The sequence below is a fragment of the Quercus lobata genome, chromosome 3 (genome assembly GCF_001633185.2).
Source record: "Quercus lobata isolate SW786 chromosome 3, ValleyOak3.0 Primary Assembly, whole genome shotgun sequence".
Taxonomy (NCBI): domain Eukaryota; kingdom Viridiplantae; phylum Streptophyta; class Magnoliopsida; order Fagales; family Fagaceae; genus Quercus; species Quercus lobata.
In genome coordinates this window covers 51,822,518-51,966,696 of record NC_044906.1, presented here as the reverse complement: position 1 = coordinate 51,966,696, position 144,179 = coordinate 51,822,518, and the positions used below count along the sequence as shown (strand labels likewise).

Below are 144,179 nucleotides of genomic sequence, written 5' to 3'. Positions count from 1 at the left end.
TTTTTGTTCTTATATATTCTTGCATAGACAAGGTTTTAGTCATTGGCTGCCTTATTATACGTCGCTAGCCTTAAAAGATAAAACAGCGTCGACCTTAAAGGCCAAAATTCAACTTCTAGTACTACCTTTAGCTATGCTATGAAAAGCTAGCTAGTCATCCTTTCTTTTCTCTCAGTACTGGAGCACCAGTGCACCACTTTGAATCTGTCACTGCATGTAACTTGGATTTTCTCCTTTTGTTCCAATGGTAAAGAAATGATAAAAAAGTACCACATTTTCATACATTAATTTAATTGAGCAATGAAAGCCATTCCTTTTCGTCTTTCAGAGAATTTAGGTACTGTATCGAGTCGTGCGGTATAATATAATTCACATAGAATTCAAAGAATGATGCCCAAATACAAATTAAAAAGAGTTAGATGGTAACTATCATTAAGAAAATTGACCATTGGGCCATATATTTATTGATATATGAGTTGCCAGTTTGATTGCGACTAATGTCCACCTTCACACCTTTCGTCAATCACAGGGGGCCACTACACAGATTTCTTTTGTCACTCTTTAAAAACTGGAAAGCAAAAGCACAAGTTTTTACAGAAAAAAGTGCCAATGGTTATTCATCACCCACAAAGGTCACTGTTAAGTCAATAATTTCGAATAATTGAGATTTTTATTTTTATTTTATGGGAGAATAAAATAATTGAGACTTTATTTAACTCATTTCACTTCTCTAACCAAACTCGGTACTCGATCTCCAGCATTAATGGACTCTAGTTGTCATAAACGTTTGAGAAATTATGGTATGGTTGCAATTTGAATGTTTCTACAAAGCTTGCTTCTTTAGTGAAAACAAAGAATGTAATATACAGCCAATTACGTTGAAGTCGATGATTTAATTTTTCATCTTCTTAGAGTCTACTACTTTTGTGTCACGCTTGTGCCACCGACACCCTCAAATTCTATCTAACTAACCCATTAGTTACGTCCAAAGAAGAAGAAAAAAGTCTTCTAAGTGAGGCTAATGCCATAATCCTTAGACACGGTTCTTGACCAAGAGGTCCAACACTGGCGACAGTCATGGGTGATAACGTTGGCATCATCAGCAGCAGTCAGCACGCTGGGATGGTTAGGTCACGAATATTAGCAAATCAATAAATATTGCCCATCTATCACTTTTGTCAAAAAAAAAATAAATATTGCCCAAGACATTCTACTGGGAAAAGAAAAGTGCATAACACTGTTGGATTGTAATTGAATGTAAAACAAGGATTTTAGTTAGTTTAATTTATTAATTAATTAATTATTTATATATATATATAAAGATTTGGCTTAGAATTAGCGCTCTTGTGTACTAAATTTGTCATTGTAAAGATCAAGACACATGTTAAAAAGTAGACACATATCATAATGTTAAAAAGTAGACACATATCATAATCTTCATAGGTCTAGACTCTAGACCCAATTTCTATTTATTCTCTTTATACCAACAATAAATTTATTGGTGTGTTGCAATTATTATGAAACTGAATAAAAAAATCTTTATCATATTTCAAGTGTTTCACTTTATATTCAATCAATCATAATTTGTTATATACCATCTTTTTTACCTTATAAAATAATCAAAATTTAAAATGAAACAAAAATCAAACACAAAACATGTTTACCCTTGGACTATAAATAAAGTGGACAAAGAGCTTGCTGCCTGATTTGACAGTTCCGACAGTCGACGGTGGGTCTCCTCCTCCAAAACCTGACCTAATCTATATATAAAATAATAGGTGAAGCAGAGAGAGTGTGAAATTGAATTCCAAATTAGAACTCTAATTTTGTGCCATGTGTCTAGAATCTAAAATTAAAGTTGAATTTTGCATCATGTGGCTAAATGTATGTGGTCTCATTCTCATTAAAATCACTTCTATGTATCGAGTCAAGTGAGTTACTATGCTAATTAAGTTTTTTCTTGATTTTGTAGTCAAACGCGAAAACCAAAGAGATTAATATCGGTGATATTCTTGGTTTGAGTACATTGCATAATTTCCAAAAAGATAGCAAAGCCAGAGTTTGCATCTTTTGTTATAAATTGCTTACAAAGTTTGCATCTTTACATTTGCACTGAGTTTCGGATTAAAGTGTTTTCTTCTTGGTTCTAACATTGAGTTTTGTTTATTATTCACTTACAAAGTTTGCATCTTTACATTTGTTATAAATTGCTAATATGTGATTAGATGCACATTATGCCTAAAATTCACTATCTTTATATTTGACTTTTTGTTTAGGTTTGTCATCTATAAAATGAAGAAAGCACTGCTGTGGACCGATGGATGATACTTTTTGCAGGCTGCAAAGGAACTTAGTGATCAATGGAATCTCACGCGAATTGGAGAGGACCCGGTTGTAGATGTCTGGATGGCAGATGTAAGTCACTATGTTTTTAAAATGTTCAATGAAGGTAAATGTTATGAATAATGTAAATTTTCCGGAGAGAGATTTATTATTCTATATTTATGCAAGTTTGGTTGCCTTCTTGGAGTGGATCACTCCACCCTGTCTTTCTACTGGAATTTTTTATTCAGATTGTTACAATTTAATTTGAAATTTTATTTGAATTTTCCTATTGTTGTTACTATTATATATTATCATTCCAATTGTTCAATTAGAATCTGAAATTGGAGTCCAATTTTACTATACACGTGTACAATCTAATCTATATATAAAATAATAGGTGAAGCAGAGAGAGTGTGAAATTGAATTCCAAATTAGAACTCTAATTTTGTGCCATGTGTCTAGAATCTGAAATTGAAGTTGAATTTTGCTGTCATGTGCTGAAGCCAATGAGATGAAATTAATAACACATTAAACACTCATGCTTTGGGAATCGGTAGTATCAATCTAAATCTATTGGACCTGCTTCGTGATAATACAACTATGAAGGATGTATAAAAACACACACAAACCCCTCTCTCTATAAAAAGAGATTGGAGAGAATTTCTTTTATCAGCCGTGGAACTTCAGAGGTTTTTTTTTTCACACAAATGCCCATCATGTTACAAAATGACTCATCGTAAAACTACAAAATGAGTACAACTCTGAGGGTTTTTTTTTTTTTTTTAATTTAAAATTTTTTAAGCTGAGAAAATTTCAATCACCAATAGAGATTGAAAATTCAAAAACGTGAATGGATCTTTTGGATAAACATTGTCACCAAGGTTCATCTTTCTGTGTAAAATATATATACTGCTAAGTTTTGTTAATGAAATTTTCTGGTTAATAATATGAATTTAGACTTAACTGAGCCTTTTAAACATGAATAAACTCATGATTAATAATATATCCATTTCCGTGCGGTAGCACGGGGCTACATACTAGTTGAATTAATTGACAAACTAAGAAAATTTCGGTAAGATATTTTGCCAGTTCCGACAAGATCCCACCAGACCTAGTGAAATTTTCATCGAATCTAGCAAGTTGACATTTTCTCTAACCAATTAGATCGGGTTGGGTGTGGATTGAGCCTAAGTCCGATTTGATCTTGACCTATGACCACTCTAATTGGATGTAATGAATGACAAATATTAATATTAGTACCATATTTTATCTAGAAAAAAAAGCTAAAGTCAAGAAGATGTGGTTAGGGGGAGCAATCAATGTCTCACAGCAAACACAAATTAAGTTTCAATTTCCATGTCAGTTTATATATTAAAAAGTAGCTAGGAATGATCAATGGAAATGAGAGGGGACCAGGAAATTTGGATGGTATATCCAATGGCTAGAGTCTAGAGTTAAAAAAGATTTGAAATTTGGGCGGGGCCCAGAGTGATTATCGATGACAAGATTTTTTGCTATTATGAGGCGGGCACAATCAACGTCAACCACAACGACACGTATACATCATTCCAAATATAGTAAGTCTCTTTAAGGAAGTCAGGTCTAGTGGGTTGTCCTCGTAAAACCCACTTCCAATCACTTTAGAAAAACACTGACCCCGTCTCTTTGCTTAGTTGTCTTTTTGGGGTCACGTTTCTTTTGTTTTGGCGCACCGGTTGAACCTTTGAAAGCTCTCTTTCTTTTCTTTTCTTTTCTTTTTGGTTGTGAATTGTGACTTGTGACTTGTGGTGGTAATTAAAGACACTTTGGTTTGATAAAAGAAAGAGTCACATGTGGTTTGCAACCATGTCTCAGTTATGATTTATCGTTTATGATCATCATCATCCAAGACTCTAACATGCGGTTTAAGGAAAAATTAAGAATGGTGATTATTGTTATGGTTCATCTCTAGCCCGTTGCCTGGCTAACAACAAAGTAACCAGCCGGCGGTTGATATAAATACAATTTTACTGATCTTCTCTTCGTGGATAGGCAATGATCTGAAAATTATAGTTCACTTTTTTCTGTGTTGTTAGAATATAAAAAGACTATATATACCATAAATACGTGAATCATGATTTTAAAGAACATCATGGATTACAATATTTTTGCAATATTGTGGATTATCATAGTATTAAAATTACCATATATTGAAGTTAATATTATCTTTTATGTAAGTGTTAAGTTCTATATATATATATATATATATATATATATGAATAGGTTTATTGGCAAACACATGAATACAAACTTGTTTAGATATAGTTCATAGAGTCTATAGGTATGATTAGACAATACTCAAGATACTACAAATCAAAGTATAAAAATAAGGAAGCTGCAATTTTATGGAATCTGTTTTAGCAGTTCGACCGATTGAAAGACGATTATGTAGAAGTTATTTTGTAGCCCATCAACCCATCAAATGTTTAGGGTTTTAGTCCTACTTCACCAAGTATATAAATAAAACCCTAATACAAGTTTTTCAAGACTTGGGTGCTACTCTTTTGAGGTCTGAGAGGTTCTATGCCTTGCACTCTTTTAAGTTTCTATCGGAGATCACACACATATTCTTAGTACCAGTGGAATCAAGTTGCAAACCAAGTTTTATCTATATAGTGTACTGGAGATTTATATCACATCTTGTGTCATTTACTTTTCTATTGTTCATGATATGTTTGATTAATAATTGATATAGTTAACAACTTGGCCTTAAAATCTAGTTAAACACTAGTTGTTCAAGGGTCTAAATCTAACAGTAAGTTATTGTAAGAATATAGTAATTAAATATGTAATTACTTATGACTTTTTGTAATGAATGTATATCATTAGACCGAACCATGTTAATATTCGTAATCTCTCTCTCTCTCTCTCTCTCTCTCTCAACTTTAATTTTAACACGATATCTGTCACACCCCTACTCGGTTCTTTAAAGGACGTCAACTTGCTCATGTGCATCCCCACAAAGCTATCCTTTGTCGAAGTAATTTGGCTCTCAAGCTTTCCTCTAGCTACCAACATCTTTTGGCCAACAGTGCCATTCTCCTATGGACATTGATCAGTGTCACAATCCACCATTGGCCATTCTCCAGTCACTGTTTCTCTATTGGTGTCCTCTAGCCATCGGTGTAGCCTTAATTTCTATGGCCATACCTCGTCCTCTAGTTACAAGTGCAACTGTTTTTTCGTCCCCATTTGTCATCAATTGTCGTTGCTTGTACATCCAGTAGTTGTCTCTTGCGCGTCATGCCATGTCTAGTTCGATCACAATTTGCAGTTGTCACAGGCTAACTTCACTATCAATGTTTTTTTGCCTTGTGATGGCACTAGGTGTCTAAGTGCCAGACTTAGTCTCATGCTTAGAACAATTTAATGGAATGTGAAGCACACAACACACACAAAGTTATAGGGAAAACTCCCAACCTTTATCACTTCACCGAAGGTACAAAGGAATAGCCTATACCAATAGACTACGATACATTCACAGAACTTAGAGAATTTATACGACACATTCTCTATTTTTCTTTCTCACTTGCTGCTAGCCTAAGAGTTAAATTACATTGCTGGAAATAACTTAAGACAACCCCCAACTGATGTTGTCTTGGCCTATTAATTTGCTGTGTCACTAGCACACTCACAAAGCCCAAACATCATGGAATTGCTTGTCGTTGCCAATTGCTGCATATGTGCAATAAAGGTCTCACATTCCAAACCCAAACTTGAGTTTAAGGAGATTTATTTATTATTAATTTTTTAAGAATCAAGTTTAAGGGGATTTTTTTTTTGCATGGCACTCAAGTTTAAGGGGATGTAATGCAATAGATGATACCAAAAAAATTAGAATATGGTTTTATGAAATACAATTGGCTATCATGGTTATGTAATGCTACAGGCTACCATGATTAGGATTACTATATTAGCCTAATATTTTCTATATATATATATATATATATTATATATATTTTAGCTCCATTGTAATACACAATTCAATATAACAAAAATGTATGCTTAAAACTTTTCCATAATGAACGCAAAGGATCGTGTCAAACTAGGTCTCTCTCTCTCTTGATATCTTAACATGGGCCATAGAATGGGAAAAAAATTCACACACACACATATATATATATACTTTTCATCTATTACCCATAAAATATATATATATATATATAAATACAAAAATACTAGTCTTAATCGCTGCAACCTTTCTACAAACATTACTATAAATTGTGATTTATGAAGGGGAAAATATGTCTAATAGGTTTTGAGCACAAGTGCTGGCAATAATAGTTCAACATGGAGAACTTATAATGATAAGGAAAGTAACTTTGGTTTGCTTTCCTCACCAAAAATGTCCATATTAGACAGCTTTCAAGCACTACACATGGGAAAAGCAGCAATGAACAGAAACTTAATTATATTCCCCATAGATGTAGCTCTATTATTGCACTAGTTATATCTGATCTTTGCTCACCTATATTTAGATTATGAAAAGCTAAAGTAAAACTTCACTGTCAATTAGTATCAAAATCTCAGGGGTCCAAAACGTTTCTTTTCAAAAAAGAAAAAGAAAAATAAAATAGTAATAAGAAATTATTTCAATCTTGCGGCATAATATGCCTAAAGAGAGAAGCAAGTATTCCTCAAAAAGAAGAACGCAAAAAAGAGAGAAGCAAGTAAAGTAGACAGATCCTTCTCAAAAAGAAGAAAAGTAAAGTAGACAGATCTTTCAATAAGCTTTAACAACCTCTAATCCATAATGTAGAGCTAATGAGCTATTGATCTGTCACTTAAATATTTGGACAAATTACAACTTACCTATTTGTGATTTGGCCGAAATTTAAGTTGCCTATCTATAATCTGAAATTCCCTGATACAAGTGTTCCACTGAATTCTTTTTTTTCTTATTTGATCTTGTATTTTTATGTTTTTTGTGTTTTTGGAGAAGAGAAACATAAAAGTGGAACAAAATCACATATTTAGTAATGTTTTTAATAAAGGTGAGTTACAAAACTCTAACTAAGCAAACCTAAGATGAGTAAAGTGTCAAATTTCAAATTATAGGTAAATAACTTAAATTTCGGCCGAACTACAAGTAGTTAAATTATATTTTGTCCTAAATATTTATACTCCAAATAATTTTTGTCAAGAATTGGAGGTACGTAAAATTTTAAATCAAATAATTAAATCTTGTAAAATTGGATTTGGATCTGGTGCAATTTCCTTTCTTCACTCACAAAATATTTTTATCATTTTTATTTTTTTAATTTTAACTGGTTTTATTCAATGGTTGAGATTTGAGATTGAAAGTTACTCCCAATTTCAGCCACTGAAAAGTGCAATACTCTATTCGTCCGTGTTTTGTATTGGGTATGATCTTCCAAACTTCTATTATTTTCGGTTAGAACTTTTCCACGACATTATTCTTGCAGAAACAATTTAAGAGAATTCTATATCTAGGGATCCATTTATTTAATATGAAGTTACAAACCATAAAAGAATGCCATTGATGCGTCTATATCCTACATAAGTGAGCTAGTTGGAAAGGAGCTTGTGGGTAGATGACACGTTACATCAGATAGGATTTGCCACCCCTTCCAATCCAAAGTAGTCCTGCTCAATATCTCATGATGGAAAAATTACAAACAAGAGATGGACAGAGATTTTTTAGTCAACAAGGAGGTTGAAAATTATGTCTAGATTGAGCATGATGCGATACCATCCAAAGATTCGTAACAAAAATTAACTTTTGTTATCAGCCATTCAATCAGATAACAACAAATGTAAAAAAATAAATATTTTAAAAACAAATTAGATCACGTTTGTTATGAGCCATTGGATGGTATTGCATGATTGCATCCCTCAATCCATTATGTCTTTCTATCTAATTTGTTGTCGGTATGAAAAATAATAGTGGGTCTATACAAAACAAAAAGAAAAGAAGTACTAAAAGAAATGATCATACAAGAAATGTAAAGATTTACGTGGGTTGGTCTTAAGTTTACATTTATAAACATCGTCTTGGAGGAAGTTTTATTAAGAAAATAGAGAGATTTTAAAAAGGTGGAACAAAAGTATGATTGTAAAGCCATACCTCAACTAAACCCAAAGAACTCTCTCTCACCACAAATTTCCTAATTCTCTAAATTTGATATGCAAAAGACAAGAGTTGTGTGTTGGCTTGGGAAAAATAAGGAGCTATGGCTGGATGTATAAACATAGTTTGTACACAGTCAACTAGGTAATCTCTCTATACAGTAAAGGAGACCAATTATGTGCCACTATGTTTTTATACAGTCGACTAGGTAATCTCTCTATACAGTAAAGGGGACCAATTATGTATATCACTATTAAAATAAGTAGTCTAACAGTGATCTAATCACTAAGGATGCAAATTACTACCAAAAAAAATTGTTCTAAAGCCACGTTTTAAAAACACAGTTGTAGCTCCTAAAAATGTGGCTATAGGTCCATTTGGTCCATAGTCGTGCTTTCTATAGCCACATTTTTAGGCATGACTTATACACCTTGACTATAGGTTTGACAAGTCTATAGTTTCTTTTTTTCAAACACGGCTATAGGAGTTATTTTAGTCACGTTTTAAAACACGGCTATAGAGTGTACAGCTATAAAGTGTACATTAGTCGTGTTTAACAAAAGTGGCTATAGGTGTTATTTTAGCTACATTTTTAAAACGCGGCTATAGGGTGTACATTAGCCGGGTTTAAAAAACACAGCTACAAGTCTTCAACCTACAGCTGCATTTTAAAAACTATAGCCATGTTTTATAAATGTGGCTATAGGTTTTTTTTTTTTTTTTTTTCTTAACTAATTCACAAAACACTACTAAGCAATACATAGACTATTTCTTGTAAACATAAGAGTGCATGCATTCTCACATCCCCAAGCAATAACTTTGCAGCTTCATCAAGGGAAATCAATTTTGCCTATAGAATCATTTGGAAATAAAGTTGTTGGGAAATTTAGACCCCGGTTAATAGAATTAACAAGTATTAAACCCAAGTTGTTAATTAGATTTATTATAAATAAAACTTGTTAAAACAAACAAACATCAATATTATGTCAAAATCATGCAGCTGAAAAGTAAATAAGACAAGATATGGTAACCCAAGAAAACCAATGAAACAAACTAGTTTCACAGTAAAAAACCTAGAGGGAAACCTTCCCGAAAAGCAATTCACTATGGTAAAAAGAAGTTTCAGATCTAGTATAAAACCCTTGTCCCTAAACTCTACAATCCCCGTAGATGAACTTACAGCAGAAACCTTTTACTGCTTTAGAACTTCTGAACTCTTCAATAAATGAACGCCACCATTTTTGCACGGATCTCAGTACGTGACTAACCAAAGATGCACGGCTCTCAGTATGTGACTAACACACCAACTTGAAGAAGATTGTTTACTGCAAAGTTCTTTACTTCATCAATAATAAAGATCAAGAAGCACTTGGTTACAAAACTCTAAGGTACAAAGATGCATTAGCTTCTTTCAAAGAAAATAAGGCACCGGTCACCTTTTGCATGTGTTCTCCTTGAATTCTTTTATGTGACGGCCTTTAAAATAAGTCTTATATATGTCTAGAATTGTGAGAAAAGAAACCCTACACAAATACATAAGCATAGGCAAAAAATCAGATCTGAAAAATTGATTTTTGTAATTCTTGATAGATACCTTGATAGATAGCTATCTGTCGAGATTTGTTACGAGCTATCGAGAGGTGTCGAGAAGCTATTGAGCCTATCTGTTGCGAGTTATCGAGAGCTATTGAGGGGATAGAAAGTTGCTCGATCGATCAACCTAGCTATCGAAAGTTATCGAGATTGCGATAAAAAGAAGTTGAAAAGCTCGATAAATAGCCTAGCTGTCAAGAGGTGTCGAGCTATCGAGCTTTAATGAATCAACACTTCTTCACTTGTTTCTTGGACAGATTTGTATGGTTTCAATACTAGACTTGAACTCTTATTCTTTGAAGTATTAAACACATCTTAGATCTACCCAAATACAATATTCCTAACATGTGAAACACATATGTCCTAACAATCTCCCTCTTTGGCAATCCGTGACAAACCCATAACAAACAAATGAACATATGATAGAAGTCATAAATCACTCGACTCATATTCACTTGTTGAATAAAATAAAATCTATCTAACACAAACTCTTAAAAAACTTTGCAAGAAGAGAGTTCATGGCATGAAAGACTTTGACAACCTGTATTTCTGAAATACTTTAAACAAAACTCATCCAGGCATCTTAATGTGAAATAGAAATAATAGATTGCATACAAATAAAAAAACATGTGTATAAAGAGAGAAAAGAAACAACACATGTAGAGGTAGATGAAGAAGACAGACATCAGCATATAAATATATGTCAAAGAGGAGCACAATGTATGTAAACATGGTCATAAGACCGGTGTACAAGAAGAAGGAGGTAAGTACTCCCCTTAATAAGATGAAACACATCTCTCCCTTACAAAGACATGTATTTCTCCTCCTAACATGTAGAATCTTAAAAAAAAAACCACATATTCTCCACAATTTCTCCCTTTTTTTGTCATGATTGACAAAGGAAACAAGAAACTAGAAAGTTTCACCCGAGAAACATAAAGATAATCAAAGATGATCAAGGGGGCACAAGGAATCCATATAAATGCATGACTGTAATGAAACAAGATGTTATGGATGACAAGATAAACGAAGGATGCAAAACATGTGAAAAACAATGCATGCAAGGGAATCTTGATGGATCGAGAAGCTTAAAAACGGTTTTTCAAAGAGGAGAAAAACATAGATGTGAATACAATCAAGCATGCTACTCAACCAAAGATCCAAACAACATTTTAAACTCTCTAAAACATCTCTTAACATGAAAAATGTTAAGCACAAAGATCCCAAAACACACACACACGCACACACTAAATAAGTCTAACTAATTTTATATTTCAAAAACAAGTTAAGACAGTTTAGTTAGCATACATTAATACATGTATTCCTTGTGATGGCTAAATCACATTGTATTTGCACATGTATCAAGAGTAGTAAAGAATATTGCGTGTTGTGTGTGAAAAACATCACAAGATTGCATAAGTGTATATATGTTATGATGATTTGAAATATGAGAAAATCACTTTAACTCTCATACAATCATAACTGTTTGATGGGGACTATCACACTCAAAGTACATCCTATAACTCCTACATCTCCTAGAATACACGCTTTTAATCATATATATGCTTTTTTTTTTTTTTTTTCTTTTTTTTTTCTTTGCATATTTTTTTTTTTTTGAGCATATCATGCATGGGCATATAAGAGAGAAAAAAGAAATACCCAATTATGTTAAGCATTTGACATTTTACTTTTACTATGCCGAAGCATACAAATGTCATTTCATGATTGGAGGGCAACAATGGTGAGATGGTTATTTATGCATTTTTCTTAGAATTTTCTAGTCCTTCCCGTTAAAAAGAGTGATATGAGTGTTAAGTATAAGAGATTACTTAACCTTACTCATCACAAACACGAGTCACCAAGCTTACTTGCTTAGTTGTGCATAAAGATACTCATCTAACTTACAAAAGATACAAAATTTAGAAAATTTTGTTTCAATGGCTATTCAAGGTACACAAGTACCAATGTACACAAAACACACACTGTTTTTGTATTTTTCTGATTTTTCAATTTTTTTTTTTATTTTTATATGAAAAACAAAACAAAATAAAAACTAAATAACCAAACAAAAACAGACAAACAGCATGAAAGCATGAAAGAAAGATGCATATACATGAAAGCATGATAGAAAGATGCAAATGCATGAAAGCATGATTCCAAAAACAGGTAGGAAATCAAGCAAAGAGAGTCCTACTTTGGATAGAAAGAATTAAAGCAGAGGACAAACAGAAAAGACAATTAAGTTTTAAGCTCCTTTCTCACCCACACAGCACGAGTCTTTGACCGTGAAGATGAAAAGACATGTGTCCTAGTATGTCTACTTAAGGACATAGAAGAATTAAAATTTTCCTGAATATGAGTTAAAAAGCTCATAACTTTTAATAACTCTCCAAACAAAGGTGTAGGTCCTTGAGAGAAAACCTGTGACCATTTGGATACTTGCTTTTAAGGATACAACTTAAAGCAATTAGGATGAATGTGTCCAGAAACACCACAATGGTGACAAACATGAGATTTAACAAAGGATTTAAAATTAGTCAAATCAGTTTTGGATTTCATACCTTTATCACCTTTCTCAGATTGGGGCACAAAGACAGTCCTTGATCCAGAAGCCGTGGAAGAGGAGGGGTCGAATGAAACAACATATCCTAAGTCAGTTTTATCAGAACTAGGCTTTTGAGCACTTAATACCTTATCAAGTTTTGCACTAGACATCCTCTCTATTTGAGTTCTAGCTTGACTAAGTTCAACCTCAAGATTCTTGACCTTCTCTTCTAATGAGATGTTCTCCACAAAAAGAGTCTCAATTAACCTTGTAGTCTCATATAGTTTAACTAACAGATCAGTTTTTTTTTTTTTTTTCCCAGTTTTTACCTCATTAAGCTCTTTTCTATAAAGATGAGAAATCATTTTAGATTTTATAAATTCAGTGCATAGCTTATCATAGGCTTCCTGAAGAGTCATCTTCTTGGGTACTTCATCATCATCAGAATCCTCACTGTCACTAAAACTCTCCACAATCACCTTATTGGTTGAGGCAGCAAAGGACATAACGTGACTACATTCATCCACATACTCATCAAAAGTCATTCTTAGTATCACTCCAAGTAGCAACCAACCCTTTATCTTTTGACTCCTTGGTTTTTTCCTTTATAAGGTAGTTTGGACACTCTATCCTTATATGACCAAAACCTTTGCACTCATGGCATTGGATGAGGGGTTTCTCATTCTTGCCCTTCCTTGAGGATTTAGATTTCCTAGGAGGTTTGCCCTTATCCTTTTTCCTAAATTGAAAAAGCTTGATAATCTCATCAGTTATGAAGGTCAGATCCTCATCCTCATCATCATCTTCATCTTCAGAGTCCTCAATATCTTCCTCTATACCCTTAAGAGCCAATTTCTACTCTTTCCACCTTTTCCCATTAAGCCTAATCCCATCTTATAGGTTTGAAGGTTTCCTACAAGCTCATTTAAAGGAATTTGATCAATGTCCTTTGTTTCTTCAATGGCAGTGATCTTGGCATAGAATCTTTCAGGTAAGGATCTAAGAATTTTTCTAACAATTTTGGATTCTACTATAGATTCTCCAAGGTTGAAGGCAGAATTCACAATATTCTTGAGTTTAGCACAGAACTCATCAAAGGTCTCATCCTCCTTTATCCTTATTTCTTCAAAACTACTAGTGAGTTTTTGAAGTTTCACAGTCTTTACTTCCTTGGTACCTTCATAGGTGGTCTCAAGAATGGTCCATGCTTCCTTGGCAACTTCTGTGGATAATATTTTCTTGAATTCCTTATTGGTTACCCCACAAAACAAAGCATTCAAGGCCCTACTGTTGAAATTTGCCACTATGATTGCTGCTTCATCCCAATCCACCGGCGTTTCCTTTGGCTTAATCCAGCCAACTTCAACAACTTGCCACACTTGTTCACCTAGAGCTTGCAAAAAAATTTCATACGAACTTTCCAATACACATAATTAGTGCCATCAAATAAAGGAGGAATAAAAAGAGATTGTCCACGATCAATAACAATGGGGGTTAAGGATCACACTCAGGAATTTAATCCAATCAGAGTATACCCGTTCTGATACCACTTGTTGGGAAATTTATAACCCGATTGATAGAATTAACAAGTATTAAACCCAAGTTGTTAATTAGATTTATTATGAATAAAACTTGTTAAAACAAATAAACATCAATATCATGTCAAAATCATGCAACGGAATAGTAAATAAGACAAGATATGATAACTTAGAAAAACCAATGAAACAAACTAATTTCATAGTAAAAAACCTAGGAGGAAACCTTCCCGAAAAGCAATTTACTATAGTAAAAAGAAGCTTCAAATCTAGTACAAAACCTTTGTTTCTAGACTTTACAATCTCCGTAGATGAACTTACAGCAGAAACCTTCTACCGCTTCAGAACCTCTGAATTGTTCAATATATGAACGCCACCCTTTTTGCACAGATCCCAATACGTGACTAACCAAATTATAAACGCATAGTTGTAGTTAAAATTCTATTCCACTTCTATGTCAGGTTTTTCAATTCAAATTATACTGACATTTATTAACAATAAAAATTAATTTACACACAGAAAGAAACTATTCAATTTCCAAGCCCTTGAAATTAACTCTAAAAACAGACCTAAGCCAATAATTTCAAAAGGTTATATGGAGTCATCAAATTCACATGGTCATGCTCAACCTAAACTAGCTGCCTAAATCATATATGACCCATCAAAGCAATGAAAATTTTTTTACTCCAAAACTTACGTTTAGGATAAGTTCTAACTCAAAAACAGTTACAAACATTGCAATCTTAAGTAAACAAAACATTGAAATCTTAAACTAACAATTACTTGGTGCAAAACCAATTAATTCAAGCCACATTATTAAGAAATCTCCACTTTGGCTTGGATTAGATCAAGGGCTACCATAGAAGGCAAACACAAATTAAGTCCAATCAGTGCTTGTTTGAACTTGTGCAAAAGAACTGACTTAGTCATCATGTATGATGGATTATCCATTATAGCAACCTTTCTAACCATAACATCAATGTGATTGGTTCTCACATATAATACTTTGATTTTTAGTTAAATGTTTGGCACTTTGGCTATCACAAAACACAATAGTCTCACTCTAGTTGCAAACTAAGATCACTAACCAAACCTATTAACCAAATAGTTTCCTTTACTGATTGTATTAAAGGGTGGCAATTCATCCTTACACGTAGTGTTCATGTTGTGTCGACTCATGAGTATTGGACTATATTGGTTGACACGAACATTATATGTTTATTAATTATATTAGGAATATCCCCTTGACCCTAACATAACTTTATTAAACAAGTTGACACAACATAACTCGCATTACCTGTTTAATAAACGAGTCATGTCAGGGTCGCCACGACCTAACACAAGTTATTTGATAAATAAGTCATGTAGTCTAGTTAACGCTATTAGAGTAGGCTTAGGATGGATGAACTCTGTAACATAAAGCAATTAAGAAGTTATGGCTTAAACTCTGGTGGGGTGTTGGCCAAGGAGCATTCAATAAGTATTGGAGAGACTAAGATGTGAGCTGAGAAGTAACTTTGTATGTAATGGAGTGTGTACCTCTCAATGTAGAGTTGTGTTTCCTTTTATATTGTGCCTTTCTAGTCATTTAATGTTTATCCCATTAATGGTGTACATTTATGGGATTGACGTAACGTCTAGCTCGTTTAATGTGGCAACAGGTATTCGTTCGTTGTTTAGAGTAACTGTAGATTCTTGTAATAATTGCTAGATCGACCTATTTATTAAGTCAACCGAATTTTGAGACAAACCCATTAAGTCTAAACCTTAACTTGCTAACTTCATGTTGTATTTGTGGGTCATATCACATATTGCCACCTCTACCGGTATTGTTGTCATATAATCTACCTCTAGAGTAGAACAAGCAACTGCATACTATAACGTCACCCTTGAACTAATATCCAATGGGATAATGTGAAGACATTACATATTAGAGATCTCCACTTATTTAATTCATTAGAATAATTAGACTCTACAAATCCAACCAAATTGCTACTACCAATAGAAACCTATCATATACCAAACCAATGTCTATAGTACGTCTTGAATATAAAAAATAAAAAAAAAAATCCTTTCACAACTTGTTAATGTTTTTTACTCGATGTAGACGTATATCTACTAACCATACTAACTGCATGTGAAATATCTAAGTGAGTGAAAACAATAGCATACATCATGCTAGCAATTGCATTAGCATAAGAAATATGAGACATATGTTCCTTCTCTTCCTTGAACTGTGGTGACAAAACCTCTAAAAACTTGAAATATGCCACTAATGGAGTATTCATTGGCTTAGATCACTGTATACTTAAGCGTTTAAGTGCTTTCTCAATGTAAATTTTCCATGGCAAGATCAACTCGCCATCTTTTTTATCTATGAATTTTCATTACCAAAATCTTCTTGGTTGCACCTAAATCTTTTATCTCAAACTCATCGTTAATTAATCTGAGTGTTCAACCTATATATTTCAACGAGGTTCTTAGCTATGATGAGCATATCATCAACATATAGCAACAAGTAGACAAAAGAACCATCTAATAGCTTCCTATGATCCATACAATTATAATAGTAACTTTAAGAGTAATAGTGCATACCTAATCATGAAAGTGTTAAACCTCTTATACCATTGCCTTAGAAATTACTTCAAATTATGAAATGGTTTTGTAAAGTTGTGATTTACAACTATGTTTTTATGTTGATTTTAATTCCATATCAAATTTGATTGTATTTTTGTTCAATCATTTCCCTGTATTTTTGTGGGATTTATTGTAAGGACTATGTGTGAGAGTTTGATGAAGATTCAGTGAAGATGAAGAATTTGTGACTAGCTTGCAACTGGCTCATGAGTGCTAACCCGCAAAAGGCCACGTGAGAAACACATGCTAGAATTTGAAGAGTCTCTTTGCCAGGCTGGATTTCGTGAGTCACTTAGTGACTCAGGCCAAGTCGCAAATGACCTACGAAACTCTCTACCTGGAGCCTTTTTAGTGTGCTTTTTCTTATACCTTTACCAACACTATATAAGCCCTCATTACCCACGAAATTGTGAGAAGTTTTTCCAAGAAAATTTTGAGAGAGAAAACCCTAGTTAAACACTTGAGAGTTAGAGATTGTATACCCACAATCATCTACACCATTTTCTCTAAAGTTTTCCTTTACTCCTACCTCTCCATCTACACATCCTTGAGAGATTCTTATCCCAAACACTTACCTCACTCGATTTGAGTGTTGAGAGAAGTTTTGGTGCATATGGGAAACATTGGCAGAAGCCATTGAGTAGCGAAAGGTTCAAGTACATTGGGTAGATTAGGCTTAAAGGGTCTTTTTTTTATTTATGTACTCCAACTTTATTCACTAGTGGATCAATTTCGGCTTGAAGGACTACGGAGAGATTTTTCACCAAATACTTCGGTTTCCTCTTCAATAATAAGTCTTGGTATTATCTTGTGTTTGCATCTCTCTTCCATACTCTTTAAACTTTACATTTATTGTTTATTGTACTTGCTTATGTCTTAGAGTAGTTTTCTGGTTTTATTACGACTCATTTACTCTTGTTCCGTACTTAGTTAAATTAGAGTAAAAGTAACCAAGTTGTAATTTAAAATTGGAGGTCTAAATTGGCTAAAGTGTTTCACACTATTTGAGCTTTCAGGTTTCTTCAATAAGTAAGCATGTCCTATTTTCCTTGAATCACAAATCTCTCTAACTATTGCATATAAATTTGTTCCTCAAGGTCACCATTGAGAAAAGTTATTTTCATATAAAAAATGCAATTATCGAGAGTAACACCTTCTTTCATAGTAGAAGAGGTTACTTCATATACATTCTCTCTGAATGTAGCCCTTTGAAACCAATCATGCATGGAACCTTGGTGCTTTAAACCATGGAGTTCCTTCCTTTTTCTTGAAAACCCATTTACAACCAACAATTAATCTTCTAGCCTTTAAGCGGTTTCACTAGGTCCCAAGCATAATTCTTTCAACAAAAAGAAGAGAAGAGCCGCCCCGGGGGGGGGGTGTTGCAATGGGCATTAACATTGCTGCACACACTCCTATATTCATTACCTTCAGCGATTTCAAATCCCATTTTTTTCTAATTGAGCAGGTTCGAAAGAGTTTCCTTCATTCAGTAATACTATCCAACTGTCATTTCTCACTAATCTGTTTCCATCTTCCAGCTTAACACCCAACAAGAAACAATTTTTTATCTATTATCTTCCTTGTATTTTTTTCTCTTGTATATCACTAACATGTTATGGAACAAGGATCCCCTTATAGCTACTACTAATCGCATTTATTTTTGTAAGCTTTTTGGGCTTGATAGGCTTGGCCTCTTGCACATGCTTTGCAATTGTTTTAGAAAAGAGAGAGATGAGTGTGTGCGATTAAGATAATTTACACTCACTTTCTATTTCAGAGCCAAACTTCGTTCTTGGCATCAAACAAACATCTCTACACAACAAAGAAGATTCTCACGTGCACATCACCATCAGAAGTCACATATGCTTGTCTGTTGAATCTAGACTCCACGGCATCTCGCAGCCGCCACGGCTCACTGCTGTGTCCAAGATCCACAAACTCAAGCAAAGCCGTGACTTAACTTTTCAGATCTGTGCACATCAAGCCTTCGCCTGTCGAAACCAACACCACAGACGTGCTCCTCGGCCTCCCGTGAGGAAAACCCAGAAATTCGGTCTCCCGAAGCCCTGCCACGCGCCTCCACGCGCCACAGTTGTCTTCGGAAAATCATCCATGTGCCGCCTCAGATTCTGACTTCTGGATCGTGTTCTTGGTACACGCGCCGCCATGACGGCCTCCTCGTCCACCGATCTACAGAACCTGAAATTCTGGGCCTCAACCGAACTCACACGCGCCGGTGAACGCCCACGTGCCTGCCACGCGCCGAAGACTTCAGCTGTTGTCATCTGACGTCACCGGATGACGTCATCATTCCACATCAGCAGCCACGCAAGCACGTCCACGTCAGCCCTAGTCCACGTCAGCGACACGTCATCAGCCACGTCAGCAGTATCGTCTCGTCAGCACCACGACCCGGACCGACCCGACCCGGACCACCCGGATCTGACCCGTGAGCACTTTGACTGTTGACTTGACTCTGGACCAGTTGACTTTGACTTTGACTTTGACTTTTTGCGTTGACTTTTGACCAAAAGTCAAAATTTCCAAAAGGGCCTATCTTGCTCAGTTTTTCGCGTAGATTCCGATTTTGGGCTCCATTTCTGCATTTGAGACTCCGAAATTAGTCAATTGGCACATTCTTCATTGTGGTTTCTTCAAAGGCATTCTTCAAGGCATCTCCAAGTGATCTTCTCATGCTTATCCAACCTCAAGCCTTCATCGAGCTTCCGCCTAGAGTTTGAGGGAGGGTGTTAGAGATATATATTAGACATATTAGCCCAATGTAATAGGTCCAAGCCCATTCCTGCTTGTACTAGTAATCTAGGGTTTAGTCGCCTATATATACTCATGTTAGGGTTCATTGTAACATAGGAAGTTATTGTACTACACTCTCATACAATAAAGATATAACCCTTAAGGGATTCCTCCGTGGATGTAGGCCGTAAGGCTGAACCACGTAACCCTCGTGTTCTCAGTGTTCCTCCTCTATGCTTCCTCTTCCGCATCTACTCTAGCATATACATAACATGATATAACACATCTCTATGCTAATATTTAACAATAGCTACTACTAATCGCATTTATTTTTGTAAGCTTTTTGGGCTTGATAGGCTTGGCCTCTTGCACATGCTTTGCAATTGTTTTAGAAAAGAGAGAGATGAGTGTGTGCGATTAAGATAATTTACACTCACTTTCTATTTCAGGCTTTTCATTTATTACTAGATGTCTTTGTCTGATCCAGTTAAATTCATGTATTGGCTTGGGTTTACTGTTGAATATACTTATTTAGAAATTAACAAACATATTTATTTAATTTCATTAAATATATTTGTTTGGTCTTGCTAACAGTAGCCTAACATATTTGTTTACCTCTATTTTTTCTCATTATTTTTCTACTTCCCTCACTTGATTATTTTATGATAGAAAGAAAAAACACAATGATAGTGACCAATGGAAGACACGTTTGCATGAGTGTCAAACTCAACTATCCCAAAACACTTTTACATAAAAAGAACACAAAAACAGGCCTAGTCTTTGCAAACTATTTTCCAAAATGTTAGTCTATTTTTAAAGGGGAAAGTAGAGGAAGAAGCTAGGGTGGCACCTTTTCCATGGTTATGCATAGGTTTGGCAACTAGTCTCACTAGTATGCCCTACTTCAGGTGGTACGCTCGCGGCTTCACATCATATGATTCATATCCAGAAGTGATCCACCAAATAAGATATTGCACCATCGATACTCTACCACCACATATATGCATGTTATGTGTAGGAATTAAGAATCCTGATATGCCTGTCTCAAATGGATTGGAATCAAGTATTATTTTTTATCTTTTCTTTTTCTAGGAAAGGAATTTAAGCCAAACAAATCCACTTAACAATGAGGATTTCCCATTAGAGGATAGGAAAAAACTCATATTTTAATCTATCCTTCTATTTGATAGATGATTCTGGGCTTACAAATAATCCGCTGGCCATTTCACCTTTTGTGAATGGTTTGGTGAGAATACATTCAATATTTCATACCTAACTCGTAATATGCTCCAAGTATATGCAATCATTTTGAGCACGTTATTATTTATGACGTCCCACATTCTCATTTCTTACCTAGGCTGGCAATACGTCACTAAATTCTTATGCCATAAAAGATAAGTAACTGAATATTTTGTTTTCCACTCAACCATACTTGAACTATTAGAAGATGATGAATTTAGTTATTTAACAACATAATTCTAACAACATAATGCTAACATTCTTCCTCATGTGTGACCTCAAACTTCCTTTTAATATGTGAGGCTCTTCCAAAAGTTTAAACTACTATTATGAGATGGTAGATTTAATTATTTAATCACATAATTCTAACACTCTTCCTCACATATAATTTCAAACTCTTTTTTAATCGATGAGGCCTAACATGTAAAATTTTAAATGAGATATAGTATTAAGGAGACATAGATCAAACTCTAACCTCCTACTTTAATACTATGTTAAATTACTGATTCTCCCAAAAGTTTCAGCTATTAGGAGATTGTAGATTTAATAATTTAATCACATAATTCTAATACAATTATCACATACATTTCAGAACCATAGTCCATAAGCAAAGCATTGAAGAAGAAGAAGAAAGGAAAGTGACTATAAAACATATTTAAAGAGCTTTTAATCTAGACATTCTAAATCTTTATGACAAGATACATGTCGTGACTTCATACATTTTAGAACTAAGGAAAACGATAAAATTAATATACATGATAATACTAAGGATAAAAGATACATAAAGTGTTCCAACAAAAAAAGGGACACGTTAAGATTTGCAAAGCATGATATAAATCATTACCATGTCTCTGCTTCAGGTTTCTTTTTATCCTTCTTTATTTTTTTTTCGGAAAATTTGTTTAGATGATCTGTTGAGCATTTCCTGCTACATCATGTGATCCGAATCAAACTTTTCATGTTTGAAACGCTCTCGAACGTATGATATGTAGCTGGCAGCTTTCATGTCCACGTTTTCGTCACCGCGGTGATCACTAGGGCCATGAAAATCTCCATTGTAGCCATGCAAACCGGTTGGTTTTGCTGAGAATAATGCCTTTGGCATCGATGAAGAAGGGGTAGCAAGATGCTGCTCCGTGTGGAAACTGGTGCCCTTGCTACTGCAATAGTGGCTAGGTTGTGGGCTTGGCTTGACCTTGCTGCTGCCACGGTGTGAGGGCACTAATGGCTTGGCTGCTTGATATATGCTTTTGATGAAGCTTCTACGCTTGTGGCCTTTCTCCATTTTGGATATTGAAACTGAAGAAGATGTTGAGCTATGTCGATTGCAAGAGGTGTGCCTGCTACTTATAGAGATTGATACCAAATCCAGTCGTTGATAAGACTAGTTTAACCCTGAGGTTCTTTCCAAAAGATATTTTAAGTCCTTGCACTTAATGATGCGGTGCCCTGTACGTGGAAAGAGTTATTCTAATGCCAGAATATATCACTGTTTATCCAAAAAAATATAAAATAAAATAAAATAAAAACTTTTATCACTTATTATTGATTGTGAGTGACCGATCACCTGTCAGAGTTGTGACACAAAGATTGTGTCCCTAAACTCTGTTACGTGGAAATTGCATCCACCAAAGAATCGGGTTAAAATGGTTTTAGACATCCATGAAATCTTGGATGGCCCACTTTGATGAGACAAAAATTAATATAAACACAATCGGATTTAGTACTAGACTCAGTATGTGGGAGGGATATATTCCCTTATCCCATATATGTGTTTAGAGCTTTGAACTGTGCTCTAAGATGTGGATCACAAAGAACTTTGCGAGGATACGTATTTTCACAGCCAACCAGAAAGATACGAGCAATTGTTATTCTCTTTCTTTATCAATATCGTCCAATTGCCAAAAGAATTAAACATTTCTTGGTACAGTTGAGGCTCCATCATGTGAAATAAAGTGATTTATATGGCCCCACTTTAAGCTTTTGACTCGTTTTAACTTTTGATTTGAATTATTATTTCCGACCAAAAAATGCAGCTTCCCACATACTTTCGTAGTCCTTAATAAACAGAATAACTTAACAATAGCTTAAAGTGTTCGGAAACCATGTAATGCAACACGGTAAAGAATGTGCGATCATTCCTAGAAACTTTCACCGATTAAGGATCGATGATACAGTATGTCAAGCAAAGCACAAGTCTTGGGTTCAGATTGGTAGTCACAAATTAAAGAGTAAGAATCAATAAACACCTCCCAACCGAAAGAGAACATCATTTTTTTTTTTTTTTTTTTTTTTTTCTTTATTCCTCGCGTTTCACGACAGACTATATAGGAGTTTTTTCACTGCCTTTTAGCGCCACTATGTATGGTAGAATATGCTTTATGAGATTGAGATTGGCTATATACACAATATTTTTATAATATTTTCACAATAAATTATAAGTAGTTTGTTGTTATTGGTTTAAATTTGAACCTAACACTGAAATTACTTTTTTTCCCCAATAATAACAACCAATAACAACTTGCCACTTGGGATTTGTTGTAAAAGTATTGTGGACATATCATTTTTTTATGAAATCAGACTTTCACCCTATACTTCACACGGTTGAGAGTTTTCAAAATTACTTTTATAAAAACATTAAAGAATTTTTAAGCATTTAAATTTGAATGAAATAAAGGATCAAGAGAAGAAAGCACTAAAACATTGATCACTAACTTTTTAGTAGGGAACGAGTGTTTTAGAATATAGTTAAAAAGATGACATACTAATGTCTAAATCACAAAATAGGCCCAAAGGATTAAGTATATATATATATATATATATATACTTAATTCCTTCACAAACCCACTCCCCCATAAAAAATGTTGCGCAATATTCTTGATTGAATTTTTTAAATCTTGATCACAAGAGAAGCTCCTAAATTTTTTTTGGTTGGTGCACTTATTTATTTGCCATATATACGACAACCTTTACAAGAGATATCCAACTTTCTTTAAATAATAATAATGTCCACTTCTATATGCTTAACCCTTGCTCCTAAAAAGTTGATATGTAAACATACTTGTGGCATGGTAAAATTGATGTCTTATGGACCAGGTAATAAGGGTTCAAATCATGCATACAGTTTGACCAAAAAAAAGAATGAAAATGATTCCTAATAAGAAAAGAAAAGGTTGTGTTCTAGAAGTTTTAAGGTAATATATGCTATCTGATTGAAAATTAATAATATATGTATTAAGCTGAAAATTATTATCAATCCATATATAGTTATTTGGAGAAAGGTGAAAAAAAAAGTTTTATCATTAGGAAATATTAAACCTCATACTTTTAAATAAAACATTTTAAACAACAATCTTTCATAAATGTACCCAAAAAATAAACCCATTCTCTCTCTCTCTCTCTCTCTCTCTCTCTCATCCAATATGCTATTAGGGTATGGGGTTGTTTTTTGGTTCCACCGTCAAGATAACTAACAGTGTCTAGGTGCCTTAGGCCTATCTCTTTCATTGTTTTGGACTTAGACCCAGCCTTCCTATGTCTTAGGGGCTTTAGGCATACAGTTCTTTTTTTGGGCATTAAGCCTATTCTTGTTGTGCCTAGGGGCGTATTATGCCAATTTAGTTCTCCATCTAGGCCTTAGGCCCATCCTTGTTTCATTGAGGCTTTGAGTCTACTTTGTTATTCGCTTGGGCCTTAGGCTCATTTCCATGTTGTTTAAAAGTATCAACATTTCTTGTTGTTTGTTTCGACCCTTAGGACATTCTAGCTTTGTCTAGAGGCATTAGGCCCCTGTCATGTCAAGGTGCATGCATCTTTCTTTTTCGGAAGGTTTTAGACCCACTTCATCCTTATTTAGTAAGTTGTGAGTTTCTTTCTTCTTGGGCTTTAGGTCAATAGTCATCTCTCTTTAGGTTTTTTTAAGTCTGTTATCTCTAGTTGATGAGTCTCCATGTTTTACCAATTTAAACCTTGTCTTTCTTGGGCTTTGGCTAAGCTTTATATTCTCATTCTGAGAGCATGGTCAAATGAAATCTATTATAGATAATTTTCATGAAATTAAATGAATCTCATAAGGAATAAGGATCAATCTCCCTTGTAGTTAACCCACCATAGCAACTAGAAAGGATCTCTCATGACCTACTTGGTCTTGAACCTCATATAAACGCCTAAGAAGATGGAAGATATAATAACTAATATGAATGCTCCTAGTCTTGAGAAATTGCATCATCTTGAGAATACTTAGGCCAAACAAAAACAACTTCTTCAACAAGCTCAAGATGATGGCTTTATATTCAATGGTGAAGGAGATTATATTGTGGAAAACAAGGCTAAGATCAACAAGGAACTTAAGAGGAAATAACAATCAAGGGAAACCCAGGAAATAGTTTATGAAATTAAGAAGATTAAGGATATGATGAGGAGATCCCAATTCCCAAGGAATGGAAGACCATACGTTTAATATAGAAGGACTGTGTCCATTGCCTCACGTCCAAATTCCACCAAACTTCAAAATGTCAAAGATGAATCCTCTCAATAAAATTGGAAACCCCAAGAATCATCTCAAGCAATATGTTTGATGACGTGCTGAAATCGTCAATGAGTTGTAAGCTCCAAATCACTCCAATGGGTACCTGTGGAAGAAGAACAAATGGACCAAACAAAAGGCACCGGTATGGTACCGGCCAAGAACCCTCCGAAAGTCAAGTTCGTGAATAAGAAATCTCTAAGAACTCTATAGTGAGAGAGTTAGGGATTTCCTACATACTTGTGAAAGGTGGAGGTCTGGTACTTATATAGTAGCAAGTGGTGAATCGAAATCTCTTTAAAGTAGGGGTCTTTCCTTGTTGGAAGAGCTTAGCACTTAGGGTTTCCAAGATTTTAGGGTGCCTTTCCATATGAGAGAGATACGGGTCAATAATGGATTTTATTTTGCGTGTCATGCAAGATATTTCCATGTATAGGTATTCATGGGGACCAAGATAGGCCACACTGGATCAGTCAGTCTCTCCTCCCTGTTAAGCCCTTAACCTGTCCGATGGTTTCCTGTCGGCTTACAGAGGTGCCCGTCGAGTTTCATTGTGGGGTCGTCACGTTTGGGGTCATCGGCCTAAGTCTTCCGTTGGTTTCTGTGAAGCTGACGGGTACGCAGGTGCCATCAACCTTTTTGTGTGATGCTTCGGGGGTATTAAATTCATGGCTAAAATATCCCTATCAACTGCCCCCTACTTCGTGGTACCGTCAACTTTGGCTGACGAGCCAAAGTACTAGAGTATTTATGATCATTAATTAGATGTTTTATTGGAGAGTGTGTCATTAAATGGTGTAGGAAACCCTAAGCTTAAATGCCAGGTGACACGTGGCACTCGCTGGTTGGCCTCATTTCCAATTAAAAGCATCACTTCATTTGTTGCGCCTCTTCGCTCTATAAATAGTTCCCCTTCCCCTTAGTTGTCCCTTTTATTTTATTTTCATCCTTTGGAGAGCTTTAGAGATCAAAGTGCTTGAGTTCACCCGTTGTCTTCGAGCACCTGTCCTTTGCATCACTTCATCACTTTCGAGGGGTCCACTGCTTTGAGTTACGGTCTACTCTGTAAGTTACCTTCATCTCTTTCTTTCATGTTTAGTTAGTTATCATCTATATAGAGACCTGTCGAGTAGGTTCTTAGAATACCTTCGCTGCTTGTAGGTGAATAGGTGTTAGGTGGTAGAGAAGTAATGAGGTTGCGGGCTACGACGAGGTCTACCCGTCAGGTCGTGGGCCCGAGGAGGGCTTAACCTGGTCCCCGGAAAGCGAATCATCTGCTCATTCTCCTAACGTGGGGGAGGAGGAAAAGTATGAAGCAGATGAAGGAGAAAATGATAAGGGAGAGGAAGGAGAGGAGAGGGAAGATGAGGAGGAAGAAGAGAGTGAAGGAAGTCACGAAGGCAGTAACAAGTTAATAGACCAAACGGACGATAGAGGTAACAGACCCTTTATTCTACCCAAGATATGGATAGTGAATGATTACTATCCGACCATGTCTCAAAAGGTCTTTAATACCCTTCGCAACCGTCACCAAATCCCTGACAACATCCCCATCCATTTACCAGACAAGTTTGAGAGATGTTACTCGGGTAAAATGGTGAATGTGAGCATGTACAATGATATGTTCAAGACGGGGTTGAGGTTTCTGTTGACAAAACTGCACCATCAACTTGCCAACTACCTAGGTTTGTCCGTCAGCCAGATTACCCCAAACATGTGGAGGATTTTTATTGGTGCTGAGGTGATATAGGGTCAGTTGAGTAGAGGGAACCGTCAACTTATGCTTGATGAGTTCTTTTATTGCTTCAAGCCCCAGCGGATATCCTCATCAAAGGGCATCTACCATTTTTTAGCTAGAAAGTCGTCGCTCAAGCTTGTGTCTGACATGCCAGATTCTAACAGAAACTAGAAGAATAGGTATTTTTTTGTCAAGGGGACGAAGTGGGTGTGTAGGCTCGAAGAGTAGGCCAACATGCCCGACAGGTTTGATAACACATGGGGGATTGTCAAGGAGTCTGGTGAGCCTTCGGCTTTTCATGTCTTTGTTATGCCTAGTCTTGTATCTAACATAGTCTTTTCGTTTTTTAGCTTCCATCCGTCCCGAGATAATTGACGAGCAGGAGAACTTTCTTTGGAAGGTGTGGGCAATCCCTTTGGAAGAAAGGAAATGGAAGGACTTAGTCACCCTTGACACCCTCCACACCTTTTATAGTGGTCCCGAGCAAACGCTTATAGCCCGACGACTGCACGCTTCTTCACAATGTTGTATGTTTCCTTATCCGTCAGCGTTCTGCTAAACCCCCCCCCCCCAATTTTTTTTTTTATAACTTGTCCGTTCGTTTTTTTATTCATCCCGTCGACTTTTTTTTTTTTTTTTTTTTAGAGATGGATATAGTCAAACAGAGGGTGCTAATATGAAAATCAGCTACGACTCATAAGCAACAAGGGGAGACGTCGGCGTCGGTCCTCAAAGTGGTCCTCAAAGCATCTAACAAGAGGAAAAGCGAATCCAAGGATGACCATCCACCTAAGAAGGGGACGGGTCCATCCATTAGGATCTAGTAGCATAAATTCCCTCCTCCCACTCAACATGGTGCTAGCAAGGATTTGATGACAAGTAAGGACCCCGTCGTTAATGATCCCGTCCAGAGGCTTGTTACGCACAGAGAGTATGCAATTGAGATGGTCAATTTAATCATCAAGGAGACAGATTTGGACCCCTGTAGGGAGCACTTGACGAAAGACCTAGGGGCCTCAGGACTTTTCGATCTGTCACTGTTGTGAAATTTTAAAGTACTCTCAAGTGTACGAACCGTACCGAAGTATAGTTTGTCAAGAATGAGGTCGAACCCACAAGGACTTAAATGAACGTAGGAAAATTAAATCAAATCTTAACCAAATTAACCCTAATCTATTTTAATAAAAATTGGTTGTTTTGAAATTAAATAAACTAAGCAAGTAATAAAATTAAGCAAATAGTTAAACTAAGCAAAAGATATAAAGCAATAAAAAGAAGTAAACAATCAAGGGAAAGGAATTAAGGTTTTGGAATCCACCTTGTAAATCATATCAGCATATATTTATGATCATTAATTTTTCCCAACCACTGCATGATAATCTAGAAATCAATCTTGCGATCATGGAAAATATTTTCATTAAAATCCTTATTTTAAAAATCAAAAGCATGTTCCTCTTCGCTTCCTAGGTATAAAATCAAATCATCAATTGTATCCATAGCCAAACAAATCACAAGATATATCCAATTCTAAAAATCAAATCATAAATTGTATCCATTGACAGACAAATCACAAGCGATATCCAATTTTATAATCAAGAATTAATAAATCAAGCATTCAATTAATTAAGACAAATCCTAAATCATGAAAAAAAAAACATGATTGAACTCATATCTAGAATCTCATCTTAGTCAATTGATATGAAGCAAGAACAATTTAAATCATTAAAGAACAACTATTGTGGGAAAAATCAAATCACATAAATATTACTGATAATCTTGTTCCTTAACAAGGTTTCATCCTCAACCCTAATTATAAATTTAGCTACTCATGGTAATTGAAAGAAAACATAAAAATAAAGTACTAAACATTAAGTTAGACAAATAAAATAGAGAAAGAAATAGTCACAGTGCTAGAGAAAAGCCATAAAAGAAACTACGTGCTGCTACCTGCGCTCCAGTCCTAGCCGCCCCTTACTTTTATGTTTTACTCCCTTTATATACTTGCCCACATACAGCCGACCTAAAGCCTCCAAGAAAACCCACAATGACCTAGAGCCTCTCTTATTTGTGGTTCGGTGGAGTAAGACGAAAACCTAAGCCCACACCTATGGGTCCACGAAAACAAGCCTCCTATCAATTATTTCTTCTTCTATTTTTTCTTTTCTTTTCCTTGCTCCTTAACGTATGACATGACTTCAGGCCACTTCTCTTTATTCTTAATCCCTGCCTTTTATTTCTTTCTTTTTGCTTCACATGCTGACTTCACTACCTCATAATTAAATATTTCCTTGGCACTTTTACCTTGTCAAATTGAATAGTAAGTCTCACTTCTTATCCTTTACTTTTTGCTCTTCTCTTGAATTCACACCTAGCTGGATGTAAGTTGGCTCGATTCAATTGGCCTAGCCCCACTTTGCATGTAAAGCCTTTGTTACCTGCAACACAAAGATATTATACAGTCAGTCACAAAATAACATAAAAGTAAGGCTAAATATGTAGATATATGAGTACTTTATTGTATATATTTCATGCACATCAGTCACGAGTATGTATTCGTCGTTCTTAATTTTGTAATTCTTGTGTATCTGTCCTAACCACCGTCGTTTATTTTTATTTTTAGGCATTGATGAGGATAAAGGCCCTCCAAGATAGATGTGTGGCCAAGGAAGGGGTGATCTAGCGGTGTCGCAAGTGTCAAGAGATTGAGAACAAAAAGCAGGATCAATACAAGGAGGCCGTCTGTACTCTCAATCCGGAACTGATGGCCACGCTTGCAAAGCTGAAGGAAGAGTCCAATCTTAGGATGGAGGCAAAGAAAGCAAAGACCAAATTAGTGACGGAGCTAACTGCCCTTCGTAAGCAGGTGGACAAGACCAAGGTTGACGTCGTGGTGGAGTTCCAAGTCTTGTAGCCCTTCTTTGATGCATGCGGTACATACAATGGCTACAGGTTTGATGACTGCTTAAAATAGGTCCAATCCGTCTACCCTGACCTAGACTTATCCCAAATCATCATAGACGACACCGTACTGCCAACTCCTAGAGGGGACGATGCCGACAGCAACGAGACCAATGATTCTGCTCATACGGTTGAGTGGGAGGTGAAGGATGATGACATGATCATTGCTCAGCCTTCCCCTAAGGGCCCTATCGCTCCTATAGTCTCGTCAACTGTGGATCCATTGCCTGAGTGCGGCCTAACTACTGCGAACCTGATGGCCTCTGATGCTCCTCTGTCTAGATTCTCCCCCCCCCCCCCTTTTTTAAGTTGTATTTAAATTATACTTTTGTAAGTTCATTTGTCAAACAATAGTGAGCGCCCTTTTTTGGTTTTTGGGCTTTTTATGTTAAGCGCTTGCCCCGTTGGGTTTAATTATACTGTTTTTTAAACTCTTGCCCCATTGTGTTTAATTATACTATTTTTATCCATTGTTCGTACTTGTGTGATTTTTAGCTTCATTATGGTTATGCGTGTGTTGTATTGATTCCGTCGACTTTCCATGTCCTTTTAATCCATAAGACTAAGGTACCTGTTGGTATCCGTGGTCACTCGTCCACCCCGTTGGTAGGACTTTATTTAATTTTTTGGACCAGGTATCCGTTGGTATCCATGGTCGTCCGTTCATCCCGTAGGTAGGACTTAGTATAATTTATTGGGATCGGGTACTCATCGGTATCCTTGGTCACCCGTCCACCCCATAGGTAGGACTCAATAAAATTCGTAAGACCAGGTACCCGTCGGTATCCTTGGTCATTCGACCACACCGTAGGTAGGACTTAGTAAAATTTGTAAGACTAGGTACCTGTTGGTATCCTTGGTCGTCCGCCACCCCGTAGGTAAGACTTAATAAAATTCATAAGACCAGGTACCCGTTGGCATCCTTGGTCATCCGTCCACCCCATAAGTAGGATTTAGTAAAATTTGTAAGACCAGGTACCCGTTGGTATCCTTGGTCATCCGTCCACCTCGTAGGTAGGACTTAGTGTGATTTAGGTGGCCCACTGAAGGGTAGAGAGTAAAGTAACATTTCTAATAATGCATCCAAGTCTTATTAATGATAGAAAAAGCTAAAAAAGAAATTTGACGTCTTTGACATTCAACTTTTGATGGAAAAAAAATAAAAAAAGAAAGAAAAGAAAGCGATAAAATAAGCTACATCTGACTGTTACTGGTAGTACTTCCTCAAGTGCTGAATGTTCCACAGGTGATGGAGTCTCTGCCAGTCGAGGGTTTCCAAATAGTAAGCCCCCTTCCTATGGCAGTTAACGATCTTGTAGGGTCCCTCCCAATTTGGGCCCAACTACCCTGTGAGGGATCTCTGGTGGCAATTGTCACCTTCCTTAGGACCAAGTCCCCAACCTGAAAATGACGAGGCTTGACTTTGGTGTTGTAGTGCTTTGCCATAAGGTTTTGGTAACGAGTCATCCGCTGTTCTGCCGTTGTTCTAACTTCGTCAAGAAGATCTAACTGTAGGTGCATTCCTTCTTCATTCCTTCCTTCATCATGGTGGGATACTCGATGGCTGGTCAGTCATACTTCCGCTGGGATGACGGCTTTGTGTCCACATGCGAGGCGGAAAGGCGTCTCCCCTGTAGGTGTGCAAACCATTGTCCTATACACCCACAGGACACTGGGTAACTCATCTAGCCATAAGCCCTTTGCCCCCTCAAACCGAGTCTTGATTATCTTGAGCAAGGATCGGTTTGTGACTTCAACCTGTCTGTTGGCCTAAGGGTGAGCAGGAAAGGAGTAATGGTCCTTGACCCCCAACTGTTGGCAGAAATCTTTGAATGCGTCATTGTCGAATTGCTTTCCATTGTCAGAGACGAGGACCCTAGGGATTTCGAAGCGACAAATGATGCTTCTCCAGATGAAGCTACGGACATTCTTTTCTGTGATAGTGGCCAATGGTTTGGCCTCGACCCATTTGGTAAAGTAGTCGATCCCTATGATGAGGAACTTAATATATCGTACAGCGATCGGGAAAGGACCCAACTATATCCAATCCCCATTGGGCGAAAGGCCAGGGGCGTTCATCGATGTAAGTTCCTCGGTCGGTCGTTGTACGATGTTGCTGAAGTGTTGGCACTTGTCACACACCTTTATGTAGGACTAGGCATCCTTCTGTAGAGTGGGCCAGTAGTATCCAGTTCGTATCAGCTTATGAACCAGTGAGCGTGCCCCCAAATGGTTGCCACATATTCCTTCGTGTACTTCTCTCATGACATAGTTTGCTTCGTCGGGGATTAAGCACCTTAGATACGAGCGAGAGAAACCCCTTTTGTAAAGGACATCCCCCATCATAACGAAACATGACGAATGTACCTTCAGCCTACGGGAAGCATTGCGATCCTCTAGCAATGTCCCATTCCTGAGGTAGGATATGATCGACATCGTCCAGTCGACTCCCAAAGGGATGACCTGCACCTCCACTTTGTCAATTACAGGGGAATATTGGATGAAGGATAGTACCTAACTAGGGACATCCTTATACTCGGCTAATGCTGCTTTGGCCAAGCGGTCTGCCTATTCGTTCTCCTCCTTTGGGATTTGTACAAACTTGACCAAGAATTCCTCACTCATCTTGCTTTTGACCATGCTCAAGTATTCTTTCATCCGTTCCCCTTTTGCCTCGTAGTCGCCATTAATGTGTCCGACCACAACTTATGAATCACAGTGTATGACAACTGACTCAACTCCTGCTGCTTTAGCTAAGTCGAGCCCAAAAGGACCGCTTCATATTCGGCCTCATTGTTGGTCATTGAGAATTGAAGGTGGACCGCACATTCTCCCATTGGTGACCGTAGCAAGACCTCAGCTCCTCCGGCCTGTTGATTAAACAAACTGTCTGTCCATATCATCCATGTCATCGGTTTCTTTCTTTCGTCCTTTCCTGTTGTGAATTCAGCAATGAAATCAACTAAAGCTTGTGCTTTGATTGTGGTCCTAGGTCGGTATTGGACATCAAACTCACTGAGCTCAATCGCCCGCAGAACCAGTCACCCTATTCCCTCATTCGACAACAGTTTATTTGTTTGGACCACTATGGTGTGTGCTTGGATGTATGACCTGAGTTTTCGGACAACTGTGATTAATGCGAAGGCCAGTTTCTCCATTGGGGGATATCTTCCCTCAGCTCCCTGAAGTGTCCAGTTGGTGTAGTATACGGGTAACTGCACTTAGTCTTCCTCCCGTATAAAAGAGAAACTGATTATCGTTGGGGATACAGCTAAGTAAAGGGAGAGCTCTTCACCAAGTTTGGATAGATTGAGCAACGGTGGGGACGCAAGGTGTGCCTTCAGTTCTTCAAATGCCCCCTAGCATTCGTCGGTCCACTTGAAAGCCTTCCTTAGCACCTTGAAGAATGGTAGACACTTATCCGTTGCCCTAAAGACAAAACGGTTAAGGGCTGCCACCCTGCCGTTCAAGCTTTGTAGCTTCTTAATGTTCTTCGAAGGGGCCATTTCCATTATAGCCCAAACTTTATCAGAAGTGGCTTCTACTCCACGTTGTGATACCATGAAGCCTAAGAATTTTCCTGACGCCACACCGAAGACACACTTACTGGGGTTGAGCTTCATATTATAGAGGCGAAGGGTATCAAATGTCTCCCGGAGGTCGTCCAAGTGGCTAAGTCCCCGTGTGCTTTTCACAAGCATGTCGTCTACGTACACTTCCACATTTCGCTCAATCTGCTGGGCAAACATCTTGTTTACAAGCCTTTGGTATATGGCCCCTGCGTTCTTCAATCTAAATGGCATAACTTTGTAACAGAAGAGTCCTTGGCTTGTGACAAATGAAGTCTTCTCCTGGTCTACTTCATCCAACACAATCTGGTTATATCCCAAGAAGGCATCCATGAAACTTAACAGCTGATAATTAGCCGTAGAGTCCATGAGGAGGTCGATGCGCGGAAGTGGATAGCTGTCCTTTGGGCATGCCTTATTCAAGTTAGTGAAGTCTACGCATATTCTCCATTTGCCGTTTGTTTTTTTTAACCATGACCACGTTGGCAAACCATTCGAAGTAGTAGACTTCTTTGATAAAATCTACCTCTAGCAGCTTGCGTACCTCTTCGGCTATGACTTTGTCCCTTTCTTGGACGAAGAACCCCTCTTTTGTCGGATTGGGAGGAAGGACGGGCATACGTTGAGCTTGTGAACCATGGTATTGGGACTAATCCCCAGGATGTCCTTATGGCTCTAGGTGAAGACGTCTCGATTGCTCTTTAGATAGAGGGCAAGCTCTTTGCAAACCGAAGGGTTGGCTTGTGTGTTGATATGAGTAGTCCGACCAGGGGTATCATCATCCAAGGAGACTTCCTCCAGATCCTCCATTGGTTCTACAGTGACCTTGTTATTCAAGGCTTGCAAATGATCGTCCATCTCAAGCATGGCTATGTAGCATTCGCGGGCTCTATTGGAAACTTTACCAGTAGGTGGTATGTAGACGTGGCCGCCCACCATACGTTGAGCATGGGACAACCAATGATGGCGTTGTAGGCAGAGGAGCAATCAACGACAAGGAAACTGACTTCCTTAGTAAGCTGCTAAGGGTACGTCCCAATGGTTACTGGTAAAATAATGATTCCAATGGGAAAGACTTTGGCTCCACCGAATCCCACCAATGACATGTCTAAAGGTTGGAGACGCTCTCGGTCGATCCTCATCTGTTAGAACGTAGGGTAGTAAAAGATATTTGCTAAGCTCCCATTGTCCATTAGTACCCGTCAGGTATTAAAGTCCACGATGGACAAGATAATGACCAGAGCATCGTCATGAGGGTGGTGTAGTCATCTACATCTTCCTCTGTGAAGCTGATGGCAAGGTTGTCGACCTTCATAGCTTTTAGGGGCCGTCCGAAAATCTGGACACTCTGCACCATATGTAAATACATTTTCTTGGCCTTCTTGGATGACCTTGCCATAGTGTTTCCTCCTACGATTACTTTTATCTTGCCAAGCAAGGGTCTGGATCTCTCTTCAGCCGGTCAATTCGACTCGTGGTCCCTTGGTGGGTTGTCATTGCCTCTAGCGAACTGTTGTAACTTTCCCTGTTTGATGAGGGCCACGATCTGCTGTTTAAGATCGTAGCACTCAGAGGTTTCATGCCCATGGTCCCGGTGGAAGTGACAGTACTTGTTCTGGGGCCTTTTGCTTGGATTGCCTTTCAGCTTATCTAGTTATGTCAGCACCACGTCGTCCCTTATCTGCATGAGGACTTCATCTAGCGGGGTATTCAAAGGTGTGAAACTTGTCGTCCTCCCTGACGGGGGTTTTGATCTCCTTTCTTCCCTTCACTCATTTGTTTGAGACAACTTCCTTCCTCTGTCCGAACAATGGTCATCTTGTCTTTGTCTCTTCCTCGACCCGTCCCCCCGGGCTATCATCGCGTCTTCAGCGTTCATGTACTTCGTGGCTTTGTACAACGTTTCAGCCATCGTCTTTGGATCATTTTTGTAAAAGGAGAAGAGAAACTCCCCCGGTCGTAACCCACGAGTAAAGGTAGTAACAAGAACTTTGTCGTCAACTTCGTCAATTAGGAGGGCCTTTTTGTTAAAACGGGTTACGTATAACCTTAGGCTTTCATCTTCCTATTGCATAATGCTTAGTATGGCCGCTGAGGATCTTCTGTGTCTTTGTCCCCCGATGAAGTGCGTGACAAAGTGTCCAATCAACTCTTTAAAGGTTGAGACAATGTTTGAGGTAAGCTTGTTGAACCATACCCTTGCTGGCCCCTTTAGTGTGGTAGGGAAGGCTCTGCACATAATTTCATCTGGAATTCCTTACAAGTGCATAAGGTTTTTGAACAACTCCAAATGGTCCAATGGGTCCCGCAAACCGTCATATGCCTCCACCTGTAGCATTTCAAACTTAGCCGAAAGGGGGAAGGAAATCACCTGCGCGGAGAAAGGTGAGTCGGTCCGTTAGACTAGTTCGTCCAAGTTGGTGGATACCCGTACTCATCATCATGTCCATCTTTTCTTTCATCATTTGCATCTCCTGTGCCATGCGCAACACACCGACCACCAACTCAAAGGGATGACTGGTATCTTGCTGGTCTCGTCTACTGATGGCATTGCTTTCTTCTTGGTCACCCCTTTCTTGGTGAGCATTCGTCAGGGGACAATTGTTGTCACGTTCGTCCCTGTCTTGTCTGTCATTCTGATTGTTTGGCTCCTTGTCATTCCATTGCTCTAGCCGCCGTTCCAACTCGTGGTTCTGCTGAGTAAGCCGTTCAACTGCTACAGCAAAGATTTTCACCTGCCTCTCCAATGCACTAGGCGGGTTCTCGGTATCTTGGTTAGTAGTGGCCATCGATCTTGTTAGGACCATACAACTCTTTGTCTTTGAAACAGCGATATGGCTTATCACTCGTTGTTCCCACAGATGGCGCCAACTGATGATGTGCTGAAATCGTCAGTGAGTTGTAGGCTCCAAATCACTCCAATGGGTACTTGTGGAAGAAGAACAAATGGACCAAACAAAAGGCACCAATGTGGTACTGGCCAAGAACCCTCCGAAGGTCAAGTTAGTAAATGAGAAATTTCTAAGAACTCTATAGTGAGAAAACTAGAGATTTCCTGTGTACTTGTGAAAGGTGGAGGTCTGGTGCTTATATAGTAGCGAGCGGTGAATTGAAATCCCTTCAAAGTAGGGATCTTTCCTTGCTAGGAGAGCATAACACTTAGGATTTCCAAGATTTTAGGGTGCATTTCCATATGAGAGAGATACAAGCAAGTAATGGGTTTTATTTTGCGTGTCATGCAAGATATTTCCATGTATAGGTATTCGTGGGGACTAAGATAGGCCACGCTGGATTCATCGGCCTCTCATCCATGTCAAGCCCTTAACCCATCCGATGGTTTCCCGTCGGCTTATAGAGGTGCCTGTCGAGTTTCATTGTAGGGTCGTTGGCCTAAGTCTTCCGTTGGTTTCTGTGAAGTTGACGGGTACACGGGTGCCGTTGACCTTTTTATGTGATGCTTCGGGGGTATTAAATTCATGGCTAAAATATCCCTATCAATGTTCAAGTTGTGAAGCCCCTTGGCCTTACCAATGAGCAAAGAGACCTAAACCTCAACTTGAATAAGGCCCACGATGATGGGTGAGGTCATGCTAGTTTCCTCTCAAAATGATGACTAAAATAATTGCATTTTCTTCTAGATCAAGAGTTTTACATGGAGATGTCACTTATTATATTAAATAGAAGGAACAAAAAGCATTATTAAAAAAAATCGTTTTTATTAATTGAATGGAAACTTACATTTTATAGAAGATAAAAAGAAAAATAAAAAACTTTTATTTCTAAATACAATCCAAGAAAATTATATTATATGATTTCCTTGTTACATTCTAAAAAAAATGAAAATTACATGATAAAGCATAATCTATAACCATTGATCTAAACTGATTATAAAATTGACAGTTGAATTACAGAGTACTAGTGGAAAGATATAATATATTATCTTGAAGAACAATATTCTTCATTTTATTGGTTCTTAAGTAATCTTAGGAAATTAGTTTTTTAGTGAGAGCTTGCATGCTCGTACGTTGAATTGTATCTCTTGAATTGAATCTCTATAGGGCGATACCGTTATCACATACTTAACACATACATGTGAGGACGTGACATAAATAGTGGAAGTACATTATATCACGCCAATGGGCTTCCATCCCATGGCACTAGGGATGGCCATACCCATTAGGTAATGGATATCCAACCCTACCTGATCCAAATGTTCTGGATAATACCCGGTTTATCATGGGTAGAACTTAACCGGGTAGGGTTTGGATATTACCTGAATTATTCGGGTAGGGTATGGATATTATCCAAACCCAACCCGTATTTAAAAAAAAAAAAAAAAAACTCTCTCTCACTGTCACTCAGACCCTCCGATGAGAAACCACAACAACAACAACAACAACAGCAATCACAATAACTATTGGGAGGAGAGATTCAACGGAAGAGATTTCCTATTGAAGCGGTCGTACTTGTTTGGATTCGAACGGAATTTAGCGTCGGAGAGGATGGTGATGGAGCTGGCAACAACGTCACCATGGCAGTACAGAAGAGGAAATTTCTGGAGCAAACGACCATTGACGTTTGGATCCATAACAAAGCCTAGAGTTTTCTCATTTCGCTACTACAGAGGAATGAAATCGAGATCCTGAGGCGCTACTGTCACCGGACAGATTCAACAGTAGGTAAGATTAACAGAAATAGTAACAGACCAACGGTGTCGGAGGCGGATCATCAAGAAGAGTGAAATCAACGACGAGCCCGATGTTCATGAGATCTTCAGTGGCCGTCGCCGGAGCTGCAGCACTCTCGTTGAGCCGGTTACGATATGGAGATCCTGAGGTGCTATTGTCACCAGATAGATTCAACAGGTGCTGGAAAAAAATAGTAACAGACCAAAGAGTGGGAAGAAATATACGTGGAGGGGTAATAATTTAAGTTAAAATGTTTTGGATTTAAAAAAGAAAAAATTAAATGGGTTTCGGGTAGGGTATGGATATCCGTGGATAATATATCCGGGTAAAATTCGGGTATGGATATTAATGGGTATTAATATTCGGGTATCCATGGGTAAAATTTTCGGGTAGGGTATGGGTATACCCGATCCATACCCTACCCATGGCCATCCCTACATGGCACATACCTTTCTCTCTTCTCTCTAGTGTCATGGTTGCAGTTGTGGTCATGATCGTGATCGGCCTCTCTCCTTCCCTCTCCCAACAAAAAACAAAAACAAAAACAACACTTAAGACATTCACATCAAAAGTTTTTAGGTAAAGATACTTTTTTTGGTCCCCATATTTGGCCATATTTTTAATTTGGTCTTTTAAGTTTTTATAACTTCATTTTAGTCCTTATATTTTTAAACTTATTGTCATTTTAGTTCCTATGGTCATCTCACTTACTGAGAATATTTATGTGATTAATAGACTGCATTGCTAGCTTAAAATTGTGAGAACTGCATATCAAGTTTAAAAATTGAAGGATCAAAATGAAGTTATGAAAACTTAAGAACCAAATTAAAAATATAGTCAAAATATAAGAGCATGCATATGGGGATGCAAAAAAAAAAACTTATTTTGCATTCTCAAATACTACTTTATCTATTTTACCAACTTATTTTACAACTCACCCTACATCCCAGTTCTTATTTTTACATACAACCCAAAAATATATATAAATTACCTAATAAAATAACAAAAAGTATTATTCTCTCTCTTTTCTCCACTCATTTTTTCTCTTCACACACAGCCACATATTAAAATAATGGGTAAACTATATATTTGGTTCTTATCTTTTACACTATATTTCAATTTGATCCACAACCTTTCAATTGTGTTAATTTGGTCCCTAACCTTTTAGTGTCGTGTTAATTTAGTCTCTGTCATTATATCTTGGATGAAAATTGATAACATGACAAATGATCAAAATAAAATTTCAGTGTATTGTCACATTAACGAAAGATAATTTTTTATTTTGGCCATTAGAAGCGTCATCAATTTTCTTCTAAAAAATGATTGCTAAGACTAAATTGGCATGATATTGAAAGGTTAGGAACCAAATTGACATAATTAAAAAGTTAAGGATCAAATTAAAATATTATATATAGAATAAGGACTAAATACATAGTTTAACCTAAAATAATATATCTATATATATATATATATATATATTTACAATCTATGAATAAGAAAGTTGCATATATACATCCTTATTATTCATAATAAAATAGCAATCGGAGAGTGTTTAGAGCATCAACAGTGGGCTTCTCAAATGCCAAATTGTAAAAATATTTGGCATTTGGGCCCAAATTACTTCAGCAATGGGAGAGCTATACCTGAGACCGGCCAAATTATTTTGGCATAATGCTACAGTGCGATCTCATATGTGAGATCGCACTGTAGCGCTATGCCATCCAAAAAAAATTTATTTTAATAGTGCACAGTCGTTCAGCCTTTTTCTCTCTCTTCCTACACTACCCGAAAAGAAATGCAAGCAGCTGGAAAAGGGAATAGTTGATTTTGAAAACAAAAAAGGTGATGGTTGGAAAAGTAATAATAAAAAAAGATTAAAAAAATAATATTTTAATAAGATGTTAAAATAATAGAATTTTGGGATGGTGGGTGTATTGTAAAATGGTATGATATAATTGATAAAGTAACTTTTTGGGATGGTAAAATAAGATGAGATTTAAGATCCAGATGCGGATGCTCTTACCCTCCGATGCTAGTACTCTAAAAACCAAAAATGAATTTTTTTCTTATTTTTAATTTTGTGTCAGAATTCACGTGTTCGTGACTGTGGACGTACTACACGGATCTCTTTGTAATATTTCATCCCATTGGGTAGCACCTAGCAAGTATCAAATTGGACCACATTCATGACCAGTCATATTCTTGGGTTTCCCCTCCGACAAGTAGGCCCATCATTGGACATTGACGGAGCCTCATTGCTGTAATAACTTTCATCCGATCCACTTGGAGGCTTACAATGATTACCGTTTACCAAGCAAATTTACCATGATCCTATACATTTTCCTGGCATAAAAGAAAAGTTGGAAACCTCATGACTCATTTATAGTATCTACAATTATGTACAGAAAACATGTAATTAGTTACATTGAATTCCCATTCTCACCTAAAAGTTCAAGGAAAACCCACCCCAACATTTTCCTTTCCTCAAAAGTCAAATCAACATGTAGACACTCGATTTTGCACCTATAATTTAATTCTGGAAGATGGCAAGGATGACCATTTATATACCCAAAAATCATAGTTGCATTACATGTATTAATTCATTCATTGCATATCATGAAAATGATTTTGAGATTCTAACAGCTATGACAATATGTCCAATTCCTAAATCGGACCGTCAGATTAAAAGATATTATATGATCAAGTTTTCACAGTTCGCATGCATTTTGTTTGGGTGGAACCAACCACGCATGATTAATTTGAATTAATTTTGATTGGTTAAATAATTAAAATTAATTAAATAATTTTGTGATTGGTTGTTGATTAGTGTCAAAAATAAGCTTGCTTGCATGGGAATAAAGTGGATAATCAAATAACAAAGAAATTGTGAATAATTAAGGGCCCGCTTGGTAGCAGTTTTCAAGTATTATTGTTTAGTTTTCAGTGTTATGAAAATACGTATTTGAATGTTATATAAATACGTGTTAGAAGTATTTTTGGTATTTAAACACTAAAAACTATTGTTTAAACACCGACACCAAACACCCCCTAAGTCTTTTTTGGAACATTTATTTACCAGATAATTATTACTTTAAAGACCTAAATATCAAGAAAAAGTGATTAATTTTTAGAATATGAATTAAAAACACGTCTAAGTGCAATTCCTGGCTCAAAAATCCTCAAAAAAATGAGTCCAAATCGAACCAAAATTGAAAAGGGGGCTCAGCACCCAAGAGGGCCTGTTGGCACTCTTGAAGTGCCGGTCGGCACATGGCAAGTGCCGATCGGCACTTCCTAAGTGCTGATTGGCCCAAATGCTTGGCCCGGCCTAGGAACCTCCTGATTAAAATAAAATCTATCTTTTTCGAATTTTTAGAGATAAAGATGTGTTCCAATTCATATTTGATCTTATTCAGCTTATTTTTCAAGCACCCCAACCTCTATAAATAGGGGAGGCCTCCCAACATTCAGCACCTTTTTTCTGACCCCTATTTCTGGCCCTTCCTTTCTAATTTCTCTGCTCCCCTTAAGTTAAAGATGTTCTAAAAGCCTTGGCTTTAAGAATTTCTTTTTTGTAAGTAAAGAATTTTAAACCTCAAAGAAGTGAAAATTTCTTTGATCTCTAAAATATTCTTCCATTGATGGGTACGTCCATGCAAGTAGGTATTTTCATTCTTATGGTTCTTTTCTTTTAATTGACATGTTGAGTTGTTCATTGCATGAATTTTTGTTAATATGTGTTTGATTTTATAATGATCTTGTTCTCAATTTATATATGCCATATTCGCATGTTTAGTTAGAATGTTCTTTAATTGTTTAACATGTTTTAATCCTTCTTTGATTTCAAAATTTGCAATTAATCACCAAAACTCTTTTTTTTTAAACATTAACAGATTTGTATTTCACTAAATACAGATCTGAAAATTTTTTCAAGTAAAAAATAGATCTATATTTTTACTAAATATAGATCTAAATTTTTTTCTGATCAGAAAACAAATCCGTATTTTCATTAAATACAAATCTGAAAATTTTCTGAAAAAGTTTTCTTCTTAAATAAAAATTGCAGATTTTGAATTTTCAAAGAATGAATTAATAGTTAGGTTAAAGTTCTTTTTCTTATGTTATTCCATAAATATATGATGCATGCATAATAGATTTGAATTATGAATATGAATCCTCTCTTAACCAAAAATCTCATTTTTTATCCCTTACCAAGATAGATCTGATTTTTATTCGTCAAATTTCATTTTTCTCAACCTTACAAAACAAATCTGATTTTTCTTTGAGAAGAGGGTCTATTCATAAGACAAAGGCTCAAATATAATAATGTGTTTATGAGCAAGCTCATAAATATAAGGCTCAATTTAAGTACATATAATATTGTTTATATGTACACATGTATAAATACTTATATAAACTTTAGATTGGAGTGTGTATATTTGTAAATAGATTCATAAAGATATAAGTTATTAGTTGTAAATTATTGAAAATATAAATAGTCCATTTGATAGTAAAAATTATATATATTTTATTAATTTTCAAAAATAAAAAGTTGATAAATCTTTTTTTTTTAATAAAAAAAGTCTATCTAATTAACTCAAATAATATGATTTCAATGATAATTTAATTATTAATTATTAGCATTGATTTTTTTTTTACTATATTCAAGAGAAAAATAAGTTAATTAAGTAGCTTGTAAACAAGTTCAAACTTGTTTGAATAATGAAAAATCCAATCTTTAACAAATAATATAGTTTATGATAAGCTCAAACTCAACTAATATTCAAAATAAAATTAAATAAACAATTATAAAGTTTGACACTCAAGCTGAGTTATGCACTTATGCTGGGGTAAGTTATTATCTCTATGATATGTGCATTTTATTTTGGTAAGATAAAAAAAAATTCTAAATTTGACTAAAGGATGTGTTTGTTTTGGCATAAAATATTTTAAAAAATATATATTTTAAGTGTTTTCAGATGTTTCACACAGCATAAAATCCTAGTCAAATTGAAAATGTTTATTTATTTATTTTTTTTTGATAACCAAGAAAATATAGTTTTATAAAATAGCTTATGCCCAAGAAAACGTTCCAGGTTTTTTGCCTTTAGTCCCCTTCACAAGATCCACACCAAAAAACTCTAAAAGGATTAGAATATTCATAAAACGTCTGAAAATTACCAAAAAGCCAAAAATACAGCTAAAATCAACAAAATACCACTTAGAAACTCCCAATGACTAAAACACCCTAGAACCTCCAATTTACCAAAATACATTTGAAATCCCCAAAATGAATAAAATTCCTTAAGAAACTCCAAGATGACTAAAATACTCTTGAAGGTTACGTTTGGATTGGGCTGAAAACCCCAGCGTTTGCGTCTGGCATTTTTTTTTTTTTTTTTTTTTTGCACGCGTTTATGAGATTTACGGCTACTGTTCATGCACTGTTCATGAATAGTGGCCACAAAGTTTGACTTTTCTTACTCTTTTTCAGCCAATCAGTGCACACTGTGTACTGTTCATGGACCCACAAATTTCACTTTTCAACAACTTTTTCATTAAAAATGGGTCTCACGGTACTATTCACATTTTTAAAAATTATTTTGCTACATTGTTTTTCAGTTTTTCAGTTTTCAATTGTATCCAAACGGACCCAAAACCTCTAAATTGCTAAAATACTCATGGAACCCCTAAAATAATAAAAATACCCACCTAAATTTTCAAAATGACTAAATTACCTTTAAAATGATGAAATCTAACCAAATACCACTAGAAACTCTAAAATGATCAAAATAACCCCTAAAACTTCCAAAATTACCAAATTACCCATGGAAATCTCCTTATTGATAAAAAAACCCTCAAAACCTTCAAAATGGTTGAATTACTTCTTGGAACATCTAAAATGACAAAAATATCCATACACCTTCAAAATGTACAAAATATCTAGACTACCAAAATGACCAAAATATCCTTAAAACCACCAAATGACCAATATAGCATGATTGAATTTTAGTCATTTTGGAAGTTGTCCAGATATTTTGGTCATTTTATTTCATAGAAAAAGATTAAAATTTTCATTTTGCATCTGTTCAAATACTTGAAAATATTTTTTGTAAACATTTTTAAAAAATGCAACCAAACATTGAAAGGTAAAATGTTTTCCACTGAAAATATTTTTCACCGAAAAACAATCAACATGAAACAAACATACCGTAAGAAAAGGTTTTACTTTAAAAGGTTATATATAAGAAAATAAATTGACTTGAGAGAGAGAGAGAGGGAGAGAGCTACTTCAGGCAGCTATATATACTTCGCAGTGAGAGAATTGTTGCATATAGCATTATAGAACCTTTTTAGCGAATCAACTCTTCAAAGATAACCTTCTCAAAAAAAAAAAAAAAAAAAAAAACTCTTCAAAGATAAGAGTAGTTTAAATTCGGTAACATTTTTTTTATTTGTAAAGGCCCGCTTGAAGGTGACAATTCACAAAAGGGAGCTAGCTAGAATTGGCACTTTACTACTCCCACAAGAAGGAAAGTGTTTGATTAGGCCCGGTTGCAGATGACCCATCACTATCATGAGGCCCAATCGAAAACATTCCTTGGCAATGGATGTTGGTATTGCTGCTACCCAAAGCAGAAGAATTTTCTTTAACCTCCATTCCAAACCCATTGTAGTGCAGACTTGGGACTAAGGACTGACCCGTGTGGATGGGATTGGACTGCACCATGTTGCTCAAACCAACCTGCCGAGTCTCAGTTGGTGTTGATGACAGAAGAGAGAGAGCACAGTCAGAATCTATGACTTGGTTTAACCCATTAGAGAACACTTTCTGACTGCGGCTATCATTGCTGGATGCAAAATTAGCATCCAGAAGCGGTTGGCTAATAGAAGCTCCAAGGAGGGAGGAACTAGAGCCTTGTGAAAATGGGAACTGCTTTCCTCCTTTGTAATTATCGTATAAAGATCCCGGATTAATGGAGTTTTTTCTGTCAGAATAATTCAACTGTGAATAGCTGTTGTAAAGCGCAGCATCAGACTCAGCTTTGACAGTCCCAGTCCAAGGAGAGCTCACTACAGCACCTTGTGGAAATATTTGTGGACTAGTGAATGATAAGATTCTGGTGCCTGGAATGATGAAATTAATAGCTATAAAGTGTCTGCATGTATCTTTTAACTCAGCCTATAAACAGCAAAATAAGAATCTGCAACTGAAGGAAATGGAAGAAAATTGAATCAAATGAAGAATTTAAACCTTGGTAGCTGGAATTAAACCTTCCTGAATTTAAGGACAGAGAATCTGGTTGAGGCTTCCTACGGCGTCGGTTGTGTCCATCAAGACGTTTCCTGCAGCTACGCTTTCCCTCATCAAACTCCCCCAGGGAATGGAACCTAAAAAATGTGTTGAGGAGATAGTAATAAGCCAAGAATACATAGAAAGGATAGAGCTACCAAAGAGCCAATTGGAACAAAAATATCTATCATGCAGTGCAAATTATAATGAGAGTCCATAACATAAAAATCTACAAAAGATTGAAAACTGCTGATGGCCACTACAAAGACTTATGAGCATAAATGGTGGTATGAGATCGCTCTTAATAGAGATAGATTCAGAAGCTACATAGATGCCTAATTTAACCTTATGGAAACTTTGAATGTGTTAGTCCACTCCATCTAAATAGAGCATTATCCTAACCAGAGTTGCCTATACATGTCCAGTTAATTGATTGCACTGTATTTATTGCTACAGTTTCCATCAGCTCACAAGCTAAAATGTCTTTCCTCTGTTTTTATTTCCCCCTCTTTCAAAAACTATTTTGGCTCTTCGTCTTTACCTAATTGTTCAAACATATAGACACATGAAAGAACATCAGTAAGAAGAATAAAGAAAATGGGAGATACCCCAGGAAAATAGTTTCTTGCTCTTGCACCTTCTGAAATTCTTTGGGTGAAGCAGGAAGTGCATGTATACATGTAGAAATCATTTTTGAACATGTCAAAGCAAATAGCCTAGCAACAGATAATAATTATAATAATAAAAGGAAAATTGTAAAAGAAAAGGGCTTGGAACAATGGTTCCTTCATTTTTTTTTTCTTGGTTACATTATGTAGAGGGACATAGCCCCCAGAAAGCAAACCTGAGCCCTCCCGTATGTAGAGCAATGAGCTGCAAAGGTCTTGGCGTTTCATTAATTTAATCTAAATTTACCAATTGATGCAGCTAAACGCCGAACAGCCAAATTGGACTTTCCATCAAAACTAGAGTTAAACTCTTTAACCACAAGTGAGGTATGTATAGTCTCAATCAAGTCTCTTATACATTTCAATGCTTTAATCTTGTAACATGACATCCTCCACTATTTCTCTAGGAAAATATAATATAATCTTAGAAATTTTAATTCGACTCGAGCCAAGGGGCCAAAAAACAAAAGGCCTATAAGAGGTGACTCTATATGCTACTTCCAAAAATCATGTAATGGAGAAAAGGTGACTGAAATAACATGCCATGAATAAGTTAAATTCTACTAATAGAAAAACTGTAATCAAAGCATAAAGAAAGATGCATATAAATTAGTCTACACAATTAAAAGGCAAACAGACTACATAAATTTTGTTGCACTAATTATATTTCTATAGGCATTCTAATTTAGACCTGCTGCACTGCTGGCAGAACCGTTGTTCCTGACCCCTAATTGTAACCTTTGGGGTCTTAGAGTGGAGTTCACATACTTTATGGCGTCGGTGATAATCCCTGCATTTACTTAGGTCTGAATTACACCCATCAACCAAGCACAAAGGGACTTGGGTTCCATTAACAGGTGCTCGAGCCCTCTTTGTTGATCCTGATGATGATGATGAGTCCATATCACAAAGCCCAGGTTCCTTCAACTTTCTGTGTTATGAAGTATGTAACAAAAAATAAAAATAAAAAGAGTTATTGTGGGAAGCAATTTTTTTCAAGAAGTAAATCGAGAGAAGCTGCAATAGAAAGGATCTTATTCTGCTGTCACTAGTAATAGTCATGCATTTTTCATATTAAAGTGAAACTACGACTATCTATGCTTGTTCAAATGTTTGAAAACTGTCACATCATGGTTCTCAACAATCTCATCACAACCACATGCAGCCGAATAATTCTTTTTTTTTTATTTAATTTTTTTATACTTTCCCAGTTTCCACCATAAACAACTCCATCTTCAAGGTTCAAGCTGCTCAAACAAGCTTATCTTTACCATCTAGATGAAAGTTTTTCTTTTTCAATTTTTAAATAGCAATCCACGGAAAGGTAAGTCGGCAACACCTTTTTTCAAGTAAGAAATAGAAAACCACATGCCACATGGATCACTAACAATTATCATCGTTTAAAGCCACTTTCCTAGATTGTCTTTTTTCCCTGAAATGATTTCCATTACAACATACCTCCAAAAGAACCCAAAATTATACACCCATTTCACACCAAAAAAAAAAAAATTGTACTTGTAGTAATGAGCTTAACAAATATTATAAATAACTCTAACCTCCAAAAAAACAAGACAGAAAAAGAAAGAAGGAAATTAGTTTCATTGCAACATACAGAGTAAATACCCAATAGTTCATAAAATCTGTACTATTACCCCCTGTCAAAAAAAGAGAAAAAAGAAAGAAAGGTGTAAGAAAGCAAATGTTAAATAAGGGTTACCTTAGAGAAACCCAGAAAACAAACACTGAAGAGGCAAAAAACCTTGTCTTTGGTAACTTCCAAGCTGACCAATTGCAGATAATCTTTCAGAGGAGGCGGGAAAAAATTGCTAGTTGAAATTATAGGCAAGAAAGAAAAAAAAAAAGGTAAAAACTAAAGGACAGTGGTGTGGAAATAGAGACAGACAGTGTGTGAAAAGATAAAACAGAAAATGCCTGGTTGGGACTTCCCACTCTCAGCCATTAAACTCTCTGAGACACAATTCAACTAAAATTCAAGAGATAATAAGAGAGAATGAGTCTTTTTTGTTTGTGTTTGTACCTAGCAGCTACAGAAGTGACAGAGCAAAGCAAGAGAGAGAGAGAGAAGAAGACTGAGCTGTTTATGTAAAGATTAAAAAGAGAGAAAAGAAAAAGAAAGATAATGTGTAAGAGAGTGAAAGAGAGAGAGCGACCGTGCTGTGAAGAGTAAAGAGTAGAAATTGTTCTTTCCAAGAATCCAACAAGTCTCCCTCCTTCCTTTTTAGGCTTGAGGCTCTGTGGCAAGAGAAGAAAAAAAATGTGTAAAATAATAATAAAGAATATGATAATAAAAAAAAAAAACAAAAGAAGGAAAAACGAGTGGTAAGGAAAGGGACAGGGTGTAGTTGGCTTTCAACTTTTGGAAGTGAGAAAAGAACAAGTACAAAAGGAGTGGAAAGGAAAGGGGAGGTATGAGTTTCTTGTGTTTCACATTCCATGATGTTCCTTCACTACTTACCGAAAAAGATGTTCTCTTCACTTCCTCGTTTGGTTTTCTCTTCTCCATTATTGTGGGGGCCTACCACCAATCCCATACATACACTACGTTCTTATCCCCTTGGGTTTTGACTGTACACACTTCAAGGGATCTCAAGTCAACCAATATCAATCAAGCTGCAAAGTCTACATACAATTACAAGTGGCAATTCTTGGATATGAATTCAAATTACATCTCTGTATTTAGGTAAATTGTTATTTTCGTTCTTGTTATTATTATTATTTATTATTTTCATCTCTAAAGTTCATTTTAATTGCCAAGGTAATTCTTCCAAGGTTTTAAAAAGCGAATCCATTAAAAAACAAAAAGAGAAAGTAGCTTTAGATTTTTTGGTCTAAGAGGTATTTAATTGATGTTTGAACCAATGTGATTATAAATAATTTAATTAATAATTATTAATATTTATATGTTTTTCTCTTTTATTTTAGGATGTTCCAAAATATTCTTGAAATATACTTCTATTAGATAACCATATTAAATTCATGATTCTTTGGTTATACACAAACAATGATGTAGGGATATGACACATGTCAAGTGATATGGCTAAAAATACAATTTAAACGTGTTAACAGATGGGATAATAACGTTAGAGAATTTCAAATAATTCTTGCAATCAAAGAGAACTGTCATTGAAAAAATGTATAGAAAAGATGTCATGTGGAGAGAGAAGATCATCGATAAACACAAGTTATAGTCGATAATATAACTAAGTCAACAACCATATCCTGTTGAACATGAAGTCAAAAAAACAAAGCTAAGAACTAATAAAGTTTGTCCATATATACATTGGCAATAGCATTGATACAAGTCAAAAATCATATCCTTCTGAAATGAAGTCAAAAAACAAAACTAAGAGCTTAATAAAGTTTGTCCATATATATATTGGCAATAGCATTGATACACAGAGAAGTATTTCATCTCCAATAAATTGGCGGTCAAAGTGGTAGGATTGTAAATGAATCAAGCCGCTTATGAACAGTTCAAGCTTGGATCGAGAAAAAACTTTTATGACTCTTTATTTAGGTAGCAAATTCTACGGACAATTAAAGTAGCAATTCTAGGATAAAAATTCAAATTACATCTTTATATTTAGGTAAATTTTTTATTTTCTTTCTTGTTATTATTATTATTATTATTATTATCCTTTTCATCTCTAAAGTTCATTGTCATTGCCTAGGTCATTCTTCCAAGATTTTAAAAACCGAATCGATTAAAGAACAAAAAGAGAGAGTAGTTTTAGATTTTTTGGTCTAAGAGGTATCTAATCGATGTTTGAACCAATGCAATTATAAATAATTTTATTAATTTATATATATATATATATGTGTGTGTGTGTGTGTGTGTGTGTGTGTGTGGGGACTGTGGCCCAAAATAACAAGTTGGGCCTTGGACCCGTCCGAGGACACAACCCATCCGAGAAGTTAACGTGGCTTAAGCAACTCACATTAAACATCGCTGGAAACAAAGAAAACAGGTTCGAGGAGAAATTCTCCTCAGACACTGAAAATCCGAAGCGAAAGGACATCCCAGGCACTAAAGCCCATCCCCTAAATATGTGAAAAGGAAGGGAACACAAAATATCTAAACAAAAGCTGCTACCGCCACATTGAATGCACTACAGCTACTCTGCTGGCCGCATTAATGTGGAGAAGACCCCTAAACAGTGCTGCCTTGGCTACCGCAACTCACAAAGAGTTGAAAGAGGTGTCTGATGAGACAGATGCTCAAGTGGAGGTTTGGATGGTCGACAAGTGTAAAGCCCAGATGACAGGAAAATGCCTATATAATGTGTAAAAGCCCCCATAAGAGGGGGACGGAAAAAAAGGTGAGGAAATATTGTAGCATGCAAAGGAATCCTACTGCACTAATTTGTATCCATAAATCAAGTTAAAAGCCCTATCATTCCGGGTGATCTTTCAATACAATGGCTTTTGTTCTTTTTCGTGTGTTCCTTTATCTCATACAATATTCCGTTTAACTTACTTAAACCTAGTTCTTCGATCCATACTCTACAAGAATTCATTGTGTTGGGCTTTTTGGACCAAGACTTGCAACAATAAGGATTTGGCTACCAAATTATTCCCCTACAATATATATATATATAAAATTTTGGGATGTCCCAAAATATTTTTCAAATATACTTCTATTAGATAACTATATTAAATTCATAATTCTCTAATTATACACTGAAAGCTTAGATTTTTGTGAAACACACGAGTTTGTTTAGACCCCAATTTTAAAATTACGGCTAAATTGTTTTTACTCTAACTTATCTAAGTGCAAAAAAAAAGTAAATGAAACACAATCACCGAATCTACTCTCTAAGCCATAAGCAAGTAAGCAACAATAAAAGTAAAGTTTAAAGAGAAAGGGAAGAGAGGCAAACACAAAATAACACCAAGACGTATTATTGAAGAAGAAACTGAAGAACTCGACGAAAAATCTCTCCGCAACCCTCCAATTCGAAATCGATCCACTAATAAATAAGTTAGAGTACACGAATAATAAAAGACCCTACAAGTCTAGTCTACCCGATATACTTGAGCCCTCTAAACTTCTGCTACCAACGGATTTCTCGGAGTCTTGTCTTCACTAGCTTTTCGGATCCCGCAATATCGCTTGATTGTATCCGCCAAGCCTCACTAGCTTCTTTTGGCAAATCCCCAAAGCTTCCCAAGCTCCAAAACACTCTCTACACTCTGAAAATGTGTGGGTTGTTTTTGGGTACAAATCTCCTCTCAAAGTATGACAATGGGAGAGGGAAGGAGAAGATGTTACAATAATTTCTCACTAAAGGATGAGTAACTCTCTCTCTAAAAGATGGGTGTGTTGTGTTGCAAAAACCTATTTAGGGTTTTCTCTCTGAATATAGCCTCTTTTACTTTTGTGAGTAATTATGGTATATATAGAATGGGTGAAGGGTAATAAAGTAACACTTAAAATCTTCCAAACAGAGAGTTTCGCGAGTACCTCGTGAGATGCCCTGTCTCACAAAGTACTCGAGAAATGCAGTCTGGCACTTGACTCTTCAACTTCTAGCATGTGCTTCTCACATGCCCTTTTTGCGGGAATCTTTCTCGCAAACTTCTTGCGAGCTAGTCACGAAACTGCACTAATCTTCATTTCATACTCGATTCTTCACCAACTTAATATTAAACCCAATATAATAAAATCCCACAAAATACAAAGAACAAAATTAATGCAATTACAATACTTTTTGTCATGGAATAAAGCCGACATAAAATATAATTGTAAATTACAACTTTACATACACAAATGGCGTTGTAGGGATGTGACATGCGTCAAATGATATGGCTAGAAATACAATTTAAAATTGTTAACATAGGGGATAATAATGCTTTGAATCAAAGAGAACTACCATTAAAATGCATGGAAAAGATGTCATGTTGAGAGAGAAAATCTTCTATAATTACAAGTGACAGTCGATGATAAAACTAAGTCAAATCATATCCTTTGAACATGAAGTCAAAAAACAAAACTAAGAGCTTAAACAAGTTTGTCCATACATTGGCAATAACGTTGATACACCTAGAAGTATAGAAAATTTCATCACAAATAAATTCATGGCCACAATCTTAGGGTTATAAATGAACCAAGCTGTTTATGAATAGCTCGAGTTCAGCCAAAAAAAAAAAACTTGTTTATGTTTGTTTATTTAGAAAACAATTCAAGCTCAAGCCTTAAGTTTAGGTTCAATTATTAAACAAGTCAAGTTCAAACAAAATAATGTGTTTGTAAATAAGCTCGTGAGCACAATAAATCGATTTAACTATATATAATATTATATTTTTATATGTATACTTGTCTGAAAATATATTTATATAGACTTAAAATTAAGTTGTATAAATTTGTCAAAAGGTTCATATAATATTAAATTATTATTTGTAACTTATTAATGATATAAACATTATATTCATAGTTAAAATTCATAGAATTGTGAAGAGGTAAAACAATTTAGTCATGGTTTCACATAATATAGGAAAATAATAAGTTAATCAAGTAGCTTACGAACAAGATCGAGCTTGCTCAATAAAAAAATGAACCAAGCTTAAATATAAAATCTTGTTTGATAATAAACTCGAGCTCAACTCGTGTTCAGGAAAAAAAAATACAGGAACAAACTTGACATTTAATACTCGGCTCGTTTGCGGCCCTACACAATGGGAGATAAATCAACTAGAAGTTTTATTGCAAACCAATGCAACTTTGGGAACCTTGACAAGTGCATTAGAATAAGGATTCTGTGGGGGAGGATTTTGTTCCACGCCTTGCAAGCTGTTTGTCCTCTTTGAGGAGCCAAGCCCGCAAGGTTTTGTTCTCAATACCGAGTGTGGGGTTTGGGATTTTTGGGGTGTTTTGATCCTGTGACACCTTAGTCCCATATCGACAAAAGATGCGCCCCACTCACGCTTTATAAGTGCTTGGCACAAGCATGAGTGTACCACAACAACACATGATGCTTTTGAGGGCAGTGCCCATCAAAGGTATTGTCCACTTTGGGCATGCTTGCAACGTCCGACCCTTTGGGTGGCATGCTTCGCAATGTCCGCACGGTTTTGTTACCCCGAACAAGGCACGCCTCTACCACTACTACACATGTGTTGTAGTGGTACACTTATGCTTGTGCCAAGCACTTATAAAGCATGAGTGGGGCGCATCTCTTGCTGATGTGGGACTAGGGTGTCACAGGGTCAAAGCACCCCAAAAATCCCAAACCCCACACTCAGTATTGCGGGCTTGGCTCCTTAAAGAGGACAAACAGCTTGTGGGACGTGGAACAAAATCCCCCCCCCCCCCCCCGCAAACAGATTCTAGACCATTTTAAAAAAGAAAAATAGTAGATAAAATGACTAAGAAGCTAAAAACATACATCGTAGTAGTGCCTCATTTTACCTTCATCACATATAGCGAAGAAAATGGCCTAAGCTTTGATGGTTATCGATCTAGTTTGCCTTTCACACATGGGACAAGAGGTCGGTAGGATACTATGAGAAGAAACTCCAAGGAATGAGACTGATCGTAATGAGGTTCCCTATAGGGACCACACATGCAACATCAAATAGGTCCCAATGGAGACCAAGGAAATGACCACAATAACACAAGGATCAACGATGAAAATATGTGAAATGGCCATGAATATGGAAGAAATAGTCATAAAAATGCGAGGATAGACCATGAACCTTAAGGAGGGGAAATACCTAGGGTTTACAAAGTTCCAAATTTCTATTCGTTTTTTGGCGATAACGAAAAAAATGCTATTTAACACATTTCCTGGTTTACAATTCAATGCAGAGAATTGTCGAATAATGATTTTTGTAAAATAAGAATGTTTCCAACTTTTCCATTGGATTTCTCTTCAGTGGTAGACCCATCAAGTCAATTCCAAACATTGTGTCTAGGGATGGAAGACAAATTAGTAACAAGCCCCGAAAGTCGAGAAATTATAAGGTACCTATGGTGGACAAGTGACGTGATCCACTATTCTACTAAAAGACTCCCACCTGTTTAAAATTGCTAAATTTTTTTTTTTTTTTAACAAACACTGATTACTGACTCAGCAATTTTAAACAAAAGTGAGAATCTTTTAGTGGAATGATGGACAAATGACGTGGTCCACTATGAAGACAGTATAATTTCTCCTGAAAGTCGATAGGAAGATCAAGTTAGTGCTTCAAATGAGGTATGGATGCTTCCATGTTTTTCATCAATCGACACTCTAAAAAGTTCTTATATATATGGAGAATGTACTAGAGCAATAGATACGTTGACATTGGTTTACTCACTTGATGGTACAAAGATCACTCTCTCAAGCTACCCTTAGGTCCTAAATATCAATTAGGCTGAAAAATCGATTGTTGACCCGCGTTAGTTGTCTACGCGAAGAATTAAAAGGGTTAAAACTATCCAAACGAGGAAAAGAAAAAACAATGGAAATTAAGCCGTCAAACCTAGGATCACTTCTCTTGGGGAAACGATAAGGAAGTCATCATCCATTCCTATATTTGAGTCCTTGAGGCCGTTGATGGAAGTATAATTGGGATCCCTTGGTTTGAGGGAGTAACTATTGTGTTTGGTTTTGAACACCAAGTATGTTTTGACAATGTCATATATACGTGGTCATATTCAAGCCTAAATGACAGTTAATCCCCTCCATGCCCATTACTATCCTAAACACATTGGGAGTGATTTGGCACCATCAAGTGTAAAAAGGCAAAGCAAGTCCCTAGCTAGGGTAGGTCAGCAAGGCATCCTCCTTGTGCGAGTACCTGAGGTGTACACCTACAATGTTCTTGCAAGAATATTGTAGGTGTTAGAAATACTGAATAATTGTACTGTATTTCTCTAATACCCCCTCTCAAACTCAAAATGGAAGCTTGATGAAATCTTGAGATTTGATAAGGTTGAGAAAATCTCTTGAATGAAGTTTGGCTCTGTGACGGTAGTTTGAGGAAGGCAATGGTCTTGCAGTGTTGATGCGACTTCTAATGGTGGCATGACTATACCGGAGAGTTTTGACGGCAGTAGTAGGAAGTCAAAGAAGATGAACGCAATGAAAAAACACCGAAGAAGACAAAAAAATTGCTCTTAAATATACCACAATGATAGAAAACCATGACCACAATAAAGTGGCTTTGATACCATATTAGAAATACTGAATAATTGTATTGTATTTCTCCGACAATAGGCATGACGAAAGACAGGCATGGCCTCAGCTAAACTCACGTATTTAGCCAACCTACCCATTGCCTAGACTATGCTAATGAAGATAAGGAAATAAGAGAGAAGAAGGCTCACAGGTGGAACGAGCAGAGTCACTATGGATACATGAAAGGCTCAAGAGCAAGGAATAATAAGGAGAGGAGCAAAACTAAGGCAGGAAAATTCAAAAAAAAAAAAAAAAAAAAAAAAAAAAAAAAAAAAAAAAAAAAGAATGATAAGCCGCATGAATTAATATTCATTACTTTGGGAGGTTATGGAACCAACCACAACGGAGGCCAACAAGGCAAGTTCAAACCCTATAAAATATCCACACGTATCACCTAAGTAATCAATTATCGAGCTGAACTAAACCCACCATCTCAATAGAAGTGTTGCTTGGTGACTAGCCACTCACCTCAGCACTTATTGTGCCTCACATCGCATTTAATGGGATGTAATTTATTCTCTTTTAATTGGTGGCCTGAGGCAAGCTGCTAAGTAGAGTCCCTCTAGCCAGTTGATCAAAGTTACATGCATTATATATTTTGAAATGTTGTGAGAGATAACAGCTTCCTGGAATAATTAATATAATATAAAAATATATTTTGATTTAAAAAATTTAAAGTTAATTGGTATGTATTCAATTATGTTTTATTAATCACTCATTATTCTTATCATTATAAAGAATCTAGCAATTAAGCTCTTACATCACTTGTTGGGGAGAAACACTTTGGGAAGTTTTTTTGAGTAGTTAATATAATATATAAAGACACATTTTAATCCAAAAAGGCAAATCCAATAGATATGTGTTTAATTATATTATATTAACTACTCATTTTTCTCATAATTATTTAGTGTAGAACTTCACTCACACATGTAAACCCAATATGAAAAGCTTGGCTCCAGGAGGCAGTTTTAGGTGAGAAAAAGGTAGGGTCCATAGCTATAGAAATGGATCACAGACCTTAAAAAAGGCAGTTTCTAAATGACTTACTACTGAATCTTCCTAGGGTCCGTTTGGATACAATTTATTTTTGTTGAAACTAAAATCTGAAAACTGAAAACACTATAGCAAAATAATTTTTTAATATGTGAATAGTGTCGTGGGACCCATGAACAGTTTGTAAACAGTGTATAAATAGTGCATTTTGTCTCGTTCACTGTGCAACAGTGAACCCATGTAATGTTACACAGTGAACCCATGTGATGTTACACAGTGAACCCATATGATGTTACTGTTCACGCATTGAAAAAAATAAAAATAAGAAAAAGTCAGAAAAAGCAAACTTTAAATGCAAACGTTTATCCAAACCCTAATCTAATTAATCTAAATCATATCTAACTTAACAAACTCGGCCAACCCATTCCCAGGAAGCACACATCTCATGAAGTAAGTTTACTTTGTCTTATAGAAATACTAGAATCAAACAATCCCCATCTTATGAAGTAGGTTTACTTTGTTTAATTTATAGAAACACCAAAATCAAATAATTTGAGCTAGTCATCCCCTGTCATGATGTTTTGTCTTGTATAAGAATTTCCCTATCACATGGAGAGAGTTTAAGATGATAAAGCGTTCTCATTTCCAAAAAAATATTTTTTTTGATGTAGTGTTTTTTGTCTTTTTTTGGCTTGAAAGATGATAAAGTGTAATTGAAATAAAAAATAATGCCCGTGAAATACACCAGCCATGTAGTCACAACTTACAAGCTTATTACATCTAGGATCCATGTTATCCTGATGTAGGTGGGCTCTTTTACGTTGTATCTGTCACCTCATCATTAATGATGATACAATAAGCTAGATTAGTAAATAAAGCTGTCATTAGGCCTTCTTTTACGTTGTATTCGGCTCTCTCTCTCTCTCTCTGTAGTCTGTAGGGTCAGGCACTTTCCTCATATCCACTCTGGATCTAGTAACTGTGGTCCTGCAATTAGAAAGCCAATTAATGTCCCACTCTTCCATTTAGAAGTTTGCATGGGAGCATAGTTGACTCTTAAGGGGCAAGGACTCGGGAATATTTGTTAGCCAAAGTGACAGAGAGTTCATGATCAATCAAAGTGCACTCTTTCACAAAGTAAATCAATGCACAGATTTGAGTTTCAACATGCCGAAATTAAATAAGAGTTTCAACCATATCAAAAGCTACAAAAAGCGCCAGCAATCCCTAAACTGTGGTGTAGTGTTGTCAAATGTGATTGATTACTCATCCTTAATTTGACCATTTTAAAACACACTATCAATCTTATTTTTATTACGCACTAATTACAATATCTCATGTTAACAATTCCAAATTTTTATTTTATTTTAATCCTAGATTTATTGATGATATGATAATTGCTTCTGTTATTGCAGCACAAATTGCAGTAGATGTCCATGGCAATTGGCAAGAGCGTGAGTGCGGCTATCTGATGTGCATTATTACAGCACCTTCAAAACCGACCAAAAAAGCACTGCTATATATTTTGATTTTTGAACATAGGCAACCACATAGTACTCCTCTTCGAAAGCTCTTTAGTTTTGGTTAATAGGATATATCCTTTCAACAGAGGAAACTATTAACTATAGTACTATACTCCTTGCGCTACCATGACGTACTCATCCGAATACCACTGATCGGGCATTTTCTCTCTTTGAACTTAACCAATCACTTTTCCTTTTGTAGTTTTTTCCTTTCCAAAAAAACAAAAAAAACTTTTCCTTTTTCTTTTTGTACCTCTCTTTTCTGTTTTTCTTTTGGAGTCCTATCATGGAAATGCTGATTACATTGAGCTACAAAAATGGAAACCTAGTTAATGGTCCAGCATAGCAAAGCCTTTTTGCAAGCCACAATGAGGAACATGATCGTTTCTTTAGAGAGGAACTTGTGGAGGTTGGACTCGAACCCAAAAATTTGGGAGCAAAATAAAGCAAAAATCGAATATTAAATTCAAGTTATATAGACTTCTAAAGTGCCCACCATCCCAACAAAAGAGCAGTGGCCCCCACTCTTTCGTGGATAGGCCCTAAAAATACTCAAATGCTTTCATGACAGCCATCCGCTATTTCCTGAAGCGAGCCGAAAGTTACTTTGTCAAAGCATCATAGCGCCACACACCTTCATTTTTACTACTTTTAGAAAGAATATTCCACTAATACTTCACTTCTTCCAATAAATTATGCCTTCTTTTTTGGCCAAGTACCATTAAATTATGTCTTATGCTTCATAATGATCACCATCTTATTAAAATATTTGGATTGTCAAATAAATAACAAAGATTCCTGCCTAATCTTCATGCCTAACTTCATGAACTAATCGCCTAATCCTACTGTTTCCGAACACTACAACTTTACAATCCTTTAATTGGCTAATATCCATTTAGATGATCGTAAATTTCAATGTCTTGCACGAAGTGAGCTTCCTAAAAGAGATATACTATGTGTTCCTCTAAACAGACTTTTTTTGGATGGGTGGGGGAACTGGGGGCACCCACAAAAAAGTAAAAATAAAAATAAAAATAAATAGAGAAAGGAAAAAGAATTTTTTTTTTTTTTTTTTTTAAAAAAAGGGTAAATTTTCAGTTGCAGTGCATGACCTGCCTAAATGAGTCAGGGATGGAAAATGGCAAATGATACAATAGAGTTGTGTTATGTGTGCATGTTCACCCATGTTACAACGTTAAATCTTGAACCCGTTAAACAAATAACGGACTTTATAAAATCAAGGCCTTTTGATTTAGGTAACTTTTTTTTTTTTTTGGGGCTAAAATTTAGGTAACTATTTTTTTTTTTTTTTTTGAGAAACTAATTTAGGTAACTAAAGGTAGAATTAGACAACATTATAATTGTGAATTCCAATTATCTTAATTAGTAAAAATATTTCTTGTTGAATACCATCTAGAGTTTGATCTCTGTCTACACAAAAAATTAATTGATATTTTGATTTGATAATAAATAGTAATCACCAAAAGCATATTGCTATGAAAACAATAGGCTACTATGCTTCTTTCTTAGGCATGGTCAAAAGAATACTGCAACACTCTTTACACTATTGCAATTATCATTAATAAATCATGAGAAAACTTTTAAATGTTTTCTAAGAGTATTAGCATTGGGGATGTAAAACATCTCAAATTGCTATTTTACCCACCAAACTCATAAAAACAACCTTCATCCGGGTGTGTAAACCTAAATTTTTTTTACATCCTTGCTATAGTAAGTGATGGTTTGGATACACGTTTACATTTAAAGTTTGCGTTTTCTAGCTTTTTTTTTTTTTTTTCCCAGTGCATGAACAGTAACATCACATGGGTTCACTGTGTAGGAGACAAAATGCACTGTTCACGGGTCCCATGACACTATTCACACATTAAAAAATTATTTTGCTACAGTGTTTTCAGTTTTCAGTTTCAGCAAAAATAAATTGTATCCAAACGGACCTTAAGTATGGGTATATAGAACCACACTGTAGCAGGGATGGATAATTAAAATAATATATTTTTTTCTTTGCTCTCTCTTCTCTTTCTTTTCAATCTCTGGTTCTCTGTCTCTCATCTCTCTCTATTCTTCTTTTCTTTTTCTCTCACTCTCACTCTCTGTCTCCAATTCTTCTCCCTTCTTCTCTCACTCTCCAACTCTTCTCTCTTCTCTATTCTTTCTTCATCTTTCTCTCTCAATTTGGGGGTATTTTTTTTTTTTTTTTTTTGTTGGTTGTGGGTTGTGGGTTAGGTGGGGCTGTGGTGGAGACGTGGGTTGTGGGTTGTGGGTCAGATGGGGCTATGGTGGAGACGTGACCTGTGGATTTCTAGTGGTCGTAAGCTGTGCAATGGTGGCAGCGTGGGTTGTGGGTCAGATGGAGCTATGATGGAGATGAGAGCTATGGGTTTCTGGTGGTTGTGAGCAATGCGATGGTAGCAGCGTGGAGATTGTGGGTCCGATGGGCTGTGGATTTTGGTGGATCTTGGTGGGCATGGGATGGGATATGGGTTAGTGTTTAGGTGGTCGAATCCAAGGACAGAACTACTCAAGGGCAGAGGGGGCCACGCCCCCCCCCCCCCCCCAACCTTTGAAAAAAAAAATATACTAGTATGTGTATTAACAAAAAGAATTTTAATTCTGGCTCTTAAATTTATATACTTGGCCCCCCTCCCCAAAAAATTTACAAATTGACCCCCAAAAAAATCCAACAAATAGATTACAAGCAAAATCTATTTAAAAAATGTACATATCCAGATAATAAGAAAAATCTTTGTACAAATCATAAATCTGATCTAAGCAAAAACAATAACAACAACAACAAATTAATTACAAATCCTAGCAAAAAAAAATCACAAAAACCCAATAACCTTTATCCAATTTCTCCCTCTCACTTGAGAGCTCTATACCCCTCTCAAATGACTCCACCCTCATAGCCATAAAGACAACTTCTATGCCACATATTGATCGCTTCATCCACACATCAGTTAGACTTTGAAAATATTAAGACGTGTCAATTGACTTGTAAAACTCTTGATTATAAAATCCTAATATTAATTTTTTTTTTCAAAAAAAAACACAAATAATAATTAATAAATTAATGCTAATAATGCAACTTTGTCAACCTCCAATATTGATATTCCAATTTTTTAAAATCTAAGAACAAAGAACTTTGGCTCCCCCTAAGTTTGAATCCTGGTTTCGTCCCTAGCCGAATCGGTGTTGGTATGGTGTTTGGATGGCCGGATTAGTGATGGTTTGGTGTTTGGGTGGCTATTGGTTGGTGTTTGGGTGGCCGGATCGGTGGTGGTTTGGTGTTTGGGTGGTGGTTGTGATTGGTGATTGGTGTTTGGGTTCTAGGTTTTTTTTGTTTTGTTGGTGGTTGCTGGGGTGGTGATTGCTGCTGGTTTGCTGGAGAGATAGAGAAAAATCGGAGAGATAGAGACAGAGAAAGAAAGGAAATAGAGAAATAGGAGAGGAGAGAGAAATGATTTTTACATATATATATATATAAATTATTTTATTAGGTAGATATATTATTTTATTGTGTTGTAGGTAAAAATAAAAAATGGGATGTAACGTGTGAAATGGGTTAGTAAAATAAATAAAGTGATGTTTGATGATGCAAAATAGGTTTTCTTTTGCACCCCCGGATGCTGATGCTCTAACAAGTACTCTCTTTGTCCCAATTTATTTGTCATCTTTTAAAAATTCAACCTTTTAAGGGCATCCACATTGATGGAGCCATAAATTTCGCAATATGGCTCCACAAAAACCTATTTTATCTATCTTACTTTCTCACTTTACAAAACACCCAACATCAGTAGTTTTATTTTAACTTTCAACACAATAAAATAATATAAATAACATAATAAAATAATATATCCACTACAATAATATAATATATTCACTACAAAGCAATGTGAATAAAATAATATATTTAATATAAAACAGTGTGAACATACAATTTAATAATACTTTTTTTTAAACTATGAGCTATAGTGCACAGCCATTTTGGGTGGTTGTGCATTGTAGCTGTGGAGCCAAATTATTTGGCTTTGGCTCCACCAACGTAACCATAAATTTGTATTTGCTGGTGCTAAAAATAGCAATATAGCTTTTTAGCACCACCAATACTAATGCTTTAATGCCGTATAAAAATACTAATGCTCTAAGAAAACATCATTTATTGTCTTGTCTGCTGTATAAAAAGATATAAGTTTCCAGAACAACTCTTATTGATTTAAGCTATAGAAAAAAATGTCATTAACTTTTCAAATAAATTAAAGGGTAAGATAGAAATTTTATTTATTAATTTTAGAAAGAGGACTTCATTTTGGGACATTCCAAATTAGAATAGAGGACCAACACATTAGAATGGAGAGTGTAGGGATAAGGGCCCCGGATTGTATATTGGGCCTTGGGCTTTGATTGAGAACGTTGATGGGCCCAAGGACGAATAAGCAATAGTGAGGGTGTTAAGTTCAGAGTCTCATAAGTAACGTGCAAGTGGAAAGGATGGGAAAGGTGGTCCGAAAAGAATCGTCTCCTCGAATAAGCCAAGCACAGGTCAAATGTATATCCTATTGTTCAAGGTGACCTTCCAGGAAATTCCACTAATAGGGATGTGCATTATAAATGTACAAGAGGGATAGAAGCCCAGAAATGTCTAGGGAAAGGCTGCTGCCAGTGCATTAAATGCTCTGCAGCTAACTTCCTAGCTGCATTAATATGGAGAAGACCTTTAAACAGTGCTGCCTTGGCTACCCCAACTCACAGAGGCCCTAAAGAGGTGTCCGATAGGACAAGCACTCAAGTAGTGGCTTAAATGATTAACAAGTGGAGGACCAAGATCGTTCAAAGGTGACTATATAATGTAAGAGACCCTTCATGGAATAGGGAGAGGTGGAATCCAAAGAGAAACATTGTAGCAATCAGGAAATAAACTTGTAATCATACTTAAGATAAAGATACAAGAGCTGATCTCCTCGAACCTCTCCAAGGATGACTTTCTTTAGTTGAAATCCATTTATCTTTCTGTTATTGTCACTTGAATCCACTTTATTTTCTATCCAACTCATTCTAGGCCCAGTTTTTCAACTCACTCTCTACAAATTTATTGTTTTGGGTTTTTTCGGCCTGAGCCTGTTCATCCTTTGGGTCAGGGATTCAAACTTGGTCCTTACAACTGACGTCGTCTGTGGAAAATTTATGGTGTTATAGTGAGTCTAACGTTCAAATATGGTAGGTTCAGCTCCACACTAGGAAAAATCTACGGGGTCTCAACGTGTAAATCATTTTGTCAACCTTAAGCGAAGAAGGACCAGAAGGGGAGTATGCATACTACACAGACCAATTGGAGCCAGACCCAAGGGAAAAGCCATCTCTCTCATGAGGAAAATACGAAAGCCCTGCAACTGGAGATTAACCATCTGAAGAGAAAGTTGTGCCATGAATGGCGAAAGCAAACTCCCTCCAATTCTAACTCTTCTTCTGACGATGAAAAGGATGATAGCTATAAACGCAAATCGAGAACCCCTCCCAGTGAGTCTTTCTCGTATGACGAAGACCACCACCTTAAGCGCAGAAACAGGAGTTCATTCTCCAAGAGCGAGGGAAATGATGCGATAAGTAGGGCGTTCAATCAAATCTCTGGGTCACCCTTCACATGTAGAGTTGAGGAGAGAGTTCTTCCTCGACGGTTCACCCAGCCCACTTTCACCATGTACAATGGTCGAACTGACCCTGTGGAACACGTGAGCCATTTCAATCAGAGGATGACTATGCACTCCAAAAATGAGGCCCTGATGTGCAAGGTGTTCCCCTTCAATCTGGGGCCTGTGGCGATGAGGTGGTTTGATGGCCTAGCTGCAAGTTTCGTTAATTCTTTTAGAGAGCTCACCTAAGCCTTTGGGTCCCGTTTCATCACCTGCAGTAGGGTCCCTCAGCCCTTAGATTCCCTATTGTTTATGTTTATGCGAGAAGGGGAGACCCTGAAACGTACTCAGACAGATATTGGGAAATGTTTAATGAGACAAACGGTGACTTTGACGATGTGGTCATTAGGACCTTTAAGGTCGGCCTGCCTACTGAGCATGGGTTGAGGAAGTCCTTGACTAGGAAGCCTGCCACCAGTGTACGCAAGCTCATGGAGCGGATTGATAAGTATAAAAGGGTCGAGGAGGACCAACAGCAAGGCAAAGGGAAAGGTAAACCTATCTCTCAGGAGAGGGGGGATTTTAGGTCGGACCGATACAACTATAACAGACCCCAAAGGGATTTTACTGGGCAGTTTGGGTCCACAGCTTCCCAGGCGATTAACGTGGTGTTCCAAGAACCAGTACATCAAGTCTTGGAAAAGATCAAGAACGAGCCATATTTCAAATGGCCAACCAAAATGGGAGGAGACCCCTCAAGGCGCAACCAGAGCCTTCACTACCAATGTCACTAAGAGCGGGGGCATACCACTAAGTACTGCAGAACTTTGTGGAATTATCTGGAGCAGCTTGTCAAAAAGGTAAGGTTACAACAGTTCCTGTACCAACACAACGGGTAGGGGGACCAATCAAGGTCAGAGGCTTAGGTGAACGCTTCTTCAAGGCTCCCATTAGGTACAATCAACTTCATCTTCACTACTCCCGGGAGAACTGGCTCGCAGCCCTACAGGGTGATGTCTGTAACCTAGCTACCAACCGAGGAATCTAACAAAATACCGAAGAAGGCAAGAATGGAGGCCTGACCAGCGTTAAGCTTTCGGATAAGGACAAGGTGGGAACCATACAGCCATATGATGATGCTCTAGTGATCACCCTCAAGATAGGAGGGTATGATGTGAAAAGGGTGATGGTGGACCAAGGTAGTGGGGTAGAGATCATGTATCCTGACTTGTACAAAGGGCTAAACCTAAGGCCTAAGGATTTAACAGCCTATGATTCGCTCTTAGTGAGCTTTGATGGAAAAACTGTCATTTCAAAGGGTCAAATTAGACTACTCATGCAGGCAGAGTCAGAAGTGGTGGAGGTGAATTTTATTGTGGTGGATGCCTATTCCTTCTACACGGCCTTCATGGGAAGACCTTAGCTTCACACCCTGGGGGCTATTTCTTCCACTTTGCATCAAAAGGTGAAATACCCGTCCAATGACCAGATTGAAGAGCTCATTGGGAGTCAATTCATGGCTAGGTAATGTCTAGTGGCTGCCATTTTGCATCAACTTGGGGCTGAGTCCTCGGTCTTTGTTGAGGGGGGCTCATAGCAATCAAAGACCCCGGTCTTATCTGTCGATGGGCCGGCCGAGGAGGCGAAGTGTGAAGATTTGGAAAAGATTGCTGTGGGGGATGATCCGGAGAAGTTTTTTCAAGTAAGAGCCCAGTTGCACCCTCAGGAGAATGAAAAGTTATTAGCGTTTCTTAAGAGGAATATAGACGTGTTTGCATGGAGTACTTACGAAACTTCTGGGGTGGATCCAAGCTTCATATGTCACCATTTGAATGTCAACCCCTCTATCATCCCCAAAAAAGCAACCGCCTCAGCACTTATTTAAGGATCACTCTGATACTATAAGAGACGAGGTGGTGAAACTTAAGTAGGCTGGGGCTATTAAGGAGGTGTTCTACCCTAAATGGCTGGCTAACACAATGGTAGTGAAGAAGAAGAGTAGGAAATGGCAAGTGTGTGTGGATTTCACAGATCTAAATAAGGCTTGTCCAAAAGACCCTTTCCCTATTCCTCGAATAGACCAACTGGTGGATGCAACTATAGGCCATCCTCGGATGAGCTTCTTAGATGCCTTCCAAGGCTACCACCAAATACCACTAGCCTTGAACGATCAGAAAAAGATAGCTTTCGTCATTCTAACTGGGAATTACCACTACAAAGTGATGCCTTTCGGTCTAAAGAATGCGGGATCTACCTATCAAAAGATGATGACCAGGATGTTTGAGCCTCAATTGGGAAAAAACATTGAAATTTACATAGACGACATAGTGGTCAAGAGTAAGATGGAGTCCGAGCACATTAATGACCTCAGGAATATATTTGAGGTCTTGAGGAGGCACAAGTTACGCCTTAACGCTTCTAAGTGTTCCTTTGGTGTTGCTTCGGGAAAGTTCTTAGGTTACATGGTCACTTACCGTGGGATTGAGATTAATCCTGACCAAATTAAGGCAATTAACAACCTACAATCACCTCAGAATCCCAAAGAGGTCTAGAAGCTGACAGGAATGACTACTGTTTTAAACGATTCATCTCTCGGTTAGCCGATAGGTATAGGCCCTTCTTTCAGTTGTTGAACAAGAGGAAGGGGTTTGAATGGAATGAAGAGTGCGTCTTAGCCTTCTAGTAACTAAAATAATACCTTTTTCGGCCACCCATTATGTCAAGACCCAAGGTGGATGAGGTTTTGTTCGCCTACATTATTGTTGCCTCCCACACGGTGAGTTTGGTGCTGGTACGAGTTGATAGTGGGGTAAAAAGGCCAATTTACTATATGAGCAACTCACTACATAAGGCCGATGTCCGTCATCTACCACTAGAGAAAGCCATTTTGGCAGTGGTGCATGGCACACATAAGCTCCCCTATTACTTCTGATCACATACGGTTACTGTCTTTACCCAGCTCCCACTTAGGTCTCTACTTCAGAGCATTAATTATACTAGGAGAATAGCCAAATGGGGTACAATCCTAGGAGCCTTTGATATCAAGTACATGCCTCGCACCTCTATCAAAGGCCAAGTCGTCGCCGATCTGGTGGTTGAGTTTGCTGAAACTCCATTAGAAGAAAGAATGGAAAAGCGGAACATGGATGAAAAATCGGTTAGTGCAATCTTCTTACAAAAACCTTTGTCCTAGAAGGTATATGTTGATGGTGCGGCGAACCACAGAGGATCTGGAGTGTGCCTAGTTTTGATATCATCCGAGAGGATTACAATTGAGAAATCCTTGAAATTAGGCTTCTCGGCCACAAACAATGAGGTTGAGTATGAAACTATGTTGGTCGGGATGACCATGGTTCAGAAGATGGGTGGAAAAGAAGTGGAAATATTCTTTGATTCAAGATTGGTTGTAGGCCAAGTTCAAGGAGAGTTAGAAGCCAAAGATCTTAGAATGCAGGAGTACTTAAGCCAGGTTAGACATTTACAGTCAAGATTTGAATCTTTTAACTTATCACAAATCCCTAGAAGTAGAAATACACATTCTGACTCTCTTGCCACACTGGCAACCTCCTCGGCACAAAGTTTACCTTGGGTGATTCTAGTGGAAGACTTGTATCAGCCTATTGAGGTAGGAAGCAATATGGTTCACATTCATCAAATTAGGGTAGGACCTAACTGAATGGATTCCATAGCATTGTTCCTTAAAGAGGATGTCCTACCCGAGGATAAGTCCGAGGCTGAAAAGGTACGGAGGAAGGCTCCTCGGTTTTGGCTATTTAAGGACCAAAAGTTGTATAAGAAATCTTTTTCTAACCCATATCTACTATGCATACACCCAGAAGCAGTTGAGCTTCTCCTAGAAGAATTACATGAAGGGATTTGTGAAAGCCACATGAAGGGCAGGTCTTTGTCTCATAGGGCCCTCACACAAGGTTATTGGTTGCCGAATATGCAGAAGGAAGCACAAGAATATGTGAAGAGGTGTGACCAGTGTCAAAGATTTACACCAAACATTCATCAACCAGGAGGAGTCCTTAACCCGCTATCCAGCCCTTAACTTTTTACTCAATGGGGATTGGACATTGTAGGTCCTTTCCTTAAAGTGGCAGGGAATAAAAGATATTTGTTGGTCGGCACGGATTACTTTACCAAGTGGATTGAAGTGGAACCTTTAGCAAATATCAGAGATGCGGATGCTAAGAAATTTATTTGGAAGAATATTGTCACTCGGTTTGGAATCCCTCATACACTCATCTCAAACAACGAATTGTAGTTTGATAGCAAGGCCTTCAGGAGGTATTGCTGTGATCTACGCATAACAAATAGATATTCCACCCCAGCATATTCATAGGGGAACCGGCAGGCCGAAGCTGTCAACAAGGTTATAGTCAGTGGACTTAAAAAGAGGCTGGACAGTGTAAAGGGAAAATGGGTGGAAGAACTGCCATACGTACTTTGGACATACCACACTACGCCCCGTAGATCAACAAAGGAGACACCCTTTTCAATGACTTATAGGGTCAAGGCTGTTATTCCTCTAGAAACTGGATTCCCCACACTAAGAACAAGTTCTTTCACCCCGAGCAGAAATGATGGGCTAATGGAGAAGAGTTTGGATTTAATTGAAGAACGAAGAGAAAATGCCATGGTCCAGTTGGCCTACTATCAACACAAGCTCAAGTAAGGGTATGATGCCAACGTAAAGCTAAGGCCACTGACAGTTGGAGACTTAGTCTTAAGAAATGTTTTGGGTACTGCAAAGAACCCAGTATGGGGAAAATTAAGACCTAAATGGGAAGGGTCGTATCGTATCACATCAATGGCTGGAATAGGTGTGTACTATCTTGAAGATCTAGAGGAAAATGCTGTACCATGCCCCTGGAATGTAAATAATCTCAAAAGATATTATTGTTAATGAAAGTTTTCCTTGTCACACTCTCGTCTACTCCATTATCTGTTGAGTTTCCTATTATTATTATTCTGAGTATCTAACAAAATCTTGGTCATGCCTGGCTCCTCGGACCATATACCTTGGGTAAATTGATATGTCTATCTATTTTCCTAAGTATTAAACAGAATCTTAGCTATGCCTAGTCCCTTAGACAACCTGCTTTGGGTAAATTAATACTTAAAGACAATCTTCTAAGTATCAAACAGAATCTTGATCATGCCTGACTCCTCGGACCACATACCTTAGGTAAATTGATATGTTTATCTATTTTCCTAAGTATTAAACAGAACCTTAACTACGCCTGGTCCCTCAAACCACCTGTTTTGGGTAATTTAATACTTAATGACAATCTTGTAAGTATCAAACAAAACCTTGGTCATGCTTGGCTCCTCGGACCATATATCTTGGGTAAATTGATATGTTTATCTATTTTTCTAAGTATTAAATAGAACCTTAGCTACACCTGGTCCCTCAGACCACCTGCTTTGGGTAAATTAATACTTAATGACAATCTTCTAAGTATCAAACAGAACCTTGGTCATGCCTGGCTCCTCAGACCACATACCTTGGGTAAATTGATATGTTTAGCCATTCTCCTAAGTATTAAACAAAACCTTAGCTACGCCTGGTTCCTTAGACCACTTGCTTTAGGTAAAGTAATACTTAAGGACATTTATCTAAGTATTAAAAAGAACCTTAACTATGCCTGGCTCCTCGAACCACCTACTTTGGGTAAATTAATACTTAATGACAATTTCCTAAGTATCAAATAGAACCTTAGTCATGCCTAACTCTTCGAGCCACAGACCTTGGGTAAATTGATATGTTTATCTATTTTCCTAAGTATTAAACAAAACCTTAGCTATGCCAAGTTCCTCGGACCACCTGCTTTAGGTAAATTAATACTTAATGGCATCTATCTAAGCATCAAACGGAACCTCGATTATGCCTGACTCCTCAGACCACCTACTTTGGGTGGATTAACACTCTATGACATCCACTTATTTTCCTAAGTGTCAAACAGATCTCAGGTTATACCAAATTCCTCAGATCACTGGCTATGAGTAAGTTAACTTTCTTGGATTTTTATCTAAGTGTTGAGCAGAATGAGAGTTACTTGCCTTGTTAATTTCTTACAAGTATGTGATAATTCTCTTTATTGCTGGCACTTATTCAATTTATTTAATTTATCAAGTGATGTATTGCTGTTAGCTTTTATTAAAAGAATAGCAGTAGTCCACTACTACCTGCAACTTTGTTGAAGTTAAAGACACATTAAGTAAAGATACACAAGGTAAAAAGCGAAGTCTTTTCATTAGATAAAATGAAAGTACAATACATTCAATGATAGACTGTCACTACAAAAAAAAAAAAAAAAAAAAAGAAGCACTAAGATCCTAAAGCTACGCCTTAGCAATAGGAGAGTCATCTTTACCTTAGTCGTGTCATCCTTGGCCTTGGAATTAGCACCCTTGACCTTATGGGCAGCCTCTTTACCCTCGACCTCTGGCAGAGTTGTAGCCTCCTTACCCTTATCCTCCGGCTGAGCTCCCCCCTAGCCAGCCTCTTTACCCTCAGCCACTTTAAGCTCCTGGCTTTGGTTACTGGCCTTGTTAGGCCCTGTGAAGGTGTCGGGGGGGAGAAGAGAGGCCTTGGCGGAGAAGGGCTGTCCCGAGGAAGGGAGAACAGGAGTAAAGGGAGGAGGGAGATCCGCTGGAATTTCTTGGATGTCTTCAGGATAAAACACGTTCTAAGAAAGTCTTCACTCAGAGGTAGCAGGGACTCCTACTTGGTTGAGCTCCTCCACCCACACCTCTTTGCAGAAGTCTCTACACACCTCCACCAACTCCTTTACTAGTTGGGTTTGGGTTTCCTACACGCCACAGTCATAAGCTGCCTGTTCTGAAGCCTCGACAACTTCCTTGACTGCCCTGGCTACTTCCTTGGCTTTCTCCAAGTTGGTCTTTAGCTCTAGGACCAGTTGCCTTTAGGTAGCCAGCTCTATCTCCGTGATATGGGGCTTCTTACGCTGGTCCTCAGCCTAGGCTTCTACGTTCTTCAAGCCAACCTCGGCACTTAGGCGTGAGCTCTTCTTCGTAGCCAACTTTGTGACGAGCTCCTTATTCTTATGTTCAGCTACGCCCAAAGCCTTGTCGGCCTCGGCGCGGCAGCTTGCCTCGGCCTTGGCCTTATTTCGGGCATCGTTGACCCATTCCTCTGCCACAAAGACCTCTTGGGTAATCTGCACAAAAAGGGCAAGGGGATCCCATGTTAAAAAAATAATAATAAATTAATTAATTAATTAATTTAAAAAAAAAAAAAAAAAAAAAAAAAAGGAGAAAGGAGCACCTTAACATCTAGTCAAAAATTAGGACGATGAGCTTACCATAGCTAGGTCCTTTTTTAGGGACATGAACAGGTTTGGCTACCTCACATGCCTTAAAGCCTCCATGTCTTTAGGCAAAAGAAAGGGCTGCTCTAAAGCTTTGGCAACGTAGGCTAAACACCCCCTCTGGTACTCCCTAATAGAGGCGTTCCACGGGATAGCAACACCATCCAACTCCAGTCGAGGGGCCCAGGTACGTTGCTGTTGGCACACCTTGAGCCTGCTTGGATCCTCCCTGCTGTCCATAGAAGAGGCCCGCTTGTCCTTGGCCATCTTTTGTTGTTTAGCCCCCTTTTGCAAGACCACTTCACCCTCCTCTAACTCCTGCTCCTTCCTTTTCTTTTTCAAATTGGGAATGGAGAGTAGGCCGAGCTCGGTCGTGGAAAGAGGAGGGGGAGGGGGAAGCACAGGAGGAGGCTTAGATCCCGAGGCGCCCTAGAGACCTACCCCCTTGTTTTTTAGGAGGTCACGCAGCCCTGTCTTTTTGTTATCCAACGGCATCTCCTCTTCTTCTATGGATTCCCTGTCAACACGCGCAATGATGAGCTTAGGGGAATGGGCGATGGAGTGTCTGTCTAATTCTCCTCGGAGTTTGGGAGATGGATTATGGGCTCTACCTACTTCTCCTTACCCTCCTCGAAGTGAAATAAGTCAATCTCGGCCTTAAGAGATAGACATGAGGAAGCTGTTTCCTCCCTTAGAGCATCTATTTCTCGAGGAGAGCATTGAAGAGGCAATTCAACTGGTGGAAGATCTCTCCAAGCCAGAAAGCCAGGCATAGAGACGTCTATGTGGGCTAATCTGGGGTCACCGGCTTTTATCGCTTAACTCGCGTCCTAGTATGTTCTTGACAGAGGCTTGTAGTCAAGAATTAAGTGGACGACTCGTAGCTGCCTGTCTTCACTTATAAACACCTCCGATCTCAACAACTTGTTGAGACCCAAACGTTGACTAGGCTTAGTCTCGAGGAACATGCGTTTTATTTGCAAAAATATTCGAAGAGGAAATCATGGTTAGATCGGTGAAAATTATCATCAGAGGAAGGTGAAGTGTAAAAACTGAAAGGAAGTAAAGCTAAAAAGGCTAAATCCTTTGCTGAGGGACCTAATTCTAGGGTACCCCACCTGGTTCTCCCTCCCGAGTTAGGCAGTGAAGACCGTCGTGCCAATCCCTAGAGACAATTGGACTTAGGAAGACATGATACCATTCTAATAGTGTCGAACCGGGACTTGAGATAAAATCTCGTGCTGGCAAGGAAATGGCAATCGTACATGTGAACAACGTCATGCCATGTGAGCCCTAAATTCATCTACTCATTCAAACGTCTACACTCCCTAAAACTCTAAACAGGTTAGGAGCACACTAGTAGGGACACAGTTTGTGGTTGATTAGGTAATCTTTGGTTACCCTACCCATGGGAAGTTTCATTCCTCCCTCTATGAAGGCGATCATAGGAATAACAACTTCACCTTCTTTTCTATCTGTAAGAATTTGGTCTGGGGCATAATATTGCAGGGCTACTCCTTGCGGGATGTGGTACCTAGCCCTAAAGCCCTCCATAGTGGTGGGAGGATTTACTAGGTACTTAAACCTACCCATTTGGTTAAGCTAAGGAGAAGTGAGTGAAGTTCGTAAGGAAAGGAAAAGAAGAATAGATGGCCGAAAAGACTGGCCAAGAAGACTGGCCGAGGAGGAAAGAACCTGGAAAGGAAGAAACTTACAAAAATGAGCACATGTTTTGCTTCTGATACTTCTTAAAAGTTTCAATTTCTTAAAGAAAAAGACTTGGAGATTTTAGAGATCTGGGAAGCCTTGAAGCATTGAAAGCTAAGAATTTCTTGAGAGTTTGAAGATTTGTGAAATGAAGAAAAATGATTTCCCTAGGTTTCTTATATAAAAGGCAGAATGAGTGGGAGTTATCCTGCTCAAAGTTCAAGGAAAAATGTCAACCGTAGGATCTGCGTGTCACTATTGGATGCGGGGAACAAAGCGCCATCTGGAGTAATTAATGACACGTCGCGGGCTCTGAAGCGTCAAAACAATTGTGGGGCACGCAAAATGGTAATCCCATGCATGTAAACCAAAGAAATGAATAGTTTTAACTCTCAAATATCAAAACCCCACTTTTTATCCTCAAATAAGAGGAAAAAACCAAAGTTTTGGGGGACTATTGTAGGGATAAGGGCCCAGGATTGTATATTGGGCCTTAGGCTTTGGCCAAGGATGTTGATGGGCCCGAGGACGAATAAGCAGTAGTGAGGGCGTTAAGTTCAGAGTCCTATAAGTAACGTGCAAATGAAAAGGTCAGGAAATGTGGTCCGAGGAAGATCGTCTCCTCGGATAAGCCAAGCACAGGTCAAATGTATATCCTATCGTTTAAGGTGGCCTTCTAGGAAATTTCACTAATAAGGATGTGTATTATAAACGTACAAAAGGGATGGAAGCCTAGAAATGTATAAGGAAAGGCTGCTACCACCGCATTTAATGCTCTGCAGCTAACTTCCTGGCTGCGTTAATGTGGAGAAGACTCCTAAACAGTGCTGCCTTAGCTATCCCAACTCACAAAGGGCCTAAAGGGGTATTCGATGGGACAAACACTCAAGTAGTGGCTTAGATGATCAACAAGTGGAGGACCAAAATCGTTCAAAGGGGACTATATAATGTAAGAGACCCTCCATGGAATAGGGAGAGGAGGAATCCAAAGAAAAACATTGTAGCAATCAGGAAATAAACTTGTAATTATACTTAAGATAAAGATACAAGAATTGATCTCCTTGGACCTCTCTGAGGACAACTTTCTTTAGTTGAAATCCATTTATCTTTCTGTTCTTGTCACTTGAATCCACTTTGTTTGCCATCCAACTCATTCTAGCCTAGTTTTCCAACCCACTCTCTACAAATTTATTGTTTTGGGTTTTTTGGGCTTGAGCCTGTTCATCCTTTGGGCCAAGGATTTAAACTCGATCCTTACAGAGAGAATATTTTATAACGTCTTATTATATTAAATATATTTGTCAAGCATTTATTAGTTTCTCAACTAAGTGCACAGAACCCGAAACACCTTTTTTTTATTTGATTACCCCCATTTTTAACATTAAATAAGACAATGAGAACATATGCTAGAAAATGAGTCAGGGATGGAAAATGGCAAATGATTCAGTAGAGTTGTCATTTGTGCATGTTCACCCATGTTACAACGTTAAATCTTGAACTCGTTGTATACCATAAACAAATAAGAGACTTTATAAAATCAAGGCCTTTTGATTTAGGTAACTTTTTTTTTTTTTTGGCTAAAATTTAGGTAACTAAAGGTAGAATTAGACAATGTTATAATTGTGGATTCCATTTATCTTAATTAGTAAAATATTTTCTTGTTGAATACCATCTAGAGTTTGATCCCTGCTTATAGAAAAAATTAATTAGTGTCTTGATCTGATGATAAATAATAATCACTAGAAGCATGTTGATATAAAAACAGTATGCTACTATGCTTCTTTCTTAGGCATGGTCAAAAGAATAAAGCAACACTCTTTACGCTATTGCAACTATCATTAATAAATCATGAGAAAACTTTTAAATGTTTTCTAAGAGCATTAGCATTGGAGATGTAACCCCCCCCCCCCCCCCAAGTTGCTATTTTACCCACCAAAATTATAAAAACAACCTTCATCTAGGTGTGTAAACCCAAATTTTTTTACATTCTCGCTACAATAAGTATGGGTATATAGAACCACACTATAGCAGGGATGGATAATTAAAATAATATATTTTTTTTTCTTTACTCTCTATTCTCTTTTTTCTCAATCTCTGACTCTCTCTTTCTCTCCTCTCTCTCTTCTTCTTTTCTTTTTCTCTCACTCTCACTCTTTGTCTCCGATTCTTCTCCCTTCTTTCTCTCACTCTCCAACTCTTCCCTCTTCTCTATTCTTTCTTCATCTTTCTGTCTCGATTTAGGGTTTTTTTTTTTTTTTTTGGTTGTGGGTTAGGTGGGGTTGTGGTGAAGATGTGGGCTGTGGGTTATGGGTTAGATGGGGCTATGGTAGATACGTGAACTGTGGGTTTCTAGTGGTTCTAGGCGGTGCAATGGTGGTGGCGTGGGTTGTGGTTCAAATAGGGCTGTTGCAGAGACGTGGGCTATGGGTTATGGGTTAGATGGGGCTGTGGTGGAGATGAGAGCTATGGGTTTCTGGTGGTCGTGGGCGATGCAATGGTGGCGATGTGGAGATTGTGGGTCGGATGGGCTGTGGGTTTTGGTGGATCTTGGTGGGCATGGGATGGGTTGTGGGTTGGTGTTTAGGTGGTCGAATCAGTGTTGGTATTGTATTTGGGTGGTTGGATTGGTGGTGGTTTGTTGTTTAGGTGACTGTGGGTTAGTGTTTGGGTGGCCAAATCAATGGTGGTTTGGTGTTTGGTGTTTAGGTGCTGGGTTTTTTTTTTTTTTTTTTTTTTTTTAGTGGTTACTGGGGTGTGTGTGGTGGTGGGGTGGGTGGTGGTTGCTGCTGGTTTGCTGGAGAGATAGAGACCGATCAGAGAGGAAAGAGAGAAATAGGAGAGGAGAGAGAAATGATTTATATATATATATATATATTATTTTATTATGTAGATATATTATTTTATTGTGTTGTAGGTAAAAAAATAAAAACTGGAATGTAAGGTGAATTGTGAAATGAGTTGGTAAAATAGATAAAGTGGTGTTTGACGATGCAATTTTTTTTTTTTTTTGCATCCCCAGTTGCTAATGCTCTAGCAAGTACTCCTACCATCCCAATTTGTTTGTTCTTTTTTAAAAACTCAATCTTTTTAAGAGAACATCATTTATTGTCTTGTTTGTTGTATAAAAAAATATATAAGTTTCCAAAACTACCCTCATTGATTTAAACTATAGAAGAAAAAAAATGTCATTGACTTTTCAAACAAAGTAAAGAGTAAGATAGAAATTTTATTTATTAATTCTAAAAAGAGGACTTCATTTTGGGACATCTCAAATTAAAATAGAGAATTAACAAATTGGGATGGAGTGAATTCCTTTAGAGAGCTCTCCTCCAAGCATTTATTAGTTTCTCAAGCACAAAACCCGAAACCCCATTTTTTTATTTGATTACCCCCCATTTTTAACTTTAAATAAGACAATGAGAACATATGCTAGAAGCCACATTAAATTCTCATACTGCCACATTGTAGAATGTTTATCAATTCTCATGTTTAATAATTGGCTACGAGAGTCACACTTTACTACATACTAAGTTGTAACCTCATGCATATGTATAGACATACTTAAAGATATACAATAAGATACATAATATAATTCATATATATATAATTTAAATACTATTGATAGTCATTTTTATATTTTGTTAACTCTTTAAAAAAATTTGTAAGGATATTATTAGATATAAAATGTAAATTGTCCATTTAAAGAAAAATAATATTATGAAGCACTTTTTTTTTTTTTTTTTTAACAATTCATTTATTCTAGACTTTTTGATTTTTGTACTTAATAACTCACTTGGATGAATATTTATGATGTGGTCTCACATTTAATTTTAAAATTAAGAAATAAAAGTCTTTAAAAATAAATAATTTATAATATATGGTGCAAAATTAGAACTCTAATTTGGAATTCTAATTTGAGTTTCTCTCAAATTCACCTATTATTATATATATAGATATGCATTAACAATTGATACAACAGAATATATTTTGTTAGGTACATGCGCATATGAATATTTTTCTTTGATCTCAAGCATATGAATAATTGATTGCTCCAAGATGCCGACCTGATCAGGAAAAATAACAAAAGCAAGATGAATAGTTTAAAAAAATTTGTAAATTGTCCACTAATGATAATAATTAAGTTACAATTGTTGAAGATACCGTTTGAATGAGCTAAAAATAGAAAGACTTGTTTTTTTAGTAAATGATAGAAAGAAAGACTCATTTAACAAATATATCGCATATCACACTTGTCAAATAAAATAAAACCACTACCGCTCTTTTTTCTTTTTTCTTTTTTTCTTTTTTTATTTATTTATTTTTTTATTGCAACCATGAAAAGGAAAGTTCATCATTGATAAGAACTTGCTTAATATAGCAATAATCCTCTAATGATAAAGATTTATGTTTAGAAGAGGATATCATAGGTTGAAACTCTCATAAATAAAATAAAACTACTCGTCATATTTGTGACCAATAAAAGATGATGAAAATCAATAGAAAAACAAAAACAAATTTGGCATTGCAGTGAAATTTAAAACTATTCTTATCAATTAAGGGTGAAAGAACCAACCCAGTATAGCATTGCTAAGATTTACGTAAACCAATGCTGCATTCCTTTCATAGATAGCATGCCATCGCTTTCTTTTCGTTTTCTTCTTTAAATATTATTTTAAAAATGTAATTCAGTTTGGTAATAGTACAGTAGTAATTTAAAATTAAATGAGAACATGTTATTTCCTAAATTGAAGGAATGCCTCTCTGATTACATAATGAGTAAACCTCTACATAAAACTAACTACAGTCATTCCAAATTCCAACTAATCGGTTTAATTAATCTCAAATACACACACCAATTAGATTGGCAAGTTTGTAGGTACTGGTCTCGAGTTGCGACACGTGCTCAAACCCCCCCTCTTCGATGAAAATGTTTCCCTTTTAGATTCCCTTTAACTACAATCCAAGAGGTACAGTGTGAGATATTTTCCCATCCAAGAACCAAATATTTGAGAAAAAGGTGGGTCAACAACCAATTCCCATTACCTAATTGGTCATTTTCAAGCATGATGAGGAGATTATAAAACTGAGTAAAGTAAAACCACAAGCTTTCAAAGTATTTGGAAAGCCGATTTTATAGGAGGTATGCAGTAGAGAGATGAAGTGAAGAGAGTTGTAATAAAAGTTTCGGTACAAAAATTGTATTAATAGATTTTATAAAGTTGAGCATTGTCACAACTCACAAGTAGGAGAAATTATATAGTCTTCTAGTAGATCACGTTATTTGTCCACTATTTCACTAAAAGATTCTCACTTATTTAAAATTATTGAGTCAGTAATCAGTTTTTGTTTAAAAAAAATTTCTAATTCAGCAATTTTAAACAAGTGTGAGTCTTTTAGTAGAATGGTGGACCACGTCACTTGTCCACCATAAGGACCTTATAATTTATCCACAAGTAGAATGCACTCAAGAGTCTTAGTATCTTTTAGTCAAGGGCAGAAAAGCATATTCTAAAGCTAGGGTTCCTTAAATAAAAGATCCAGTGAAAAATGATAAGCTGATTCAGCTCAGCTCAATGCTCAATTATTACAACTGGTAGGTCCTTTACCCTGCCCAACACAACTAAACCATACAAACTCTTTTAAGAAAATGTGTGGTGAGGGGTATGGATCCAAACATTATTTTTATTTTAAAAAGAGAGAGAGAGAGAAAGAAAAAGAGCAAACCTGGGGAGGACTCCATCAATGTTGGTCGCAAGTGCGCCCAAAAATTCTTTATACTGTAGATTGGTTCTGCAAAAGGTCAATTGGGTAAATACATACTAAAGTTCTTGCAATGATTAATACATACTAAAGTACTTGCAATGATTCTGAGCAAATGCACAGCTTAAAGAGGAGGGAAAACCCCAAAAAGATGGGCCCAGAAATTGTATATTGCTAAGATAGTACTTACTGATTATCTATCTAAGATTTAATGTTATTGTTAGTGAATGAATAGAGAGATTGTTGGGTATAGTGTAAGTGAAGTCCTACGTTAAATAATGACGAGAAGAATGAGCGGTTAATATAATATAGTTGAAATCATACTAATGTGGGTAAAAGCATCAAGCGCACTTAAGGGTATAAGCCTCTTGGAGCCTAGGCACGAAGCACAAAGCACAAGCGTGCACCTAATTAAAGTAAAGCACAAAGTTATCAAATATAATATCTCATAACTTCTAATAAAAATATTGGTAACATATAACATAAAAAAATAATAACTCAAATTTTGTATATTGTATATTTTACCTATTAGGTAAGTGCAATTGTATAATTTTTGTAAGTTCAAATTTTATCTATGTCATTTCAATTCTTAAAATTTTAATATAGTTAATTGAAAACAATTATCAATGGTGAATATTATAATAATCTAGTCATAGAAAGTTTATACATAATATTTTATATCATTCTCTTGTGCTTAGAGAAGTACATAACCATGATAGTTGCGATCAAATGATTTATATGGTTCAATCAACATTCATCTAAAAGTCAAAGACCAAAAAGCACAAGAATTATAAATTAACTTTTTTTGTATCTTATGACATATAAATAAATAAATAATTGTGTAATACAATACCCAAGGATAGTGGTAGTGTAGTAAATCATTGGTCCATGTCATTTCTTTCAAGATCAAGCAATTAATTTTGATAGTCCATATCTTTTTTAGCAATAAATAAAAAAGCATGCCTATGCGTGCTTTGTACTTCTTCAAAAGGCTCCAAAAAAGTGTGCCTAAAGCATGCTTCATTAAATGAGCTTTTTTTTGGCCTAGCAAAGCGTTGAGAGCTTGAGCCTTCGAGCTTTGAGCTAAAGCGCGCTTTTAACAACTCTGGCTCATACCCATTGGGCTTAGGCCTTTTGGGTTAAATGTATCTCTATATATTATATCAACTACTCAAGAAGACCTCCTAAGGTGTTTATCTCCCAACAGACTAAGATGTTTATCTCCCCAACAGAGATAAAAAAAATTTAAAAAAAAAAATGTGAAAAGGAGTTGTTTTCTATATGTTTGCCCCTCAAGCTAGAGCATACGTCATATCAAACCAATGTGTGCAATTATCATAGAATAGTGGAATAGTTGGTACTAAGAAGCCTAACTCCTTAATAAAGTGTTCTAACCAAATTAGCTCACTAGCAGTATGTGCCATCGCTATGCATTATGCTTTTGCACTTGATTGAGCAACTACATTTTGCTTCTTTAGTTTTCCATATTATGAGGTTTCCTCCCAAGGTGCAACACCACATAGTGACCTTCTATCTGAAGGTGATCTTGCCTAGTCTACACCAGTGAAACCTTCTACACTAACATGATCTTGGAAATCTCTTAAGGTATCGAACGATTCTAATAGCAACATCCAAATATGAGATTCTTATGACTTCTATGAAATGACTCACCACAATAATTGCGTAAGAACTGACTTGAACAAAAGAGATCTTGACCACAAGAGAGAGTGTCTCATCGTTATCAATGCCATTAGTTTGGGTATAGCCATTGACAACTAACTATCCTTTGAGCCAATCAACAGAACCATCAGATGAAAACTTAATAGTATATACTAATTTAGAACCAACAAAATGTTTCTCTGATGGCAATGGAACAAGATCCTAAGTTCCATTTTGATGTAAAATCAATCATCTCCAACTCCATGGCCTGCCTCCAACCCGAGTTATAGAGTGCATCCTAAAAAGATTTAAGGATTAAGACACAAGAAATGGTGGAAACAAACCAAGAAAAATGAGACAATGACTGACAAGAAATAAAGTTATTAATAGGGTGTTTAGTAACATAGGAACAAGTACAAGTTTCCAGAAAGCAATGAGAAGTGGATTGGAACCAGTAGACAGTGAAGGATCGATAGACTGAGGATGATGGAGGGGAAACTGGAGCTTATCTTCTGTGGACATTTGGTGTATACTTGTAACAGAGCTAGGGCCTTCGAAGGCAACAACTTGGGGAAAGGTACAAAAATAGGTGAAGACAATAACGAACTCGAAGTTGGAAAAGGGATATAAGATGCAAGAGGCCTAAATTGATATTCCTCAGAAGAATTAATGCCATGGAAATATGATTGAGAATCAATAAAGGTAACAACACTTCTAAAGTAGCAGTGCAAGACTAGAAAGTAGTACTGATTTCCCTTTTAAGTCCGGGAATAACCAAGAAAAACATACTTAGTGGAGCAAGGACCAAGTTTATCAAAACCTAGTCCAAGATTACGAACGCAACAAACACACCTGTTCCGAGAGGTAAATTAAAGACTAGAGAAGAAAGTATAAGATGGAGTGAGGAGATGCTCCATCAAGAATAAAGAAAGGCATCATGTTGATGAGGGCATACAATCAATACAACATTGTTCCAAAACCATATGGGCGTGTTCAAATGAAACAAAAGGGTTTGAACCACATTAAGATGTCTATGTTTTAGCCCAACAACACCATTTTGTTGTGGCATATGAGACATTCTTTGGCATTGTCAGATCATAAGATGCAGATTTTTTTGGCCAAACCGAGTTTTGATTTCTTTATGAAAAATTTTGAAAATGGACAGTAATAGTGTGTTTTCATTAAAAATAACCAAGTCATTTGGGAGTAGTCATCAACAAAGGTAACAAAATATCAAATCTTATTTGACACAATGTGAAAAGGACTTCAAACATTAGTGTGATAATCCAAGGGGTTTAGAAACCCAACTAATAATACTAGATTGAAAAGAAGCACAACAGTATTTCCTAAATTAACATGCTTCACAAGACAAAGAAAATATGTGACCAAGACTCCTGACTTAACACTTCAAAGTGGATTGAGGTGGGTGAGCAAACAGACAATGCCACTAGAAAAGCGATAATGAAGACTGAAGTTGTCGTGAGCATAGATGGGAGCAAAATCTAGGTATAGGACCTCCAATCATCCACTTTGTCTTGAGATCCTAAAAAAAAATAGAGAGCAGGATAAAGACTAACACAGCACAAAAGATCTTTGGTGAGTTTACTAATTGACACAAAATTGAAAGGAAAATCAATAATGTGTAAAACAGATAACTCAATATTGGAACTAAGAATAGTGCTTCCAGAGCCCTGAATTGAGGCTAAGGAACCATTGGCTAAATTAATACTCTAAGGTCATCTGACAAGATGATAATCAAAGGGATGAGTAGATGCACCAGTCATATGTTTGATTGCACCAGAATCAATGAACCATGCATCGGAAGTAAAGGATAAAAGATAATGGAATGCAATACTTGACTGGGCTAGAGTGGCTGTGGAGGAACAACAAGAAATAAAAGAAACAAACAGCACAACAAACAGAGGGTAGTCAGGAAACTAAGCTAAGGGAGGACAAAAACTCAGAGGAGAAGAACAATCCGTAAAACCCCAACAACGAGACCAATCCAAAAGACTACGATGACATAAAACCTTTAACTCATCCAACATCTTCTCTTTGTCCTAAAAGGATCGACGATTTTGTTCCAACCACACAATCCACATTAAGCACCCTGGAACCAAGTTCCAAATGTCCGAATTATGCTTCCCAAGCCACTGATGCCAACAAGATAACAAACCCGCCACTAATCCTGGCATAACCCAATGAATACCAAAGGCCTGTAGCATAAAAGTCCATAGGGAATGGGTAATAGAACAATGAAGAAGAAGGTGGTCAACTAACTCCCCATCACAGCAACACATACAACACCTATTAGTCAAAGGGCGACCCTTAAGCATTAGATTATCCAAAGTGAGGATCCGACCATATGCAGCTATCCACAAAAAGAATGCCACGCGCTTAGGAATCTTTGGTTTCCAAACACCCTTCCAAGGAAACAAAGAATTCGAAGCACCCCGAATCGCATGGTAGTAAGACCAAGTGTCAAATTTACCATCACCTTTAAGCCGCCAGTAAAGAGTATCTCTCCTATCATCCCGAGGAATACAAGTTTGGATAAGCTGAAGTAGAGAATAAAATGCAGCCAACTCCCAATCTTCAAAAGCTCTATAAAACCTTAAATTCCACACTCTAACAGTACCCCCTTCTAGAATCCACAAAACCTCAGATATACAAGCATCCTTGACCGTTGAACACACATAGAGCTCAAGATAGAGATCTTTTGGAGTATTGTCACCAATCCACCTATCATCCCAAAAGCGGATATGAGTGCCTTCACCCACTACAAAAGTCAGATGCTTAGAAAAACTCTCTCACCCTTCATTAATGCTTCTCCAAAGGCCACACCCATGAGTCCTCCTGCAAACATTAGTAATCCACCCCCCTTGACCCTCACCATATTTAAAGGAGATAACTCGCTGCAAAGATGGTTAACTTCATGACCATATCTCCATAGCCATTTCCCTAATAAAACTTGAATAAAAGGCACCACACTTCTTATCCCCAAACCACCCATCTCAACGAGTAAACACACCTTTTCCCAAGCCACCAAGGACATTTGAAACTCCCCTCAAAAGACCCCCAAAGAAAATTCCTCTGAATACTTTCCAATCTAGCAGTCACAGCTTTAGGAATAGTAAAAAGAGATAAAAAGTATGTTGGGAGACTTGAGAGAGTACTCTTTAGTAACATGAGCCTCCTACCCTTAGATAAATAGAGACGCTTCCACCCAGATAACTTCTTCTCCATTTTCTCCAAAATAGGATTCCAAATCGAGGTTGTCTTAAAAGAAGTTCCCAATAGCATCCCCAGATATTTCATAGGCAAACTGCCCACTCTATAGTGAAGAATATTAGCTAGAGTATCTAGATTATTCACCTCCCCAACAGGGACAATCTCAATTTTCCCTACATTAACCTTCAAACCCGTAAAAGCCTGAAAACATGACAACACCAACCTTATGGACAGCAACTGATCCCTAGAGGCATCACAAAATAAGATAGTGTCATCAACAAATAACAGATGGGAAATACGCACACCAATAGAGTTCATAGCTCCCCCATGAAAACCCCGAACAAGATTACACTCCTCTGTCTTCTTCAAGAGTCTACTTAAAACCTCCATAATAAAAAAAAACAAAAGTGGAGATAGTGGGTCCCCTTGTCTCAACTCACGAGAGTTTCCAAAAAAACCCTTTAGGGGATCCATATAGTGGGTCCCCTTTTCTCCTCTCTCAGACTTGGGTATTGGGATGGAAGCTGAGTTTGGGGAAAGGGAAGCTCATGAAGAAGATTGGAGTAGTCCTCATGATGATATGATGCAACAGAGGTTAGTGGATTCAGTTGGGGATTTTCAGACAAATGCTGGGCTTCACATTCTACCATGGGAGACCAGTGGGGTGGTTAACAATGGTTGTGGTAGTGGAGAGAAAGATAAGTGTGTGTTGAAATGTGAAACTCTGTCTCGGTGGATACCTAATGATCTTAGTGAGGGTTTGCTAGTTCAGGATTTTGTAGAGAAAACATAGGTGACTGAGTCTAGTCCACCCTCGGATTGGGTGTCCAAGTTGATGAAAAATTTCTGAAAAATGGTGGGATTCCCTATTGTGAAACATGAAGCTCAATGTTTGGCTCTTTTTCACATTCTGGAACAGGAATGTCTCGAGATGAATGACGATGGGATGTCTAAGCGACTTGCAAACTCAGGGTCACGAGGTCTCAGGGAGTTTAAAGGGCTTATTTCTTTTGTTAATTATGATGGTGTCTCTTCTAGGAGTAGGACCAGAGCTTCTTCGACTGATATGGGGGTTGGTAGTTTTAAATGACTCTACGACTACTTTCTTGGAATGTAAGGGGGCTTAACAATCCCCAGAAGAGAGAGGTTTGTAAGAATCTTCTAAAAGAGTGGAAGTGTGATATAGTATGTTTTCAAGAAATGAAAGTATCTTCTATCAATGTTGCTTTTGTTCGGAGTTTATGGGGTAGTCCTTTCATTGATTGGGCTATTTTGGATGCTGTGCAGACTTCGGGAGGGGTCTTGCTGATTTGGGATAAGAGGGTCTTTGAGAAGTCGGATGTTATTACTGGACAGTTTTCTGTCAGTGTATTATTGAGAGGAGTGGCGGATGACTTTGTTTGGGCTTGTACAGGTGTGTATGTCCCTAATGACAATGGACAATGGTCTACTTTGTAGGAGGAGTTATCACAGGTGCGTGCCAGGTGGCCCATGGCATGGTGTCTAGTAGGTGATTTTAACATTATCAGATACCCAAGGGAAAGGCTTGGCTGTGAGTCTTTTAGCCCTACTATGTTCACATTCTCAGATTTTATAGAGAATAATTCTTTAGTTGATTTACCTTTAGAGGTGGCCTCCTTCACTTGATTTAGAGATTCTGGTCTTCCTTCTATGTCAAGAATTGGTAGGACTTTGGTTTCTCTTGATTGGGAGGAGCACTTTGAGAATGTATCCCAACGGGTGCTTCCTTCTGTTCTTTTAGACCACTGCCCTCTTTTGTTGGAAGCTAGTGCTGTTCAAAGTGGTTAAAGTGCCTTTAAATTTGAAAATATGTGGTTGAAAGCTAAGGATTTTGTTGATAGAGTTAAGCAATGGTGGGATGGATACTGTTTTGCAAGCTCTCCAAGTTTCATCTTGGCTCAAAAATTGAAGGCTCTGAAAGCAAACTTAAAAAAGTGGAACAGGGAGAAGTTTGGTGATTTGGCTTTTTAGAAAGAAGAACTTGCTGACTGAGCTGATGGGTTTAGATGCGAGAGAGGAGTTAGCGGGTCTTTCAAATGAGGAACAGATTCCTCGCCTTCAACTCAAATGAGACATAGAACAGTTGGCTTCTCTTGAGGAGACTTCCTAGAGGCAAAAGTCTCAGGCCTTATTTGTGAAGGAGGGCGATAATAATACTCGGTTCTTTCATAGATTAGCAAACTCTCATAGAAATGCTAATCAAATTAAAATGATTGAGGTGGATGGTGTTCTTTACGAGGATGAGTCTAATGTGCGCTCTCAGATAGTTCTCTTTTATCAAGAGTTGCATAAGGAAACTAAGGTGAGGCGTCCTACTATGGATGGGTTAGATTTTGCTTGTATTGAAGAGGATGAGCGGTTATCCTAGAGGAGTTCACGAAGGAGGAAGTCATCCAGGTATTAAGGGAGATGGAGGGTGATAAAGCCCCTAGTCCTGATGGTTTCACCATGGCTTTTTTTCAAAAATGTTGGAGTGTGGTGGAAAAGGATGTCATGGATTTTTTTGATAACTTTCATCGGCACTCTGTGTTTGAATGGTCTATGAATGCATCGTTCCTCACTTTAATTCCTAAGAAGTGTAATGCTGTTAACATTAAGGACTTTCGCCTCATCAGTTTGGTGGGTAGTGTGTACAAGCTGCTGTCCAAGGTGTTGGCTAATAGGTTAAAGGTGGTTTTGGATAACATCATCTTTGAGACTCAAAATTCATTTGTTGGCCGAAGGCAGATTCTGGATTCAGTGCTTATTGCAAATGAATGCCTAGACAGCAGGTTGAAGACCAGAATGTCGGGTGTGGTTTGCAAGCTGGATATTGAAAAAACTTATGACCATGTGAACTAGGAAGCCTTGTTTTATTATAGGTTGCTGCACTTTTGGGCCCACTTCAATAACCTCAGACCACACTATAGCCCATCTCCCATCTATCCCACGCTCCATACGCATAAACAGATCCAGGGACAGCTCAGAGTTTATCTCGTCACTTTCAATTCCCTTTATCGTTGACAAAACCTTCGCCCTGAGAAGCACCCTCTGTCCTAGAGTACTTACCTTGCAGGTATCTCGGTTATTATGGCTGAGATCTGAAAAAAGCTTCGGTCCAAGTTGCTCCCTCTGTCCTAGGATACTATTCTTGCAGGTATTACGGCTGAAATCTGACAAAATCTTCACCCCAACCAATGCAGATTTATTCTTTCCTTCAACTCCTCCGCCCCTAATGTTTTTCCATTTCCCCGCCACCACCGACGCATAGGATGTTGAGGTATCTCTTTTGGGAATACCTGTGGTTGCTTTGCCTTCATTTTTTGCACCGCCGTGGTTATGAGGTCTGTCAACCACCACCGCCGCCTTAGCCTTTGGAGCACTCTGTATTCTATGAAACGATACCTGACTAGTAAGAGAAGCTGGTTTTAAAATTTTCCTCAGGTTAAGGCCAAAGCCGCGCCAGCCACCACCCAACCTTCCCTCAGGTAACACTATGTTACCCTTCCGTCGACCATGAAGAAGTTCAGAAACCATTAAAAACTTGCCATAGGCGTTGGACCCCAATTGAAGGATGAAAACAATATCACCCTCTCTAATCGTTCTTGCAAAATGACCAGGTGATTGCTTTGAAATTAATTCCTCCAAGTGGAACAAAAATCGGTTTGCACTCTCCTTCCACATAAAAATAGAGCGCATTGAGGTAAGGCCTCTCTCAAAGATCCGTAATAAGAAATAAGAACCACCTTCCTCAACTGAAAACTCAAATGTTTTTGATTCAACGAAGAAAAAAACAGAGCCTCCCATATCGAAAAAGAAAACAACAAAAGAAGCATAAAAAAACCCACAGAAAAAAGCAGGACAGAAAAATCTATGGCTAATTCGAGGTAGCCAGGCCTCAAACCCTCTGTATTTCCGAGCTAAGAATCACTCTGTTTTTTGTCACAAAAACAGAGGAAAGGGCTGTGGCGGTGGACTGGGTTTCATGATGGGTGGTGGCTGATTTTTTTTTTTCATTTTTCAGTGGTGGTGGCTGGGGTGGCTATGGGTGGCTGGTGTTTTTATTTTTATTTTTTGGTGGACATTAAAAAAGAGTTTATAGTTCAATCTGTAAGACACACTGCTTCTCCATACAAATGCTTTACTCATACTCAAGCATGAAATATTGCATGCATACATCAGACAAACTAGTGGCGTTCTCAAATCTAGGGTAGACTGCAACTGAACCTAAATAGCCTTCGCAGGTCAAAGATGCATCAAAGTGCTCCCAATGCTAGGTTCACTAGCGGATAACATGAGGGACATGATTACATTACCCTCTTGATTACAAAACTAGTTGAGATAGCTAAGGTGGTAGTAATTGAGCTATCTAAGCTAGTTGTGTCACTTGCAGGCACAGAGGATGTCGGCTTATTAGATGTGCAAATAATCCTTTTCCTTCTAAGAATATCTCTACTTATTGGGCCCAATAAATGTAACTCTTGCTATTAAATTTAGTGGATATCTTGGGAGAATTTAAAGTAGACAAGGAAGAGATAAACTTAGGTCTCTAGCCATTGTATCAACAAATAAGTAGAAAATCTCAAAAATTTATACAAGAAAATGGAAAAAGTCAAGAAACAACCTCAAAAATTCCATTAACTAAGCTAATCTAGCAAAGAAAGTCATTGAATCAGGAAAAAAATAGCTCAACCAATCAAAAAATAGTTGTACCTACTGATATTGGGCTTAACCGACTAAAAAACACACTGTACTGACCAAAATACCACAAAATGGAAGAATTAGGCTGAACCAGCCTAAAACACACTATATCAACCAAAAGATGATAGAATCGACTGAAATGAGTTGAAACTAAATTTACCCGAGTTCAAAGAACTCATCAGAATACCCTTATCTAAGTTATGCTATCCTTATACATGATAAGAAATCAGTATCTGGAAGAACCAAACAGACATCCAAATAACCAATCAAAATACCTTTGGCCAGACTAAGCTATCCTTATTCGGGATAATAGAAACTAATCTCTGAGAACCAAACAGGGGGAACTAAACACCAAATTATGCTTATCCAGGATTTAACTATTCTTATCGAGGATAGGGGATAACCAACATTAAACCAAACAGGGGACTCTGGCAAGTGGCAAGTGACTTCACCATCGATGCTCAAAATCTTCGATGAACTTCGCCAGTACCAACATAGCTTATTGACAACTAAAAACAATCAAACATGCAAGTTTGTGCATTGAGAACCACCGATGATGGTGCCAAAACTACCAAAAACCAACAAAAAAACTTCAAAAAATCCATCAACATTTCCCAAGCAATGCTGATCGAACCAACAAGTCAACAAATCATTCTTACACCAAAAACAACACAACGGATGAAGATGATAGTTTTCTCATGTTTTCATTCACCTAATGTTATTCAAGTCAACAAATTGTTCAACTCAACATAGCCAAAACCAACCAATAGAAAAATCATGATGCAAGAGCAAAACCGAAATTATTTTAGAATTTATATTTCCAGATTTTTGTATTAATCTCATAGGAAATTGGATAATTTTAGACTTAAAATCAGATAGGAATTAGATTTGAGATTAGATAGGGATTAGTATTTGAGTTCAGTTAGGATTAGGTTTCATTAGTTGTTACCTTTTCTCTTTATTTCCTGGAAGCTCTAGCTCTATGTAAGCTCATGCTTATTTGTATTCTGAGGAGAGATGATTGATTAATGAAATTTCATATTGGAGATTTTTCAACATGTTGGGTGCTGATTCCTAACAACTTAGGCGCTGGTTCTAAGGGTTCATCTTTTAATTTTCTTGTTCTTTTATTATCATATTGATTGTCCTGCATCAAATCGCCAAGAATAAAATAGACAAGGGTAAATAAAAGATAAAAAGGAGACAAGAAATGGAAATGAACCTGAGGCAAGGGAACAATTCAAATTCCCTGCTCTAATACCATTTTTGAATGAATGGAGAAATAAAAAGGGAAAATATGAAAAGTTGTTTTCTATATGTTCAATCCTCACCCAATCCATTCCATATATATAGAAGATTTACAAAATACTAAAAATAATAATTTGATAGTGAGTTTTTGATGAGGATACCTCATCAATAGGGACACCTCACCAAGGATATCTTTCTAGAAGGATACAACTCTCTTTCTAACAGTAACTAAAATTAAAATTGAACTAAAAAATTATGTTTAAAAGAAAAAAGTAATGCTATATGTATAAAAATTTTACAAAATTTATGTTACCAACAAACATGCAATTTATGTGGCAGTGCATAGTAAACCATTTCAGTTTTGACATGACAAATAACATGTCCCAAATGCACAAAAGGACAAACACAGCAAAGTTACTCAACTACTAAATCAGTTTGTAAAAAAACTATTTGTGTATGTAACATCTTGCAAAAAACAAATGTTGGACAGAAAGAGGCCTCCAGAATATTTATACATCTTCTATCTGCTAAGGCCTAAAACAAGCAACACATTTTTTTATTAGTAAGAGTAAGAGAGAAGGGGTCTTTCAAGTTTCAACCGATTGATCTAGTCCATCTCGAAGCCAGCAAATTTGGCATACTTGAGTGGGTTGACACATGCCTACTTTAGGCTGGTACCCAGGTTTTATTTCAGGCTCACAATTGAGATAAGGTTAAGCATGAGCAGATGCAATAAGTTCATTTTATGTGAATGATATAAATCAAAGATATTGTATGGCCTGTTAAATTGGTATCAAGGTTATGATTATCAACGCCTTTCCCAAATTCAAATAAAAGGGCCAAACTTGACCCAAGATTCATTACAGAGAACGAGATGGGTATTGATATAGGGATATGGTCATGGTGGGAAAGCTGAGGCCAGGGGTTGGATCAAATATGAATGTAAACAATAATGAGCCCCATTAATTTTAGGAAGTCAGATCACGGAAACTCATTTGAGATTAAGTGGAAAAACTTATAAATTTGTCCTAACTTGGTGCTTTAATTAAGCCCTCTAAACCTGCCTAAGGAACAGGAAATGGGAATAATTTCACTTCTTTTTTTTTTCTTTTTTCTTTTTTTCAAAAAGAGGGGGATGGAGGGGTTATGAAACTAGTATATACAGTTAGACCCAAGTGATGTGTGAGACCTAATTTTCTCTGTGGTGGCACCAACTGTGTGGCACCATGGGGATTTGGACACTAAACAGAGTTTGTTCATGCAGATTTGAAGTATTCCTTGCAAGGTTGATTAGAAGTTCACACCAAGACAATTACAGAGAATTAAAGTTCAAAGCAGAGGAACTACCTTTGATTGCAGGACCTTTTGACTGTCACTGAAATATTGATTTGGATGATTAATCCCAGCATCACATGATATTCCATGCACAGCTTCAAATGTCAAGGTGCATGCCAACTGCATATATGTTATCAAGTTGTTCACTAATCTAAACCAAGATTTCAGAACTAATACAAAGCCAACAGGAAGCAACTTATAGGCAGCTTTCCCAACCTGATAATGTCTATTTCGCACTTTGTCCATTACATCTTCAACTGCCCTGTTACTTATTCCCATTTTACCAAGGGCAGCTTTTAGATTCTCCTCACTGTTACAAAAGAATTGATAAGACAATAGGAAATATCAAATAGAGTTCCTTCACAAGCTTCCCAAAGTGCCGTCATTGTCAATACAATATGCGGTGCTTAGGTAATTAGAAGTAACTAAGAAATGCAGCATCAGATTTATGAATAGATATGAATGATGTAGATTCCCTAGTAGACCTAAAGTAAAAGAAAAAAATAATTTCACACATTGACTCATTTCATGGACACACTTATTTGGAACCTCACTGGTTTATCTTTGTCCTGAAGAAAAGAAAAATAGAGAGGATCACTGAAAATAAAAGTAATGACCTAACATATTTATCTCACATAGAAAATATGCCCTACCTTGTAATTGAATCTTAACATATTAAATAGCTTCTACCAAGATAACAGGAAGGATGATTGCTAAAGGTGGATGAAAAAGCATAAATAAAGTAAAATTTCCTAGCATTAATACTGATATTTGTTTTTTGATTTAGAAAGTTATGGTGATGGATTTGTGAGTCTTTTTGGGTTAAGAAAGAAAAAGAAAAACGAAGACAAAACCACAAGTTGGCTAAAAGATGAAAAGAACTAATTCAAATACTTTTGGACATGAGCAACAAGTACCTTAGTATATCCGTAGGAGAAATGCAATTAGGGTAGCAGGGATTCATATGGTGAAGTCCAGAAAGGATGTGATCACAATTGTGTGATTTGACCGTAAGTTTTACAGCAGTTTAGAGAGTTTAATTCCATCATTACTAGTTGAAGATACTTACAATAACTATAATAAAGCTATAGAAGTGACCTGAAATGTCGATAGGGGCATCCATGATGATCTCCTACGCCAGGAGCTGAAGTGATGATCTTTTGACAAGAATAAGGTGTATAATCCTGCATACATATAGAAATAAACAATATTTAAATGTGTCACAAACACATTCATACAAGTACACAAAGGAAGTACAACTTCCTCGAGAAATTTTCTGACAAGAGGTCAGCGCCTTTAAGAATAACATGAGTAGGATAATAAGACTAGTTCCACCCATTTCTTTTCTTCATTAGATGTTCCACTGATTTTTTTTATTCCTGATATGAACCACTGTACTCCTGTAAAACTCTAATAATGAAATCTCTAATCTCCAGCCCAACAATCTTTTTAAGCAAAGAAGAATACAGCATTTAAAATTATGCTCTTAATGAAGTTTGTTGACTTACAGTTCTCTTCCCTTCTCTTCCATAATTATGACGAATGCTGTATGCATATTCTTTGTCAAACCTTTCAGAACCAACCTGTAACAAAAAGATTAAGCACTAAGCATAGATTGAATGGTACTTGCAAGAAACAAGGCACTGCATACCAATCCATCCAGTCACAAATAATATACCAAAATTTCTGCACATATATGTGGGAAGAAGGAGAGAGAGGCCTATCAAACAGTGTTTGTAAGGACCAGGGCACTGTATACCAAGCATAAACTCACTGATGACATAGCAAAATTTCTGTGCATGGATGACAACCATGTAGACATATTTTGCTAGTTTTATTTATTTTTTATGAAAACACATCTATTGTTAGTTGTTACTAATAATTGATCTATGTAATGTTCAGGTGAATCCATAATTAAATATAACATTTGCAGTTGCCATTTGTTTCCAACTTGTAATTGACGATACGAAGAATATGCATATGCACAGAAGCCAAAGGAAAACATATACGCAAAATACTTCAAACAGCACCATGCTTACCCTTTGGGAGAACTCAGCTTTCCAAAATGCAAGGGCATCTTCCAGCTTCAATCCAACACCCTGCACATGGAGAAAAATTAATACACACAGTAAAATAACAACTAGTAACAAGGCACAGAAAAATATGTGATTTATAAAAGGTAAGTTGGTAACTATTTCGGCTTCCACAACATCACTATAAATAACCCTACCACTTTTGCATGTCTGATGTATGCAACTACTAATCAAACTATGCATAACAATTATGCATGCTATAGTAAAGCTTGGATGTGATTAATTACTTGCATCACTTGTGTGTGGGTGTCTGCATGCGTGTGTGTACATAAAAAAAAGAACAGAATCAATTTAACCCAGTTACACACGCTTACATTGAGAATATGTTGCATACATGCATGAAATAAAAATACAAATGCAAGTCATGATTGATAAAGCAGACCCCCAAGCAAATAAACTGCCCATAGATGCTGATTGTGAAGTGTGCAACACACTTATGCAGGACATGTCCAACAAGGAAAAACACTCTTTAATTGTTTGTAGGAACATAAATAAGCAGATCTATTCTATACCCGATAAGTACCAATATGCAATTAGAAGTTTACTTGAATCATGCATCTAAAATCTGTTGATGTCTCCTAATTGAAATGTTAATACAAAATGTGTAACAACTAACAACACACAATAAAATGCATATCCTAGCAGGTAGTGAAATACAACCTTGAGAAAGAGACCTAACTGCATCCTCCCTCCATGCTTTAGATGATGATCCTCTCTCAGCTGCACAATTGGCATAAAGAACCACATGGAAAGGAAAACATTAGTTTATTCAGAGAATACATTATATACACATAGATGTAAATCGATACACACACACACACCAAAAATATAGAACGTAAAAGAAAAAAGAGATGAAGGATATAAATAAAATGATGAACAACTAATTACAAAAAATAATAACCCAATTCTATGAAAATTGTCTTACCTTTTCAAAAAGGTGGCGCATGCACAAAGGAAATGAACTCTTGGCTATTTGGTCAATGTCCTTTATTGATATCTCAGCAAATTCCCTTGGCTAAAGTGATATTCAACCAAAATTAATGACAATTTATTTACAAATATTTTATCCACAAGTAAGAGGATTAGCAAATATAATAAATAAAGTACCTGAGAATAGTCAGGTCCCAAGTAGCTTGAGCATAGGGCTTCTACAATCTAGGCATTAATATAAAAATTGTCAAGCACCATACTTGAAACAAAGTCTCTTCTTCAACCAATAAGGTTCACAATCCAATACTTACAGGAGTCAACCTATCCTTCTCTTGTTCTCTAATTGTAGATGTCCACTTTCTGAAAGCAGAAACTGAAAGTTCTATCAATCTGAAAGTCTAGACCCTTATTTTGACAATAAAGAATAATAAATTATGCAAGTTTATGCCTAATTCATAAGCAAACCATAGGCATGATGTGGACTAAATTAAGCAATAAAGATGATGTTTCAACATAGGAAAAGACAACTATCAAAATCCTTCAATTCCTGTCTTATTGGTATAATTGACATAGACCAAAAGCTAGGAGAACCATCTTGGCATGTTTAAAGATTCAGAAAGGCATGTAAATTAAGTCAGCAAAGCCAAATAATTAAAAATAGAATATAGAAGTAAAAATGATATCTCTTGCTCAAAGACTAAACGAGACTTTAGATTTAAGATTCAAACGCACATAATCAGAGGAGTTGAATTGGAATATGCTAGGAATCGAATAATAATTTTTGTAATCCCTTTAGTTAGTTAGTTAGTTAGTTAGTTGAAATAAGGATGAGTTAGTTAGGATTTGAGCACATGTAGCTTATTTAACACATGGCTTGATTCTTAGAGCACATGTTGAATTAACTAGCCAATTATCTTAAGTCATGTGGGCCAATGAGATTAGAGCTAATCTCCTATAAATAGATGATTGAAATTCAACATTAGATATTGAAGAATAAACAAATTCCTTGCTTAGTGCATTTCCTCTCTTTCTTAATATTTCTCTATGAAGGGTGACTACCTCGAATTATGTCAATTCCCCTACAATTCCTATCCCTCCCTATTAAGAATCACTAGGTTCCTAATAGAATAACAATTGATATGGATCCAACAGAAGTACAACTAATCTATGTACAAAATTCCATATGTATAAAACTGTTCTTCCAGTAAAACTATCTATACACAATAATGTATGTCCTAATTCCACATATTCAAAAATTTAAGGTTTCTCCCAACGGAAACAAGAAGGTTATGCAGCTCAGTTTTACAATGTCTCTACACACCCTAACAACACTGCAATCTGTTTACTAGTTAACAAAGACCAATGTAGATATTGCAAACATAATAATAGAAAGCTTTATGAACTTTAAATAGCAAACAACAACCTGTTTGTCAGAATGAGTGCCTTTGACAGATGACTACGGAATTGTGTGGCAACAAGGGAAACCACCTATGAAGGGGGAAAAGGAAAAATGAGCTAATAAACATCTATCACTTATGAATGCGAAAAAAATTAATGGCACGAACAGTTTATAACCTGATTCATGGCGATGTATGCATACCCTTTATGGATAAATACTCTTCGACCAGCTACAAGTTCTGGAACTTCTTCAAACGGTACCTTCATTGGGGTTGGGAAAAAACATAGATATACACAAGTCAAATAAAAGTAGAGAACAAGAGATGAGATAACAATCTGAAAACCTAAAAGCTGGGGGAAGTTCATCCTTCCCAGATACAGGACCCTTAAGTTTCAATAGAGTGAATATCATCAATAAAGGATCTAAGCATACATTTGCACAATGACAACAATGTGAATTCAAATTATTTTGATACATAGCAATATCGTTTTTTTATTTTTTATTTAAAATCTCATACAACAATAAAGCAACACAGGCAATGGAACCATCAGAAGAAAAGTATTGACCAATAGGTCATCTAAACACACTATGGCCAAACACACACGGCAGTAAGAAGACTTATTTCCATATCCTATCCTAGGATATCTATTTAAAAATTACATATAATTTCTTATACAACTGAATAGAAGTAAGAAGGCAAAGAACTAACCTTGTAGAATATCGCATCAGCTGCAAAAGAAGGTGCAGAAACAAAGAGTGGAAAGCATTAGAATACAAAGAAAAAATGAAAAAGGAAAATAAATACTAACCACAAAAACTAAAAATTTTATGGCCAGTAACCTGGACTTCAAGTAGGATGAACCAAGATTTTCTAGAATTCTAGATCTTTTATCTTTCCAAAACAACCAGTGAGCATGTCCCAAGTGAAGATATACCATAACCAAGATATGAGGTGGCATAGTCAAACACACATTTTTAATATATTTGCATTCTCAAGCATTCAGAAAACTGCACATGGCAAGGATGCTCAAACTGGAATTCTTTTCAACTAGATGAATTCAAAGGACTACCCAAAATTACCACCATAATAAACTTTGAAACCATCTCCTTGGTAAAAAGATTCCCACCCCCCCCCCCCCTTTGTTTCCATTCAAAATGCAAGAAGCATGTTATTTATCATTCAATATCTGTGACAGATATGTATTGTAAGACCATAAATAGAGAGATATTACCATGAGATCCCAGGACTCAGAAAATATAACTTGCAACACTGAAATCAAACTGAAAGAAAAACAATCCTTATTTAAGCATTGAAAATTACATTCAGTTGGTCCAGGAGATCAATTTGAGTGAGCTTTTACGGGGTCTATGGTCCAAATTTGGTCAAGGAGCAGCATGTGTTGTGGAGTTTATAGAGGGATAGGAACAATCAGAGTTTCAAGAACACAGGGAGAACTATGCCTGATCTCAAATTAATTTTCTTTAGTACTTTGTTGAATTAGACGTCTGTTTTACATAAGCTGTTTTTATGTTCTATTATTGATTTAATAGATTCATGTAATTTGCGTGATTGATTGTATGGTCTCCAGCTGTATACTCCCTGTATACCTGGGTGACTCTATTTCTTTGAAATCAATAAGAATTGCATTAGTTATAAAATATATATATATATATATATATATTACATTCAGTCTAGTTTGTGGTTGGCACCTTCATAATCAGGAAGAAAAAAGAGCAATAAAATGGTTATTAAGATAATAAAAGGCTACAGATATCAATACCAGCTAACGGCTGACCAAAGGATTGAGCAACTTGCTTTAAGCCTTCCTTCACACTCTGTGGAGGAAAATATGTTAATATAATCATTAAATAGCATGATAGTTGAAACTCTAGAAGGCTTGGGCACTATATATTTGAGAGGAAGCGTAGGCTAAGAATTTTTGTCAGCAAGCGTATCTTACTTATACAGTGATTACAAGTGTTTGCTAAGTGTTCTCTGAGAGAGAAAATCATTTTAACCAGATGGGATGTAATTACCTCTAATTCTGCATTGCTGGCTGCTCTGTAAGGAAGATTGAATTCTACCATGAGCGCTCTCTGCAATCCAAGCAAAGCATCAATAACTGGCTTGAATAAAGAAGTAAATATACTATATAGAATAAGCAGATCCTACCTGAGTTTCAGGTCCTTTAAACAGAAGCCGGTAACGAAATAGGTTAGTCTCCATGGAAAGAAACCATTTCCTCAAGTCCTCCCTAAGACACCAACAAAATAAATCAAAAAATAAATAAATAAATAAAAAAGTAGAAATTTATAATAATAACTAAGAAAAAAGAAAAAAATCTTACGTCCTGCAATACACGAGACGAAGAACAAAGTGGGATATTATATCCTTGTTGACAACCTCAGATGCGTCTGGATGCCTCATATTTGCTTTCCATAGATGATCTGCCTGTTCAAAGCCTATAGGTTAATTTGAAATAAGGTCTATTACAGTGAAGTAATCAATTTTATTCGAGAAATTTACCAAATTTTTCATTTCTTCTGATTTCTTTCCACGGGATAAACCATCAGCAATCCCTTTAAGAACTGCATCCACAAATAGCTATAAATTACCACAACTCTTGAAGCTTTAAATTCAAACTAAAAATGAGAATTTTCGCTTTTCAAATTAAAGAAATCTATAAAATTGAGCCAAAAAGATGTTTAGGCTTAAATTAACATAAGTAAACAGCTAAATATGTAAAATTTTCTTTTCTTTTCCTACACAATCTTAGCAGCCAAACAGACCGGTAAAATTTTCAGCCAAAAAGTAAAGCCACGGTCAAAATCCTAGATCGCGCTCAAATTGATTTGAAAATGGAGAGGAAAAGTTAGCGATTCAACAATTCGATGCTGCTTCTTTCTCGAGAGTTTCTCAAGAACCAAACGAAGCCTAAAAACTAAAATTTCGTTAAATTTCCGTTCTGAAAAACCTTCGCGCGGAAACAAAATTCACAGCCTTGAAATAAAGATGTGGACAGGTGAAACTGAGTATGAGAGAAAAATAATACCTCGGAGGCGATCCATGGCGTAAAGCTCGAAATCTTCGAGTCTGACTTCGAGCGGCGGAGCGGAGCGGTAGAGAGGGAGAGTGGGAACGACGTCGATGTGGACAGGTCTTCTCTGAGATCCAATAATTTCCATTTTCAAAACTCTATGTGAAATGAGCCTCGAGAGAGAGAGAGAGAGATGAACCCTACTGGTTACTGGCTAGTGTTGCCGATTGATAAAACGCGCGCGAAAAGAGGGACTCAAAATGGCGGGAGACGATTCCAATTATTGTTCTCACTCAGGCGACTCGGAGTTGTTTTGGGCTCAACGTGTCGCAAGGCCCATGACTCAGCCAGTTGGGCCTGCGCTGAGCCGCTGAAAGCTCTCAGCATGACACCAAAATAAGTTTTTTTTTTTATTTTTTGGTAACGGTACCCTATTTTTGTAAAAATATTAGTTGCAAAAATATTATTTATGTGGCCTCGTTAAGAGAATCGAGTTTCATGAAAACAAATCTTGGATGATATTCTTTTTTAAGTTTCTACTTTCTAGTGGAACTCGAGTATTTTATATTAGAACTCAAATTTTAGGGACTTAAGTTCCTAATAAGGCTACGTTATTAATATGTTTTGTTTTTTACATATCAAATATGTTTGCAAAAATAGCCTATGGGCTAAAAAACCAAACCAAAAGAGCGGCCAAAATTGGAATGTCAAACAATATAATTAGTAGACACTATTACAAAACTATATTTTTTTACTAATATCTCGAGTTTAAAAGACTCGATTTAGGGCTAATAAATCGAATCTTTGAGACTCGATTTTAGTGTTCTAATCACATTTGATGTAGTGTTTTTTCCACGTGGCGTCTAACTGGAAATCGAGTCTCTAAGACTTGATTTATAAGTCAACTATTTACAAAACAAGTATAATGTTTTAAGCACACCCTTTACACCTTCTCATCAGAGAAAGAGAAGAGAAAAAAAAAAAAAAAACTCACCCATAACACAGCAGCCACCACCACCATCGCCAAATCCATACCCACAAACCCAAACCCACACAACCCACTCATCGTTTCCCACAACCCAGTCACCGATACCGACAACCCAAACACCGACTCCACAACCCAATCACTAACTCCACAACCCAGTCATTGAATCCCATAACCCAGCCACCGATTCCCACAACCCAGTCACCGATTTCCATAACCCAACCATCGATTCATCGATTCCACAACCCAATCACCAAATCCCACAACCTAACCACCGATTCCTACAACCCAGTCACCGATTTCCATAACCTAACCATCGATTCATTGATTCCACAACCCAGCAACCACCATGACCCACACTTCAACCTCGAACACAAACGCCGATGTCCACCATAGATGCTAATCTCCACAAACCCACACCCTCCACCACGCCGATCCCCACAAACCCACACCCACCACGCCGATCTGAGAGAGATGGACCGAGATAGAGAAAGGAGAGAGGAAAAGAAGGTGTAAAGGGTGTGCTTAAAACATTATACTTGTTTTATAAAGGGTCGGCTTATAAATCAAGTCTTAGAGTCTCAATTTCCAGGTGAACACCACGTGGAAAAAACACTACATCAGACGTGATCAGAACACTAAAATCGAGTATTTGAGACTCGATTTATAAGCCCTAAATCGAGTCTTTTAAACTCTAGATATTAGTAATATATATAGTTTGAAAATAGTACCTAATAATTATATTGTTTGACAAACAATGTTAATTTCCAATTTTGGCCCCAAAATAACTACTTTTTTTTTTTTTTTTTTTGATGCAATAGAAAATGTGTAATAAGATTTTTTGGAAATTTTATTGAGAACAACTAAACAGATATAACATCTACTGTCAACTCAGCAGCACAAGTGGTTGGAACATCTTTCAATCAAATATTAACTCCAGTACAAGACTAGACAAAATCAGCCAATTTACAAACAACTCTATTAATATCTTGACTACATAGCTACAAGACAAGACCATGACAGAAATTCTGAACCAAACAATGAAAGTCTTGAAGCAAGTGACCATAAGAGGTATGTGGCTGATGACGGTGCATTCCTTAGTTGCAAAACTGTGACTGATGCAGGATCATCCCATTCAAAAATAACATCATGCACCCCAATATCGAAGTAAAAGTGAGTTATATCAAATCAATAGCCCCAATGATACAGCAATAAGTGTGACCATGAACCAGTGATAATCTTGAACTCTTTGCAGCAATCACTTTGGCCCAGTTCATGGTGAACAATAATTCCCCAGTCCACAATAGTCTAGATCGACAAACTCCTCTACAGTTCAGTTAACTTTGTTGGATTGTGTGGCCAAATAGCCCACAATATGGATGTTGAATTGCGTGGTTAAATAACCCACAATGTTTTTTTTTTTTTTTTTTTTTTGAGAAAGAAATAACCCACAACGTGTATATGTGTAATTCTCAAAAGAAATTACTTTACACAATATTGTATATAAGATGATTATTATTAATAAAATTGTTTGAATAATGGAATTGCATGTTTTGGCCATGATTGGCTGTGTGGGGTTTGACATGGTCAGATATGCCGTTGAGATTTCTTAGAGATAATGAGTTGTGAGTGGGGGCAGTAAGGTGGATAAGAGTCTAGTTTTAATGTTTAAATAAACGTTGGAGACTTTAACATTCATGTCCTAATTTGTAAAAACTGAAATTAACGTTGACAACTTTTGTGGGTTTTTAAGTATCCCACTTAAGATCTCTAGATAAGATAACTACACAAAAATCCTGCAAAGTGAAAAAACTGTTGGAAAAATACATGTTTGTATCACATACAAAACATACGCAGCGGAAAATTAATGGATCTACTTCATTCACAATTGATAATATGTACTATGTAAGTTTCAGAATTTAAGAACAAGTGAGCGTACCTTGGTGCGGTGAAATTCAAAAACAAAATATTAGAAGTACTTGAAAGCACTATTAATCTTCACTCTAATTCCACTTGATGCCCAAGAAGTGTGGTCTCTCAATCAGTTTCCAAGGGGAGAATAAGAGAGTGTCTTACACTCACATACACACCATTTCATTCCTCATATGATATTAATGAAAAACCCTTTATATAACTGATTATCTAATTGGGCTAGTCTTTTGGGTCATTCCAATTGGATTTTAATATGTGACTTGGAGTGGAACCAAGAGGGAACAAATAAAACTAATGAGTCTTGGACTTTTTTGTCAACTCTTGACAAGTCCAAAATTACCATTAATTATATTCAATACCACTATATAAATATAATTGCACTCTAAGTCTTATTAATAAATTATATTCCAAAACTTTAATATACATACAACCCTTCATTAAAATATTTGTAGTAATACAAAGTTATGAATGTTGACTGTCACTTTGAAGATTACTAAATCTTAATCTTTGAGTACCTGGTTTAATCCTTTAAGTTATTCATCATATATTTATGAAATCCAATTTCATAAATATATACTTTAGTAACTCCTTACTAAAGTGGTTGGCCCTAACACTTTGAATAACCAAACTCATTAAACTTATTTCAAGGGAATATTTTATTTCTTCGTTATGAGATTATAAATTTTATCTTGAGAATATATGTTCCATCAACATTAAATGCAACTGCCTAACATACTGAGATTTTGATCGCGACTTTAGATTTCACTCCTGATATATCAAAGCAACCTACACCTTATGATCAGGTTCATTATTCTCTTAGGATTTGGAATTGATGTAAATAGAAGTCGTGAGATTTATTATTCATTTGACAGTCGTTAAAAGAATAATAAATCTCACAACGGTTCAGTTCAGTATGTCTTAACTCTTAAAACATATCAACACATCAACTAGAAGTCTCCATTTCCATGATCAAGACAAATCATCTTAGTTGATATGTTATAATTTTCGTAGATGAAATGTCCAATTTCATCACCAACTACGAACTAAAATTCTGAGTTTACAAAGAACTCGTGACTTATATCTTTTGTGACTAAATCACATACTATGCATCTCATGAACTAAGATAATGTCTCATTAGTTCATTTATAAATAGTTTCATATAATTAAATAATTTAATTATTTATGACATGCCAATAAATTAGATTTTAGGGCATAAACCCCAACAAAAACCCACTGTAACCCAAACACTATTTCACTCTTATCTCTCCATGTGAATATACGTTTCAGATATTTACTGTTTTAGTTGAATAAGAGTTCTATTTCAATTTTGCTTCATTGGTATCAAAGCTTTGAAGCAAGTCCATTTTCCCAATGAAGCCGTGCAAGTATTTTATTTTTTGAATCCAACTTCTTTTCATTTGGATATTTGCTTTACTCCACTCCACAGGCCTACGAAGGAAGAAAATCTCATCAATGATTTTTGTTGGAGTATTGCTACTATTGTGAAGAAGAAGTTTGCTAGAGAAAAGGTTGCAATGCCGTGGCCGTGGACAAGTAGATTTTGTGATTGGGTGGGACTCTTGCTACGTGGTGAAAGGCAATTCAAATTACTCCAACATATAAAGGATTTCTTCATTTTAATGTGAAAGCTTGGCTGAGCTAAAAAGGGAGTGTTGGAGCAGACATTAGTACAAATTTGGTACACGCAAATTTATTTTTTGGGTTTCTCCATCACAGTCAGCTTTCTAAACTAAAATCCTTTTAGTTCTTATTGATTGTCCATGACTAGTAAAGCTGTAAGTCAAGAATTAAGCAAAATTGAAAAATTAAATGGGGCTAATCATTCTGTTTGGAAACATCGTATTCGTCACATACTCTTTCTAGACAAGGTTGAGTATGTTATTGATATCGGCATTCCAACTCCACCACCTGAAAATTCTAATGCTGCTACAAAAAGAATGTATAAAAAACATTTGGAAGATGATAAAACTACTAGAAATATTTTGCTTAAATTCATGGAACCTGACATTGAAATTCTTTTTGAAGAATATACACATGCTAAAACCATGTTTGATGCTATCATTGAAGCATATCGTGCATCTTCTGAAACATGCATTCAACTTTTAATTGAGAGATTTAATGGAACCATGATGAATGAAAGTGATAATGTCATTGAACATGTCAATAAAATGTTAGTAATTGCAAAAGAGTTAATTGTCTTAGGAAATCCAATTCTTGATAAGATGCAAATGTCTACTATTTTGCATAGTTTGCCTGACTCATGGGATTCTGTAGTGGTAGCTCTAAAATATTCTGCAACCCTTGTAAACATGAAAAACTTACCAACTCTTTTGGGGATAGAAGCAGAAAGAAGAAATAAAAAGAATACATCTAAATCTCTCTTAACATTGCTTCCACTAGTCAACCCCCAAAGAATGAAACTCCTAAAAATGACAAGAAAAATTTTTCTAAAAATTTCAAAGGCAAAGGAAAGAATTTCAAGAACAATGATAAGAACAACAGGGGTAAGGGAAAGTGTTTTAAGTGTGGAAAAATTGGCCATTATCAAGCTGATTGTGGTGAAAATAAAAATAATAACAAACCAAATTATGAAGGTTCCAAGGATATAATTTGTGTGGTATATGAATCTTTGTTAACTGATGTTGACTCCGGAGTATGGTGGGTAGACTCTGCATCGTCACGCCATGTGGCAAAGATTAGAGATTTCTTTGTTGACGTAAAAGAGGTTAAAGCAGGTGATCATCATGTATACATGAGCAATAACAAATATTGTGATGTGTTAGGCATTGGAACTGTAAAGATCATGATACCTGGAGAAAGAAACCTCTATCTGTCAGATGTACTTTTTGTACCCACCATGAGACGTAATCTCATTTCTATCCCTTGCTTGGATGAAAAAGGTTTTGAGATTCGTTTTCGTTTTGGAAAAGTGTCAATTGGAAAACATGGTAGAATCTTAATGTGGGGTATTAAGATGGATGGTTTGTATCCTCTTAATGACATTTCCTTTGCTAATAATAATGTAATAGTTGGTTCTTTTGCTTACTTTGATATGTCTATTAATCATTCTTATGCTTATGATGATGCTTGTTTATGTATGGATGATCCTTATATATGGCATATGAGATTAGGACACATTAATAAAAATAAAATGAAAAGGATGATTAATATGGGATTAATTCCAAACATGAACATTGTTTTTCCTACTTGTGAACCTTGCATATCTAGTAAAATGGCTAGACTTCCTTTTCCTAAGGGACAAAGATCCAATGAATTATTAGCTATTATACATTCTGATGTATGTGGTCCATTAAATATTAAAACTCATAGGGGTTTGTTATATTTTGTCACATTCATTGATGATTTTTCTCAATATGGACACATATACTTGATGCATAAAAAATCTAAAGTTTTTGAGAAATTTCAAGAGTACAAAAAGGAAGTTGAAAATCAATTAGGAAGGAATATTAAGATACTAAGATCAGATCATGGGGGAGAGTATATGTCAGATCCATTTAGTGATTTTTTGAAAGAAAATGGAATAATACATCAACTTACTATGAGCCATACACCACAACAAAATGGTGTTGCTGAAAGACGTAATAGAACCTTGTTGGACATGGTAAGATCTATGTTAAGCCATTCTTCATTAGGATCTGTTTTTTGGGGAGAGGCTATTGTAACTACTATGTTCTTGCTTAATCTAGTTCCTACAAAAATTCATAGTAAAAGACCACATGAATTATGGACTGGAAGAAATCCCAATCTACAAAATTTAAAGGTTTGGGGTTCTTCAGCTCATATATTAATCCCATCACATTTAAGAAGTAAGTTAGATAGTAAAACTATCAAAGGTACAATTATTGGTGTTGGTTTTTAGACCCCTTAAAACACAATTGATTTAACCTAGGTAATTAGCCAAGTTGTTACTTAGTCCAATTTAACAAATCTAGGTTATCACAATCACAAAGATCATATCATGTAAAGCAGCGGAACGATAAATAACACAACGATATGATAACCCAGGAAAACCAAACCAGTAAAAAACCTGGGGAGGATTTAACCTAGCTATCCTCAAGGTAAAAAGCAAATCCACTAGAAAAAATCGAAATTCATACAATAAGACTTACAAACCCCCATGCTCGACTTCTTATTACTACCCACCAGTAGAACTTACTGACACGATCACGTGCAAGCTCCGAATCCACGGACTCCTTCTTTCTTTGGCCTTTACAAAACACAAACACCCCCGTTTGTGACTTTAAGATCCCACTCAAAGGTTTAGCAACACAAACACTCTTGTTTGTGACTCCAAGACCACCCTTGAAGGTTTAGATCATCAGCACCTTCGATGACTAGAGAAGGCAGCAACTTCTACAATACCGGATCTTGAGATTCTTCAAGGAATAGCACCGGTAGAAGGCATAAGAGAGCTTTTTAGGAACAAAAGCCTAAATACAAAAGATGCACACTATTTTCTCTCTAAAAAGCCATATAAAAACGTACTTAGGGTTTCTTTTATATACTAGGAGAAGTAGATTAGAAACCCTAATCCTAAACGGGCTTGAATTGCTGTTTGGGCTTAATTAAAATTCTGCAGATACGACTTTCGATCGATCGAGCTTGTCTTTCGATCGATCGAAACAGACAGATTATGAAATCTTCTTCCTGCAGCTTGTATGTTCTTGAATCTTGACTTGAATCACATTGAGCATTGTCTAATAAAACCTATAGACTCTAAGATCTATATCTAGACAAGTTTGTGTTCACGATTTGCCAATTGTTCTAAACATTTAGAACCTTACAATTGGATATCCTGAAAATTCTAACGGGTATAGATTTGTTATTCACCATAGTGATGGGACTATTAGGGTAATTGAAAGTAAAGATGCAAGATTCTTCGAAGAAGAAATAGATACAAGAGATCCCAATAAATTAGTAGAATTATTTAAAGTTTCTAAGGAGAAGGAAGTGGTTAATAATGAATATGTTATTGTTCCTAATAGTGAAAATCCTCATGATACACTTAGTAGGATTCAAAGAGAAAGAAATCCCCCTACTAAATTAAAAGATTTTTTCACTTTTATAAATGAAGAGGACGTTGAAGACCCTTTAACAATTGAAGAAGCTTTGTCTGCCCCAGATTCATTGAAATGGAAAGAAGCTATCAAGGAAGAATTAGATTCAATAATTAAAAATGATGTGTGGGAATTAGTGGAATTGCCTAAAAATAGGAAAGCAATTGGTAGTAAATGGATATTAAAAAGAAAGTCTAAGTGTGATGGTAGTATTGAAAAATATAAAGCTAGATTAGTGGCAAAAGGATTCACACAAAAACCTAGTATAGACTATGAGGAAACATATTCTCTTGTTGGTAAATTCACTTCCATTAGAATTTTAATGTCCATTGTTTCTGCCTTAGATTTAGAATTATATCAAATGGATGTTAAAACTTCATTTATAAATGGAGACCTAAAGGAAGAAAATAAAGTATATAAACTTAAGAAATCATTGTATGGTTTGAAACAAGCATCAAGACAACGGTATTATACTTTTCATAATGCAATTGTTAAATTTGGTTTTAGAGCTAATGATTATGATCATCGTGTATATCATTGGAATGGTGGGAGTGATTTTATAATTTTATCTTTGTATGTTGATGATAATTTGATTGCTGGTAATCATGTTGAATCTATATGTGAAGTTAAAGATTTTCTAAAATCCCTATTTGAAATGAAAGATTTGGGTGAAGCTTCCTATGTGTTAGGAATTCAAATTATTAGAGAGAAAATCAAGAATACTTCAATTATCTCAAGAACAATATGTAGATAAAATTTTAAAAAGATTTTATATGGATAGGTCAAATCCAATTGATACTCCTATCCATAAACAAACCAAATTTTCTAAGAAAATGTGTCCTATAAATGATGAAGAGAAAAGAAAAATGGAGCATAGACCTTATGCTCAAGTTGTTGGTAGCATAATGTATGATATGCTATGTACTAGACCCTGACCTAAGCTTTGCTGTAAGCCTTGTGAGTAGATTTCAAAGTAATCCAGGTAAGGCTCATTGGGTAGCTGTTAAAAGAATTTTAAGATATATTAAAAGTACAAAAAGTCATAAAATGACTTATAGTGGGAAACATTTGAAAGTTATTGGATATTCAAATTCTAATTTTTCTAGTAACACAAATGATAGGAAATACACATCAAGTTACGTATTCCTCCTTGGAGGAGGAGCTATTTCTTGGTGTCGTAAAAAACAAAGTTGTGTAGCTAAAAGCACTATGGAAGCAAAATATATAGCATGTAGAAGTGCTATATTAGAAGCTGTTTGGATAAAAGGCTTTCTTAAAAGTTTAAATATAAAAGAAATACTAGATGAGCCTATAAAAGTTATGTGTGATAACCAAGCTGCAATATGCACCATAAAAAGTGGTGAGCTTTTTTTTTTTTTGTTTTTTTTTTGTTTTTTGAAAGCATAAAAAGTGGTGAGCTTGGTACAAGAGGCAAACATATTGAACGTCATTCTTATTATATTTTTTATGTGGTACTTAAAAATGAAATTCTTGTAGAATATGCATCATCCAAGGAGATGGTGGCGGATCCGTTGACAAATGCAGCTGCAGCAGAGAGTTTCAAGGGACATGTCCGTACTATGGGAGTTATTGAATAATTATTGTACATCTCAAATTATTTGGCCAAGTGGGAGATGTTGGATTGTGTGGCCAAATAGCCTGCAATATGGATGTTGAACTGTGTGGTTAAATAACCCACAATGTGTATGTGTGTAATTCTTAAAAGAAATTTTCTTACACAATATTGTCTATGAGATGATTATTATTAATAAAATTGTTTGAATAATGAAATTGCATGTTTTGGCCATGATTGGCTGTGTAGGATTTGACATGGTCAAATATGCAATTGAGATTTCTTAGGGATAATGAGTTGTGAGTGGGGGCAGTGAGGTGGATAAAAGATCTAATTTTAACGTTTAAATAAATGTTAGAGACTTTAACGTTCATGTCCTAATTTGTAGGAACTAAAATGAACGTTGGCAACTTTTGTGGGTCTTTAAATATCCCACTTGAGATCTTTAGATAAGATAACCATACAAAAATACTGCAGAGGGAAAAAACTCACTGCAACCCAAACACTATTTCACTTTTATCTCTCCATTTGAATATACGTTTCAGATATTTTACTGTTTTAGTGTTTAAGTTGAATAAGAGTTCTATTTCAATTTTGCTTCAAACTTTATGCTTATTAATAGGATGGGGAAACCATCTAGGTAATGGCAATGGCAATGTTGCCATAAATTTTGGTTTTCATCCCAGTAGATAGAACCGTCGGCAACAATATGAGAGGGATTCCGCAGCTGGCTACCAAACAAAAAGTAGAGAGATTTTTGAGTTATAGTAGAGATAGAAATATGAGTAATGATTTTGAGTGATAAGAAATGAGTGATGAGTTTTGAGTTTTGAGTTAGAAGCAAACCAAATACCCTCCAAATATTCCAAGCTATCACGCAAACTTAGCCACCACCTCTATACTACATTGGTGGAACATTTTCTCCAATGAAGACCGAAGTTCTGAACCTTACTCCTCCATGAAAAGTCCACACACCACAAACTCATCTTCCTGAGCACATAATGAGCAAACAGCTTCAGTTGGAACACCACGATGAGTCAAATTCTGTTTAGTAGGCAATATATTAACCACTGCTCACCACGGGAATGCTTTAGGGCTTATTTGGTTTGAGTGATTTTCATCACTCATCACTCAATTCCCATTACATAACCTTCCAAAAGCCTTTGATCCTGAATAGCAGTTGATGAAACACCCTCCAAATCACATTGTTATCATGTTAAAGCCAAATGAGAAGCACTCCGAACCAAAAAAATTGCCTACATTGTTTTTCATGCCAAACAAGCTGGTCATCTATACGGAAGTGGCAATTGAGTCACAAAAGCAATTTTTAATAGTTTTGAGTTGGAATGGAATACAAAATGGAAATAAATTTTGATTAAAGGTCCAACAAAAGTAGGACCCAATTTTGAACCTCTAGTGAGCATAATACATGAAAATATTAAGACCGATTTTTCCAGATTTATCATTTGGTAAATAAATCCTTTTGTTTAGGAATATAACAAATTAAACATTAGCCCATTTAAGTAGAACCACGTTATGTTTCAGGTTTAATATGTGTTGAGGATTTAATTAAGGTTCCGATTACAATTAACCAAATGAACTAATTAATGTTGGCATTTTTTTTATGTTATTTTTGAAACAGATGTTCAGCAGGTGATTTTTGCTATGCAATCTTCAAACTCTAAAATTCAAAGCTATAGACTTTTAGTTGCTGCTATTTATACTCTGTTTCCAAGATTGCCTTAGGGTTTCTATAATGTTAGCTAAATATGCAGGGTCTATAATTGCAGATTGTAATCGGCTGGCAGGCTGTCATTTCTGGTGCACCCATATAATTTTCTATCAATAAATACATTTTTTACATTTTATCAATAACTAGTAATAGACTCATACGATGCATTGAAAATTTTGATATATATATTTTTTTTGTTTAAGTGAAAAATGAACATAGTAGATGAGACTTAAAAGTGTTAATCTCAAACCCTTCTTAAAATGATGTGATTATTTTCAAACAAAGAATAGTTGATACAATATATTAGATTTTCAAAATTAAACTATCTATATTTTTTTATTTGAAAGTGTTTAAAATTTAGAAAGGTTTTATTTTTTTATTTTTTTTAATTATATATTTTTAAGGAAACATAATGCATTTTATATTCAATTATTATTTAAGGCATAATATTTTATAGATAATGTAATGTGTGATTAGAATTTCTTTCAAGTGCTCCTAATCAATGATTCATACTCTATATATATTAAATTGCCTAAAGAGAAAGCAGATATAAATAAATCCCTCACTTACACACACACACGACTTTAATCACAATAAAAAAAAATGTAATTTTTACCCATCAAAAAAAAATTTAATGCAATTTTATCAAGAGCCTACCAATATAACATTGAGAAGGAACCTCTTCTCCTAAAACATCATCGATGTGGACCGAATGGACTAAATTAGACCAAACTGGACAAAATGGACCTGAATAAACCGAAATTGACCAAAATAGATTGAATGGAGCTAAGTGGACCGAAAGAAACCAAAATGTATCGAATGGACTAAGTGGACCAAGTTGGAAAGTGCACCGAAATAGATCGAATGAACCAAAGTGAACCAAATTTGACAAAATAGACCAAATTGGACTGAAATGCTACGCTGATAATGTATCAAATGGACTAAGTAGATCAAGTTGGAAAATGCACCGAAATAGATCGAATGGACCAAAGTGAACCAAATTAGACAAAATAGACCAAACTGGACTGAAATGCTACGCTGATATGACTCAACAGAAACGTATTAACAATAGATCAAAAATAAATAAATTATTAGTAATTACGAGTACGGTGCAAGGGTTTTGTAGGTGATGAACAAAAAAATGTTGACAGGTCCGATCACTTTTTCCATTCTTTTATGTTGTGATTACTTTTCTCAACTTTCCCCCCTTGCAATTTCCTATGATTAAATGTTAGTGTGTTTCTTTAAGGAAAAATACAAAAAAGGTAAACTATGTTCAATTGTGATTGGATTCGTATATGTATGGGTTGGAAGATCAAGTCAAGGAGAAGAAAAGTACCGAGGAGACTGGAGTGTATAACAAAATTACTTAAAAAAGAATTTTATCTTATGTCTTTGTCGTTCATACAATGTATTTCTTTGTTGTGAAATGCATTCTAAATTATTATTATTTTTTTCCCCAACCACCTCAAGGTCAACAAAAGTGAAGAAAAGTTCTCATAAAATATGTACATCCAATCTATCAATGCCCAAGCCAAAAAACAAGGGAGGAATGAACACTCTTCTAACAAAAGATAACCCCGTGCTAGTGACTAGCATACTTAATTTTGGAAGCCTCTCTTTGTTTGCCAAACCCTGTCTTTACTGCAGCCACCATTCTTTAGGCCAAAAAGGAAAAACTATATAATTTTAATTACACATTAAAAAAAAAAAAAAATCCTAATTAAAAGTTATAACGTAAACAGCTCCACAACATTCAGTGCCTAATCCTGTTTCCATCAATTTGGCACGAGCACAACCTATATTTAACAGGTCTCGGGCCAGCCACAAGTAACCCCTGAAATCTTCTCCAGAAGCAGAGTCCAGTGGTATATCATTACGTAGATGTTCTAGTTGAGATCAACACAAAAGATCCTCATTATTGTTGACTACTTGAACGTGAGTGTTGACTACTTGAACGTGATTGTTGTAACACTGTATTAGTCACACTAAGCGATCTTGATAGGAATGGAGTTCTAAAGCTAGGAAACCACAGCCCGAACCGACCAGAACTTGAAGCCCCACTATTGGTGTCTTCAGGAGTATCATTCCCATTAGAAACCTCATGATTTCTTGAGTCTTCAGGAGTACAATTCCCATTAGAAACCTCATGATTTCTTGAGGCCTCAACCACTTTTGAAGTTACATTAATGTCCTGAAAACAGATTGAGAATATTTAAGATTGTGGATGCACAATAAAAAAAAAGAATACAAATCCAAAAATATAAAAGTCAGGTTAACCTTGAGACCAGGTGCTGAGACAACATTCTGCAACGACTGTTTCACCTGAAAAAGAACACATCAGGAGAGAGGCACAGAAATGGAAGTCATGAAAAAGGAGTAATTCTCTCTTTGTTGTTCAAGTTGGTCAAAGGGAGGGACACAAATCCCAAAGTAATTCTTTGAGGAACACTTAGGAGTTTCATATCAGTTGATAGGAAACTAGAGCCATATTCTGTTGTACATTCCAAAGAGGGAAGGAAAAGCTATAAATGGGGTGTAAACCAGACACTGAAAGGCCCCTCTTTCAGCCTTTACTAAACCCAAAGGAGTAGAAAAGTATAGGAACCTGGTGAGATCCATTAGAACTTGGGGAAGACAGAGGTTCAGCAGATATATCGGGGGGCAAAGAAGCACTCTACATGCACAAGTAGAATGAAGTTAGAAAATCATTTCAAGAACATAACAAGCACATCAAGGGTGGAACAAAATATAGGGCAATACAAGTGAACTATGTATTTGACATCATTTTAATATATTTCCATCTGTTGAGCTGGTTTTCTTCTTTGCTACTTTTATGGCCAGAACAGAGGAAAAGATTAAAAGGCCGTCAATCGAACCTTTTGCAATTCCAAATTCAAGCAAAGACAGATCATAAAACCACTAAATCAATATGGAAAGCCAAAAAGGAGACCTTTCCAGATGTTTCCAAGAAAGTTGGGGTTTCTTACATCCAGAAACATTAGAAGGTTAGGACTCCCATACAAGTGGTCGTGGATGTGTGTCAAAGATAAGAATTAGACAATAAGCTCTAATGAGTTAATTTTAAATGTTATCTAATTGAGCGAGTGGACAATTTTTACACTTGATGAGGGTGTAACTGGTGGCTGTTCAAGAGCTGGCCTGTAGGAAATGGATGGTGCCACCTACATAATTTAAAGAAAATAGTTCATATGGGAGAGATGAAATATACAATCTGAAAGAAATTAGGAGATAAAATATCCAAGCTTTGTGTGTGAATAATATACAAATGTATACATACATACTAAGAATGCATAATTAAATCAATGTACATATATTATTATACCTTTGAAGAGGGAGTAGAAGGTGGCTGTTCAAGAGCAAGCTTGGAGGAACTGGAAGGCAATGCCTACAGATTTTAGGGATCACAGTTAATATGGGGCAGAAACATACAAGCTGAAAAGAAATTCTGATATTGAGATGGGCGGAAATCAATTGAGTAAAGATATTCTGGTTAACTGTAATAAAATTAAGATACTGAAAATTTTGTGGAGGACATTGTTTGACATAGTGTAATATGAAATAGTACAAATGAGCAATAGAAGTCTTGACAAATAATCATTCAAACGGAAAAGGTTCAGTTCATGCCTGAGTACTTTCTGTGGTTCTGCTATTTTGCAGATTCCAGGTGTAACTACACAACCTCCTTACTCCTTCATTTGTAAGATCCTAAGCAGATAATCAGAAGCCATGACCATCAGCACAAAACATATTCATGGGCTGTAAATAGCAAACCATATTTAAAAGTAAAAACACTTTATTTTATAGGGAATCTAAATAATGTTGGCTGTATAAGAACTACCTGCTTCCCTTCTATTCTGCTAATCTTAGTTTCCTGAGGCACCAAAAAATAAGAAGAAAGATTAAATTTAAATTTCACATCCAGGATAAAACTTATAGACGTGATTGAGCTACAAAAACAAAACCTGAAAAATAAAAAATAGAATCTTGAAGATGACTCACCAGAGTCTGTACTGCATCATGGATATTTATAACATCCACACCGACGAAATCCGTTCTTTTTCGTAGGTCAGAAACCTAAACAGCTTAATAAATGCTGTGTAAATAAAGTTGAAACAGAAACCATAGGACTACCTAAACTACTGGCTAATGCTTGACTTGGACCCACCTCCTGTTGTGTTTCGGAATTAATTGCTGCACACTTGTCCAAAGTAGAATCCATGATGTTCATTCTTGAAGATAGTTCCCTCTTGGTGGCCTGAGAAAAATAAAATCTCCACTATGTAAGGAATCAGACATGTCTCTATTTCTCATAATAGATTAAATCAACAAGATATTCCAAATACATGACAAGAAAATCAGTTTCAGGTAATTTCTTCAAGTAAAATGCAGAGCATAGAATGACAGTTATTCGAATGTTCAAGAAAGTTCTGCACTACTTAGATGATAATGAGAAGTATCATCACTAGCATAATCATGTTCACCATTAATACACTTAATCCTTTTGGCAGGTTGCACTTGGTTTTGCAATATAGTTAGCTAAAAGTATCATTTTTAAGATGGGTTTGAACTAAGTACACAGACAATTATAAGCCTGAAAAGACAGGAAAACAAAAAACAAAATAAATTTCCTGGCAAAGAAATTCATAAAATAAAAATAATCATTTGATATTCCTCTCTCTCTCTCTCTCTCTCTCTAATAAAATCACATGATAGTCTTCTGCAACAATTGTTGTTCTTCATCACCATAATAATGTTTTTCCGATTTCACCCTTTCTATCTCAATTTGAATGTGTACCTTTCAAGTTTTACCCTCTCCATCTCACAAATATATGCTATCTAACCCATTTAACAAATAAATTACACTATTTGAAAGCAATAAGTTGCACATTTTCTAATCTCTCACAACAGTTTCGTGTTTTGAATCTGTCCTGACATATCCTTTTGTTTTAGATAAATACAGCTATCCTCATAAGTCCTTTTAGATTTATCATTTTCAATTGACTTTCCTCAAAAATGATACCTACAAATTTTAAAGGCAAGTGATTGACATTATAAAACTATATATTAATGAATTAAAAAATATGTGATCTGTACAGCCTAATGCAGATTTTTTAAATATACTTATATAATTTATAGAAAATTGAATCACTAACACCCAATCTGGTGAAGAATTTTAGATACTACGCCATAGCAAAGTCACTCCGCATAAATTACTGTGAGACCCTAATCCCAAGGATAGCACAATTAGCTAGAACCATGCTTATTTAAGCAATCACAAGTTCGAATCTCCCCTTCCCCCTCCCATTGGGGCCAGCCAAACTTAGTTATCAAAATATATATATATATATATATATATTATTGTGAGACCTTCTATCCTAAGTTAGAATCACAATGTACAATATGTTAACATCATATATTACACAATAAAAGTTGTGTCCTACACTTGGTAGTTGCACCAAATAGATGCTCTCTCTCTTTTTTTCTTTATATTTTTTCTCTTTTTTTTTCCTACTTATGCCAAGTGGAAAGCTCATTGCCCCCTCATTTGACACACTTAAAACTATGCTTTCATCAAGTGGTGCCTTATAAGTACATTAAAATTATTCGAATTATTAACATAGATTGCTCTAAGTGAAACTCTGTTGCCAAGAAATTTAAAAATACTATTAAGTTAAAGGGAAAATTTATAAGACCAGTTGAACCTGGGCATTAGTATAAACTGCTTACTCCATCAACCCATCAAGGTTGAATGAACCTGGATTACCTTGCAACTGGTTCTGGCAGGTGGGGTTAGTTGCACTTAAGCTTTATTGGCTAGAGGCGAATCTAAAGGGCTCTTTTTTAGAAAGGTTTCCTATGTTATTGAAAAATAAATAATTAAAAAAAAAATCATAAGACCAACTAGATTCTATAATACTCAATGTTGGACAGTTAAGTAACATATTCATAAAATGTATGTAGCTGAACTCGAAATGTTAACAAGGATAGGATTCGAAATAAGGAAATTTGCTTAAAGATAGGTTGAGCCTAATGATGAAAAGATGAAGGACAGTCACTTGAGATGGTTTGGTCATGTTCAGAGAATAGCAATTAATGCATCGGTGAGAAAGACTGAGTTGATTCAAATAAAGGGAATAGAGAAAAGGTGAAGGAAGACAAAAATACTATTAGTAGAAGTAATAAAAAAAAAAAAAAAAAGTGAATTAAGGAACTAACAAAGAGTATGATTTCAAATAGAATAGAATGGAGGAAAAGAATACATTTTGACCGATCCTTACTAATCTTTTGAGAATCCATAGCCTACCCCAAATAATTTGAGACTAAGGCTTGGTTATTGGTATTAGTAATTTTTGCTCTTTTATTTTCACTATCTATTTTATTATTCAATTTCAATTATGGTTTTGACATATAAATTATATAATACTTCATTTTGTCATCCAAAGCTAAGATACAAGGCTATTCGATGCCATTGGCAGCACAAGATAACTGACAACCAGGTTGACAAGCATCGAATAATAAAGAACAATTACAAGTAAACCCATAGCTTCCCATCTGATGTTTTTCATGGTCTAATGAACAGAAACTTTTGTTTAGATAAAATAATACTGACAAAAGCAGTAAAGAGTATCACATTATTATCTAGAACAAGAAAATTTTATGTATTTTTATCATTGAGGGATAATATAGTTTGGTGATTCTTTCACACTCACAATGTTGATTGAACACGTACAAAAGGATCAGAAGTACAAAACTTACTGAGATTGATGAATACAGAGTCTCAAGCTGTTTAGCTATAGAATTGCAAGCATCAGCTAAACCACGCCTTGTAGCAAACATCATATCAGGGAGTTTCCAGCCCTGCAATCATACAACAGATGCACTCAAAAGTTCATCAGTAACTAAAAGGAAGACATGGTACTAAAGATACAAATTAAAGTAGCATAAAAAAAATTTCATGAGAACAAGGAGTATGGAGAAGGGAAAAGGGTTGATTACATCATATCGTAGGAGGAACGGATACAGATACATAATATGGGTATAATACTAAACACATGTTAATGCAAAAATCTTTAGAAAAGTAGGATTTTTTGTTGTTGATAATTTGATAGTTACAATAATGGGGGAGGGAGGGTGGATTCAAACCCTGGTTGTCCTCGTAGCTACAAGGCTCTTGGCTTAGAAAAGTAGGACATATCAAGAATTTTCTTTTATATGGACATATATAATGATAGATGAAGCATCATCATATCCATGATTACAATACTTAAACAAGGTATAAAAACATTATACCTTCCACCAAACATAGCCGTATCCTAAAACTACCACAACGATAATAACACCATATCTGATAGTACCTGCACATAGAGAAAACAAGTCTTCTCAGGAACTACTACAGAGCTAAAGATACAGCATACTTCAAGACCCCATCAATAATGATTAGTAAATTGGAAGCTGTTGTTGTCAAAGGAGTGTCACTAATGTCACTACTCACTAGTTTAAACTATAATCTAATAATGTCATACAGAAAGCATGGAAACGAGCATGAAGGTCAGAGGAGAATGTTAATGTTAGTTAAAACTTCAAATAAAGTTCTAAAGTTTGAGCCAACAACTTCAAATACAGCTAATTCATAGAGTTTTTTCTTCTTTTTTTCTTTTTTCTTTTTTCCCCTAAAAATGATTGACAACTTAAAAAACATGGAAGCCAACAAACAATCGACAAAAGAAATGCCAGCCTAGGTTATTGAGCAAGACACTATATTGATGCTCATTCATCTGTGCCCATATTTATGTTTCATTTAATGAGGTAGGAAATGATATAAATGTCCAACACGAATTCCCCTGATAAAGTTTAGTTGGAACATAAAAGTGGTGGAAATCAAGATCAAATAACTAAGAGTAGAAAGGGTGGCTGGTTGCCTGCCCTAACGGATCAGAAAGGGTGGCTGGCTGTTTGGCTTAAGAGTAGAGGGTGGCTGGTTGTCTGGCCTAAGGGTAGGGGGAGTTGGTTGGCAGGCCTAAGAGTAGAGTGTGGCTACATCATACTCCCTCCATAAAGGAAACTTGCCCTCAAGTTTCAGCTGGAAAATAAGGCTTCAAATTGAAGGCATTAGAAACATTTAAAAGAGGGGGGTAGTTGGACTGTGTAGGCATTGTCATTGATTTTAGTCAATACTTTGCAGGAACCCTAGTCAAAATCACCCAAACGAGGTCCCCTTCCATGAAATTTAGTCTCCATCGATTAATATCAGCAGCAGCCTTGTAATTTGCATTGGAATGTTCAATTCTCGCCTTGACTTGTGCATGGACAGATTGCATAAACTTTGTCCTTTTTTTTTTTTTGCTCTTACATTCTCCTTCTCAGAAAGTGACAATGGTGCCAAATCTAAGACACTTAAAGGTTTAATCCCATACACAACTTCAAAAGGAGATGCTTTAAAAGTCCTACTAAGAGAAGAGTTGTAAGCAAATTCAGCCAACATAAAGATACTTTCCCAATTCCTTGGATGTTCACCAATCAAGCATCTCAAGAGATTCCCAAGACTCTGGTTGACAAATTCAGTTTGTCAATCCATTTGGGGGTGGAAAGAAGTACTATAGCTCAATTCAGTCCCTATCTTGTGCCAAAGAGTTCACCAAAATGAGCAAGAAATTTAGCATTTTTTGTCTTAAATAATAGAGAATGGTACACCATGAAGCTTGTAGACTTCTTTGAAGAATAAAACAACCACTTTGGAAGCATCCAAAGTCTTCTTGCATGGGATGAAGTGAGCCATCTTGGAGAAACGATCCGATACCACCATGATTGAATCATTCTTTCGTTGTGTAGGTGGAAGACCAAGGACAAAATCCATACTAATACATTCCCATGGTTTATTAGGCACTGGAAGAGTTAAATATAGACCTGCATTAGAGGTTGTAACCTTTCCCTTCTAACAAACTTGACACCTTTGAACATGCCACTCAACATCTTTAATCATTCCCAGCCAAAAGTAGTCTTGTTGAAAGAATTCTGGGGCCTTTGACATGCCAAAATGCCCCAAATTATGCTGTTCAACAATCATCAACTCCCTTAGAGAACATTTAGGCACACATAATTTCAGCCCTTTGAAAAGAAATTCATCCTTTAACCATAAATCAGAGTTGGCAGGTTGCTATCCCTGCTGTAACTGTTAGCATAGATTACCAAAATGTGGGCCACCTTGGTAGTTCTCCTTGAAAACTTCAAAACCAACGACCTTAGCTTGCATTTCCACCAAGAAATTAGTCCTATTCAACCCATAAGCCACTTTGTTGAGAATTCCCGACTGATGTTTCAAAGAGAAAGTGTATTGTTGCAAAAAAACTTACCCACTTAGCATGCCTTCTGTTTACACTGGATTGGCTATTGAGATATTTCAAAACCTCATGGTCAGTGTGTAAAATAAACTCATTGTAGACCAAATAGTAACTCCAATGCTTGATGGCTTGAACAATAGTATAGAACTCCTTGTCATAGGTAGAATACCTAAATTTTCACCCATTCAACTTCTCACTAAAGAATGCTATGGGGTGCCCTTCTTGGCTAAGGACACCATCAATTTCCACTCCTGATGCATCACAATTAAGCTTGAATATCTTGTCAAAATTGGGCAAGGCAAGGATAGGAGCTTCTGTTAACTTCCTCTTCAAAAGTTAGAAACTTTCTTAGGCTTCTTTAGTCCAAACAAAGGACTTTTGTTTGAGACAATTGGTGAGAGGTGCTGCAATGGTGTTGTAATTGTTAATAACCTTCTATAGAAGGTAGCAAGGCCATGGAAACTCCTCACCTCATGCACATTTGAAGGTGTAGGCCAGTCAACAATTGCCTTAACCTTATTTTCATTTATGAACACTCCTTTGGAAGACACAACATACCCCAAAAACGCTACTTGATCCATCCCAAAGCTACATTTTTTCATGTTACCATAGAACTTTTCTCTCCTCAAGATGTCAAGCATGAGTTGTAAATGCAGCAAGTGTCCTCCAAACAGCAGCTATACACCAAAATATCATCAAAATACACCACAACACAAACCCCCAATAGTGGTTGCAACATTTGTGTCATCACCCTTGTGAAAGTGCTTGGTGCATTTGTCAAGCCAAATGGCATAACAAGTCATTCAAATAATCCATGATGCATCTTGAAAGCCATCTTCCATTCATCTCCCAGGCAAATTCTAATTTGATGATACCCACTTTGAAAATCAATCTATCTAGCATATCATCCAATCTAGGAATTGGAAAGCGAAACATTATGATCCTTTACTATCCATACACATCCTCTAAGAACCATCCTTCTGAGGAGTCAAGAGAGCGAGTACTACACAAGGGCTAATACAAGCCCGGATGTAGCCTTTATCAAGGAGCTCTTGAACTTGTTTTTGCAACTCTTCCTTCTCCTTTGGAGCCATATGATATGCTGCCTTGTTTGGAAGGGCTGCTCCCGATACCAAATCAATGGCATATTGAATGTCTCGCATAGGATGCAAGTTGAGAGGTGACATATGGGGAAAAACATCACCATATTGCTAGAATAACTCACTAACAACACTATGATAGACCGTTCCAGCCACTATGTTGACTGGAATCAATGCCAAAATGTAGCCACTACCTTGACTTTCTTGAATGAAGTTTTTAGAAGCAAGTAAAGAGGCTGCAAAGGGTTTAGAAGTCACATTTTCCTTCATTGGTAGCAAAGTAAATTGTTATCTTCGCTTTAGGTATAGGTGTTTTTCTTCCCATCACGCATCTTTTGGCAATCATATTGTCAAGGCCTTCTAAGAAGGATATGGCATGCATCCATTGGTACTACATCACACCACGCTTCATCAAAATACTTCTTCCAGATAGAAAATGGCACCAAGCAACGCTTTGATACTTTCACCTCATTACCCTTCTTGAACCAAGAAAGTTTGTAAGGATGTGGGTGATCTTGAGACGCAAGCTTCAACTCATCAACTACCTCTTGAGAAACCACACTTTCACAATTTCCCCCCATCAATGATCATATTACAAACTCTTCCTCAAATGTTGCAAGTTGTATAAAAAATATTGGTTCCCAACCAATCTTCTTCAGAATTGAGTTTAGGAGCAAGAAGAGTCTTCCTCATCACAATTGTCAAGCCCTCTTCTTCAAAATCACCACCAACCTCCTAATTTGAAGGTTGATCAAAAATGGGTTCTCCATCTTCACGTTCAAGCTCCTCCAACATAAGAGCCTTCTTCCTACAATCCGAAGTTCGATCCCCGGCTCTCCAAACTAAAAACATTTGAAAGTACCCACTTGTTGCTGTCTAACCCCACCCCCATCAACAGTGGCTGTTTGGGACCGTTTTGGGGTTGTAATAGTGGGTTTAGGGCCTGCTGCTTGCTGTCCAACCCCAGAAGTTTCTCCTCTACCATTAGTACTCAAATCCCCAACCTTATATTAGTTAGAAATCCCCTGACCAGACCTGAAACCCCACTGTCCAGACCTCAAAGCATGCCTAGTTTGTTGCTTCTCCACCAATAAAGCCCAGTTGTAGGCTTCTGACACATTCCACAATTATAGAAGGCTAAGGACATCTTGGATGGATGACTTCAATCCACTCAAGTACCTTGCAACCATTTGTTCTTCACTTTCATTCAAATCTACCCTTACTACAAGTTGGTGAAATGCCTCTGTATACTCCTCTACACAGGTGATTTATGAGGAGGAATCCTAGGTGGCTGCACAGGTAGAAAATTTTTATAAAATTTGTACCAGGAGTCAGAGGAGTGGAGGCCTTTTGTGGAAGGTTTGGAGTTTGATCAGCTTGATGGGTTGGAGAGGGGTTGGCTTGAAAGGAGGTTTGAGCAGGAGGAGATTCTTCTAGCTGTTAATGAGCTGGCTGAAGATAAAGCTCCAGGTCCTGATGGCTTCTCTATGGCTTTTTTCCACCATTGCTGGAGAGTGGTGGAAAGGGATGTTCTAGCAGTTTTTGAGAAATTTTATCAGCACAGTAAGTTTGAGAGATCTTTGAACGCTACCTTTATAGCTCTTATTCCCAAGAAAATCGATGCTTCTAATATTAGAGATTTCCGACCTATCAGCCTAGTGGGGAGCTTGTATAAGATCTTGTCTAAGGTTTTAGCAAATCAAATGAAACGGGTCTTAGATCAATTAATTTTTGAGTCTCAGAATAGTTTTGTGGGAGGCAGACAGATTCTTGACTCAGTTCTTATTGCTAATGAGTGTGTGGATAGTCGTGTGAAGAGTAAGATCCCGGGGGTTATTTGTAAGCTAGACATTGAGAAAGCTTACGATCATGTGAATTGGGAGGCTCTTCTGGATCTTTAAAGAGAATGGGCTTTGGGGAGAAGTGGTGTAGTTGGATTCGCACTTGTATTTCAACTGTCCAGTTCTCTATTTTGATTAATGGGGCTCCAGCTGACTTTTTTGGAAGCACGAGGGGCCTAAGACAAGGGGATCTCCTATGTTGTTTTTAGTTATGATGGAGGTCTTAAGTAGGATGATGAAAAGAGTTGAAGGTGCTGGCTTGATCAGGGGTTTTCAGGCTATAGGCAGACGAGGTGTAGGGGAGTGTGTCTCGCATCTTTTGTTTGCGGATGATACTATTCTTTTCTGTGATGCGGATGTGGAGCAGATCCTTCATGTGCGTATGCTTCTCCTTTGTTTTCAGGCTGTCACAGGTTTGAAGGTTAATGTCTTAAAGAGCGAGTTGGTTCCTATAGGGAAGGTTAACAATATTCATGCTTTGGCAGAGATTCTGGGTTGCCGGATTGGGTCTTTGCCTATGACCTATCTTGGTATGCCGTTGGGGGCTTCCCATAAGTCCCCTTCTATTTGGAATCCTATTTTGGAAAAAATTAGTCGGAAGTTGGCCGGGTGGAAGAAGTTGTATTTGTCAAAAGGTGGTAGACTGACGCTGATTAAGAGTACGCTTTCCAGCCTTCCTACTTACTATTTATCCCTTTTTACCATCCCTTCGCATGTGGCTAATAAGATTGAGAAGATTCAGAGGGACTTCTTGTGGGGGGATTCCAAGCTTCATTTGGTGGGATGGGATAAGGTGTGTGCTCCTAAGGCTAATGGTGGTTTGGGTATAAGGAAGTTAACTACGTTTAACAAAGCTTTACTAGGAAAATGGCTATGGCGGTTTGGGGTTGAGGAGACTCGTCTTTGGAGGAGGGTGTTGGCTTTGAAGTTTGGGGAAGAGTGGGGGGGTTGGTCTTCCAAACTGGGCAGGGGTGTTCATGGGTGTGGTTTATGGAGAAGTATCCGAAAAGCAGTGGCGGAGCCACATACAAAGGTGGGGGGGCCTTGGCCCCCCCAAAATTTAAAAAAATTATTTTATAGTATGTATATTATTTACATTTTTAAAAATGTAGCATGTAAAAATTGAAGTTGGCCCCCCCAAATTTTGAGTTATTTCAATGGTGCTCTTAAAAGAAAAAGGAATTGTATTAAAATCAAATAATTTAAGAGGTTTAACAAATTAAATTATGTAGAAAATGATAAATTTTTGTACATGTCTAATAGAAGAAATACATGACTTTTATATACTCATTAAAATTTAGAAAATGATAAATTCTCTTAGTAAATTAATTTATATACATGTGTGTGTAGAAGTTTGTCTTAACTAATATATTAGCATTACAACTTGGCCCCTCCAAACCAAAATTTCTGGCTCCGCCCCTGCCGAAAAGGATGGGAGGTGTTTAGCAAACACATCCGGTTTGAGGTAGGGGTGGGGGATAGAGTGAAGCTTTGGACGGACCAGTGGTGTGGGGACTCACCACTCCATCTATCTTTCCCGGTAGTGTACGGGATTGCTTCTAATAGAGAGGCTTCGGTGGCCTCGTCTCTTGAACGTCTGGGGACCGAGGCTCGGAGAAGTTGGAAGGTTCTTTTACTTAGAAATCCAAATGATTGGGAGACGGGTGTGGTGGATGATTTCCTTCAAACCATGGGTTCTAACTTACCTCAATCTGAGCAAGGAGACCGCATGGTTTGGAAATTGTCGAAGAAAGGGGTTTTTGACATCCGCTCGTTCTACAATAAGCTCCGAAGCTCCTTGCCTATTACCTTTCCTTGGAAAGGTATTTGGAAGGCTAAGGCTCCTACTCACGTTTCCTTCTTTGTTTGGACTGCGGCTTGGGAGAAGATTCTTACAGGGGATATTTTGCGGTATAGAGGATTCGATTTTGTTGATTGGTGCATTTTGTGCCGTTGTAATGGGGAGTCGGTGAATCATTTGCTTCTCCATTGTGACAAAGCTTATCTGTTGTGGAGCATGGTTTTTAGATCCTTTGGGATTTCTTGGGTTTTGCCAAGATCAGTTGCAGATATGCTTTTCGGTTGGTGGAATTGGTTTGGAAAGCACTCTTCTGGCGTTTGGAATCTAGCTCCATTGTGCCTAATGTGGTGTATTTGGAGAGAGCGTAATTGGCGTACTTTCGAGGATAGGGACAAGTCTGATGACCAGTTGTTCGCTTACTTTAGTGGCTCTCTTTTTGATTGGTCTAGGGCTTGGGGACTCACCTCTAGTGATTCTATCCCTATGTTCCTTAGTTCTCTTCTCTGTAATTAATTTGCTATTTGTTGTCTCCGTTTGTTTTCTTATTCTTTTCTTTTTCTTCTCTCTTTTTGTTTGTTTCCTTCTCTGTATTCTCTGTTCTGCCTTGTGTTTTCATGAGGTAGCTTTTAATATATATCTTTCTTACTTATCAAAAAAAAAAAAAATACTCCTCTACACTACCTTCTTGCTTAAGGTTGCGTAGGTCTTTGTAGAGTGCTTGGGTGTAGTTGAAAGGAAAAAATTGCTCATGGAGCTTTTTCTTAATCTTCTCTCAACTCTTGATCTTGACTTTACCACTTTGTTGGTGAGAAGTTTGCGATTTTTCTTACCAAGCAGAAGCTCTCCCCTTAAATCAAATAGTGACTAGCTTCACTTTCTTTTCGTCCAAAAATTTATAATAATCAAAGACCCTCTCAACAATGTTAAGTCAATTTACAAAGTCTTCCATTTTGAGACTCCCTTGAAACTTTAGAATTTCAACCTTGAAGCAGTAGTCAAGCCTTAGATCATTTCTTTCCACACAAGGCCTACCCCTTGGAGGAACTCCAAAAGGGTTCTCAAAATGAGATGAGAGTCATCAATAGCCTTAGGAGGAGGCTACAAATGTTGCACCACCTCCGTAAGTGATGCAACTTGTCTGCCCTAAGAGGTCAAAAAGGGTGGCTGGTTGTTTGGCTTAAGAGTAGAGTGTGGCTGGCTGTCTGACATAAGGGTAGAGGGGGTTGGTTGGCTGGCCTGAGAGTAGAGGGTGGCTACAGCAAAGAGTCAATCAACATAATATATAATAAAATCTCCATTAATATGCAGGAGAATGTGTAAAACTCTAACCTCTTACACCCGTAGTCACAATTGTAATTGGTCCATTTGATGCCAATAACTGCAGCTCTTCCCGTAGGCTGTTAACCTGGATATGTCAAATGCATCATCATGAATTACATTTTTTATTCTAAATAAGTCTCCAAGAAGTACAAGGTATTCTAGTTTGCTAAGGATGATAAACAGATTTGACAAAAAAGGAAAAAAAAGAAAGAAGGGGGGGAACGTCTTAAGCTTAACAAAACCTGGCTGTTTGAAAATCGTCTTAATGCAAATTTTATCGCTCTCAATAATAAATAAATAAACTGTTCTTTGGATGCGAAGGACTTTCGCCCTATTAGTCTTATTAGCGAGCGCACTATGAGATCATCACTAAGTCCTAGTAAATAGGTTGAGATTCATGCTAGAAAAAATTCTATCAGGCTCTCAAAACGCATTTGTTAAAGGAAAGTAGATTTTAAATTTAGTTCTTAGTGCTAATGGATGCTTCGACAATAAACTGAAATCTGGAGTTCCAACGGTCTTATGCAAATCATATTTGGAAAAAGTTTATTTATTTATTTATTTATATTATTAAATAATAGAATTTATTCAAAACAGGGATGCAAAACCTATATACACAGGAAGTGTACACCAGAAAACCCCACAATTAAACTAGAAAATTACAAGGATCATTCATGTTCAATAAATGGGAAAAGGAAAATAATATTGTTGCTGTCAGCCATTCAAACAATGATATAAAGAACAACAATTTCAAATCTAGAACTTTCCTTTTGTTTCCCTACAAAGCTTCTAGTATTCCTTCCTCTCCATATTAGACAATGAGGGATAGCCTTCCAAATTTCCATGTTTAAATGCCAACCAAAGCAACCTTGCTAATAGGCTAACATATCTATGACTCTTTTCAACATCACCAAGTGAACCCCAAAGAGGCTAAACACCATATTCCACAATTCTCTGGCAATAGGACAATGGAGGAGTAGACGATCAATTGTCTCCCCATCTCTTTTAAGCATACAACACCTATTAACCACAATAATACTCTTTCGCAAATTGTCTATTTTTAAAATTATCCCCAATGCCACAGTCCGTGCAAAGAAAGAAACTCAAGTTGGCTCCTTAGGCTTCCAAATGCTTCTCCAAAGGAAGGTCAAATCGCCCTAGGAGCTAAAACTCTAGAATAGGACTTAACCTCAAACCTCCTTACCTCCTTTGTGCAAAAGGCATCCAACAAACAAAGCTTATCTTCTCCGTTACCCAGCACTACAATAACTGATAAGGGCTCTGGCTCCCAACCATGTACCTTTTTTTTGGGACAAGTAATTGTAATTTATTAAATTTGGAAAAGCGTATGCAAAAGTATACAAAGATTTAAAAAACAAAAAGAAACAAAAGAAAGAAAGGGAAGCTATAAATATAGCAATCCAAGTGCAATAAATCTAAAAAATCTCCATCAAAGAAAAGGTTGACATGGTAAAAGAGTGTATCATCCATTCGAAGAGAGTTTTCAAGAAAAGAAACTTCAGATATTTTTTTTTTTTGATAAGTAAGAAAATTATATTAAAACCTCAGGAAAACAAAAGGACAAACAGAGAGTACAGAGGAGGAAACAAAAAAAAAAGAAAAAGAAAAGTAGAAAACAAGAAAACAAGCGAAGCCAACAAAGAACTAATTACAAAGAAGAGAACTAAGAAACATAGGGATAGAATCACTAGAGGTGAGTCCCCAAGCCCTAGACCAATCAAAAAGAGAGCCACTAAAGTAAGCAAGCAGTTGGTCATCAGTTTTGTCCCTGTCCTCAAAAGTACGCCAGTTTCGCTCCCTCCAAATGCACCACATTAGGCACAACGGAGCTAGATTCCAAACTCTAGAAGAGTGCTTTCCGAGCCAGTTCCACCAACCGAAAAGCGTATCTGCAATCGATTTTGGCAAGACCCAAGAAATCCCAAAAGATCTAAACACCAGGCTCCACAACTGAAAAGCTTTTCCACAATGAAGAAGCAAGTGATTCGCCGTCTCCCCATTACTACGGCACAAAATACACCAATCAACAAAATCGAAACCTCTACACCGCAAAAGTGTATCACCCATTCGAAGAGAAGAAATATGGCCCATAAACATCACCATGTTTCTTCTCTATAACCCTCCTCAGCAAAGCCTCTCTCTCAGTGCCAAAACACCACAATCACTTCCCCAACAGAGTCTGATTAAACAATCTCAAATTCTTGAAGGCCAACCCCTTCCTTTGAAGAGGTTCACATATTTTATTCCAAATTAACAAGGTGGAATTTGGACTCCTCGCCTAACCCTCTCCATAAGAAATCTCTCTATGTCTTTTCAATGATGGGCTACATCCACAGGGATAGGGAAATGGGAGTGGAAATTTGTGGGTAAATTAACGAGTGTGCATTTAACCAAGGTAAGCTTACCTCTGTTAGATAGATCAAGGCGCTTCCATCCTATCTATCTTCTTTCCATCTTCTCCAAGATAGTGTTACAAATGGTTTTTGCCTTGAATTTAGCACCCAAAAGAGGGTTGAGGTATTTCATTGGCGTATGCAATGTCACCAAAAGATACACCAATACATCCAAATTCTGTACTTCCCCAACAAGTATGAACTCCAAATTTCCTAATTGCACCTTCAAACTAGATACAACTTAAAACCATGTAAAAATAAACCTCAAATGCAAAGTTGATTGGTGTAGCATTAGAAAAATTCAAGGTGTCATCCACAAAGAGGTGTGAAATCATCAATAAATCATTCTCCAAGTGTCCAACTGCAGCACCCAATAAAAATCCACCTCCCACTTCTTTATCCATCATTGATACACAGCCCCCATGACAATAACAAAGAGCATTTTTTTTTTTTTTTTGATTATGTGGTCTGTTTACAAGAAATGAAACTTGCCAGCATGGATAGACAGATGGTTTGTCGGTTTGGTGGCAGGGGGTGGTGGACGGTTTTGAGTGGGCATATTCAAGGGTTTATGGCCCAAATGAGAGTAGGGAGAGGGGTTATATGTGGGATGAGTTGATTTGAGTGTAGCAGTTTTGGGGAGTTCCGTGGTGTGGTTTTGGGTATCAATATTGTATGTTTTCCAAGTGAGCGGATGGGAGGTTCAAGACTGACTCCAGCTATGGAAAAATTTTCTTAGTTTATTGAGGATCTTAATTTGATTGATTTGCCTTTAGAAGGAGGGCATTATACTTGGTCAAGTGGTACAGACCAGCCTTTAATTTCTAGGATAGATAGAGCTCTGGTCTCTCATGATTGGGAGGAACACTTTCCGGATGTGATCCAACGGATATTACCTCGTCCTATTTCAGACTATTGTCCAATTCTTTTGGAGGCAAGGGGAATGGCAAGGGGGAAAAGCCCATTCAGGTTTGAAAATGTGTGGGTGAAGACAGATGGGTTTGCAGATAGTGTTCAATCTTGGTGGAATCTACATTCTTTCTTTGGTACTTCTAGTTTTGTGCTCACAAAAAAATTGAAGGCTTTGAAAGAAGATATTGTACAATGAAATTGTAGAGAGTTTGGAAATGTGGGTATTAATAAGAAAAAATTATTGGAGGATTTGAAGAGGTTAGATGCTAAGGAAGGAGAGCTTGGACTCACTGATGTGGAGAAACATGAAAGGGAAGAAGTAAAATACCAGGTATACTCATTTGGGTATTTTGTTGGAGGGGGATGGGGTGATATATGAGGAGTTAGAGGTGGATGTAATACAATTTTATAAAAAATTGTATTAGGAAATGGAGGAGTGGAGACCATTCTTGGAGGGTTTGGAGTTTGATCATATTAGAGGGACAGGGAGGGGATGGCTTGAAAACAAAGAGCATGTAAATTGGGATTTCCTCTTACATATGCTGAGAAGTTGTGGTTTTGGTGAAAAAGAGAGGTTGATTTCTTTTTGAATTTCCACATTCAGATTTTCTATTTTTATAAATGGCAGCCTAAGAAGCACCAACATAGACACAAACAAGACATGGGACATGCCAACACAACAATTCTAAAAATTAGGACACAATGCGACAAGGACAAGACAATTATAAAAAAATGATAAACATGTATTTTTTGAATATTTCATATTAAAACATATTTCATGTTTATTTTAGGTTTTAGAAATATGTAACAAGCATCAAAATCTTTGTAAACATATTTAATTTCAAAATAATGGATCGATGATAGATTGCAAAGTACATCAATACCCAAGAAAAAAAAGGTAACGAAACTATTAGACTACCCAGTTTTACATATTAAGTGCTTACTGTTTAAGTAACAGTGTTAATCTTCAAGGAACAAAAAACAATTGACATTCAAGAAATAAAAAAGGGAAAAAAAAAAAAAAAAGCCTTGACTTATTGTGTAGTTGGGTAATGGGTAGAGACGAGAGAGGGACTAGAGAATTGAGAGCATTTATTATTAAGCAAATAAAGGTTAAACAAAAAAAATGAACACGAGAGAGTTCAAGAAGTCAGCGAAATAGAAGCAGATCAAAAAAATTGACAGCATCGCCATACCTAACAGAAAGCAGTGCTACTGAGCTGAGACAAGCACTAACAGAGACATGCAGAGCAATTGGCCATGTCCGTGCTTCTTAGAAGGCAGTCCTATTGATTTCTTTAAAAGTTTGCGAGAGTTATGTCAAGGAGACCCTATTTCCTCAACGCTTTTTGTTATTGTTATGAGGACATTTAGCAAGATGATGGATCAAGTAGTGAGGGTTATACATTGGGTTTCATGGTGAACGGTTCAGAGAGCAATTCATTGAATATTTCTCACCTACTTTGTAAAGATGACACATTGATATTTTGTGGAACTAATTATAATACGAGAATGCATTTTAGATATGTCCTTACCAGGTTTGAGGCCATTTCAAGTTTGAAAGTCAATTTGGGGAAGTTGGAAATGGTTTCAGTTGGTATTGTGCAAAATATGGAGGAGATGATACATATTATGGATGCAAAGTTTCAAGGGGGGTAATTGGTTGGAAGAGGTTGTATTTATCCAAGGGGGGTAAAGTTACCCTTATTAAGAGTACTCTTTCTAGCTTACCTACGTATTTCCTTTCTCTTCTCCCTATTCCAGTTAAGGTGGCTAAGAGGATGGAGAAATTACAAAGAGATTTTCTTTGGACTGGAATTGGGGATGATCCTAAAATTCATTTAGTAAATTGGTCTAAGGTCTATAGGCCAGTGAAGAATGGAGGGTTAGGCATTCGATGCTTGAGAAGGTTTAATTATGCCTTATTAGCCAAATGGTTGTGTAGTTATGGTTGGGAGAATGATGCCCTTTGGAGAAGGGTCATTGGGGCGAAGTATGGGAATGAGTGGGGTGGTTGGTGCACAAAATCTGTGTCGGGGGTTTATGGTTTTTGTTTGTGGAAGTGCATTAGAAGTACCTGGTTGAATTTTTCCAAGTGCCTTCGATATGATGTGGGTGATGGTACTCGTGTGAAGTTTTGGGATGACGTGTGGTGTAGGGATCGTCCTCTTAAGGAGGAGTTTCCAAATTTGTATAATATTAGTAGGACAAGGGAGGCTTCGGTCTTTGAGGTTATGTGCTACGCAAATGGGAGAGTTTCTTGGGACATTCAGTTTCGTCGCTTAGTGAACGATCAAGAGTCAATTTCTTTGGATTTGTTTTTGGTCTTGATCTATTCCACAAAGGTCTGGGGTGTTGGTGCTGACAAACTTTGTTGGAAGCCTACCTGCAGTCGAGGTTTCAAGGTGAGTGGGTATTATCATTCTCTTTCCCCATCTACTGTCATTCCCTTCCCTTGGAAAATGGTGTGGCAATCGAAGGTTCCTCCTCGGGTTGCTTTTTTCTCTTGGACTGTGGCTTTAGGCAAGATTTTAACTATAGATAATCTTCAGAAGAGGCACTTTGTTGTTCTTGAGTGGTGTTTTATGTGCAAAGGGTGTGGGGAATTTGTAGATCATCTCCTCTTTCACTGTCCTATTGCTTTTGAGATGTGGAGTATGATCTTCTGCTTGTTTGGTATTTGTTGGGTGATGCCGCAAAGGGTAGCAGATTTGTTGGATTGCTGGTCTTGCAATTTCAGGCAACATCGTAATATGGTTATTTGGAGGATTGTGCCGCACTATTTGATGTGGTGTATCTGGCGGGAATGGAATTCAAGGAGCTTTGAGGATCGCGAACGGTCCATTCTTGAATTTAAGTCTTTTTTCTTTTCTACTCTTCTCGAATGGTGTTTGGTTTTACCTTCTTTTTCTTGTATTTCCCTTTCTGGGTTGCTTGATCATTGTACTTTGATTTCTTGATGTTTTTGCCCCTTTAGTACATTTCCTATGTACGAGGCTGTTTTCTTTCAATAAACTTTTAAGTTACTTATCAAAAAAAAAAAAAAAAAGTTTCAAACTATTCTATGAAATCTCTGAGCCTTCCATTGGGCTCTACTATCAAATAAAACACAATCTAGAACTCTTTATTGAAAAAAATGTAAAGACTCTTGTTAGGGTGGAAAAGAATTTACCTATAATGTTGCATTGAAAACCCACTATCTCAATACTATATAAGAATGCAAAGACCACCTTGAAAAGGAAAAATTTATTTCAAATGTAAGTCGGAGAATTCTTGCTCGTTTAGAGGGTGATGTAATTAGGACTTATAAGAAATAATAAAAGGAGAGTACTAATAAAATAATAAAAAGAGTGGCTTCTGTCACCTTGGTCCTAAGGAGTGGCTTTGCCATGGGTTTGACTCCTCCACACCCCCCCCCCCCCCCCCCCCCCCCAATATTACTTGAACGGTAAACCATTTTTAAGTGTGGGTGTTTTTTTTTTTTTTTGGCTATTCAAAAAAAAAAAAAAAACACCTCTATATTGTGGAATGTAACTTTCTACTTGAATTGACCAGCCAAATTAACTCAAGTATAACCCCGAAAAGCCTGAAAATAATTTCAGTCAGAGATAATATTCAGTGGAGATTCAGGAGAAAGCTTGCAAAAAGTAACTTAAGTAGTAGATCTGCATCATGCTCTAAGGCACATAGCAACCATAAGAGAATAGCCAAGAGTCATTCTTGAGCTTAGAGAGCCCTCCTACTACTAGATTTATTGATAAGTATCTCTATACAATATAAAATCAAGGGCAAACCTGAGCCATTAGAGAGTCATTGCGTGGTTTTTTAACTGACGAGGAAGAATCATCTTGTCTATTTTTCTTCAAAACAAACTGCATTGAAAAAATTAATACTTAGAAAACCTTATAATACATTAAAAATGATTAAGAATTTAACTCAATTTACATCTTCTAGAAAGAAAAAGGTAGAGTGATCAAGAGAGCATCTTATTTGATATAAGAAAAAGAAATTGAAAAGCCAGACTGACAATCAGCGCATCCTATGCCAATGCTAAACACAAGCAGAATTTGGAGTACCCTAATACCTTAAGAATCATGGCTATGAGATCTAATTCACATCCAAAAACTATAGGATCCTATGATGCTCAAGAATAAAAGAATAATACAAAAACCATAATGTCCACCAAACACTTATTATCAAGTTCCAATTTTTCTTTTTTCTTTGGTTTGCAGCATTTTCAAGGTATGATTAGTGGGCTGGAAGTAAAAACCCAGATTCAGAAGAATAAAGCAAGCAGCTGCTTGGTTAAGTTAGTCAATTGGTTTTGGTCTGTTTATTAGTATAGAGACCCATAATCATTTAATTCATGCTCCATGCATGCATGTTATGGTATGAGTCCCAATGATTCCAAGCCTCTTTTGATGGCCTTACTTGAATAAGTTATACCTAAGAATTAAAGAATCGATTTCCCATCAGAAAAATTGTTTCTTCATGGTCAGACACCAAAGAATCAGATTTGACATAAAGGATCAGATTTTTCTTTTATTGGTAAGTCACACACGCACCCCAAGGTAGTCAAAGGCGAAAGGCGACCTTAAGGCACCAAGGCCTTGTATTGCCCAAGCCATGAGGTGACAAAAAGGTGCTAGCCCGATTGAAGCAAGGCGCCAAATTTAAATATAATTAATATATATATATATATATATTTATAGAACTTAATCATATGCATCTAATGTATTGAAATATCATAATCAAGTGTCTTTGTCATGTGTTGCATGAAGAAAAAAGGTCTATTAATTTATTTAAACATAGGCTTGACACAATTTAGGCTCTATTAATTATTCTAACAATAGGTTTTACAACAAGCTTCTATGAATTAATTAACATAACAATAGATTTTACAACAAACGTTTATAAATTATTCAATCTAACAATAGGTTTCACCACAAGCTTTTGAAAATCTAACAATAATTCTACAACAAGCTTCTATAAATAATTAATCTATCAATAGGTTTTACAATAAACTACTTATCCAAAAAAAAAAAAGGTTGTACAATAAAATTCTACTAAAACAGAGAGAGAGAGAGAGAGAGCTATCCAAGCTAAAGCCTAAAAGACTATATGATTGAAATAAAAAGTTTATTAAAAAAAAAAAATCTAAAATGAGGAGGAAATAATAAAGAGGTGATACAGAGAAAGGAGAGTGAGAGGGGGAGGGGGGAGCAGAAAAAGAGAGGGATGAAATAGAACCTTTTGAGAGGAGAGAGAAGAAATCAAGAAAGAGGGGGAATTACTTGAGAGGTGAGAGGTAGAAAAAAAAAAAAAAAAGGGAAAAAAGCTGAGACTCTTGCCTGAGCACCTTGAACATGGTGTAAGGCACCCACATAGCTCACCTAGGCTCTAAAGGCAAGAACCTCACCAAAAGTGCCTCCCCTTAGATCCATGGAGGTGCCTTGGTGGTGTCTTGCATCACCCGGGCACCTAGGCAAGTGCCCAACTTGCCTTTGGCTACCCTGCACATACCCAATTGATCTTAAGTTAAGTTATAAAGCTCACCAATAAATTATAAGCAGGAGGTGCCAGCTGAGCTAGAGCTCATTGAGAACATAAAGGATGAGATATTGAGAACAGGTCCACTCAAGGATTTGACTCCCATAACATATCCTACTTCTATCATTCCACCCACAGCTCAAGTAACAATTTTAAGATTTGAATTGGGAACCTAACCCAATCACTATAAATGAGGCTACACATTTATGGTGACAGGAGATTGCTACAAAATATGGGGAGGAATAGAATGCTTGGACTTCGGGTTCAGTTAGAGTACCTCATGGTTGTAGCTTGTGGCAGAGTATAAGAGCAGGTTTGGGCCACTTTGCAGCAATTTGTGTATTTTGAGTGGGGGATGGCTCTCATTTAAGATTTTGGCATGATTATTGGCGTGGAGGGAAAGCTCTTAAAGAGTTGATTCCTAACTTGTGACTTGTATGCCTACTTGTTTGATCAAAATGCCTCAATCCATTCAATCCTAGATTGCCTGGTAGGTGGGGTAGGTTGGCTTCGGAACACGAGTTCAAAGAGTTTTTCATGATTGGGAATTTGAGTAAGTAGATGCTTTTCTAGATCTTATTTATCCAATATCCCTAGGAAATGGAGGTGTGATAGGATGCTTTAGAAATTGTAAAGGGGTGAGCCTTTACTTTCCGATCTTATTATGAGGCTCTTCTTGGCACTTGTGCTAACCCTTACCTTGGAAGAGTGTATGATTAATGAAGGCTCCAAAGAGTGTCGCTTTTTGTGCGCACAGCAGCATTGGAGAAAATTCTTGTGATAATCTTACCAAGCATGGATTTACCTTCGTTGGATGGTGTTACATGTGCCAATGTAGTGGGGAAACAGTAGATTGTTTATTGATTTATTATGAGGTAGCCTACACTTTATGGAGCCTAGTTTTTAGAACTTTTGGGATACCATGGGTGTTACTGAGGAGGGGCGTAGATCCCTTGTTTGGGTGGAGGAATTTGCTTGGGAAGCACTCTCTGGAAATTTGGAATGTGGTACCATTATGTGAAGTGGCTGTTGTGGAAGGACAGGAATAACTGCACTTTTTGAAGATTCCAACAAATCACAATTCAGTTGGAAACTTTGCTGGTCAGAAGTCTTTTTGATTGGTCTCATGTGTGGGGTCTTAGTCTTACAAATTGTAGCAATCTCATAGATTTTACAGAATCTCTTATATTTTGTGCATAACATTTGTAATTCTTTTAGGTTACGAAGTACTCATCATCATGAGCATAAAGTAATCTATTTTATTAATAAAATTTTTATTACTTACAAGAAAAAGGCAACACATCACAAAACTTGATTACTCTAAAACACAGAGTTTGGAAAGTCACTTCATCTACTAAATATGCGCAATCCTCCACAAAAAGCAACAAAGAACAAAAAAGGAATAATTTTCTTTAGTAGAGGTACTTGGAATAAAGGAATAATTTTTAAAAACTACTATTAGACCAGCTATTTTCTATGGTAGTGGTACTAAATATTGGGTTGTTAAGAAGCAACATATTCATAAAATGAGTCTAGCTAAAATGAGAATGTTAAGATCGTTAAGTGTAAATATGTGAAAAAAATAGAATTCGAAATAAGGAAATATTCATAAAATGATTATAGATGAAATGAGAATGTTAAGATCATTAAGTGAAAATACATGAGAAAGAGTGAATTGATTCAAGTTAAGGGAATGAATATTGGACACGATAATTAAATAAGTACTTTGGTATGACTTCAAATAGAATGAAAAGAAAAAAAAAATGCGTGTGGATCAACCTAACTAATCCATCATAGATCCATAGCCAACTCAAACAATTCTAAGGCTAACGCTTATATATATATATATATATATATATATATTTTTTGGTTGTAATAGAGGTACTTGGAAGATAGATGACAAGCATTTTTTTTTTTTTTGAAGTAATTGATTAGGAAAAAAGAGGACATCATGAAAGTACAAGGGAAGTGAGAAATCTTAAAAGAGTTAATAGACAACAAAGTACCTTAAAAGCACCAGAGACAAAATCAGATACAGTTGGCATACGTCCTTCTTGCGCAAGTATTGAACCAACAATACCTAAAAGACATAAGATAAAGTACTCAGTTAACATGAAGTTTCCTTCCTTTCAAACAGGCTTATATAAATGTAAATTAACTTCTAAATACTTCGAAAAAGGAAGATATCACCAGTATGGCTACACCATTACAATAAAGCATAGTACATCACATCCAAATACCACTTCATAAGTTCAGAAATTCCTCTCAAGCTCAATAGCCGGCACGACCACAATGCCTAAACCACTTCTACCTTCCTAAATGGCAATTTCTAGAGAAACCATTTGAAGGTTTTTTTTTGATAATTCAATAATTGAGGAAAAACGTGGACGTCTCTCTTGGAAATATAAAGAGAGATGCTACGTCCAAAACATTTTTACAATATTTTCACAACAAATCACAGGTGGTTAGTTGTTATTAATTCAAATTTGAACCTAACACTAAGATTATATTTTTACTCCAACAGTAACAACCTACCACTTAAAATTTGTTGTAAAAATGTTGTGAAAATATTATGAACATATCATTCCTCAAACATAAAAGGTATAAGTTGAGTTACAAAATTTTAATTTTATCAGAATTCCAATTCAATCATTTGAATAGGCAACGCATAAACTTTTACCAGCTTGTTTAGGTCAATAGTAAAAACTTAAAAAAAAAAAAAAAAAAAAAAAAAAAAAAAAAAAAAAAAAAGAGGGTCATTGTAGTGAACAGTAACCGCTTCATAACACTGGCACACATTGTTGTCAATAGGATCATTCCAGTCACAAAAAATATAGTCAAATTCCAATAAGTATTTGTTCACGACCTAGGGTTTAACAAAATCCCTAACTCCTTCAACTTTACAATATAAACCCCCCCCCCCCAAAAAAAAAACACTGATTACGACTTGAAATAAAAAACTCTACAAAAAAAAAAAAGCTCACGAGTTCTGAGTTGAAACAAAAATTGCAGAGAATCGGAAAGGAGAAAAAGAGAGAAAGCACTGACCTGCGCCAAGAAGAACGGCCACCTTGCCAATCTGGAGAGCCATCGCCGCCTATATATATATGTATGGGATGGTAGTGTGGGAGTTGAGTGGAGACTAATATGTGTGACTGTACGGCATTGAATTCTCCTCCTCTGAAGAAAATAGAAGAGACGAAGAATGATGGATTGTTGGACAAGAAAGGGTCTGTGCCTCTCTGTGTTTTTTTCTCTCTCTCTCTCTCTCGCTCTAGAGTCTAGAGTGAGAGAAGTGCACCGGGAAGACGGAAGAATTGCTGGCGTCAATTTTACCGTTCAATTTCCGTCAACTAGTTAGTTGAAACGTAAGATGGGCTAAAAAGCCCAAATAGAGGCAATTAGGAGATTTTTGTTATGGGCCGAAGGAAAGGCCCACTGTTTTCTTTTCTTTTCATTTTTTTTTCATTTTTTTTGTTTAAGCAAGTGAAACGAAACCCTAGCTTCTTCGTCACCGGTAGGGTCTAGGATGCTCTCTCCTTGGCTTCAAATGATTGTGAAACTTTTTTTTTTTTTGGGATGCTAGGGGATACCACAAATTTTACAAATAATCTTACAAACTGACATATCAATAATCACAAAAAAGTAATTCAAACATTCATTAACTACATTATTGAAGTTTTCCAATCATAGTTATCGTCAAGTCATATTATGAACATTTTGTAGTACCTTTAGGCTTTAGCATTTTTGTTTCCCTAATAAGGCTTTCAAACTATGAGACTAATAGAAACCTAACCAATTGAAACTAAAAAATGTTGCAAGTGCGTTAGATCATTAATGACAATTAAACTTCTCTAATAGTTTGAGACTTTAATTTTTGTAAACTAATCTCCTACAAAACCACACACCAAATAATATATATATCTCTTTCTCTTAAAAATTACATTACAAATTTACTTAATTATGTATCGTCATATGTCCAAGATAAAATAAATTTTTTTTAAATAATGTATATTTTTGCTTTTTGTTAAAATTTATGCTTCAACTATAATAATCAATTCTCTATAAGAAATTAACCTTAATTTTAGTTAGTACCATTCATTAAATTATGTAACTAATGTATCGATTTGATTAGTATTAAATAATTTTATTTAATTCATATTTATATATAAAATGACCCTCATAAATCTTTAGTCTTAAGCCCCATATTATGTTAGGCCGACTCTACTGCTTCAATCTTACCCCCGCCATTAATGAAGAGTGTAGACACCTCAACTTATGCTCGCCTTTAGTCCCCGACTCCAACGATGAGTTTGATATATTAACAAAGGGTAATTAAATTTATCTTGATAGTTCAAAAGTAATCACAACTCAAAAGTGCTCCAAATCGATTACTTTGAAAACAATTTTGAAAAATGACATTTGCTCAATTTTTTTATCATAACTTTTAAACCACAAAGAATTTTTTAGTGAAGTTTATTTTATTGGAAAGTAAACATCTTGAGATTCAATTTGAGCATAAATTTTGCAAATTTTGGATTTAAAATGAATAAGTTATAGCCATTTGAATTCAGGGCATCAGATTTGTCAAGAAAGTAGGGTTCTAAGCAAATTTGCATACGCATGGTCCAACTTGTGTACGCAGCTCACGGCCATGTGTACACGCACCCTCATTTGCAACAGCCCAAAATTTTAGTTTTGGACCCCCCAACACTTCAATCTTTAATAAAAGCCGGCCCCTAGTCCCTTAGGAAGCCCTAAAACCCTCGAAATAACTCCAAAAACCCTAGTTTGAGCATATAAATACAACCTTATGCCTCTAACTCAAAGCCCTAGTTAGAGAGATAATATTTTCATCACCACTCTTCTCAAAACCTCCTTCCACTTTCAATCTTCTGAAATCCTATCACTATGCACGTTTTTGTCTCTAAACAACCTCTTTCTATATCTCACTAAAGGAATAAACTACTTTCAACCATAAATTTTTTTTTTTTTTAAAAAAGACATTTTTTCAAAACTCTTTCAATAAAGCTTTAGAGATAGAGACAATATTTTATCTATGAAATCATGATGAATCTTGTGTTTTATTAAGATATTTACATAGCCACATTTTTTATTTATAAAACCTTTCTCTAAGAGTTATTTTCATAAAGAAATCATTTCTCAAAATTGTTTTCAAAAGAAATTTTCAAGAACATGTTTTATTTTTGAGTTGTGACTAACAAAGAATTATTGAGATATTTGATTCCCTTTATTCTCATCTGAATATTGTTATGTTGGTACTAAGAGGCCGGTTAAATATCTACAAACTTGTAATCTAAAAGCTAGGTGAGTCTCTTCCATAACTCTTTATAATTTGGATATTTATGATTCATGTGTTTAAGCAATTGATTAGATTTAGATCTTATGCATGCTTAGAATTTTTTTTTGATCAATTTGTTTTATTCATATGTTTTGTTTTGTTTCGAATGAAGAGTTGAATGATTAGTGTGAGAGGGGGAAGCCTGAAGAAGGAAGATTATCAAATGGGCTCAACTCGAGGAGCAGTTAGGCCTAACTATTCATCAGATCGGACTTAGCACAATCAGGATAGTCCAGTCAGTGAAACCAAGGAAGGCAGCCCGCTCGAGGATCCCGAAGGGTAAACACTCCTTAGGAGATTGGAGACAAACCACCAGGGCCATAAGGTTAAAGGCTGAGGAAGGAAGTAGGGACGTGCAAGTAAGGGGAGGAGGAAACTTCTAGATAAAGCACCAATCACCTCCACATTTAATGCACTGTACCAATTCAGCCTGCTACATTATTAATGGCAGAATGACCCTTAAACACTGCCCCCATAGCCTGCGTCCTACTCTACCACCAGCAGCAAAGCAGCGATGGGACAAGTATTCAAGGAAGGACCAACGACCATCCAAGTGGAAGGCTTTAATGTAATTAGACATGGCAAAATGAGTAGTTCAGGTTGGGTACGGGTTAGGTTAAATGGGTTTGCAAGTCAAAACGAGTCAATCGGGTTGCGAGTCGAGTTAGGTTGACCCGTATTTTTCAAACGAACTTTTTTTTTTTTTTTAATTACAAAAACAAATCAATAACAACCTATTTAGAGAGAATGAATACAATCAATTAAGAAAATGAATTGCACTTAATGTCACTTGTTAATATCCTTCGAATTTTGATAGTTTTGAGCATGACGAAAATTCTTTATAGTCATAAATTCATGATAGAAAAAGTTTTCAATGTTAATAACTCACTGTCAAAATGCATGCAATTATAAGTTTACAACTTCAAAAAGAGATAAATCTTAAGGAGCACCAAAAAGTGTATATTTTAAATTTACATTACTAATAATATCATTCCCACAAAAGAAAAGAAAAAAAAAATACATGTCATGGACTATGTCAAGTTATCAGCCTTCTTAAGTGCATATGTTCTTGTTGCATTTAAAATAATAGTAAAGTTAGATTACTTAGAAAGATAAACTAACCAAAAGAAAGTTTTAAAAATAAATATAACATATTAAGTAAAGAAGAATAAGTAAACATTTTATAAGAATTACACATCAATCTCAATCTACTCAACGTTGGTAGCAGATTCAGCACGGCAAAAATTCATACTTGCAAATTGTAGCTCAACTTCGCTAATTTCATCAGCATCTTCATCTACAATACAATATTTTAACATAACCTAAGGTACCATGAAAGCAAATCAATAAAGAATTAAAATTGTATAATTATGACTATAAATAAATTAAATTTCCTTCAAATCCATATAGCCAACTTTTAGTACACAACGTAACTTCCACATTCTTAGGTAAAAGACATGATCGATACGGAGTGAGAATTTTTTTTTTTTTTTTTCCAGTGCTAAAACTTAATTTAGAAGCAACAGTGGTTATAAGAATGCTCATGAGATCCCGTGCCATTAAAGAGAGCTTTGGAAACCGATTGTAATTCTCTTTCCACCAAGAGAGAACTTCCAACTTTGAATTTTTCTTTTTGCTAAATCTAGGCTCTTCTAAATACAAGTCCAACTAAAATTTTTTTTGTTTTAGCATCACGACCACTTTCTTAATGCTTGAATTCCTAATCGTTAAAAAAAAAATTGCAATGAAAAATAATACCACACAACATTACAATCTTTATTATTTAAAAACATAGCACAACATATACCAAACAAAATGCAATTCACTTACATCATCTTCCATATCTTCATCATCATCAGGATCATCCATAGCACCGCTAGTATGACTAGAACTCCCAACACAAAATGAAACATTTGTAGTGGCCATAGGCTTGGGGCATTCATATTATGAAAAAAGCTTATACAATGTAGTTTGAATGCTCTCCACCTTCATTTTAGCAATGTATTCAATTGGCTCTATTTTCTTGAAAGTAAAGTCCACCTAATCCAACTTATACCTTGGATCAAGAACAATGGTACAGGCTAACACCACATTATAACAACCCCAATACTTGTCAAATTTACCTTTCATTTGTTCTACCATATTACTAATAAATGAATCTTGGATCTCCATTTCTTCAAGTAAGAGCAATTCAATTTGAGACACTCCTTGAAAGTATAAATTTGCTGTAGAGTAATCAGTTCCAAAAAATATAGTTGTAATGTCATTGAAAGGTTTCAAAAACTAAGTTATCCTTTCAATTCTATTCCATTCATCCCTTGATGGACAATGCTTGAAATTAGCATCTTCCTCTACTAAACGTTTCAACATAGAACAATATCTTACAGCACTATCAATCATGTCATATGTTGCATTCCATCTTATACACACATCTAAACGTAAACCCTTTGTTCTTTTCATACCAACTATCTTGGCACATTCATCAAATCTGCACATTCTACTCTCTGATCCTTTAAGATATTTCATAGTTTTTTGGATCTTAATCACTGAGTCATCTATTACTTTCAATCATTCTTGAACAATAAGATTCAATATATGAGCACTACAATGAACACGAAAAAAGATACCATCGCATAACAATAAACCCCCCTCATTAAGCTTTTTCTTTATGAAATCTTGGCAATTATCATTATTAGATGCATTATCTAAAGTAATGGAAAATATTTTCTTCTCAACACCTCATTCTTCCAAGAAATTTAAAATTTTCTTCGATAAGAGAGTTCATGTATGTGGAGGTGGCATATAACAAAAATTCAAGATGATGTTTTTCAATTCCCAATTCTCATCCACATAATGCGCCATAAGACAAATATATCCCTTACTTGTAACAAAGGTCCATAAATTCGAAGTCAAACATCTTCTACCAAGAATTGACTTCAACTTATTTTTAACATCATCCTTCTCTTTCTTGTAAAGTTTTTTTGTGGGGGCTCAAGGACCGAGGAAGGATATAATGAGCTATAGTTATCACTACTGAGGCATCATGAGCTCGAAGAGGGGATCTACCAGAGGATAGAATGAGAAGAGACAAAAAACTTCTGGGAAGTCCGGATGAGGAGGATGGGATATAGAGAGAGAATCACGGAAGGTGAAGGAAGTTTCCAATGAGAGTCCACCTGTTGCCTTCGCATTAAATGTCTGGCAACAGTTTTATCAGCTGCATTGATGAGAAAATGACTTGAACAGTGAAATTCACAGTTAAGCAGCTCCTTCTACCACCTTCAATAGAAGTTTAAGGGGACAAGTGTCACAGGGAGAGCCTGGGTAGGTGGAGATGAAGGGCCAAGATATGATGGGCTGAGAAATATATAAGGGAAGGGAACTTCCAGATAAAAGGGAGGAGAAAAATTGGAAGAAGAACATTAAGAGAAAGAAAGTGAACAGTGTACCATTCTGTGTAAGAATCACCTCCTTAGGCTAGCTTGTAATAAGCCTCATATATATATATATATATATATATATATATATAAACTTTAATCTTCAATCATTCTGGCCCTATTATTGTCCTCGGGCTAAGCCCCTTCTCTTTTGTTTTTAACTCATTCTCTTACAAATATCTATTGATTTGGGCCTAGTTGGGCTGCACTAATTTCATTGTTCTAGGTGGGTTTGGACAATTTGATTTTTGTTTCCTTACAGTTTTAGAATATCAACTTTTGAAGTATTCTTAGAAATATGTTTAACATTTGAATTTAGATAACTGAAAACTTTTCTAATGTCCTTATACTGAACAAAGCTAAATGGTAAATTATGTTTAATAATAGCCTTCGTTAACATCTCATGAAACTCTTCTTGAGTTATCTTGTTTTGTAACACCTTGCCTTGTTCTTCACCATCTTGTTTTACTTCATTTCATTTAAAGCATTTGAGAAGATGGAAATGCAAGTTTGATGTTCCATTATGACTATCTGCCAAATTTTTTTTCCCACACCATTGGCAAATAGCCTTACTTAACCTTTCCTCATCAATAGGCAATTTCACAAATTCAATCCAAACTGAAGAAGTGTGTTGTTTTTCCTTTTTTTTCCCCCTGAAACTTTTTTTGGTTTCTTAAACTTTGAATTTGAATTAACTCTTAAAGATGGTGAAGGATTAGTCGAAGTATCCATAATAAGAGCATTATCATCACTTTCCAAATTTACAACCGGAGAAGCAATTGTACTCTAATTATCAAAGCAAAATATATAATTAAAATTAAAATTCTAGTCTATTTAAAACATCTAAAGAAACTGTGAACATAACAAAATATTACTAGACATTCATCCAAATAACAATGAGTCAAGGACATTTTCAATTTTTTTCAACAATCAAACACATAAACAATTAAATATAATGCTAGTAGAGCAGTATACTATGGCTAAATCATAATATTAAAAAATCAATCCAAAAACTAAAAACATTTAGGGTTTAAGAGAATGATGAAAAGGATTTAACTTACCTTCACCATAGTTGATGATCTATGGTTATGCTCCTCTTAAATGGGTCAACAGGTGGTGAGATTGAGGCTGTGGCCTGTGGGTGGCGAGAGACAGAGAAATGAGAGGGAAGAGCAGTGGAGTGTGGAGCATATATGGCGAGAAAGAGGAAGCTTGGTCTAAAGATTTAAGGACTGAAATAAGAGAAGATAAAAGAAAAATATAAGAGAAAAGCGTAAAGGTGGAGAGGAGTTGATTGCTGTTGAGCAGTGGAGGCGTAGAACTCTGAAACTGTGAAAGCTCTTAGGTGTGTGACTGTGTGAGTGTCTTAGTGTTTGTGTGTGTGTGGTGTGTCACGTGTGTGTTAGTCATTTAGTGGTATGTGCCTTTGTGGACTACAACTACAAGCTCTTAGCTATTTATTGACTTACTGTGTTAGTAACTTAGTGTACTAGTGGGAATTGTGAAGTGTCTAGTCAAATTGAATAAGAATTGGTAGATTTTTTTTTTTTTTAAATAAATGGGTTGTCTCATGTCTATGATTGTCTGTGAACATGCTATCTGTTGGCTCCGGCCACATGCTTTGTGCTTTATGCACCTAGCATTTAGGATGTAGTCTAAATATTTTTTAGGAGATTTTTTTAACTGGTTGAGTCACTAGTTATCTAGGTTGGGTCAAGTTGACCCGCAAAAAAATTAGGTCAGGTCACAGGTTAAATCGTTTTTTCTTCGG

At 36.4% G+C, this 144,179-nt stretch overlaps 3 protein-coding genes across 6 annotated transcripts; all 3 read right to left on the bottom strand.

The window, feature by feature from the left end:
- Positions 1-44,674: 44,674 nt before the first annotated feature.
- LOC115982715 (squamosa promoter-binding-like protein 16) lies at positions 44,675-48,471 on the bottom strand. 2 transcript variants are annotated; one of them, XM_031105407.1, is made up of 4 exons: positions 47,919-48,471; positions 46,893-47,132; positions 45,495-45,631; positions 44,675-45,367 (listed from the first exon to the last, which is right to left on the bottom strand). In XM_031105407.1, exons 2-4 carry the CDS (start codon positions 47,102-47,104, stop codon positions 44,757-44,759), a joined length of 960 nt encoding a protein of 319 aa, XP_030961267.1. In that variant the 5' UTR covers positions 47,105-47,132; positions 47,919-48,471; the 3' UTR covers positions 44,675-44,756. The 2 variants fall into 2 exon arrangements, with proteins under 2 accessions (XP_030961267.1, XP_030961268.1); XM_031105408.1 differs by lacking the exons at positions 46,893-47,132; positions 47,919-48,471 and adding an exon at positions 46,142-46,886.
- Positions 48,472-77,193: 28,722 nt separating this feature from the next.
- LOC115982919 (probable DNA primase large subunit) lies at positions 77,194-98,230 on the bottom strand. Its single transcript, XM_031105678.1, has 21 exons — positions 98,004-98,230; positions 97,478-97,539; positions 97,299-97,402; positions 97,124-97,205; positions 96,988-97,047; positions 96,732-96,786; positions 95,660-95,679; positions 95,127-95,210; positions 94,975-95,039; positions 93,863-93,911; positions 93,729-93,776; positions 93,547-93,636; positions 93,282-93,341; positions 92,568-92,627; positions 92,037-92,111; positions 91,627-91,712; positions 90,745-90,838; positions 90,541-90,648; positions 78,679-78,761; positions 78,319-78,384; positions 77,194-77,547 (listed from the first exon to the last, which is right to left on the bottom strand). The coding sequence occupies exons 1-19, from the start codon at positions 98,134-98,136 to the stop codon at positions 78,696-78,698; spliced, it is 1,401 nt and encodes a 466-aa protein (XP_030961538.1). The 5' UTR covers positions 98,137-98,230; the 3' UTR covers positions 77,194-77,547; positions 78,319-78,384; positions 78,679-78,695.
- A 12,478-nt stretch (positions 98,231-110,708) lies between these two features.
- On the bottom strand, positions 110,709-136,944 carry LOC115982138. Of its 3 annotated transcripts, none has more exons than XM_031104657.1 (15): positions 136,658-136,944; positions 135,616-135,689; positions 131,854-131,931; positions 124,743-124,818; positions 116,624-116,688; positions 116,090-116,191; positions 113,499-113,588; positions 113,333-113,407; positions 113,172-113,204; positions 112,958-113,038; positions 112,656-112,718; positions 112,432-112,494; positions 111,918-111,986; positions 111,590-111,625; positions 110,709-111,503 (listed from the first exon to the last, which is right to left on the bottom strand). In XM_031104657.1, exons 1-15 carry the CDS (start codon positions 136,698-136,700, stop codon positions 111,228-111,230), a joined length of 1,224 nt encoding a protein of 407 aa, XP_030960517.1. In that variant the 5' UTR covers positions 136,701-136,944; the 3' UTR covers positions 110,709-111,227. The 3 variants fall into 3 exon arrangements, with proteins under 3 accessions (XP_030960517.1, XP_030960518.1, XP_030960516.1); XM_031104656.1 differs by having other exon boundaries at positions 110,710-111,503; positions 111,590-111,634; XM_031104658.1 differs by lacking the exon at positions 111,918-111,986.
- Between the last annotated feature and the right edge of the window lie 7,235 nt (positions 136,945-144,179).

Coding starts and splice junctions, on each gene's coding strand:
- LOC115982715 (XM_031105407.1), bottom strand. CDS start 47,104: ATGGACTCATCATCATCATCAGGATCAACAAAGAGGGCTCGAGCACCT. Junction 45,632..46,892: donor TTCTGCCAGCAGTGCAGCAG/GTCTAAATTAGA, acceptor CACATTTTTTAG/GTTCCATTCCCTGGGGGAGT. Junction 45,368..45,494: donor GTTTAATTCCAGCTACCAAG/GTTTAAATTCTT, acceptor TCATCATTCCAG/GCACCAGAATCTTATCATTC.
- LOC115982138 (XM_031104656.1), bottom strand. CDS start 136,700: ATGGCTCTCCAGATTGGCAAGGTGGCCGTTCTTCTTGGCGCAG. Junction 113,589..116,089: donor CTCTGTATTCATCAATCTCA/GTAAGTTTTGTA, acceptor TATTTTTCTCAG/GCCACCAAGAGGGAACTATC. Junction 112,495..112,655: donor CTTCTACTCCCTCTTCAAAG/GTATAATAATAT, acceptor TAAATTATGTAG/GTGGCACCATCCATTTCCTA.
- LOC115982919 (XM_031105678.1), bottom strand. CDS start 98,136: ATGGAAATTATTGGATCTCAGAGAAGACCTGTCCACATCGACGTCGTT. Junction 95,680..96,731: donor CTTTGGTCAGCCGTTAGCTG/GTATTGATATCT, acceptor CTTCTTTTGCAG/CTGATGCGATATTCTACAAG. Junction 93,777..93,862: donor AGAAGGATAGGTTGACTCCT/GTAAGTATTGGA, acceptor ATTAATGCCTAG/ATTGTAGAAGCCCTATGCTC.